The 144,179-nt window shown below is 35.5% G+C and overlaps 1 long non-coding RNA gene across 1 annotated transcript; it reads left to right on the top strand.

Annotated features, from left to right (window-relative positions):
* Window positions 1-62,735: 62,735 nt before the first annotated feature.
* On the top strand, window positions 62,736-121,169 carry LOC141491823 (uncharacterized). The gene is made up of 3 exons (XR_012469782.1): window positions 62,736-62,873; window positions 97,764-97,825; window positions 121,095-121,169. It is a non-coding gene; the product is annotated as an uncharacterized LOC141491823 (long non-coding RNA).
* The last annotated feature ends 23,010 nt before the right edge of the window (window positions 121,170-144,179 follow it).

The following is a 144,179-nucleotide window of genomic DNA, read 5'->3' as shown; positions in this document are numbered from 1 at the left end:
TATAGCTTTTGTTGTTGCTGTTCAATCATTTTTTCAGTTGTATCCAACTCTTAGTGATCCCAATTGGGATTTTCTTGGCAAAGATATTGAAGTGGTTTGACATTTCCTTGTCCAGCTCATTTTACAGATGAGGAAACTGAGGCATACATGGTTAAGGACTTGCCCAGGGTCACTAGAACTAGTATCTTCTTTTTAAAAATTATATAAATATTTTATTTGTTTTCCAATTATATACAATCATAGTTTCTTCCAATTTTTTTTGGTAAGGTTTAGAATTTTAAAATTTTCCCTTTTCCTCACTTCCCCCTCTCTCTCCCCCAATAGAAGGCAATTTAATATAGTCTTTGCATTTGTTTCCATAAAATTGAATGTGTTCAGAGAAAAAACATATCCATAAGGAAGAAAGAAAATGTTAGAAATAAAAAAATTATGTAATACACAAGGCAACTTTTTAAAAATTCAAAATGATAATATTTGGTTTTCATTTAAACTTCATATTTCCTTCTCTAGATGCAGATGGTATTCTCTTTCATGAATCCCCTAAAATTATCCCCCCCCTGATTATTGCACTGATGGAGTGAGCAAGTCCATCAAGGTTCATCATTACTGAACATTGTTAAGGTGTACAATGTTATTCTGATCTTGCTCATTTCACTCAGCATCAATTTGTGCACATTTTTCCAGGCTTCTCTGAAATCCCATCCCTCATGATTTCTAATAGAACAATAGTATTCCAGTATATGTGTGTGTGTGTGTGTGTGTGTGTGTGTGTGTGTGTGTGTGTGTGTGTGATAATTTGTTCAGTCATTCCCCAACTGATGGACATCCCCTCAATTTCTAATTCTTTGTCATTACAAACAGAGCTGCTAGGAATATTAATGTATTTGTGGGATTTTTTTACCCCCTTTTCATCATCTCTTCAGGGTATTAGACCCAGTAGTGGTATTGCTGGATCAACAAGTATGCACATTTTTATTGCCCTTTGTGCATGATTCCAAAAAGCATTCCAGAAAGGCTGGATCAATGGACAGCTCCACCTATAATTTATTAGTGTCCCATATTTCCCCACATCCCTTTCAACGCTGATCATTATCTTTTCTGATCATATTGGCCAATCTGAGAGGTGTGATGTCGTACCTCAGAGATGTTTTATTTTGTATTTCTCTAATCAGTAATGATTTAGAGCAATTTTTCATATGACAGTAGATAGCTTTGATTTCCCCATCTGGAAATTGCCTTTGCATATCCTTTGACCATTTGTCAATTGGGGAAATGGCTTTTTTTTTTTTTAATAAATTTGACTCAGTTCTCTGTATATTTTAGAAATGTGTTCTTTGTCTGAAACATTAGTTGCAAAAATTGTTTCCCAATTTATTCCATTTCTTTTGGTCTTGGTTACAGTGGTTTTGTTTGTGCAAAAGCTTTTAAATTTAATGTAGTTAAATTATCCACTTTGTCTTTTAAAATGTTCTCTATCTCTTCCTTGGTCATAAACTGCTTCTCTTTCCATAGATCTGACAGGTAAACTATTCCTTGTTCTCCTAGTTATAATACTGTCTTTTATGCCTAAATCCTGCACCTATTTTGATCTTATCTTGGTATAGGGTGAGATGTTGGTTTAATCCTAGTTTCTGCCTTACTATCTTCCAGTTTTCCCAGCAGTTTTCATTGCAGAGTGAATTCTTATCCCAGAAGCTGAATTCTTTTAGTTTATCAAACAGCGGATTACTATAATCATTTCCTAGCGTCTCTTTTGCACGTAATCTGTTCCACTGCTTCACCACTCTGTTTCTTAGCAAGTACCAGACAATTTTGATAATTGATATTTATAATATAATTTTAGATTTGGTAAGGCTAAGCCACGTTCTTTCACATTTTTTTATTAATCCTTTGATATTCTTGACTTTTTGTTTCTACATATGAATTTGGTTATAATTTTTCTTGCTCACTATAATAATTTTTTAGAAGTTTGATTGGTAAGGCACTAAATAAGTAGTTTAATTTAGATAGAATTGTCATTTTTATTATCTCATCTCAGCCTATCCATAAGTAGCTGATATTTGCCCAGTTGTTTAGATCTGATTTTATTTGTGTGAAAAGTGTTTTATAGTTGTTCTCATAGAGTTTCTGAGTTTGGCTTGGCAGGTAGATTCTCCAGTGTTTTATGTTGTTTGAAGTCATTTGAAATGGGATTTTCTTTCTAACTCTTGTTGCTGAATCTTGCTAGTAATATATAGAAGTGCTGAGGATTTAATATGGATTTATTTTATATCCTCCAACTTTTGCTAGAGTTGCTAATTGTTTCCAATAGTTTTTTAGATTTTTTTTTAGGGATCTCTAGGTATACCATCATGTCATCTGCAAAGAGTGAGAGTTTTGTTTCTTCCTATTCAATGCTCATTCCTTCAATTTCTTTTTCTTTGCTTATTACTGAAGCTAATATATATATATATATGTATAATACAATATTGAATAGTAGTGGTAATAATGGACAACCATACATTTCATCCCTGATTTTATTGGGAATGCTTCTAGCTTATTCCCATTGTATATTATTCTTGTTGATAGTTTCAGATAGATACTACTGATTATTTTAAGGAACAATACATTTATTCCTATGTTCTCTAGTTTTTGTTTTTTAGGTTTTTGCAAGGCAATGTGGTTAAGTGACTTGCTGAAGGTCACATAGCTAGGTAATTATTAAAGCGTCCAAGGTCAGATTTGAACTCAGGTACTCCTGACTCCAGGACTGGTGCCACTGTGCCATCTAGCCACTCCTTTCTCTAGTGTTTTTCTCTAGTATTTTGTCATGGGCTTTTTTTTAGCATCTATTGAGATATTCATACGATTTCTGTTAAATTTGTTATTGATATAGTCAATTATGCTGAACTAACCTTGCATTCCTGATAAAAATCCTTCTTGATCATAGTGCATTATCTTAGTGATAACTTGTTTTCACTTTATTAATATAAGGTTTTTGCATATTCATTAGGGAAATTGAACTATAATTTTCTTTCTCTGTTTTGAGTCTTCCTGTTTTAGTTATCAGCATCATATTGGTGTCATAGAAGGATCTGTCTTCACCTATTTTTCCAAATAGTTTATATAGAGTTGGAACCAACTGTTCTTGGAATGTTTATAGAATTCACTTGTGAATCTATCTGGCCCTGGAGATTTTTTTCTTAGGGAGTTCATTGATGGCTTGTTGAATTTCTTTTCCTGAGATAGAGTTATTTAGGTTTTTAATTTCCTCTTTGTTTAACCTGGTCAATTTATAATTTTGTAAATATTCATCCATTTCACTTAGATTTTCAAATTGATTGGCAAAATAGTCAGAATTATTACTTTAATTTCTTCCTCATTGGTGATGAGCTCACCTTTTTCACTTTTGATACAAGTAATTTGTTTTTCTTTTTTTTAAATCAGATTAACCAAAGGTTTATCCATTTTATTGATTTTTTTCATAAAACTAACTTTTGGTTTTATTTATTAGTTCAATAGCTTTCTTGGTTTTGATTTTTATTAATTTCTTTAATTTTTAGAATTTTTAATTGGGTATTTAATTGGGGTTTTTAATTTGTCCTTTCTCTAACTTTATTAGTTGCATGCTCAGTTTATTGATTTTCTTTCTCTATTTTCTTCATGTAAACATTTAGAAATATAATATATCCCCTAATGACTGCTTTGGCTATATCCCATAAGTTTTGGCCTATTGTTTCATTATTGTCATTGTCTTGGATGAAATCATTAATTCTTTCCATGATTTGTTGTTTGATCCACTCATTCTTTAAAATGAGTTATCTAGTTTCCAATTAGTTTTAGATCTATCTCTCCAAGATCCATTATTGCATGTGATTTTTATTGCATATGATCTTAAAAGGATGCATTCAATATTTCTGCTTTTCTGTTTTTAATTGTGGAGACTTTCCAACCTAATATATGGTCAATTTCTGTGTAAGTACTATGTACTACAGAAATAAAGATATATTTCTTTCTATCCCCATTCAATTTTCTCCAGGTATAAGTTTTTTAACATTCTATTTTCCTCCTTAATCTCCTTCTTGTTTATTTTATGGTTAGATTTATCTATTTCTGAGAGAGGGAGGTTAAGGTCTCCCACCAGCAAAGTTTTGCTGTCTATGTCTCCCTGTATCTCACTCAGCTTCTCCTCTAAGAATTTAGATACTATACCACTTGATGCATACATATTTAGTGTTGAAATTGCCTCGTTGTCTTTGGTCCCTTTTAGGAGGAGATCATTTCCTTCTTTATCTCTTTTAATGAGATCTATTTTTACATCTACTTTGTCTGAGATAAGGATTGCTACCCTTCCCTTTTTCACTTCAGCTGAAGCATAATGTATTTTGCTCCAGTCTTTTATCTTTACTCTGTATGTATCTCTCTGCTTCAAATGTGTTTCATATAGGCAGCATACTATAGATTCTTGTTTTTAATCCACTTTGCTATCCACTTCCATTTTATGAGAGAGGTCATTCATTCCATTCACATTCAAAATTATAATTACTAACTCTTTATTGCCTTCCATTCTATCTTCCCTTCATTTGTATTTACCCTTTTTCTAACTTATCCCTATTTCACAGTATTTTGCTTCTGAATACTACCTCTTTCAGTGTGTTTGCCCCCCTTCTATCCAACCCCCTCCCCCCTTTTCCCCTTTTTCCTTTGCCCCTTCTTTTTTCTCTTCCTTCTGTCAGGTCCTCTCCCCCCCCCCCCCCCCTTCCCCTTTCCCCTCTCAATACTTGAAAGGTAAGATAAGTTTCTAAACTCAATTGAGTGTGTGTGTATTAATCCCTCTTTGAGCTAAATGTGATGAGAGTTAAATTCTGGTGGTTCTCACCTCCTTCTCCCCCCCCCCCCCCAGCTATTGCAATAGGTCTTTTGCACCTCTTCATGTGATGTACTTTACCCCATTCCATCTCCCCCTTCCTCCCATCTTTTTTCTGTTCCCCCTTTTTAAAGAGATATCATCTTTAAATCATTCATCAGAGTCATGGACAAGTCAAAAGTAAATATATTCCCTCTAATAGAGTTACATCTCAAGAGTTATGAGAATCTGCCTCCCTGGTGGGGATATGGTCAGTTTTATCTTATTGGATAATGATTTTCTCCCCATCCCCACCCCAGTTTACCTTTTCATGTATCTCTTGAGTCTCCTGTATATTTAGCACTGGTCTTCTTATCAGGAAAAGTTGAAAGTCTCCTAGTTTGTTATGTGTTCATCTTTTCCCCTGGAAGAGAAGGCCAAGTTTTTCTGGATAGTGAATTCTTGGCTACATTCCAAGCTCTCTGGAATATCATATTCCAGGCCCTTTGATCCCTTAATGTTGATACAACCAGGTCCTCTGTAATCCTGACTGTGGTTCCTTGTAATTTGAATTGTTTCCTTCTGACTGCTTGTATGATTTTTCTCCTTGATCTGATAGTTCTGGAGTTTGGCCACAATATCCCTTGGTGATTTCATATTGGGATTCCTTTCAGGAAGGGATCAATGTATTCTTTCAGTGGCTATTTTGCCCTCTGGTTCCAGGATAGCAGGGCAATTCTCCTTCACTATTATCCTGAAGTATGGAGTCCAAGATTTTTTTCTCTTCAAAGTTTTCAGGAAGTCTTATGATTCTTAAATTGTCTCTCTTGGATCTGTTAACCAGGTCTATTGTTTTGCCGAATGAGGTATTTTACATTTTCTTCTATTGTTTTTTTTTTAATTTTGTTTAACAGATTCTTAGTGTCTCATGAAGTCTACTGTGTCCATAGATTCCAATCTTTTTTTTTTAGAGAAAAGTGTTCTTCATTTATCTTTTGTTCCTTCTTTTCCAATTGGTTAGTTTTATTTTTGAAGGAGTTGTTGTCATTTTCCATTTGCTCAATTGTGTTTTTGAGAGAAGGTTTTCTTTTTGTACTTGTCCAATTGTATTTTCAAAGATTTGTTTTCTTCTTGTAAGTTATTAATTTTCTCTTGTATTTATTTTCCCAATTTTTCCATTTGACTTTTTTTTTAGGTTTTTGCAAGGCAAATGAGGTTAGGTGGCTTGCCCAAGGCCACACAGCTAGGTAATTATTAAGTGTCTGAGACCGGATTTGAACCCAGGTACTCCTGACTCCAAGGTCAGTGTTTATCCACTACGCCACTTAGCTGCCCCATCCATTTGATTTTTAAACCCCTTTCTGATATCTTTTAAGAAGTCTTTCTGGGCTGGAGATCAATCTCTATTCTCCTCTGAAGCTCCAGTTCTTTTTGAGATAGTATCATTGTCTTCAAGGTAACATTCATTTGTGCTGGTCTTTCTTCATTTTGGGCCCTTTTCCTAGGGTCTTGTGTTGGGGTTGGGGTTGGTTCATTAACCTTCAGTGTTGAGATCCCTAGAGGCCTTGCCCACTCCAGGGGGGTTATTCAGTGGACCAAACTGTAGGAAATGCTAGAAGTCTTCTCTGGATTGCCTGTGATGTTGATTAGGCCTACTCCCTAGACCTGGGGGTGGAGGTGGGAGGGGGGACAGGGCAAGAGCCAGGCTATCCTGGCACAATGTGGACTGGGCCCTTGATCTAGATAGTTAATCAACTTAATTAACAGTCAGCTGAGGGAGATCTGATGTGATGTAGGGAGAGAAAAGACATAATTTGACCATTGCTTTGTTATGTAGAGTGGGTGAAAGTGAAGAATCAAAGAGGACATGAACTTGGATGATAGGATGTGCAGCCTACAACTTAGCCTTGGGGTAAGGTCCAAACACCAGAAGACTATTACTGTACTTGTTCTGGAAAAAGGCAAGTTTTCCCACAGGAATGGGGCAGGGGGGGTTCACCTGAAAACACAGGGACTTCATTGATTATATGGGGGCTCACTGTTGGGATCTTAAAGCGTGGCTGAGGGAATGGGGAGTGGGGATTCAGCTGGAAACACAGGGACTCCATTGATTATATGAGGGCTCACTGCTGGGATCTTAAAGCACGGCTGAGCTGACCAGATAGATGTCCTGGCTACAGTGCTGGAGCTCTCCTGCCGGCCAGGCACACAACAAATACTTCCACCTTTGTTGTCAGGTCAGTCCTCTGGTCTCACCCGCCAGCCCTGCAGGGGCTCTCTGCTCTTTGCCCCTGCATGCCCACACTCCCCTGTGGCTGTGCAATGTTATCCTCAGTTCTTCTTTGGGTTTGGCAGATCCAAAATCTGTTAAGAGACTTAATTCATGTTAGTTCATGGGAAAAGCCAGGAGAGCTTAAAACAGTGCCTGGCTTCTCTCCGCCATCTTGGTCAGAAGTCCTCCTTCACAAAGCTAGTATCTGATTGCTAGATATTATATTATGTTCATTATAATAAATACAAAATAGACATTTTTAAAGAATTCAAATAGGATGAAGTGTATTTTTATTTTATTAACTACATAAGAATCTTTTGCAATTTTAGGCAGTGTGATTGAATTTGCTTAATTTATATATATATATATATATAATACATTATATATATATATATATATCTATATATATATATATATATAATGCTTGCCGCCACATAGTAGTTATTTAATAAATGATTGTTGATTGATTAATTTTTACATAAATCCCAATATGTGTTCTTGGAATAGGGTACTTTTATAAATAATAATTATTTTTCTAAGTAAAAAATTTTTTGTTACTATGATCAAAGTAGTTAAACAATTGACAAGTTAAAAATACTTTGATTCTGAAAGATACACAATGAAACAAAAAAGGAATAGTCATAACAGTTAGGGAATGTAACAACTTTTCAGCAGGAGGTATGTTTCTCTATGAGTTAGTTTATTCAATATATATGGCAAAAATACTTTGAAAAAATGCTACTTCTCAACAATTTTAATATAAAACCATATTTCAATCTTTACATGGCTCTGTTTAATAGATGATATCATACCTTAATTTCCTATTCATATTCTGATATTTTAGTTATGTTTTTGTATGAGTTTGATGAAAATCAAGATACTGGTAACAAGATGGCACCAGAGAATGCAGGAAGGAAAATAATGTTTAATAAGGTGGAAAAGGTAGATTGGTGCCAGGTAGAGATGGAATTTAAATGCCAAATGAAAGAATTTATAGTTTATCTAAGAGATGATAGTGAGTCACTGGTGTTTATTGTGGAGGAGAAGAGGATGGACAGATGTGTGTATGTGTGTGTGTGTGTGTGTGTGTGTGAGACAGAGTCTCAGTGTTGGGGAGAGACTTAGCAGAAGGTGATTGCAATATACTAAGTAAGAGGTGATAAGGGTCTGAACTAGGCTAATGGCTGTGTAAGTGGAGAGGAAGTTATGGTTGTGAGAGATGTAGGGAGAGAAAAAACATAATTTGACCATTGCTTTGTTATATAGAGTGGGTGAAAATGAAGAATCAAAGAGGACATTGTGGTTATGAACTTGGGTGAGAGGAAGGATGGCAGTGCCCTTTATAGAAATGGATCATTTGAAATAGGGATGACTTTTAGAGAAAACATAATGTGATGCAATCTTTAGTGCAGATCATAGTCCAGCAATGCCTGTTCATCTTGTGGGATTCTCTCTTGAGAACAAATAGGGAGGGGAGCTCTCTTACTGCCCTTCTGAGAAGCCCCTTATTGCAACCGTGGGTGATTTGGGAGCAGTAGGCTGGTTCGATTTTTGCTGGTACAGTGTTTGCTAGTTGGTTGATTGTTATACTTCATCCTTGAAGAGTATTGAAATGATATCACTATGTTGGGGTCAAGGTACAATATGTCAGACCAAAGCAGATCAGACCTATGTGGACTCAGAAGACTACCATTGGTCAGCACAAATAGTCCATATGAACATTTAGAATGAAGATATGTCTAAAATTGTGCATCTTGTGTTTCTTTCGAGCTACTACAATTCTGCTTTACTCATAGAGCATAGTGCCCTTTTTGATGCAGACATGCCATGCTGGTGGTCCTGTGCCAGTGTCTTCCATGCCTCATAATTGATTCCAGAGTTCTTTAGAGTATAGTAGGGGGTGGGTGGGATATGATCCCTCTTTCTACTCTCCTGATTAGCTATCACATCTTCTTGGAGTTATGCCTTAGGGGTCAATCCCTTTGCTCCAGCAATGTTCTCCCTCTTATTTTTCTAAGGATATATTGTTTTTTCACTTTGTAGAATAGGGAACTTGTGGTTTTCTAGCCAAAAGAAAACTCCATCCCTTGTGTTCCATGATGCCCTAATAATAATAATAACCCAGGCTTCAATTTGTGAAGTTAGATTTAGCTTGTGTGTTGATTAAGCTCTCTCTTTCTCTGTCTCTGTCTCTGTCTCTGTCTCTGTCTCTGTCTCTGTCTCTCTCTCTCTCTCTCTTTCTCTCTCTCTGTGCTTCAATGTGTTAGTCAGAAAGATAGCAAATGGTTGAAAAGCCCTTGGAATTTTCTAACTGATTTGTCCGGTGCCTCTTTTGAAAATAGCAATTTTGTGACCCAAGGAGATATATTAGATAAATGTGTACAGTCACAAATGTGAAGGGGGGGAAAAGTGTGATTACATGGTATTTCTGATCAGTCCCTCCTTTGTAAAATGTCTTTGAGGCCCCATTGTGTGTGTTTATGTCAGTGCTCTTGACAGACCAGCAGGGCTTTTATTTACTAATCCTTTCAGAGTCTCCAGATACAAATAAAAGATAGCCCTCCCACTCCACCCCAGTCCACCCTCATTTTATTCCATTCTCCAAGCAATTGTTTATACAGTTAAGGCCTGGAACTCTGTCATCTGAGATAATGAGCTGATAAGGAGTTAGAGAATAGTCTCACACAATCTGAGACCTCTGAGTTGGGGATGGAGTTAAGGGGTCACTGAGCCAGCTCCCTTGCTATAGATAGTCTTTTAAGGTGCTTTTCACAGAGCATTTTTAAAGTCAGAGTTTAATTTTCTTTAAAAAACAATCACTATTGATTTTTCCATATAAATCAGTCAGGAATTTCTGTAGTTGTCAATTTCTCTGTGTATAAATCCAACACTTTGTGATGTCCTGAGCTCTAGGTTCCTGAATGCCAAGATAGCAGTTTGCTATTTATTTCCCCATAACTGTGGCTAAGAACATGTTAGCATCAATCATTGCATAGGAAATTGGTCCAAATGTTTTGAGGTTCTAAACAGTATTCAATAGGGAAGTGAAGAAACAATGGATGAAATTCCAGACCTGAAGTCAGGAAGACTCATCTTTCTGAGTTCTAATATGACTTGAGACATTTGGTAACTGTGACTGAGCAAGTCAATTAACTCTGCTTGTCTCATTTTCTTATTTGTAAAAAAAAAATTAAACTGGAGAAGGAAATGGCAAACTACTTCAGTATCGTTGCCAAGAAAACCCCAAATGGGGCTGAATTGGGTAAACTATAATTGGGTAATGGAGTTTGAGAGGCCTTGAAATATCGAAATACAAACTTCTGTGTAAGACACAGGCTTAAGAAAATTCCTTCATACTCATTTGACTGTTTGATAAGGGATGTCTGAGAAGGGTCTTTGATATAGAAAAGCAATCCTGAGAGGATTTCTTCCATCTGTTCCTGCATAGTGGAAGGTGCCTCTTCTAAGTTCCTGACTCCTTCACAGACTAGCTTCTAAATGTGAATTAACTCCCCCTCTTCGGTCTCACCTGCAACTTTGGCCATGTAGCACCACCCCCCAACATCCCTTCAACCCCTTCCTCTGGGAAAGCAGCAGATCAAAGATCCTAACATCTAGCCATCTGTTAATTAAGGGGGGGTGGTGGAATCAGATTCTTCTACTTAAACTCATCCTTTTCGTCCTTAGACAGATTTTTAGTTTGACCTGTGCTGACTGTCTCACATCACTCCCCAATTTAAATACTACCAAATAATTAAAACTTGGCTTCAGGGGATCCTTTGTTTGTGTGTTCTTTCACAACTGAAACTATGGTCCTGGGCAAGGAGCTTTAGCCTTCCTTGTCCAAGGATTAAGCCCCCCAATAAGGCCATAAAGTGTTGGACACAACTGAAATGACTATACAACAATAGTAACATCACAATAACCTCTTAATATTTCTAAGAAGAAAATTCTGAATTTACCAGAAATAATATGGATTAAAGTTTTGTTCTCCTTAAAGTCAAAGTTTTATCAAACTAATCCTCCCCCAAACAAAGGATTTGCGCTTTATATTTGGTTTAAACATAAGCTGAACAAAATCTCAGAAGAGGACTCAGGAAGATTTAGGATCATATTGTTGAAAGACAAATTCTTTGTTTGGGCTTTCACCCTGATTAATGAATAAAAACTGAACAAAGAAAATTAAAAGGAGTTTACTATTTGTACATCAAGTAACAACAAATTGTTAGACTGATCCAGAGAGATTCAGTGTGGTCCCTTCATAAAGTTGCCAAAATGTTCAAAATGTTGCTGATGGGATTTTTGGGGTCACCAGATAAGCATAGGAATTTGGGGGCCACTGAAAAGTAAAATAATTTTCATAGGTAGACAGAGACAGTGAGAGGGAGATAAAGAAAGATAGAGAGAAAACTGACTGGGCCAGAGAGAGAGGAGAGAGAGAGAGAGAGAGAGAGAGAGAGAGAGAGAGAGAGGTGGCCCTGAGTGGAAGTCAACTCAGGTTTTATAACCTTGCCCCTCATCTGGGTACTGAGGGCAAAATTGAACTGGAGTTGGAAATGAGGAGACAGGATACAAATTTTACATTAAACAATGAAACAATGTGAGTTGATTTACATCTCAAGAGCTCAGACCTTTCCTAACCCTTAACAAGACTCCCTGATTTTAAAAGCATTAAAAGATTACAGATTTTGTTTTTGCTACATTCATGATTCTATACATCAATTGAAGGTCAGTGATGCCTAAGAGATGAATTTAGCTTTTAGTGATAACTTTCAGATTGTGATAAAGACAATTTGGATAGGTCCATCTCAGCACATGGGGTTGGGCCCTTACATCTCAGTTCCTCAAGGCTGGAGCAACAATTTCTAGATTCAAACAAAGAGGAGGTGACTTGATTCTATGACAAATATCAGGGAAGATGCCCCCCCCCCCCAGCACTGATTGACAGGCAGGATTGGGAACAATGGGTCGCTGTATCATTGTAGCTTTCAATAATAGAATCTATGAATTTAGAGCTAGAAGGGAATTTGGAGATCATTTATTTCACTTTCTTAATTTTATAAATGAAGAAATTGAGCTTTGGATAAATTAAGCAACTTGCCTAGGCTCACATAAGTGACAAGTCAGAATTTGAACCCAGATTTAGAATCCTCTACTAGGTTAAAGGGAAAACTCTCAACTTCATGATCTTTATAGTCATATAAAAATATTGGGCAAAAATAATCAATGATAGACTTCTTTTATATACTCTTTTTTTGGGCAAGGTAATAGAGTTAAGTGACTTGCCCAAGGTCATACAGCTATGTAATTATTAAGTGTTTGGGGCTTGATTTGAACTCAGGTCCTCCTGGCTCCAGGGCTGGTGCTCTATCCACTGTGCCATCTAGCTGCCCCCTTTTATACTCTTAATTTTTTGATAATCTAGTCTATAAATCACCCAGTCCCCTTTGTTTTTCTTTTCCCCTTTTGTTGCCTGACTTTGGGTGGCTTGAATGTTCATTAATACTTAAAATCAAAGATGAACCTCAAACCAATCAATTTGCTGTTTGCTTTGAAATATTTAGAAATCTGCAGTTTTCAATTATTCCTATTATTTATGTTCCTCCCCTCCCCAACCCCCATGATTCATTATTAAGGAAGGATTCAGAGGTGTTACCAAAAAACAAAAAAGGTACAATCAGCATTCTTTGCTAAGAGCCTCAGGAAAAATAACTGGTACATAGTTATTTCTGGTGTTGATCTATCTCTATGATATTCTAAAAGTAACATCTATTTTTTGTGGCATTTTTAAATAACCAAAAACTGGAGCTAGGCAAGCTGTTTCTAGGAATAGGGGACTTTTTAGTTAAAAGGTTAATTCCTTTAACTGCTGAAAAGGCTACCCTCTCAGGAATATCTCAGAGTAGAACATTTATTACAACCAGCACAATCTCTTAGGATATGCAGAGTAAATACTCCATTTAGAAAGCTCTGTGAAGGAGACTCACTGCTGTTTAATGAAGGTGAAAGGGACAGCAAGGTAAAGGGGCAGAGCGTTCACTAGAAATGCAATGGAACTGACTTAATCACTGTCCTTCTCATATTTTGTGCCTACAAACAAATAGATTATGAGATTGGATGTTAAGCACCAGTCAGAGACTAAGAAAAAGACCCGGTTGCAAGGGCCAGAAAATAGAGATCTCGGTCGTTTGACTGGACGAATGATTTGGGAGATGCTGTGAGGAAGTAGTTGACAACTTGTTGGTTGAATTGGCTATACATTTATCTTCCACTTAAACCCTAGGGAATATGTATGTGTGGGGAGTTAGAAGAGACTGGAGAGGGTATAGGCTTAGGAAATTTGCAGGTGTATATTATATTCATTCAGAATTTGTTTTGTATAGCTAATGAGTTCAATTTTCAATTGAGGACATTTATACAGTATCCCTGATGAGCATTCAAATTATCACCTAGATTGCATAACTTAATATGGGTGGATTTAATAAATGCTGATAGCTACATTTTGAAAATAAAAAGTGCTCAATAAATGTCAAAGGGGAACATCAAATGGATACTTATGGGCTAATTGGTTTCAGTGAAGTTAGATTTGAATTGAGACATTTGACTTATTTGGAAGCACCCATCTTCCAAAACACAAACATGAAAAATAATCTTTCCACAAATTTCCAGGGGAACTGTGGTATGGATGAAGTACAAGCACTAATATTAAAATCTTGTAAATAAAATACTTAATTCTGAAAATTAGACTCCAAAAAAAAAGGAAAATTAGACTCCAGTCATCTCTTTGGGTACTGGTATCTATGGGATCAAAGGGCATATACAATATAGTAATTTTTGTGGCATAATTTCAAATTGCTTTCCAGAATTCCTGGACAAATCCAGAGTTCCATCAACAACACATTAGTATTCCCATTGTCCCATAGCCCCTTGAACATTTGTTATTTTACTTTTTAGTCTACTTCAGAAATCTGATGAGTGAATGGACAGAGAAATGAGATAATAAATATGTAAAATGAGTTACATTTTTGGAATTGTTTAAAGTGGGAATTTGTTTTGCCTGAATATATATATATATATATATATATTTGTTACTATGGTTGATTTTTATTTTCCTTTCACAACAACATTCTATGACATAAGTAATACAAGTATTATGCTATTTTCAAGGGCTAAGTTATTTGTACAGGGTCATATGGCTATGGTGTGTGGCAGAAATGGAATTTGAACCAAAGTATTCTGACTTAAAGTCCATTGTTCTTTCTCTTGTACTATAGTCATTCATCTACTCATAAGTAGCAGTGAGCTCTGCGTCTTTTATAACAGCACTGTGCAGAGATGCCCTACATATATATCCTCTGAAACACTGGGGATATGGTTCTCTACCTTCCTTGAAATGCTATTTCTTTTGTACAGATTTATGTTAAACAGAATTTGGCCACTAAATTATTATCTTCCTAAGGAGAAAATTTCATCAGTAGATTTTTTTTCTTTAAACACCAAGCAGAAAAATCTAAGCTTTGGAGAAGGCAGCTTCCAAAGTTGGTAAGAAAGTCCAGACAGCCTGTCAGCATCCTAGCCACATGGCAGACCTCAAGGACACCTTAAAGCTGCCAACTCAACTGCCTGGGGAGATTCCCATGGTACCAGATGGCATTGCTTGAAGACAGTTGTCCTTAACTTGGCATCTTGAGTGAGTACCATCCAGCAAAGGATTCTTCAGACAGAATACTAGGCTATAGGCTTCCTACTGAAATCCATTTGAGATGCTCCAACGTGATCCATTTTCTTTTTTTTTAAAGGAAATAGTGCTGCTTTAAATCACATCAGCAATAATACCCATCCCAAGAAGATTTGTAAAATAAATTGTAAATTGTACCCCCCCACAAGAAAATATTTCAAAAATTTACTCAAGAATTGGTAGAAATCAATCACAGTCACTCATTAGACAAGACTGAATCTGGTCATCAGTTTTAGGGAAGCAGGAAGACTTAGGGAAAGGATTTAAATCAATTCAGTTATCATTATTCTCATGGTTATCTCATTATTTGTAGGACTAGACAGGAGAAATCTCTGATTTGGCATCTTCGTACTTGACTTGCAACAGCAAAGGTGAAGTTGAAATGTTTTATTAATTTAGGCTTCTTGAAGAGAGATTAGCATTCTTCTCTGCTAACCCAGAAGCAGTACCAACCAAAAATGCTAGATAGACAGAGAAAAAAAAAAGTAGGGGAGGGACAATTTACAAACTTCATAAAGCAAAAACTAATTCAGGTCTTATGCTTAACAAAAAGGAAGTAATAGCTAGATAGGACACTGCAAATAATATGACTCTTTGCCAGATTATATATTTACATTAGTAGTTTTGGTTTGTGAGTGATATTTATTAAATCTACAACCTGGACAAAATAATGAATGAAATTATCCATTTAGAAAGGAAGATGGCTAATAGCTAACATTTCAATGGCAATATATATGTATCTGCTCTGTGCAACCCTGGATCCTGGCCACAAAAAGATTGGTTTATATGATCGTAGAATCAAATGGATTTAAATGGCAAGATTTAATGGATTTAAGCCATCAAAAAAATAGTTGTTAAGTTTTCAGTAAGAAATTGGAAGGAAATCTTCAATGGAGTCCTTCAGATATTATGCTTGATCTTTTTCTCTTTAGCATTTTTTATCAAGGTCATTATTATTGTCTTTGATAACTTGAAAACACTGAAAACTATCAAACACTCACAAGACAGAACTTTGACCAGAAATATCTCCACAGACTAGATCATTATACTAATTCAAATAAAATGAATTTGAGTAGGAATAAATGTCAAGTCTTCACACTTGGATTTAAGAAATTGACTTCACAAGTATAAGATGGGAGGGGGTATGTGGGTGAAAGGGTGGTGGGACATGCCAAAACAATTTGAAAAATACAGGCATCCAAATATAATAAAGTGAATATAACAAAAAAACAAGTCATCAATTTTTTGGTTTCCCAGTGCATATACAAGTAATGTTTGCACTATTCTGTAGTCTATTAAGTTTGCAATAGTATTAGGTTAGGTCTAAAAAATGTATTATATATATCTCTATATCTCTATATCTCTATATCTCTATATCTCTATATCTAGTCTTTTTTTTAAGTTTTTTTTGCAAGGCAAATGGGGTTAAGTGGCTTGCCCAAGGCCACACAGCTAGGTAATTATTAAGTGTCTGAGACCGGATTTGAACCCAGGTACTCCTGACTCCAAGGCTGGTGCTTTATCTACTACGCCACCTAGCCACCCCTATTGCCCTTATTTTTTAAAATTTATTTATTTTTTTTCTGTAGGGCAATGGGTTAAGTGACTTAAGGACACACAACTAGTAAGTATCAAGCATCTGAGGCCAGATTTAAATTCAGGTTCTTCTGATTCCAGGGTCAGTGCTCTATCCACTACCCCACCCAGCTGCCCCTATATTGTCTTTAAAAATACTTTATTAGCTAAAGAAAAAAGATAGCCATCATCTGACTCTCCAATGAGAAATACTCTTTGATAGTGGGGGATTTGCCTCAAAGATAGCTGTTAGCTGATCAGGATGGAGTTTATTGTTGCTTGGGGTGGTTGTGGCAATTTCTTAAGACAATACTGAAATTTGCTGCATCAATTGACACCTCCTTTCACAAAAGATTTCTCTGTAGCATGTAAATACTATTTGATAACATTTTACTGCAGTAGAACTTATTTTCAAAATTGGAGTTAGTCAAACCTTGCCACTATTTGTACATGAAAAAGCTCTACAGAAGTTTTCTGATCTTGAGTTTTGCCACATATTCATTCATTTGGAGAGCTGGACTGGAGCTAAGTTCCATTTCTTCAGACACAGTCTTCTCATTTGTGGTTGGTTGGAATACAGTTGCCTCCTACAAGAGTTTGAGGAGAAATCCAATTTGACAATTAGGAAATGACTAGAGTTAAGCAGAGCTTCACAACATTCAATGTGATGGGAATAGGGACCTCAATTCTCTTAGCAAAATGAAATGGAATTCAGGCAGACTAAATCCTTGTGCATCCCTTAGTTTATTAGCTAGCTGTTTGTATTCCAAAAGAGCTTAGATCTTGGGCTAAGGTACTAGGAACTAGACCCCCTCTCCTAGGTAGACTGGTAGAGAGTTGTGTAGATCTGAGGTCACTGTGTCTACTTCCTCCCCCATACTGGTATCTAGGTATGGGAAGATATACCTTACAAAATAAAAGAAAAAGAGCTAAAGCTTAATCTGACCTGCACTCTCCTTTCATTGCTTGTATTGATCCAATTAACCAGTTAATTGTTCTGCTCTAATTCTGCTTCATTTTATACATTGTAAATACAGTCATTGTAGATACGGTGGAAATATCTCTAAATTGTCTTTCCTCTTAATCAGGGAATTAAATAAGAGCAGTGGGAGCAAAGTGAAATATCCAACAAAGTGACATTCTTAAAACACAGGAATGATCATATTCTCACCCCCTCTCATTCAAATTGAAAAGCTTCTAGAGGTTTCTTTTTATCTTTAAGATCAAAAGGAACCTCTGCATAGAATTTCAAGTTCTTTTCAATCTAGGTTCCAACTACCTTCCCAGTCATCTTATATATTATTTCTTTTTTACATACTCTTATAGTACAAAGTTTGATTACAAGTATAACTTCCTTATTTTTCTCACACATCTCCCATTTCCGTACCTTGATACAAGCTATTTCCCATGTGTGAATTTTGCTTCTTCTTCCCTTTTGATTCTTGGAAGCCATGGTTTTCTTCAAGTTCAGCTCAGGATTTTCCTGATTCTCTTCAGCTACTTTTTTTTTTCTGTCAACATGATCCCTTAGAGCAGGGACTGTTTAATTTTTAATCTTTGTATAAAGTAACTAGAATAGTGCTTTATAGATGTCACATTGACCGACTAATTAAATATGCTCTCAGTCCATTATTTCAAACTTTAGGTTGCTTCTACTTTTACATAGTATGGAAAAGATTATGTTATATTGTTCAAAAAACTTATTATAGTGCTCAAATCTAAATTTAGATGACTAGAGATTGTTTGAACCCAGAATGTTGCCCTAACTTCAGTAATTCTTGAAGAATGCTAGAGACGGATGGTTATGAGGAATTTTGGATGCCCCAATGTCCTGTATCCATCTAAAATATTTATGTTCTAGGTTCACTAAAATTTGTATTTTTGGTTTTCTTGTATTTTTACTTTACCAAAACTTTGTTGAATGTTTATATTTACTGAGATTCATCTCAATCTACATGACTTTCAAGTTACCCTTTCTGAAAGTCTGTATGCAGGTACCCTGGTCTAAATATTATATAATGTAAATCTTACAGAGCCTAGACAAGAGAGAGTCACATCTTCTTTGCAACTTGCTCTCTTATATCAAATAACCTAATAAATTTCTTTCTGAAACTATTTCATATTTGAAGTATGTGAATGATATTCTGGTCCCCTTTAGCATAATCATATTGTCTCTGCATAGGTGAAGAAACAGTTACATAGACTTTCTACTTTCTTTACAAAAGTAAAGAATTAGATTCAATATCTCTTTTAAGAACATTTAATTTATAGCCCAAACAATTGTCATTTAAGGCATTTTTGGCAGTTTTCATAAACTAAATGCAGTTCATACTGCATTAAAGTAGGGTATATGATAAAGTAAGATACAAAACAACTATCAAGAAGAACTTTGAATGAGTGGGTTATAGATAATCCAATATTTTCATTAAACAACAATAGGGCATTAATTAGCTGAGGAATAGCAATTGCCTCAGATAACTTGTTATTTTGAGCTAATCAATACTTGCTCAACAAGGTAATACTGTCATAGATATGAAATAAGTGTTTGCTAAACTCCAATCTGCAATGGGAAGAGTTGTAAAAGAAATATAAATCTCCCGGATTTGAATGAGATGTTCTTTTTAGCTAAACCTTGTCCAAAAGTGCTTCTCTATCACAAAATCATAAAATTTAGGAATGTGTACAGTGATCTAGTCCATTCTATAACTAAAAAGATTCTACATGCTAACATAACAAATAGTCTCTTTGAAGACTATTAATGGTGGAAATCTAATGTGTTGAGAAAGTTCAATCATCTTTTGAACATTTTATTTTCAAATATTTAGGAATTCTCCCTGATATTAAGTCTAAATATATTCTTTCCAACTTCTACCTGCTTTTTTCCAAATTCTACCATTTGAGTCTAAACAGAAGAAATCTAATTCTTCTTCTTCAAGATAGCCTCTCAAACATTTGAAGATAACTATCAGGTCCCACCTAAAACATCCATTCTCTAGGTTAAATATCCTTAGTTCCTTCAACCAGACTTCCTGCCTGTTATCATCTATGGTGTCCTTTTCTGGATGTTCTTCAGTTTGCAAATGTGAAACTCAAGTAACGACATGTAAGGTACCATTGGATAATCATTTTATTCAAAAACATTGTTTTTTTGTGAAACCAAACAATTGTAGGAAATACTATACTCATACCTTTAGAAATACTTATTTCCCCCTTTTCTGAATCAGAATGGGCATATGCAATTCATAGAGTAAGCATTTGATAAATGTTGAATCATCTCAATGGAGTGATGATTACAGCAGATGAATTTTTTTCTTACTCTTTATGCTGTTTTGATTTTAGTGATCTATAAAATGTCAAGGGATCTCTTCAAATTAATAAAATATCTAGTCAGTTCAATTGCTTGGTGTTGTGTAAAAAAAGCATTTGAATGATTGACAGGCCTGGCTAGATATTTCAGTTCATGTTCTTAGTACGCCCAAGTCAAACAAGTGTGATTATATTTATTCCAATACATTTATGCCATTTCATTTTTTGACAAGCTTGATGCATTGTTGAGATATTATGAGGTTTGCCTAAATCACAGATAAGGATGGAATGATTAAACTGGTAGACAAAGAAAGTATTTGGGTATTTGTGTAGTGGAAAGAAGGAAAATATATTTCCTTTTAATGTTTTCATTTTAGCCTCAGTTTCCTCACTTGTAAAATGAGAGATATGACTATTACAATAGCTATATAAGTATTTTTGTCTCCATTCTAATTTGCCCTTCTACTTTTTGCTTTAGAGAATCACAGAATTTCTGGGCTTGAAAACATCTTAGTGACCAATTAATCCCACTTTGGATAGCTGTAGTTGTTTTGAAGTTTTATCTGATATCAAATCTTTTATCTGATATCAAATCTTAAGCATTAAAATTCCCTCTTTATAAATTCTACCTTTTGCTCCTAGTTCTGTTCTCTGGAGCCAAATGGAATAATTTTAATTTTTTTCTTTATCACAATAGAATTATGATGGCCCATCTGAGTTTTTTTTATTCTACAGGTTAAATGTTCTCAAATCCTTCAGTGAATCCTCTTAAAGCATGGAAGGAAGCTAATAACTATCCTAACTGCTTTTATCTTTATATTGTCTAACGTGTCAAGGTCCTTGGAACTCTTAGTGCCCAGAATCAAACATAATATAATCAATAAACATTGATAAGTGCTTTACTCTGTGCCTGCCATTAGGGATACAAATAGGAAAAAGATAGTCCCTACTCTCAAGGAGCTTGCAATCTAATGGGAGAAGATTACCCAAAAAAAAAGAAAGGTGAAAGGGGGAGGAAAATGTGCCTGTATGAAGCACACACACATCATACATATATGGATGTATATATATGTATATACATGTTGTGCATACACATACATACCCTTTAAGTGTAGTCCTACTAGGATAGAGAACAATAGCATTATCCATTACTCCTTATTTTTAAAAGCTAAGTCTCTTACTGTCCCCCAAGATTATATTTTCTCTTTTACTTGCCATATCATACTGATGACTTATCCTGAACATGTATTCTATTAAACCCCCTATATTTATTTTCCCGACAAATTTATGTGTGTCTATACCTCTCTCAATTTGTACTTGGGAAGTTGATTTCATGAATCCAGTTGTAAGACTTTGTATATATCTGTATTAAATTTAATCCTAATAGATTTAGCTCAACGTTCTAACCCAAGGTCATTTGTAATCCTGACTTTGCACTTCTCTGCAATACTTATTTTTCTAGTACATTGATTGGGTCATGCCACTCCTCGGTTCGTAACCCCTCTAATGGTTATGTGATTGTTTGTTCAAACTTCTTAGCCTGACATTCAAAGTCCTCCAAAATCTGGCCTCTGCCTATCCCTTTCAGCCTTATCTCACATGACTCCTTTCCTTGTTTTGTATGTGACAGGCAAACTAGATTATTTGTTGTTTCCTTATACACTCCTCTCCACTTTTCATGATCTGTGACTTTGCTCATACTATTATTTCTTGTGTCTAAATTCCCTCCTTCTGTCTCTGCCTTTTGATTTTTCTATCAGATATTCAACTCATATGCCACCTCTTCCACATCACTACACACTCTAGAAAACTTAATTGGTAACTTAGCTTTTGCTATTACTGACTTATCCTGTTTTAGACCTTCTACTATGAAATAAGAAAAAAACTATTGTGCAAAAATAATTGATATAGCAACCATATCTGACAGTTTGTGTGATGGTTGATGCTTATGGTCCTTTACTTCTCTACTGAATAGAGAAAAGTTGATTTTAGTATCTGAGCTCTGGGATTAAAATGTCACTGAATTTAATCTGAATTCATCTGCCTTTTCATGTGGTTTTCATTTATATTGTTATAGTCATTCTGTGTGTATTGTTCTGGCCCTGCCTGGTTTGCAATGCATTCAGTCACACAAACAATTCTCATATCTTTCTGCATTCATTATTTCTTATAATAATTTTCTGTTATTGCATATTTCTATATTACAATTTGTTTAACCTTTCCTCAAATAATGGGTGCTCTTTGTTTCCAGGGTTTTTTTTTTTTTTTTGATTCTACAAAAATGTTTCTAAGAATATATATATATATATATATATATATATATATATATATATATATATATATATATATGCTCCTTTCCCTTTTCTTTGATCCCAAGGGGTTTGTGGGAATGCTGAGCCAAATGGCTAAAAGTATCTAATGACATTTCTTGAATGGTTCCTGTTTTTCCAATCTACAGCTCTACCAACAGTATAGTCAGCTATTTCTTTTTTAATCATCTTTGCCATTTTGAGGAAATCCAATCTATTTAAACAAGCTATTGACTCAGAAATGGAATGTGGGTTAAGGTGTTATAAAGACATTGAGTATGATTATAGTCATTCCTTATAGAATTTTAATCAAAATGAAATAGCTATTCCAACGTAGGAGATGAAAAGAAACTAGAAACATAACCAGCAAAATGGTGGATCTCTTTGCTAACTAGAGAGACTTTGCAACTCAAGGTAATGCTAGTTTATAATACTAACTTATAGGCAAAGTGTTATGGAAGAGGATGGTGGAAGATTATGAAAACTGTCAAAAAAAAGACCAAAGAAATACAGTTTAAGGATAAAACAGTCCTTTAGAAAGATTGCCATAAGATCAAGCAAAGTTAGATTATTTTGAGAACATTTGTACATGAAATTAGGACAAAAAATAAATGTGAAATGTTTCTATAGGAACCCATTTTAATCATCCATGACAATGGGGCTGCCACATTTGAATCATCTCAGTACCCAAAATGTGAAGAAAAAAATGAGGAAGACCAACCAAACTGATTGCATCCACAAAGGTAATTCATGCTCAGGCTATATAATTTAAAATGTATTGAAGAAACTGAATTTTAAGATATCTCAGAAAGAGTTCAAAAGAATGGAGAAGAAATAGTGATGAAGTTTATAGAAAAGCCACAAGCAACTACTTGTCTGTATGATTTTTTGATGATTTTTTTCTCATCTTTGTTAAACATTTTTTAGTAAAAACTTTTTACAATCAATCAATCACTATTATGAATTTACTAGCTATCAAGTGAACTTCTTGATGGCATAGTGGATGGTGGACCAGGTCTGGAGTTAGGGAGACTCATCTTCATGAGTTCAAAGACACTAGCCATTTGACCCTGGATAAGTCATTTTACCTCTTTTGCCTGTTTCCTCATCTATTAAAAGAACTGGAGAAGGAAACCACTACAGTATCTTTTCCAAGAATATCCCAAATAGGTGCATTGGAAATGCAAAGAAGAGACTTCAAAGAGTTTGCAATCTTATGGGAGGAGACAACATGCAAATATAAACAAAGCAAGTTATATGCAGGATAAATAAGAAATAATTAAGATTGAGAGAAGTTGATGAAGGCTTCCAGTAATAGGTGGGATTTTATTTTGGACCTAAAGGAAGTTAGGGAAGTCAATAGTTGAGTCAAAGGAGGGAGAGGTTCCAGGAATAGAAGGTGGTCCAGGAGAATGCCTGGCGGTGAAATGAGTTTTGTTGGTAGAACCCATAGGAGGCCAGTGTCACTGGATTGAAGAGTATAGGTTGGGGAGTAAGCTGTAAGAAGACTGGGAAAGGTAGCAGAGTGCTATGTTATGAAGGGTTTTGAATGCTAAATAAAATATTTGGTGTTTCCTCTTAGAGGCAATAGGAAATCATTGGAATTTAATAGAGGGGTGACATTATCCAACCTGAGTTTTAGGGAAATCACTTTGGTGGCTGAGTGGAGGCTGGAGAATGGAGGAAAATTCAGCCCTTAACAACTATAGGAAAGATTGTTCGACATTATTAGTAATAAAACAAATATTAAAATAAATATAAGCTTTTACTTTGTAACTTATAAATTGCTGAAGATAATAAAAGAAGCAAAAGTCAGTTTTGAAGAAGCTGTATAAAGAAAGGAATACTACTACACTGTTGGTGGAATTGTGAATTGGTTCAACTATTCTGGAAAATAATTGGAACTGTGCAAAAAAAAAGTGACTACAATGTACAGAATTTTTGTCACAGGTTGAAGGCAAAGGGAAAGGTCCCTTTCTATATTATCTAGGAACTGGAACAAAATGTGTGCCCATTAAATGCAGAATGATTTGACAAGTTGCATTATATAAATGTGAAGAAATATAGTATTAAGAAATGATGAATGGATGCAGAAGAAATTAATCAGACCTTAAAAAACAAAATACACAATGATTCCATTAATGCAAATAAAACAATAAAATTATGCTGAATAATATGTAATTATAATGGCAAATCTTGATCCCAGATGAAGAAATTCTCTTCTTTAATGGAGAGTGGGAATTATGGGAGTAGAATGTTGCATATGCTATCAAACATGAGTGATATGGGAAGTGGTTTTATTTAACTGTTTTCTCCCTTTCTTTCCCCATTTCTTTTCAATATTGAAATTTTAAAGGGAAGGAAAAATGAGTCCAAAAAGAATGTGATGTAATGTGATATAAAATTAAAAAATCTTTGTGAGTATGGTCTATATGTGAATTAAGGCTGTCAGATAAAAATATGAAGAGAAACAGGTCTTTTTTTGAACTCAGGTCCTCCTGACTCCAGGGATTGTACTCTATCCACTGCACCACCTAGCTGCCCCAAACAGGTCTTTTTTAGGCAAGTTTCTATAACAGATCACATCTATGTAGTCTCATTATCATTTGAGAGGCATAGAAAATATAAGATCTAAGTGCACTTGTTTATTGATGACAAAAATACTGATTTAGAAGAACAGAATTCACATTTAAAGATGCTACTCAATGTGCTTTGAATATTTGTTAAATTCTTAGAAAATTCCTGTATGGATATGACTACTGAGAACTTTTTTCCTACTTATTGATACCAAGAAAAGCATAATGGGTAGATCTAAAGTGGAGAGTCTAAGTAGAAGGATAAATGATCAATCCTGGTTTCTTAAACAGAGATTTGTCAACTTGATTAAAAACAAATAATTTAATTATTTTATCTGGTAAGTTTCTTTTGTATTCTGATATATTTTATGCATTTAAACAACATTATTCTGGGGAAGAATCCATAGATTCCACCTTATTGCCAAAGAGGTTGTTGACACAAAGTTTAAGAAACCCTTCTTTAGATCTTGATATTTTCTAGGGGCTCCCAAACCTGGGAGTATCTATGTATACCAAGAAGTTCTGATAACACTTGACAGTGGTATAACCTCAAATAAAAATAGAGGCCAGTAAATCATGCATAAGGATCCCCAAAACAACTTATTAGCATTATCTATGTTTTATTGTATTTTTATTATTTTGTCATTATTTCTCAATTTCATTTTAATCTGATTTGTCAGCACTCAGGAATGTTGGGGGGTTGTGGAACACATTTTTGATATCTCTGTTCTAAAAGCTCAGGCTAATAATTTATAGAGGAAAACCAAGTGAATGAAGAATACATATTGATCAGTTTACTGTGTATTATTAGTTGGACAGTCCACCAAGTTAGCTGATAGGAATACATTACCTTAGACAAGCATTGTAGATGAACAATGAATTAGACTGAGAATTTAATAGGAGAATTAATTAATCATCATTTATATGGGGCAGCTAGGTGGTGCAGTGCATAAAGCACCGGCCCTGGAGTCAGGAGTACCTGGGTTCAAATCCAGTCTCAGACACTTAATAATTACCTAGCTGTGTGGCCTTGGGCAAGCCACTTAACCCCATTTGCCTTGCAAAAAAACAAACCTATAAAAAATCATCATTTATTATACTTGAGAATAAAAAGAGGTAAAAAGATAGTTCTTTCCCTCAAGGAACTTGCAATCTAATTGTGGAGACATTTTGCAAACACACACACACACACACACACACACACACACACACACACACACACACACACAAAGCAAACTATAGATAGGATTAATAAGAAATCATTAAAAGAGGGAAGGTACTAAAATTAAGAGGTATTAAGGAAGGCTTCCTGGAGAAGATGGAATTTTATTTGGGACTTGGAGGAAGCCAGGGAGGTCCGTATTCAGAGTACAGTGGGAAGAGTCCAGTCAGGCATGTGAAACAACCAGGGAGAATGCCAGAAGCTGAGAGATGTAGTATCTTCTTATTCATGGAACAGCCAAAGGGTCAGTGTCATAGGATCCAAGAGTAAACACTGGGGAGTAAGGTGTAAAACGACCGGAAAGATAGAAGAAAACTAGATTTTGAAGGACTTTGAATGACAAATATATCCAATCAGCTGTGAAATCTTATTTTTTTCCTGCATTTTGGACATCTTATATTCTCCAGCCCCTCTTTCTCTCCTTTGACACAACCAATATGAAGAAGTCCCTCATCACATGGAATTATCTCTCTCTTCTTCTCCACCTCCTAACTTTCCCGACTTCTTTCAAGTCTTGGCTAATATCCTAGCTTCTGTAAATAGCTTTTTCCAGGCTTCCTTAATCTTAGTGCCTTCCCTTTGAGACTTTCCCCATTTCATCCAATATATGTCTTGTTTAGAAACAGTTGTTGGCATACTGTCAACTGCAAGTTCTTTTGAGAGCAGGGACTGTTTTTTGCCTTTTTTGGGGTGTGTGTGTGTGTGTGTGTGTGTGTGTGTGTGTCCTCTACTCTTAGAACAGTGCCTGGCCCAGAGTAGGCTTTTAATAAATGCTTGTTGATTGACTGACAAGCATATATGGTGCAAACCATGAAATATAATCATCTCTAAAGAATAATAACTGCAAGTGACTCAAAGGGAAAAGAAGTTAACTGTAAGTGGACAGCAAGATAGTACCAGAAATAATTTGTATGCAAGAAAGAAGTGTGAAAGACATTAAGGATCTTTAGATCTGGAAAGCAGGTCATGGAGTTAGAATGAAGGTCACAGAGGTAAAGTCAGTTTCATAGAAGTTATACTGGGGTCCAACAACATAAAACAAAACCCTCCAAACCAAAAATATCTAGAAGGAGGCTTTTAATATGTTGGATTTTAATAGGGAAGATTTATGGAAGTATATGAGCAAGCATCTCAGGCTGCTATAACATGTAACAGGGAAGGGAATCATAACATTGATCAGTTTAAAGATCCATCAAAATATCATCGTATAAGACACAAAGTATATATTATTGGTACATTTTTGTTGTTGTGCCATAAGAACCATGAGGATAAGATTTTATCTTAACTTTGCATTTACTCCAGCCCCTAGGAAAGTAGATGGTGCAGTGGACAGAGCACTGGCCTTGGAGTCAGAAGGACAGGAGTTTGAATTCAGTCTCAGACATTTGCTAACTGTGTGATCTTGGGCAAGTCACTTAAACCTTATTGCCTCATATCCAGGGCCATCTCCAGTCCTGATTCATATCTTGCCACTGGACCCAGATGGTGCTGAAGGAGAAAGTGAGGCTGATGACTTAGCACAGTATCCCCTCACTCAAATCCAGTTCATGTACTTGTCTCAGCATCACCTCCCTGATGTCATGGTCTTCTTTGAGAATGAAGGACAAACATTATTACTCCAGTCCCTAGCATAGTTCTCTGTTCACAGTGGGTATTTAATAAATATTTGTTGAACTGAGCTGATTTGTTGATGTCTAAGGGTGCCCTTTATTCTAAAATTCTTTGACTTCTGAAGTGAATCAAGTATCATATCCTATAACCATGGAATCCATTTCAATTTATAAAATAGGTTTCTAATATTCTAAAGAAATACAGCAAAAGTCATTGCATTGATCCTGGTACTCCAGTTGGAAGCCTGCAGTGGCTAGTGGAAGTAATGAAGAGATTATGAACTCTTTCTGAATTGCCAAGTTGTCTTGATTAAAAAAAAGTCACTTTCTTTGAGATAGACATAACACAGCAACTGGACTGATACCTCCAAAAGATTTCATTTTCTGACTTAAATGAGATTTAAGCATAAGCCATGAATGAAGAAAAAGTGCAGGCATCCCTCAGGTATTCTCCTCTTCCTGCAATTTCACAGCCTGGCCATTTCTCCCTGTGTAGTGTACAATTTAGCTGTGATGATCATCTATCCACCCCCTTACTGTTGCTTAGGGCAACAAGGAGAAATTGACTCCCAGTGATTCAGGTTAAGATTTAAATAAACATAGCCTTAATAGAACACAGATATTGCCATGATAAGATTTAGGATTACTTTAAGTCTGCAGAAAACCTATTACTGTACAACCACAGGTCCAAGTCGGCAGTTGCTATGCACATGTAAGTTATTCCTAAGGAATTATTTATTGAACACTGGCAGTGAAGTCAATTCTACACAGAGCATAAAGAGAGGCTTGGTCTGTGCTCAGTGGCCTCTCCATCTACAAAAGACATGCAAAACAATTAAGATGGCAAAATATTCTTGAAAGGAGAATAAATTCCAAAGGTGGATGACATCTGGGGGGCTCATATCTCTTACTCCTGAACAACACAGCTAGATCAAATTCACCTATTTTTGAGTAAGACATAGTTGACATGTCCCTTCTTCAGATGTTTATAATATTTCAGTGACTGACTCTTAGTTTTCTATACTGTGATCTTGTGTTAACAAATGTTAAAGCAGCTATATGTGCTTTTAGGAAACAAGTCATGTGTGCATGGAGAAAATTAATAGGTCTCTGTCACCCGAAACTTTTCCTAACTATTGTCTGTGTCTAATAATAATCAATAATCTTATTTTCTCAATCGAAAAAGGAGAGATGATTACAAGTGCTACATTCAACCATAAAGAAAACAATCAGTCCAGGATATTAAGAGAGCTCATGGAAAACAGCAAAGGGAGTTGATTGCAGGTAGTTGATTGCATTAGAAGATAATATGTCCTGTATCAGGATGATTCAAATAGTGATAAGATTCCAAGGGTCCTGGACTGGTGAGAAAACTGGTATAGTCCTAGATAGGGTGACATCACTGATAGTGAGTCTGGAGTCAAGGAGCCTGGAGTTAGGAAGACTCATCTTCATGAGTTCAAACCTGGTTTCAGATACTACCTATGTGGCAAGTCAGCCACGAGCCTCAGTTTTCTCATCTGTACAGCAAGCTGGTGAAGGAAATGGCACACCTCTCTAGTGTCTTTGCCAGGAAAACCCCAAATGAGGTCATGAAGAATTGTATCCAGTACAACTGAAATGACTGAACCCCACACCATCACCACCACACAATAAGATACAACCAAGGGTTTGGAAGTCATATATTTATTTGTGTGACCTCTACTGCTAGTACAATCAAGTCACTGGAACCTTTGCCTCATCTTTCCCCTCTTGAGCATCAGCTTGTACATTCACTATTTTTTCCCTTTGGCTCTCATTGTGTGGTAGAAATCTAAAAAATGACGTTAAAACCGAGAAAGAGAGAGAGAGAGAGAGAGAGAGAGAGAGAGAGAGAGAGAGAGAGAGAACCACTTGAATCAAGCAAGACTAATTTTGAGCTTGAGCCCCCTTCTTTCAACTTGGGATGGTGGTAGTAGTGAAAATAATCAGCCTTGGAAAAAGTAAAAGAAGCTATATTTGGTATCAGATTAACTAGGTTCAAATCTAGTCTTCTGACCTGTTGTCTAGACACAGTTGCCTTTGAGGACTCAGTTGGCTACTCCGTTGGAATACTAGAACTGAGAAGAGCCCCTTTTATATGTGTGGAAATGTGAATCACAGGAAAGGAACTTCAGTGCTATCACTTTTGATTACATAAACACCTGCACATATTTTTCTCAAGTATTATCTTCACATGTGCAATGTTATTCACCCTCAATTTTTAAAAAAAAGTTCACTGAATGTTGTTAAAGAAGCATAACTCATTAAACAAACTTTTCATTATGCTCCACAGTATGTGTTATTTCAAAATAGATTTTTATTGATATGTTTTCGTTTGCTTAGTTTTCACCCAATATCTTTCTCTATGCCTCTCCCCAGGATGTTATCTTTTGTAATTAATTTTTAAATTTTAGAGAAAAAAGGAAGAGAAAAATAAGCAAACCTGGTCAATATTGAAATAATTTGACTTAATATGCAATTTTCATACCTATAGGACCTCCCCCCCAACACTTAACATATGGTCATTCATCTAGGGAAGCACAGAAGTTCTCAGTTTCCTAACAACATAATAAAGCTCTTTTCAGCTCTAAGATTTCCATGATGGTTTGTTTGCAATGGTATCCTAGGATGCTGTCTCACTGCCATTCTCACATTCTCATTGTATACATTTTACCTTTAGATAATAGATAGTTAAATTCTTATTACATTAAATGACTTTCAGTAGTTAATGTTGAAAAGGCACATTAGATACCCCTGTTTTATTATTGGACTAGAGGACTTAAAAAGTGGAACAAGAGTAAAAGAAATAGAGCAGTGGTTGTTACCTTTGATCTACTTTGGGGACTCTGGGCACACCTCTATACTGAAGAATGAACTGAATGCTCCAGACAGCTTATTAGATAGGTTTGGAATGTGAATGTCTCAAAATTGGGATATGTACAAACAAGTGAACTGCTTGAATTTGCAAAGCAAGTTAGACCTTAGCTGGATTCATAATTTATGATTGGGTAAAGGTTCTTTGCCATGGCACATCCATCACTTATAAAGACTCAATTGAAAATTTGGATAAAAATTGAAGAAAGGAATACCTTAAAACCTCTTGTCTCACTGCCTCACTCAGGGTTCACCCCTGGAGTATTTACTAATAGTACACACACACACACACACACACACACACACACACACACACACACACACAAATCATAGAATTAAATATTTTCCAGGGATTAAAGATTCTTTCAGTTGTTCTGGGTACAGACTGAGGACAGAATAGGGCAGAGGCACATTTGCATTTCTGGCATGAAAAGTCAATCAATGGAAGAAGCTTATAAAAAAAAGAACCTCTACTAAAAGGACAAACTCCTATGTGCAGAGGTTTATTCAGTGAGGGAAGGAGAGAATTTGTGTGCTTTGGCAACTGATGAATAGGCATAGGTGAGAAATTTTCTTTATAATTCGTTATATTCAGAGGAAGCCTATCATTTTCATTCTCAGAAACTTCAATAATAAAAGTAAGCCTTAATGATGGATGAAGGGAATAAGTATCTATATAATGCCTACTCTGGACCAGGCACTGTTCTAAGCACTATACAAATATTATCTCATTTGATTATTCCCTATTTTATAAAGGGAAACTGAGGCAATCAATGCTTAAATTACAAGGTTGATGATGAGACTTGTTGAAACTTGCCTGGGGACTCACAGTTAGTAAATATCTGAGGGAGGCCAGGGCTTCCTGACTCCAGTCCTAGGGTTAGGTCCAATGGGTCACCTACTTGTCTAGAAATTTAAAGGAGATAGCTCTCCTCTATGTGATGCATCAGCCAACACCCAAGTAGAGCACTTAGGTAAGACAGAGTAGAATGGTAAAGGAATGAAGAGGACAGAGGTAGGATATGTGCTTAATGAGGTCATTTTACTAGGTTCTTGTTGGATCTGTTAAATGAACTCCTTCAGTGGCACCTTCTTCTAATGCCTCTGAGAAAGCTGGCAAACCTTGTCAAAGGTCATATCTTATTGGTACAGAGACTTTAGGAAACAAATGGGAAGAAAGCCTTTAACTTCCCTAGGGAAGTCAATAAGTCAAGAGTCTTTAATGAAGCTCCTACCATGTACCAAGAGATTAGGGCAGCCTTGCAAATTAGCATTTATCTATTGGCTTATGCAGTAAGGAATTAAATAAGAATTAGAATAATTAGGTTGTGGTAAGAATTAAATGAAATTTGCTAAAAAAAATAGACGTGTGTGTGTGTGTGTGTGTGTGTGTGTGTGTGTGTGTGTGTTGGGATTCCAGTATTACAGCATTTATCCATTCAAAATCTACCAAATGCTAGATATTGTAATGGCTTCTAAGGATTTATAGACCTTGGCCCCAAAGAACTTAACATCTAGTGGAGGGAAAAGGCAAGAAACTCAAGAAAGTATTTGAAAAATTTGAGGACATTTTCACCCTTGAGGGTTGGACAGAGTAAGTGACATCTGAGTTGAATCTTTTCAAAAGAGAGTACAACAGATGGAAATGAAGATAGTGAGAGTAGAGTTTCCTAGAAAGAGAAGATAGAGTAAGAGAAAGAGATGCAAAGTAATCCAGTTTAACAGTAATGTGAATATGTGAAAGGAATAGTAGGCAGTAAGACTGGAAAGGTAAAATGAAGCCAGATTGTGGTGGGTTTTGAATGCCAATACCAGGAGTTTATAGTTAATTTAGTAGACAATGGGGAGACATTGAAGACTTTTGAGGGGAGGAGAGATGTGTGATCAGAAAAGAACATTAGGGAGTTTACTTGGGCAGTTGTGATAAGGATAGATTTGAAAAGGGATAGACCAGAAGCAAGAATACAAATTAGTGGTTTATGGCAGTAATCCAAGAGTGGGGTAATCAAGGTCTGAATTCTGGTAATTGCAGTGGGAGTAGAAAGGAAAGGATGGATGAGAGACAATCTTGGCTTGCAGCAGCCCATAGTGATCTTACTTCCCTTTGAGTTCATATAGAACATATTGTCTCTATTACTCATTTGGCAGTTAATTGTGCATTGCCTTTTGAAACCTCTTGTGCTTTAATTTAACTTTATTTAACTCTACCTTGATTCTACTTGCTTCCTTGAAGCCAGCGACAGGACTTATATTTCAGTTAGTTTATCCCTCCACAGTGTCTAGGACTGTGCTTTACACATGGTAGATACTAATTTTTTTATTATCATTGATTGGTAATTTATAGGTTAATGACAAGTATTTGAATTCATATTGCCAGTTCCCATAAAATGATGTTCATGTTCAATTTTTTTCAGTCATGTCTGTTTCTTTGTTTCCCCATTTAGGCATTTTCTTGGCAAAGATACTAGAGTACTTTGCCAGTTTCTTCTCTAGCTTATTTTATAGATGAGGAAACTGAGGCAAACAGGATTAAATGATTTTCCCAGGGTCACACAACTAGTAAGTGTCAGAGGCCAGATTTCACAAATTATATGCAACAATTACCACCTTGTTAAAAAAATTCCTTGGTCCTAGACCTAGCTCTCTATCCCCTGTAACACTTAGCTATTCCTTTGTTGAACGAGGGAGCTAGATAGATAATCTCTAAGCTTTTATAATTCTGTGGATTTTAAATTTTTAATCAAATTGATCTGTGAATTTATGGATTTGGGGATTCCTTCCAGTGATGCAGATTACAAGCCAATTCTCTGGCACCCCCATTCATGGACTCCTTAACATTTAATCACAAGAAGTCCCCCTAAAAGTCCCCCTGAAGGTCATGACTCTTTCCTGATATTACAAAAATGCCAGCAGAACACTGGCTATTTATCTGTCATCTCTTGTTCTCACTACCACATAACCAACTAAATTTCTATGATACGATTCTTTGAAGACATCTTTTACTCCTGTTCTTTCATGTTCCTTATTGGTTATATAATGCAACCTACTCATACCCATCATGGGCTTTCTGTTGCTCTTTCTGTGATTTTAATTCTGGGTCTCATTGCCATGTAATAACTGGATGAATGGTAAAATATTTGTGCTTAAAAGATGTGACTTCACTGTTCCAAGAAGCTTGGAGTTAGTTTTAAAAAAAAAGTGCTTTGTAATTTCCTAAAAGCAAACTAATGTATTCTTTTCCTCTAGAATTCTGAGTCAGACTGTTTTCCTTTTGTATTGTCTGCCCAGATATTCATATTATTGGACAAGCTTTATAGAGTGTCCATTCAGATATATGTTGAGATCTGGACAATAGACATTATTCATTCATTTGATCTTTCCAGATGAACAGTCTAAGCTCCTAGCATATATTTTCTAGCATTGACATGACCTCAATCATTTTCACATTGATGTCATAACCCTGCTATAATCCCTAAGTTTTTTAAGATAATTATTTTTTACTTTTATAAAATAACTTGATGTAAGAAATATAATTTCAAGTTGTTGTAACTTTGAAATAAACACCTAAATGGTTTTATTATAGAATCAGCTTATTATTCAGGGATAACATATCTCTTCTAGAGGTATTTTAGTGTCTAGGGACTTAATGCAATCAACACAATATCATCTACAAACAAGCATCTGAAGATCCTCATCAGCCATAGAAAATTCTTCCTTAATTTAAGTTTATACTGGATCTTCTCTATCACAGTGGCAAGTACTTTTGGTAAATATAGAGACTTTTATGCCTCATTTTTATTATCAAAAGGTTATTGATCATTTATTTTGTAGTTAGATCTTCTAAGGAATCTTGAATGATCTTGATGTATGAATGAAAGACACTTTATTATTAAAAAAGCCTGTAAGTTGAAGCTTTGTTATTTTGAAATGAGGGCTTTGTGTTTTTTTTTTTTTTTTTTGGTAACAAGTGCACAATAAATACATTGAGATCTACGTCTTTCAGACAATTATGAAATGGCAACAAGGTGGTAATTGTTGAATATAATTTGTGAAACCCAATTTGATTTCTTCTAATTTCTTCATCAAGGATGCCTCCAACATGTACATAGTTGACACTCAAAATGACTTTGATAGTTGGGAGAGCTGTTTTTCTGTCTGCCTGCCTGCCTGCCCATCTGTCTGTCTGTGGTTGCTGTCATTTTCATGTTTACCTTTTTTTTTGATATCAGTAATACCCTTTAGTACCTGTCTTTTCTTTAGGTACCAATTTCAATTCATTTTCTTGAATATCTTGCTAAGATTTCTTTAGATTTATTTTGTTCTCCACTGCTTTTTGATTTATACTATAATATAACTAAAAACTGCCTATTAACTTTTGTTAAATTTCCAGATGAGTTTATATTCTAACTTAGTACTGCATTGGCAAACATTCTCTCTCTCTCTCTCTCTCTCCCTCTCCCTCTCCCTCTCTCTCTCTCTCTCTCTCTACTTGGCAAGTAAACCAAATATTTGATAAGGGACATTTTTTTGTTCAATTAATTTATAGTAGTTAAACTTCTGGTGGAAATTATTTCAGTTATGTCAAAGAAATTCCTGGTGTTCATTTTTGATTATCAATAGCTTGTTTAAATAATTTGAGGTTAAATATTCTTAATTGCATGCCATATATTTTAAAATTACTATTTTTTTCTTTTATAATAGTTTATTATATATCATTATTATAATTTTGATGAGTCAATGCTCTAACTCTAGGTAGCTGACTCAGTAATACCTCATCTCCATAAAATGTCTATTCTTTGTTAAATTGTAATTATTTTCAGTCTTCATGTTATTTGGTGCTTGTCATATCTATCATTTAAACTAATTCTATTATTTGAAGAAGAAAGCATTTTATATGAGGCAGAAGGCTTATGTATAATTTACATTTTAGACCCTTCTTACTTCTTTGAAATTTCATGAAACATTTTACCATAGATTTTCCCCCCATCCTTTCCTTTCCTAATCTTTATGTTGAAGTCACCAAATATTGTATATAATTATTTGATTTGGAAAATCTTGTCAAGTTCCTCTTAGAATTTCTGTAACACTTTGTCCTCGGCAACTGTTGTTGGTGGGTGAGTTGTAATTATTTCCATGTTCTTTTTTTACAGATACTTTTCATTACTACTCAAACATATGATGACCAAATGCCTTGTGAAATAGCTTTACAAATAGATTTTATTAATATGCTTTGTTTTTATATTGTCAAAAATTCCCCTGAATTCTTGTCTCTCTTTCCACCTAGAGGATAAGTGGAATTTATAGAAAGAATTTTTAAAAAGATAAAAGGAAGAAGGGAAAAAAATGGCAAAATTTATGAATATGTTAAAAATATAATATTATTGGATGTTTCACACCTCTTGACCTTGCACTTCTGCAAAGGAACAGGGAGAAACTATTATGTCTGTTTTTTGGAGTTAATTTATTCATAATTTCACAATACTGATATTTGATTGTTTTATGGTGGTTTTTCTTCCAATTTGCATTTATGCAGTCATTGAACATATTGATTTCCTGGCTTTGCTTAATTCACTTTGCATCAGTTCATGTAAATCCTTCCATGCTTCTCTACACCCATCATAATTGTTGTTTCTTTCAATATAGTAATAATGATCCAATAATTGATGTATCATGATTTGTTGATCCAAATGGTAAACTACTTTGTTTCATGTTTTTTCTAAAACACACACACACACACACACACACACACACACACATGCACACAATTTTGCCATTTATATTTTGGTGTAAATATAATTTTACTTTTTTATCAATTACCATTTTGGAGTAAATGTCTAGCAGTGGAATTTCTTAGACAAAGTATGAACATTTAAACCACTTTATTTGCATAATTCCTAATTTTTTATATATATATTTTTACTAATTTACAACTTCACCAACAATGCAGTAATTTTGCTGTTTTCCCATAACCTTTTTAACATTGACTATTCCTATCTCTGTTATCTTTGCCAATTTCATAGGGATGAGGTAAAACTGTAGGGTTGTTTTGATTTATATTTCTTCTGTAATTAGTGATTTGGTTGTTAATAGTTTATAATATTTCTTTTAAAAACTATTTGTTTAAACCTTTTGTCCATTCATTCCTCTGGGAATGGCTCTGCTCATGTATTTCTTTTGTGGTGTATCTTGAATATCAGAGATATTTGCTACACAGATTCCTTCTCCCCTTAACCCATTTGACTATTTTTCTTCTTAAGTACATTAATTTTGTTTGTTTATTAAATTTTATATTATCAAAATCATATATTTTGCCTTTTGTAATCACCTTTATTCCTTTTTGTTTCAGAATTTATCTCAATCTCAACTCTGAAAGGTATATGATCTGCTTCTCTATTTTTTAAATTATGTAATTTTTAGTATTTGTTAATATAATTTTTCTATTGCTTCTGGCTATATGATAAAGTCATTCTTTGTCTATCTGAAGTATACCTGTGAACCATCCTTCCATTTAGATGTAACTTTCTTCTTTCTCTGAATTTGTTTATTGTAAGAACATTAATACAGATATGATGCATCTTCTCCAGCAACATATCCTTTCTGTCAGAGGACAAAGATCTAATATTTCAAATACAATCAAATTAGATTTTATTAATAGTCTAATGATCGTATAATTTTTAACACTCTTTTCCCTCTTTCTCTCTACCACTCTACTACTTTAGAAATGGAATAATTTGGGGCGGCTAGGTGGTGCTGTAGATAGTGCACCAGCCAGCCCTGAAGTCAGGAGTACCTGAGTTCAAATGTGGCCTCAGACACTTAATAATTGCCTAACTGGGTGGCCTTGGGCAAGCCACTTTAACCCTATTGCCTTGTAAAAACTTTAAAAAAAAAAGGAAAAAAGGGAAAGAAATGGAATAATTCTAGAACTAAATTATCCTTGGAAATTAAGTATGTAGTATTCTTCTTGCTGCTGTTTTATGCCTTTCCTTTCAAATTTCATCCTTTACTTTCTCTCCATAATGTTCTTAGTAGAAATTTTGAAAAAAAAAAAGAAGAGCGAATTCTTAGAAAAAGGCTAGCTTGGGTATTTTGTGTGTGTGTGTGTGTGTGTGTGTGTGTGTGTGTGTGTGTGTGTGTATGTGTGGTAAGGAGAATGATTTTAAATGTTTTCATGTTATTTATAAATAGCGTGAACTCTATAATCAGTTGGTATTATGTTGTCAATTAATTTGGAGATTGTAAGGACTATTTTTAGAGTTTTGCTCAAAATGTAAGATGATGTCTCTATGATGCCAAACATTCAGATAAAAATTGAAAAATACAGTTTTTTCCCTTCCTCATTTAATGAGAAAATTCTAGATTAAAATATTTTTAAATGAATGTGTCAGTTTTTAACAGGATGGATGGCATTGTATAGACCTAGCTAAAATCAATGAATGATTGACTGCAAAAGGGGTTGGAGAGGGGAGGGAAAAGACACAGTGAGGGGAAGGCAGTTGGATGCTCATTGGCACAACTTCCAGGCTGTGGTTTGTTTGGAGGGGGGAAGGGTAGGAAGAAGTCAGGGTTGTAGATCTGTGCAATTTGAAGGTCAGGATGGTAAGGATCCTACTCCACTTTCTTTCAGTGATCCTTGTTTGCCTTAGAGATGAGACACTTTATAATCATAGAGATTCCTTTATCTTAGACCCTTCACTAAGAGTGTATGGGCTGCCCCAAGCACTCCTCAGAGGCAGGGGAATAGGAACTGGGCTTATATTTTCTCTGGGCACCAAACTGGAGAATGAAGTCCTTCATGTCATCATCATTTCCTTTATAAGTTAAGCCTCTTTTCTGATCCAAGAAAGAATTTGTCTTAGTTTGACAACCTTTTAAAAAAGTGATCCATGCTAACTATTGTTTAGAGCCATCTGACTCATGCAGTTCTTTTATAACAGAAGATAAGATCTGGTTAAGATGCCATGATAAAAAAAAAATTCTTCTACAGTCATAAAAGAAAATGCGAATGAATAGTAAAAGCAGCACCACCCAAATGATGGGGTTTGACATGGAAGGACAGTGTAATCTTTTTCTGTAATTTACCTCTTTCTCCCAGAAGAAGATAATTACCTTGTACCCTTGTGCAATCAAGTGAGAATGAGTAAATTATTCTTCCTACCAATATTTTTAGGGGTTTACTATGTACAAGACACTGGACTGTTTTCAAATGTAATTATTGTCTTCTTTATTGCCCAATGAGAGTGATAAGTAGCATGGCAAAATGAATTGGGAAACTGCCTTGGAGTAAGGAGGACTTGGGTTCAAATTCTTCCTGTGATAATATTGGTTTTGAGACCATTTGACTTCTTAGTACCTGAGGAAGCTCTTCAAAACCTCAAGTTGCAGAATTTATCTGAGTTCATAGAAGAAGTCTCTTTATAGGGCAATGCCTAGGCCTATGCTATCATGGGACCTATCTAAAAAAAAGAGACATATATAAGACAGTTACATAATCATAATAGTCTTTTTTTTTTTTTTTTTTAGGTTTTTGCAAGGCAAATGGGGTTAAGTGGCTTGCCCAAGGCCACACAGCTAGGTAATTAGTAAGTGTCTGAGACTGGATTTGAACCCAGGTACTCCTGACTCCAAGGCCGGTGCTTTATCCACTATGCCAACTAGCCACCCCCATAATAGTCTTTTAAGAATTACAAAATATTTTCTTCACAATAATCCCAGGTTGAGATTAGTAGTACCATATTATTTTCCGAAGAAAACTGTTGCTCAGAGATGTTAATGATTTCTTCAGTGGCCATCACATAGCTAGGATCAGAGACAGGTCTAGAATCCAAGTTTCCTGACCTTTAAACCCAGTGTTCTTTCCTTTTCACAAGAATAACTACCATGTTAGAGAATAACAGTATATATTATAGGAACCCAGAGGAAGGATCACTTCAGGTTGTGGAAGTCAGGGAGGACTTTGTGGAAGAGGCAGAATCTGAAATGAGTAGTTTTCAGTGGATGGAGGTGGCATGGAAAAGGGGAAAAAGAGTAGAGAAAGCCAGAGAAGATAAATCTATATATAATATATCTACTTCCTCTACTCTTTTTCCTCTCTGTCTTCTGATTCTCTTTCTCTCTCTCTCTCTGTCTCTCTCTGTCTCTCTCTTTCTCTCTCTCTCTCTGTCTCTGTCTCTCTCTGTCTCTGTCTCTCTGTCTCTGTCTCTCTCTCTCTCCCTCTCTCTCTCTGTCTCTTGAGTTAATCTAGTTTGGGTATAGGGTGGAATACACCAAAGCAACAATAGGAGAGCAAAGTAGTTTGGAGTCAGATAGGATAAAGCCTTGAAACTGTAGATGAGAAGTTTGGATTTTATCCTGGAAGCACTGAGGAGTCATTCAGCATATGTGAGAAGGGTTGTGAAAATGGTCAAAGTCTTACTTTGTTGGAATTGATCTGGTAAGTAGGCATGCAAACTAAATTGGAAAAGTGAGAGACTGGATTTGGGGCACCAAGTTAGGAGAATATGGAAAAACAATCTAAATGGTAAGCACCCATGAATTAGGTTTCTGGTAGAGGAAATGGAAAAAGATGTAATTAGAAGGAGAGAATTGATAAAACTTTGTGACTTAGTTAATATGAAGGATAAGAAAGGGGTTGGAATCAAAGATGACTTGTACCAGTTAAATGAAGTTGCCATTTATACGTATAAAGAAGTTGAGGATAGATGGGAGATGATGAGTCCAGTTAGAGACATGTTGTTTTTGAGGTATTTTTGAGATATTTATCTATGTAACTTTCATTGAGAATTAGTTCCTGTTTTTCTTGAAAGCCTCCACTAAAGTCCTGTTCTGATGTCTGGTTGGCATTAAGATGGCCTTGTCTTCTTGAAGTTTATACTGGTGGAGCATCAAGTCTTAAAAGACTGCAGTCACAAGCTCAAGGAGTATATGCTAACTGAGGACAAGACAAAATAAATTTGGAACAGTTCATCACAGGTGGAGGGATCAGATGATGGATTATTTGGTACTTTAGTAACTTGTGAAAACCATCTAGCTAGATATGGAATGGCTGCAATCTGCATTGGTGGATGAAATATGTATAATGGTAAATCCAAAGTATCATAGATTTAGAGTTAGAAGGGACCTTCTAAATCACCAGGTCAAACCCCTTTACAGATGGAGAAACTGAAATACATGAATGGGAAGTGACTAGTCCGATGTTATTTATCTAGTTAGTATATGATAGAGCTGGTATTTAAAAACTAGCTCTTTAAAGTAGTGTAGTGTTGTATTTGACATGTGTTGGAGTCCTGAATTAAGTAGGCTAGTATTGCCTGGAGAGATATTAGAAGTTATCACATTTCAAGTCTGAAATACATGGGCAAAAATCCTAGCTTGCTAAGTCTTTCTGGTCTCCAGTCTATAGCATGCCTTGCCATCTTCAACTCAGTATCAGTGCTTTATTTCGCAAGTCCCACAAGCTAAAATGAATAGGATTACAGGTCAAGTTGTCAATTGCCATTGTAGATAATTGTTGTAGAAAAGATCAGTATAATTCTTCAGAAACTTGTTTTGCTGGCTACCTCTTGTGTCACACGTCAACCGTCCATTATGTTGGATTTGCCATGGCAGGTACTCCTTTAAAAGAAATTTAATCACCATGGTGCCACAGAGGCTTATTTAATGAAGTAAAATTCACACTACAAGGAATGCATCTTTTGTTTCTGTGGGGGAGAACTCAAGGGTTCCTAGTTTCAGCATAGTCTGTGTTGTGGTGGCACAAGGGTAGCTATTTTGTGCAGAGATGCCTGGCATCTTTCAGATCAGTCCACTCTGGTGGTTTATTGAGAGATTGTTAGAACAATATTTTGGAAACTGGTGTTTTGTCAGTACAGATGTAATGCCATACATGGAAACAATCACTGCGGGGTTTTATGAAAGGCAGACGGTAAGTACTGTCAGCCAACCTACATAAGTCTTCTGATGAACAGAGTTTGAACTGATGCCAGGACTGAAGTTGAGAGCAGATTTATCCATCTTGTTCACAGACTATTAAAGCAGAATGTGTGTTTATTAGGCCCTTGACTAGGCTAAAGGCAGGAGTCTCTGGAATATATAACAGGGACAATTCTGAAAAGAAATCTAATGAAATGAAACTAATTGAACAACACTTAATTTGGTGTCCTCAGCCTTGCTTCTTGTCATCTGAATTAATAGGTGTGTAAATATCAGAATGAAGCAAAAACTCAGCAAGGGTCTGACAAAAAAAAAGACTCATTTGTGGTATGGGTGATCAATCAAAGCTCCGGATATGGCCAAAGACAAAGGTTTTCTGCAAATTTCCTGAGTTGGAACCGAAACCCCAGGGACACTTGGAAGGCTAAGTAAAGCCAGCTGGTGGCTATTTGCCTGACCAGTTGTGATGATCCTGGGAACCCAGTAGGCAGAGCCTGCATGGTCCCTATATGAACTTACCCCTCCTATACTTTTACTGTGCCAAATGTAGAAGTGTTGAGATGGTTTGGGACAGTGGAGGGCACTGTGAGCACATCATGAGACAGAGGACACAGTCATGGGGAGAAAGAAGTGGCTTTGAATACATTCCATGTGTAGGAATTGCAGCAATGTGGTTTCTGCTGATGACATACATCTTGCATAATAAGTAATGGTCTTCATCCACTTTTGTTCTTGGAGTGATTGTATTATACCAACTCCACCCAGTCCTAGTGAGATTGCTTTTAAAGAAGGAAGGATTAGTATTCAGCCTTTGTGCAATTTTTTTTTTCATTAAAGAAAGAGACCCTTTTTATGTGGACATCTGGTGGAATTATATTCAGTTCTCTTACTATAGTAATAATTCTCTTACTATAAGAGAAAAAAAATCTTGTTAATGTAAAAATAACCTTCATATTTCTTTCAAGTAATCCACTGGGTAATGTCATAGTGTGGGCATGGAGACATCATATATTGGGTACTTTATTTTGTTTGAAAATTGTACTCCCCTTAGTGTTAATTTATTCTGGAAACTTTGAGCTTTCATGATAACATATATAACATATATATTTTGCAGGGAAAGTAGACTTTTCCTGGCATTAAAATATTTGTTCATGAAATCCACGATGTTCTCAAAAACTCCCATGAAGACTATTCTAATATGTCACCTGTTGTATTATATGAGTGATATAAAGACAAAAATATTGACACTCAGGAAAAGACTCCCAGCTTCTTTTCTAATTAAGCCTATTTCAATGTATCCCTAAAATTTCCTAGTTGTAGAAAATGGTCTTATGAACTTGTCCTAAGCCTGGAAGGAATGTCCTTCTTTCTTAGTTTCTTCTTTTGGAATTCCTTGCCAAAAATGTTACTTGCTACATGGAATCTCTTCTTATTCCTCCAGTTCTTTGTCCTATCCCTTCTAACCCCAGATTATTTTGTATTTCCTTTATATGTATTTTTATTGATTTATGTATATGCATATTGTTAATTGCAGTAGACTGTAAACTCCTTGAGGGCATAAAGTTCATTTCTGCATCTTCAGTAACTAATGAACATGGTCAGGATTCAGTAGCTGTTTGTTGAAGATCCCTTCTTCAAGAAGTCTTTGTTGGCCCTCCTTAACACTCCTGCTTTTCTTGAAAGATAACCTTCCATTTACACTGATTATATATTATAGCTTTGTTTGCATGTTATCTCCTCCATTAAATGTGATCTTCTTGAGGGCAGAGATTATTTTTTGCTTTTCTTTTTATTTCCATTGCTTAGTTATTGCTCAGTCATTTTCAGTTTTGTCCTACTCTTCATGACCCCATTTAGGGTTTTCTTAGCAAAGATATTGGAGTGGTTTGCCATTTCCCTCCAACCTGTATTGTAGTAATAATGTGAGTAAAACTAAATAACTGACTAAATGGAATTGAATTTAGATGGATATTTGACTTGGAGGAGAGAATATGAGACCTGTCTTCAAAAATTGGAATGGTTATCACTTATAAGAGGGATTAATTTATGCTCTTTGACTTTATAGTAGGACTAAGATCAATAAAAGATCTTACAAGAGAACAGACTAGCTCAATTTAAGCAATAATTTTCAAATAAAACTTGAATGGACTATTTCATTGGAGATTGGGACTGGGGCATTAAAAAAGATGCTGGGTATTGTAAGGATGTTGTAAGAGAGCATTGATACTCCAGGAGAGGGGAGGATCAGATGAGGTCTTAGGCCTTTTCCAAACCTGTGATTTCATGATTCCATGATTTTTGTTGTATATGAATTAATGTTTCTCTATAGCAAGACTGTTTTTATGCTTTATATAATGTGAATTTTTCCAGCTCATGTACTTGTTAGGATTATATAACTCCTCCCTAGAAACCTTCACCTAATTTAAGTTAAAGAATTGAGTTAAGAATTGAAACAACATTTAGCATAATTTAGAGAGAATTGGCCTTGGAGTCAGGCATGAACTGTGTTCATATTCATGACTGAGTTACCTTGGGCAAGTCACTTAATAAGCCCTCAGTGCCTCCAAATAACTTTTTGCAATGATAAGAAAAAGTATCTTAAACTGCATTGGTAGATATAATGCCTCAAAATGAATGCCCTAAAATGATGTAATCACAATGAAATTCTAATAATTTTTTTTAAAGGTATAAACTTACAGGTAAGGAACTAGAGGTTCAAAGAACAGAAGTGATGTGGCAAGATTTGAATTGAGTTCTGACCCTAGATTCAGTACTTATTTTACCACAATTTTCTGCTCTTTCTTACTGATATGAAATTCACCCAGATTTTTAGATGAACCAGGCAGGTAGGATTAAATAGGAATTTGGAATCATACCAAATAAATGAGATATTGAAAGATGCTTTGCAAACCATCAACTGCTCAATGAATGTGAGATAGTATTGATGTTGTTAGGACTTTTAATCAGTGGCTATGTAGTTCTGGGCCATATCACAGCTTATGTGGATAGAAGAGGGGTGTGAGACAGGGGAGAAGCAATGTAAATAAGGAATTTGTGAGTGTCCTTCCAGAACTAGGGGACAGAATTCATCCCAGTCTCACATATACTTAACACCTTTCCCAAGAAACTCAAAGTTTAAATGGGCATTATGACATTCTCTCTACCTTGCTGTTAAGAGTTAATCACAAAAATGGAATAGTTTTGAAACAGCTCAGGAATGTGAGTGACCACTAACCTAAGTCTTGGACAAATCTGTCAGTCTTTGGCTAAAACTGGACTGAAAAAAATGCCTTTGAGATGATTTTTCAAATATACACAGAATTCTTCAGATGAAGCCAATATTATTGCACCATCTGCTACAGGTCACTTAACATGTAATCCATCCACCAAAGGAAAGGAGTACCTTTCAGAGCCAAAAATGGAAGAGAAAAGATCTCTCCCCATAAAAATCAGTTCAGATATGGAGTGGACTGCTCCTTTAACTTGGAGAACAAAGTTCAACAAAAAATTGACATTCAAGTAAATATCAGAGATAAATTCCCTCTAGTCTTGGTGAAAGAATGAAAAGGGAGGAAGGTAGAGAAAAAGAGTCAAAAGAACAAGGAATTTTTTTCTTTGAAATGCATACGAAGGATGGTTAATAGGTCTTTCTTCTAGGTCCTATCTCTATCCCTGCTATTGAGTTCCTCTCATGAAACCAGCTGTCATTCTACTTCCATGTTTGTGTATTTATAAGAATACACTTTTCTCATTTTCATGGGTTTCCATCATGAAATTTTACTTCTTGTCACTTTCAGGGAAAACAAAAATCATATAAATTTTTCCAGGCTTGGAAAGAAATGCCTAATACACAATCTCAAATTGATAAAAATATGTAGAATACAGGATGCCTATATCTTAGTACACAGTGGGATCTCATGAATGGAATGAAATCAATGGAAAATGTATTCTAAGAAGGAATTATATCCATCCAAATTTAGGTGCCTTAAAAAAACAAAATAAGATTCTCAGGCTTCAGTCTTCTAATTCAATTAATATTTGCTGTGAACTGTTCTGGGTTTAATTAGGTCATTGCTTGTCAATTATTTCACTTGAAGGAGTGATCATGGGATAGGGAAGGCAGTCTTTGCAAAACTGAGCTAATGCCAGAATCAAAATAACCATAGTTGACTTGTCTATAGAGTTTTTCAATTTACAAAACAGTTTTCTCCCAACAACTCTGAGGTTTGGGTTATAGTAAGAACTCATTTATAAGACATTACAAGGTTTTACTAAAGACTTTCTTCAAAAAAAGTCAGGTGAGACTCATTAATGGATTGATGTAAACTTTGAAGGAAGTTGCTAGTGAAGTGCCCCAGGGATCTAGGCTTAGTTCTGTACTGTACAGCAGAGATGGCAAACACCAGTGGACCACAACACTCTTTAGGGAGTAGCTGGAACTAGATTAAAATGTAATTGGGAACTATTTAACAACATAAATAAAAATACTTTAGAAAATAATTTTAATAATATGTGGTTTACTAAATCAATATGCAGTCTGCAGGGATCCTTAGGGTATGATTTAGTGTCCCCATTTCTAGCTGAGTTTGACACTGCTCCACCATTATTATCAGTGATTTGGAGGAAGATATAAATTACTTTCTTGCTAAATTTCAATTCAATTCATTTCAATTCTTGAAATGTGAAAAACACTGTTCTTGGCTATAAGAATATAAAAACCATAAAATGTCCCTGATCTCATAGAACTTTCATTCTAAGTGGTGGGATAACTAACACATTAGATGAAAAAAAATAATGATCTCAAAAGATCTTTACAGAATACTGTGTTGAAGATAAAATTTAATTCACTTCTCCATTGGTTAAAAAATAGACTGGGGAAAGCATGGCTAGAAAGCAATGCTTTTTTGAGATAAGTTCTTGGTGTATTAGTGAACTGAAGTTCAGAGTATCAACAATACCCAGATTGAGGAAAATGACAGTTCCTCTGTATTCTATTCTGGTCAGAATAGATCTGGGGGGCTGTCTTATGTTTAGTTCTGGTTGCTACATTATAGTGTGCCAGAGATTTGATTGTTGGCAAGAATGTACAACATAGACAATAATGGAGAATAAAGATCACCAGATCTAACAAGTCAGGGACTGGGTGACAACAGATGGTTGATTTGAATATCGTTCCCATATTAGTAACAAATTGTTTTCCATTAGTTAAAATATAATCAATTTTTAAAAATTATATATTTGATGTTACATGTGTTCAGGGCCTCCTAATTATTTCTTTGAAGACAATGGTAATATTGTATGATAGGTGAGGTTTTTGTATAGTTGAACTGGGTTCTAAATGTTATCAAAAGGGATGAATTTTACATAAGTCAATAGTCATGCCAGAGAAATAGAATGCAATCAATACATAAATCATATAAATTATAAGCCAAATATGATGGCATAAAACTTAGAGGTTTGAATAGTGTTCAGTTTTAAAGACATTGACCTTGTCCATAGGCACTTTCAGAAGCTGCAATGTCTCTGGCATAGGAACTGCTGTGGATGCTACCAATGTCAGTGTCAACAGTAGGGAGGCAGACCTTGGAAGAAAGCAGAAGATTAAGGGTGGGCTTTGCTTGTCTTTATATAAAAAAAAAGGAATTGTCATGTGAAGAAATAAATCTTGTTTCTCTGAGGTTTTTTAATCAGTTCTTTTGAGCTTTAATTGCTATACCTGTGTTGTGGGTTGGGTCCTGGAACCAGAAGCCACATTTAACATTTAACTTCATTTTAAAAAGTTAAATTAATTAAAAGGTCCTGAATATGTGAGGAGACATTCTTACTGGCTCAAGATGAAAGGGGATTTTTCAGATTAATGTTTTATCTATGAGCTCATAGATACTTACAGCAATAGGGTAGGTGGATAAGACAGTGTAATTCAAGGTCAAGGACAACCAAGAAATTCATTGAGGCAGTTTTTTTCTTTTTATATTTAATATTTATTTACTCTCATTTTGTACAAATAATGGTTTTTTATATATTAATAAAATATTCTTGTTTAAGAGTAAACAAAATACCCCCTCCCCCAAAAAAATATAGACTTGCTTGAGAAATAAAATAAAGGGGAGAGAAAAAATTAAAATAAAAAAAATAATAGTAATAATTGTAGGTATGGCCAGGTGATGCAGTGGATGGAGCACCAGCCCTGAAGCCATGAGCACCTGAGCCCACATCTGGTCCCATACACCCAACAATCACCCAGCCGTGTGACATGCAAGCCACCCCAACCCCACTGCCCTACAAAACCTCCAAAAAGAAAAAAAAAAAGACCCAAAATAAAATAAAATAGTAATAATAGTAGGGGAGGCTGGGTGGCGGACAGAGCATTGGCCCTTGAACCAGGAGCACACAGGTCCAAATCCGGCCTCAGACACCCTACGATCACCCTGCTTTGTGGCCCCAGGCAGGCCACCCAGCCCCATTTGCCCTGCCCCCCCCCAAATAATAATAATAAAAAATGTGCTTCAGTCTTTGTTCCAACATCAAAAACTCTGTCACAGGTGGATCACATTCTTTATGATAAGTCCATCACAAAAGATACTTCCAATTTTTCCACCATTGCCATTGCTGATCACAACTCCCTCCTTTCATATATCTCCACTACCATGTACTATATTTTCCCTCTCCTTTCACTCTGTCTCTGCTATAGGGTAGCTGAGTGGCACAGCAGACAGATCCCTGGTCCTGGGGCCAAGAGGCCCGGAGCCCCACTACCACCCCTTAGGCCCAGCATCCACCTGGCCCTATGGTCCCCGACAGGCCTTCCAATCCCAGCCCCTTGCAAGAAATAAAAAAGAAAATGTGTTATATCTGATCACTCTCCCCCTCGTGGTCCATCCTCAGCTAAATCACTCACATCACCCCCTTCCCCCTGTTCTCCCCCCCTTACTCCAGATACCTATACCCCATTGAGTATATATGCTGTTTCCTCTCCTAGCCACCTCTGATGAGAGCGAAGATTCCCTCACTCCCCCTTGCCTCCCCCATTCCATATCATTGCAATAGCTCACTGTAATAAAGAAAAATCTTATTATATGAAATACCTTGGCCTATTCCCCCTCTCCTTTTTCTTTCTCCCTTTACATTTCCCTTTTTCCTATTGACTTCATTTTTACACCATATTTTATCTTCAAATTTAGCTTTCTCCTGTTCTTCATCTATAAAAGCTCTTCCTACCTGCTCTATTAACTGAGAAGGTTCATATGAGTATTATCAGTGTCATTTTTCTATACAGGAATACATGCAGTTCATCATCATTAAGTCCCTCATATTTTCCCCTTCTCCTCCAATCTCTATGCTTCACCTGAGTCCTGTATCTGAAGATCAAATCTTCTGTTCAGCTCTGGCCATTCCAACAGGAACATTTGAAATTCCCCTGGTTCATTGAAAGTCCATCTTTTTCCCCTGGAAGAGGACATTCAGCCTTGGTGGGTAGTTGATTCTCGGTTGCATTCTAAGCTCTTTTGCCTTCCGATATATTATATTCTAAGTCCTACGAGCTTTTAATGTAGTTGCTGCTAAATCCTGTGTGATCCTGACTGCAGCTCCACGATATTTGAATTGTGTCCTTCTGGCTGCTTGTAATATTTTCTCTTTGACTTGGGACTTCTGGAACTGGCTATAATATTCCTAGGGGTTGGTTTTTTGGGATCTCTTTCTCGGGGGGGGGGGATCGGTGGATTCTCTCCATTTCTATTTTGCCCTTTGCTTCTAGAATATCAGGGCAATTTTCCTGTAGTAATTCTTTGAAAATGATGTCAAGGCTCTTTCCCTGGTCATGACTTTCAGGTATTCTAATAATTTTTAAATTATCTTTCCTAAGTCTGTTTTCCATATCAGTTGTTTTTTCAATGAGATATTTCACATTTTCTTCTAATTTTTCATTTGTTTTGGTTTTGAAGTATTGAGTCCTGATTTCTCGTAAATTCATCAATCTCCTTGAGTTCTATTCTTTGTCTGAAGGATTTGTTTTCCTCAGAGAGTTTTCTTATCTCTTTTTCCATCTGGCCAATTTTGCTTTTTAAAGCATTCTTCTCTTCAATAACTTTTTGAAGTGTTTTTTCCATTTGACCTAAGCTGGTTTTTAGCATGCTATTTTCTTCAGCCTTTTTTTGGATTTTCTTGACTAGGCTGCTGACTTCATTTTCATGTTTTTCCTGCATCTCTCTCATTTCTTTTCCCAATTTTTCTTCTAACTCTATCATTTGATTTTCAAAGTCTTTTTTGAGCTCTGTCATAGCCTGAGCCCAATTTCTGTTTTTCTTGGAGTCTTTAGATGCAGGAGCTTGTGCTTTCTCATCTTCAGACTGAGTGTTTTGATCCTTCTTGGGCTCATATGCAAAATATTTCTCAATGGTATTCCTCCTTTTCCTCTGCTTGCTCATTTTCCCAGCCTAAGCCTGTTTTTGGGGTGCTTCCTGAGCTTTTGGGACACTCCCACAAGTATCTCAGTGTGTGAGGCTCTGTCCTCCCTCCTGGTCTGTGAATGACCATATGTGCCCCTCTCTGCCACAGGGCTGAGGTGGGGGGTGGCCCTGCTCTTCGATGGGGGGCCTAGATTGTAATTAGGATCTGAATGTGGTCAGAGCCCCAGAGGCCTGTTCCAGGGGCAGAGCTCAGCAGTCTCTCTCTTCATTCCCCGCCCTAGGTTCAATGGACTCATGCCCTGGGGGCTCCTGCTTACCAGCTCCACCTGCTTCTGTTTCCTGGATCTGGGCTGCTGGTGGCCATGCTTCTTGCTGTGTGCTCTGAGGGCTAGGCTTCACGTGCTTGCTCTGGCAGAGGTCCCCCATTGTTCCCCCAATTTGTGCCCAGTGATCCCCGGGGCATAGGTCAGGAAACTTCCCCACTGCTGTGAGCCACAGCTCCCAGCGCCCTGGGGCTGCCTCCGAGAGCCTGAAGTTCTTTTGCTCTGGCAGGCAACCCCTCTGGAGGGCTGCCCCTCCAACCCTGGGGAGCAGAGCCTTTCTGCTCTTTCCAGGTTACCTTGAGTAGGAGCACTGCCTGGGTTCTGTTTCTCGAAAATTTAGTTAGAGTCCTTAGTTTCGAAGAATTATGAGAGAGCACCTAAGACACGATCTGTTCTTGTCACCATCTTGGCTCCACCCCCCCACTGAGGCATTTTTAAACAATTCTAGGCTCTCTCTCTCTCTCTCTCTCACTCTCTCTCTCTCTCTCTCTCTCTCTCTCTCTCTCTTTGCCTTTGTCTCTCATCTTATTGTTTCTAATAAAACAGTAAATTTTGTAAATTTTGCCAATGATAAAATGAGTAAAATGATAAATTACACAAAATTTAGATTCCTCTATAAAAGATGTGGGCACAGAAGTTGCTGTAATTTAACCTTTTTTTGTGGAAATATTTTTTCAGAACACTGTGATAATCAAAATATCCTATAAAATGATATATCTCATTGCCTTTGAATGTTTTATTAAACCAACTCTAACTTCTTTGTTAGTCCCTTCATGGAGAATTTGTGAGCTTTCCTTCTAAAGCCTCAATCTCATTTAATCTTTTTGAATCCATTTATTGCAAAATTGTCAAGATTAACACTCACTAGTCACTAGATAAAGAGTTCATATTTAAGCTACTAATAGTTAAGTTAATGTTTATTGATAGTTTAAAAGCAATGATTCTTAGGATTTTCTGTCCCTTTTTTCTTCCTCTGCCACTGTCATAGCAAATGGAGAAGGCAATTGTGCATAGTGGAGTGCCATTCTGCATTTTTCTTTGTTTCATGGCTCCACCAAAGAATGAATTGTCAAATTCATTGTCAAATTGTCAAATTGTCAAAATTTGTCTCTTGGTGATGAAATTTTTTGGACCTATACTTAAAGGCATTTAATAAGACCATGAGTTTAGAGTTTGAGAGAGTTTAGAGAGTACTTATTTTAAGCTTTTTAATTTGAAGATGAGAAAACTGAGACCAAAGGAATGACTTGCCCAAGGTCATGCTGGTTATAAGACAGAGCTATAATTTGAATCCAGGACCTCTGACTTTAAATTAAACACTTTTCCCCATGGCATCACTCTTTCTAGTGAGGTAGAAACTACTAGAATTTATGCTTTCCTGATTTGGCTTTTGAAATCCTAGAGCCATATCCATGCCACAATGAAACACAAAGAATTACTTTGTGAATTGTTCTACCCTTTTCGATGGGAAAATCATTTAGCTGTTACAATTCTACTAGGCAGTACTAAATTAGATCTGATCATAATTTTTATCTTTGCTTTTTCTAACAATTCTGACACATACTGTGTGTAGGTTCTGGAGAAGCATGGGGCACCTCTGAAATAAAAGAAAAGTGTAGGAACTTCTCTCCTTCCTTCCCTACTTCCTACTATGTATCACAAGTAAGAAAGAACTATCCCTAGACATTAGCATATACCATCGACACCATACAGGTGTTCATTCTGCTTTTCACTGTGCTCATTCCATCGAAATAACCCCACCTATTCTCACCATCAGGTATGGGCTAGTCTGATCAGAGATATACTAAATTCTCTTCATTAATGAGCTCCCTTAAATACTACAGTGAAACCGTCAATTGGTTCAGCTATTTTTTGCTTTACCAAGATTGTGCTTTGCACCCCAGGGGAATCCCTTCATTCAGCTACATACTCTCTTTTGACTCTGTAGGGTTTTATTCTTTTTTATATTGACTTATGAGGCTAGACAATGTTATACTGTAGTGGGTATCCATGCTTTAGGTTTTTAACCCTTTCATGAGTAGGCATTTCTTCTTTGCAATAATGGCTCATTTAAACACAATCAAATAGTTGGCACTGTGCAGATACTGTCTTTTTAGTCTGTTTTCCATTACAATGGTGAGGAGAGAAGTCTGAATCATGTTGTGCTTATTGTAGGGTGAAGGGAAAATTACTTAGCCCATTAACTGTAGGAATTGTGGTACCAGAATACTATTAAAAATTTAGTATTCCTAAAACCCTTCTACAAAATTCCTGAATCTTTGGGACTATCCTGAGATTGACTGGGGCAGAAGAGAACAAGTAAAATAGAGTTGCAGATGGGAAAAGATAAGAGCCTGGAAGGATCATTGAGAAGGAATATGACTCCCTTCCGCCTCTGCTTATATTTAAGGTTTCAACTCAACTATACACTGCTAACTCAAGCCTTGATTGACACTACTTCCCCCAGCCTCCTAAGGGTTGGATGATAGAATACCAGACTCTTCTCAATACAGTCCTTTATAGAGTGCAGAAATTGGACATTTTAGGCTCAATCCATTTTCAGCAAATACTCCTCAGCACAAGATACCCATGCTGATACTCTTCACTTTCCCTACCTGCTTTTTTTTTGTTTTGTCTGTCACTATTGATTATAAAAGTCTTTGAGGGCAGGGACTGTTATTGTGTTCATGAGCTTGTTGGCAGGTAGACTTCCAAGTATTTCATGCTGTCTACAGTTACTTTAAATGGAATTTCTTTTTCTAACTCATGCTGTTGTGCTTTGTTGGTAATATATAAAAATGCAGAAGATTTATATGCATTTGCTTTATAGCCTTTAATTTTGCTAAAGTTGTTAATTGCTTTGAGTAGTTTTTAGTTGATTTTCTAGGGTTCTCTAAGTTGAATAATCTACAGAGAGTGAGAGTTTTTTCTCCTCATTACCTATTCCAATTTATTCAATTTCTTTTTCTTTTCTTATTGCTAAAGCTAAAATTTCTAGTACAAGATTGAATAATAGTGGTGATAATGGGCTTCCTTCTTTCACCCCAATCTTATTGGGAATGCTTCTAATTTATCCCCATAATGCCTGTTGATGGTTTTAGATAAATACTGCTTATCATTTTAAGGAACACTCCATTTATTCCTATGTTCTCTAGTGTTTTTAATAGGGAATGGGTGCTGTATTTTGTCAAAAGCTTTTTCAGCATCTATTAAGATAATTACATGATTTCTGTTAGTTTTGTTATGGTCAATTATGCTGATTGTTTTCCTAATATTGAATCATCCCTGTATTCCTGGTTTATATCTCCCATAGTGTCATGGTGTCTGATCCTGGTGAGAAGTTATTGTAATCTCTTTGCTAATATTCTATTTAAATTTTTGTATCAATAGTCACTAGGGAAATTGGTCTATAATTTGCTTTATCTATTTTGGTTCTTCCTGTTTTAGGTATCAGCAACATATTCGTGTCATAAATGGAATATAGTAGGACTTTTTTCCACCAATTTTTTCAAGTAGTTTATAAAGAAATGAAATTAATTTGTTCTTTAAATGTTTGGCAGAATTCAATTGCAAATCCATTTGACCCTGGAGATTTTTTTCTAAGGGAGTTAATTCATGGTTTGTTCAAGTTCTGTTTCTAAAATGGGCTTATTTAAATATTTTATTTCCTCTTCTGTTGATTGGGACAATTTATATTTTTTAAATATTCATATATTTCACTTAAGATTGTCAAATTTATTGCCATATAGGTTGGGCAAAATAGCTCATGAAAGTCTTTTAGCAGTTATCATGCCAGGAATTAATTCTGAAAGTTACCTTGGGGAGAGTTCAGGGGTTACCATGGGCTTATGGCATGGAATCCTTCAAAGACAAAATTTTCAACCAGAAACTGTGGAAAAGCACTTTGATTTTCCAGTGACCAAAGGACATGAATTAAATAGTTCAGTTCTGAATTGAGTAGGTGTACAAGTGAGCGAAATGCCCCAAATGATACTAAAATTGTTATAATTATTTAATTTAATTTAATTTTCTCCAATTACATGTAAAAATAATGTTCTACATTCATTTTTAAAATCGAGTTCCAAATTTTCTCCCTTTCTTCCCACCTCCCTCATTGAGAAAGAAAGAATTTGTTAAGGTTATATATGTGTAATCATACAAAATATATTTCCATATTAGTAATGTTATGAAAGAAAACAGACTAAAATAAAAACCCAAGAAAAAGTAAAAAAATGCTTCAGTATGAATTCAGATTCCATCATTCCTTTCTCTGAGGATGGTTTGCACTTTTCATCATAAGTCCTTCAGAGTTGTCTTGGTTCATTATGCTGCTGAGAATAGCTGAGTCTTTCACAACTGATCATCTTATATTTCTGTTACTCTGTCTAATTTTCTCCTCATTCTCCTCATTTTACTTTGCATTAGTTCTTGACTTCAGAGGTTTTTTGAGTGCATCTAAATCTTCAATTCTTACAACATAATATTACATCATATTCACATATCACAACTTGTTCAACCTTTCCCCAATTGAAGGCATCCTTTTAATTTCTAATTCTTTGCCACCAGAAAAGAGCTGCCACAAATATTTTTGTATATATGACACTGACAATTATATGAAGGAGAATCAAGCATGGCTTAGAAAAGACTAATTCATGTTTTATAATTCAACCAAATAGCTAAATAGCATAAGATTCATTTTACCTATTGTGTATATTGTCTGATCTCTTTTCTTTGGATTTATTATTTTCCAGCTTTAATATTATAATATCACAACAAAACTGTGCATGTGTAAATAGTGAATCGTATAGTGTACTGTAAAGACATGATTGGAAATGGGTGCCTCAGTAGTAATGACAGTGGAAAAACTGAATCTTATGGATTTGTTGTTTTGAAAAGAAACCTCTCCTAATAACTGGGCTAGCAACAGTGGCAAGTAACCAATACGAATGTTGGTGGAACATGACTTATGAGCCTTCTATTTAGATGTGGCCTCTGGCATCCTCTTTTATCCCAAGAACCCTTATGATCTAACCATATGAAAGCCAAAAAGCTTAGATACTTCTGGTCATCATGTACCATGACTTGATGATGATTTTGAGGTGCCTATTAACCCAAAAGAAATTGTTCAACAGATCACATATTTGAGATGTATTCTGTGTTTCATCAAAGAATTCATCACCTCATTGCCTTACCTTTTGGAGATGTATGTTGTTCTTCAGTCATGTCCCACTCCTCATTACCTCTTTTAAGTTTTTCTTGGCAAAGATATTGGAATAGTTTGCCATTTCTTTTTCCGGTTCTTTGTATAGTTGAGAAAACTGAGGCAATTAGGATTAAGTGACTTGCTCAGGATCACACAGTAAGTTTGAATTCAGATCTTGCCAAATCCAGGCCCAGCACACTATCTAGTGAGCCACTTAGCTGTTTCCTTTGGAGATGAATCTCTTTCTATCAATAATAGCTAATATTTCAATAGCCCTTTAAGATTTGTAAAGCACCTCACATTATTTATTGCAACTGATCTTCACAATAATCCTGAATGGAAGAGGTTATTATTATCCCTGTTTTGCAAATGAGGGAAATGAGGCAGTTCAAGAGAAACTTATTTGCCTAGGTCACACAGGAATATCTGAGACAAGATTTAAATGTGTCTTCCTGACTCCAAGTTCAGTTCTCCAGTTACTGCACCTCCAAACTTACCTATGTTCTTGGACAGTAGATGGTCTATTGCATCTGATTAATTGAAGCCTTTACAACTCAGTAAAGTTGGTCAAGGTTTCCATTTTTCTCATATAGTATTCAAGAACTTGAATCACTGGCAAACCACTATAATGGGTACTGCTCAGAGGAGTCCCCAAATCAACTGGACAAGATTTAGGTCTTGATTTGAGGCCTGAGAACAAGTCCTCTGGTGCATTGTTAAGAAGATATAGGAAACTTCAAGATTTGTCTGAGATTCAGTAGAATCAAATCTTTTTTTGTTAAGTGTTAATTGTCTTTCTATTTGGCTTAGTTGAAGCTCCTTCTTGGGTTTGTGCCTTTGTCTAGTGTCCTTTCTGCAAGACTTGGAATGACTGCTTTGCAGTTGGAAGATCATATGGGAGTTGAATGTATTTGCAAGTGACTGAGAGTGTAGTTCATGGACCATGTTTGGTATGTGGAAAGAGAGGAATTTTGAGTTTTCTTGGCAATATGATCCTAGAGTCTAGCCTATAGCCACAAAATGGAGATTCTAGTACTTTGCATAATGTCTTCTACATAATATTTACTTAATAAATGCTTGTTGATTTATTTGTTGATTGTCTGGGCAACTCCAGTTTTGAGGGTTACTTCATGGGCAAACTCAACTTCAAGAGTTAATTTGTTTGAGAGTTTGATAATTCAGTCTTTTGGGGAGAGAAGAGAAGAAGAGTATCATCAGCACAGATCCCAAGTAGCATTCTGTTTTGGGAGCAAAATCAGTGAGTTATTTAGGTAGTATAGATTCTTTGGGAAGGGGATTACTTGTTCAGGAGTCCCTGAAGTGTTTGCTTTGTATGAGGAGTCTAAAACACAAATTGAGTGGTATTATGAGTTTTTGTATAAAGGGAGGAAGGACAGTGGAACATTCTTTGGTCAAAGTTCAATGGAATGTCAAAGGGTCAGCTCCAGTACAACCCTAAGTTCAGTTCCCTCCTAAGGGGAGCTGATGACCTATTTATGTGCTTTATATCTGCATCTATTCTTGGGTTCATGTGGATCCATTTTGCTGGGGGAGAAATAAAATTTATCTTATCCTCAATTTGTATGTGCATAAGTGATTGTATAAGAGCTGGAAACTTTTTTTTTTAGGCTATTATTGGGAAATCTAGATATGAGTTACACCATATTAGAAGTTTTTTTTTTTTTTCCTGGAGTAACTTAGTTAAAGAGAGAAAATGACCCTCATGGGTCAGCTCCCAGGTTAGGACACAGTCTGATAAACCAATTCTTGGTGGGCTCTGGGATATAGAATAAACCATAAGCAGGCATATAGTCTGAATCCTGTCTTTTTAAAGGTCATTTTAGCTCTACACCATTAATTTTTTTTTTAGATTTTTTTTTTCAAGGCAATGGGTTTAAGTGGCTTGCCCAAGGCCACACGGCTAGGTAATTATTAAGTATCTGAGGTTGGATTTGAACCCAGGTACTCCTGACTCTAAGGCTGGTGCTCTATTCATTGCGCCACCTAGCCACCTTTATACCATTAAATCTTAAAGTCATACAAATAGGTTTTTCCCCTAGTCTGCTATGCAGTCAAGAGTATGACAACAGGCTTTTTATCCTTCATGCACTTTTGCATATAAATGGGTAGATTGAAAGGAAGAAAGAAAGGAGTATGTAATCCTGGGGTCAAACCTGTAGCCGACTCTACCTGTTGGAGAGAGAGTTCCACATTACATGCCTTTGGGGAAGTCAGACTTGGTTCAAGGGCTTGGGAGAGAGAAATGTTCTTATTCCCTTCTTGTTCAAGAGAGAACAAGGCTTTATACCTTCAGAGCTTCATATCTTCAGGGAGAGAATCATGAAGAAAGAGGGAAAAACTTTGGAAAGAGGCAGATATATCTCCCTAAAACCCTTGAGGAATTTTTCCTTGGACTAGGGAATTTCTCTTGATTGAGCCTAGATATCTTACTTGAAAGAGAGTTTTCAGTATATATTAATATATCTATGGATATAGACATATGACTATGTAAATATATAAATATATTGTATATATTTATTAATATAGTCTGATCTGTATAACTTCTCTGATTTCTGTTTGCTATCCCCTTGGTATAACTAGTATTTGTGGTTAGGGGCCAAATTTTGCCTACAAACCTGGGGTTCAAAATGTTCCTATGAGTTATATTTAGACAAATTCATGTGAACATACACACACACACACACACACATATACATACATATCTATATCTATATCTATATCTATATCTATATCTATATCTATATCTATATCTATATCTATATCTATATCTATACCTATATCTATATCTATATCTATATCTATATCTATATCTATATCTATATCTATATCTATATCTATATAACTTACATGGAAAAAATACACATATCCTATTTGATCTTTTTTTTTTTTATTTTTTGCAAAGCAATGGGGTTAAGTGACTTGCTCCCTGACTCCAGGGCTGATGCTCTATCCACTGTGCCACCTAGCAGCCCCATCACATATCCTATAAGTAGAGAAGAGAGAGAGAGGGATTGTTGACATTATTTTTAGGTGTCATAAGTTAAATTTTATCAAAGATGAAAAATTAAGAAACTCGGTTTTTGAATAATTTGAAACTCCCCTGGATGCTCAGGAATTATGTCTTTAGATGATGTGCTGTTGATCTATCATGTAAAGCACTTATTTTTAAGATCCAAATTGAGATTTAATAAGGAAATCTTAAATAATAATGGGTCAAAGCACAAAAGCAGAAGCAGTTAATAATTAAGTGAAAAACATTATAATAATAAACCCCCAATGTTTGGGGCACATAACTAAAACAGTCCTCAAGAGTGAAAATTAATTTTCCTAAAGCATATATTAACAAAATAGAAAATGAGAGAAATAACAAATTGAATTTGCACTTTAAAAAATTAGAAACCCAACAAATTGACAATCTCAAATTAATCATAAAAAAGAAGGTAATAAAAATTAGAGAAAAAAGATAACTTGGAAACCAAAATGATTTTAGAAATGATAAAACCAAAAAATAATTATTTGAAATAACTAAGGAAGTCAAGTAGAACAAATACAGTGAACTCTATCTCTTTTTCTCCTCCCCTGCCCAATTTCTTTTTTTGTTTGTTTATAAAAAGAAAAATTTTATTTTGATTTTTACAATTTTCCCCCTAATCTTGCTTCCATTCCCCCACCCTCCACAGAAGGCAGTGTGTTAGTCTTTACATTGTTTCCATGGTATACAGTGATCTAAGTTGAATGTGATAAGAGATAAATCCCTATCCTTAAGGAAGAAAAATAAAATATAAGAGCAAAATTACATAGTAAGATAACAGTTTTTTTTAAATTAAAGGTAATAGCCTTTGGTCTTTGTACAAACTCCACAATTCTTTCTCTGGATACAGATGGTATTCTCCATCGCAGATACCCCCAAATTGAAAGCACTCTTAGCACTCTTTTTTTTTTTTTTTTTTTTAAAGAGAACCACCAAGAGAGGCAAGTCTATTTGAAGATGCTTGGAGCAACAGGGCAAGGGATGCAATACAGTTTTTTTTTTTTACTTGGGACATAACCCACTAAATTGTCTTTTTATAGTCATTCTTTTCCTTAAAAAATACTGAAAATTTTATTTATTTATTTTTATTTTATTTTTAGGTTTTTTTTGCAAGGCAATGGGGTTAAGTGGCTTGCCCAAGGCCACACAGCTAGGTAATTATTAAGTGTCTGAGACTGGATTTGAACTCAGGTACTCCTGACTCCAGGGTCAGTGCTCTATCCACTGTGCCACCTAGCTGCCCCCAAAATGTTTTTTTTTTGAAAGGAATTAATTATAAAGATCGAATGCAGTAAAGACATTTCACTGAATTGATTGATTCTTCTTTTAATTTTGCTTGAAGAAGCTAAGAACTGCAATACATAAGCAGTTAGCTGAAGACCTGAAAGTAAGCAGATTTCTTGGGGGAGAGAGGGTAGAGAAGGCAGATCTCTATGAAGTGGAGCTTCATGAAAGACTGGGTCAGATGTGGAGGTTTTAGAATGTTTTTTCCTGAGATCAAAGGGATCCATTTTCTATCTGGGAGGTAGAAGAGATAAGATGTTACTATTCCAGGCAGTCTATCTCATACAAACAATGAGAAAATAAATCCTGGAATCTCTCTGCCCACTTCACTTGATGACCATAGTGATGCACCAACCACTTTTCTATATAGTCTTGCCTTCTCCTCTCAACTGCACTTATTTAGACATAGTGCTAAATTGTATTGCTACTGTACCCAAAGTCCTGTATATCAATAAAATTGTAGGTCCACTCTTTGTTTCTATGTACTTTTATATATCCTTGTTTTTCCCTTCCCCCACCCTGTTCCTTTCATTACACTTCCTTCTCCCCTACACTTAGAATTATGTGTTTCTTGGAATTATGTATTGTAAAGGCTACAATATATTGATTTATTGTATTTGAATAATTAATTGTATATACTTAATTCTAGGCTTAACTCATACTATTCCTTTTTCTACATTCTATCTCCCTCTTCCCTGCTCCTCCCCTCATATTGTATGTTCTGGGGGCCAGCACCAATGATCCTGACATTTCTTGCCATTAGACTTCAATAACTCTGGAAGAAAGAGTGAAGCTGATCTCTTTGTGCAGCTTTGCCTCACTTAAAGCCAATTCACTTGGCAAGTCAAGACATTACCCTCCCGATATCATTGGTCCTCTTAGTTGTATGCTCTGTCTTCTTTGTTTTTGCTTAAGCTGTTTTCTTTGCCCGGAATGCATTCCCTCAATTTCTTCCCTGTTTAATTCCTATTGAATCTTCGAAGTCCTTCTCCTCCTTTACAAATCCTCCTCTAAAGCCTCCCTTCATCAATGACTTCTCTCCCTAGGATCTCACATAATCTGTTGTTTCTCAACTTTCAAATCCTGGTAGTACGCAATATAAAAATACCATGGTAAGAGAGCTGGTTTTGGGCTGGATGGACTTTGGACAAATTACTTTCCTGGGTCTCTTCATCTTTAAAATAAGGAGTTGGGTTGAATGGCTTTTAAGGTCCTTTTGAGCTCTACATGTGTGATCCTTTAGAAGTTTAAAACTAGAATCATTTGCATATTCACTGTTCCTTTAGTATATTATGGGTTCTCTGAGGAAAAGAACCACCTATTACCTACATTTTATAATTCACTCAAAAGCTATTGCAAACTTTACACACATTGAGCACTTTAAAATATTTGTTGAATTGAATTGGATTGTAGATTAGCATTATTAGAATGACTATATAGATAAATAAATATATTATATATATGCACATATACACATGTGTATACCTATGCAGTATATAGATATATAAAATATAATAAGATATATTATATAAAATCTTTTTTTACTGTAATCATGCATCCCAAGCTTCATTGGAATAAAGCTTTAAATTGAAGCCATAGTGGTTTAGAATTTTTTATAGTCTATGGAAGAAATAATCCCCCAACTTTAAGAATAACAACTGATAATTATGTGGAAGAAGTTATGATTTCATCAGTATTCTTTCTGTTAGCACAGGGAGAACTTCCTCTATCAATGCAATTCAGTAACTACTTGAGTCTGTATCTTAGGAAAGCAGGTTTAGAGGGTAGTCTGAGGCATATAGTGGATAAGGAATATTCTTAGAGCCACGAAGTTATTAAGTGTGAGAGGAAGGATCTGAACCCAGGATATCTTGACTGTAAGCAGTGCAAGCGAGTGACAATTATATAAGCTGTGAGAATTGTAAAACCTTTTAGATATATTATATCATTTAAGTCTTGAGAAGTAGATACTCTAGGTATTGTCCCTGTTTTACAGATGAGGAAACAGAAGGACAGAGAAGTTAACCAACATGTCCATGGTCACACAGTTTGAAAAAGTCAGAAAAGGAATTTGAATTTTGGTCTTCCTGATGTCAATTTAATTCCAACCTACTTTCCACTTTATCATCTTTCCTTTCAAGAACAAGTCCCAAAACAACCCAAAACAAATGATTACCGGTAGATAGGTGTTATTTGAGTGTATCATTCCACTAGCATGAAGTCATAAGGTCTAGATATTAGAGCTGAAAAGAATTTTTTTTTAGGTTTTTGCAAGGCAATGGGGTTAAGTGGCTTGCCCAAGGCCCTATAGCTAGGTAATTATTAAGTGTCTGAGACCGGATTTGAACCCAGGTACTCCTGACTCCAGGGCCGGTGCTTTATCCATTGTGCCACGTAGCCACCCCAGGAATTTTAGAGAGCTTATAGTCCAACTCTCTCATTTTGCAAATGAAGTGATTTGTACAAAGTCATATTGGTAGTCGGACTGGAGCTGGAGTTGGGACCCATATCTCTTTTTATCCCCCGGAGCATAAATCTTTCCCTTGTTACCTTTCTGTAAAGGCTACAACCTCCCAATTTAAAAGAGGACCATCAAGCCTCACCCCAACTCTGCAATCCCTTCCCACCTCCTTAGAATAAGGAAAGCAATAAGGCATGCTAATAAAATAACCTACAACCTATAATATCAGAAACAACTGGATCCATCAAGAAATATGGACTTCTAACAATATGAATCTCATATGTGGTGCCTATAACAAGGGTTAACTAGCTATTCCTTTAGTCTCTGTAGCTACAACTACAACTGTCTTCTCTGACAATGATGATGAACTTCTCCATGGACACTGCCATGTGGCTTCCCCAGTTGTGGGAATCAAATTTTTCTAAGGCAACATTTTAGCTCAGCTCTAGATACTCCATCTTTCTATGAGGTTAAAACTGGAAGCATCTAGATTACCCAAGAAGAAATCACACACCTGCCAGGCAGCCTGACATTTTTCCCAAGGAGAGCATTGATCTTAGTCAGAGGTTGTGCACACAGGGATTGTAACAAACAAATGAATGAACACCCAATAAATCATCGGGGCTTGATTAATCAATTGGGATATTGATTTTGTTAGTGATATTTCACATCTCTCCCCCTATCCTAGGGATTTACACAAGTCACTGAAAGTTAAATTTATCTTCTATTCTTTAGGACTTTTATTTGACCCAGTCTAATGTTCAGACTGAAATGTTGTGATTGGTTGTATTAACATCACCAAGGTTGAAGAAGTGACTGTTGACAGCATGCTATGGTGGACAGGAGAAGGAATGAGTTCCAGTCCTAATTGCCACTCAATAGGTATGTGAGCCTCTCACTTTCCTTACTCATAAGAAATTTATCAGAAAACTGATAAATAGAAGTATGTATATATATATATATATATACATATATATATATAAAATACATGCAGACATATGTAGACACACATATAATATATACGCATATACAATACATATATATGTGTGTGTCTAATAAAAGCTATCTGGAGGAGTAGGGTGGGGTGGGGAATGAGAAGGGAAGAAAAAAGAAAACAGAAATTTACATTTTTTATAATTTTGTTATACATTTGCAAGTTGTGCACAGTAGATTTACAGTTTCATGTGCAACTGTATTTTTTATTGTACTATGTTATGGTAATTCTTGCTTTATTCCATAAGTTAAAAATAAAATAAATTTAAAAAATAATATAAAGGGACTATATTTCCTTAAGATCCCTTCTAGCTTTAAAATGCTATAGCTACTTTTCCTTGTAAGTCAAAACTAGAAAATAAGGTGGGAAGAGAGGGCATAGTGAGGACACCTAAAACAATAGTAAAAGAAATTATGGAATATAAATTCAATAGAATATTATTGTGTCATAACAAACAATTAAATGGATAGATTTAGATGAATCTAGGAAGAACTACATAAATTGATGCAGAGAGAAGTGAACAGAGGAGAACAATTTATGCAATGCTAACAATATTACAGAAAAAACTATTTTGAAAGATTTTAGAAATCTGATCAATGTAATGATAAATCATGAGTTCAGAGAACTGAAAATGAAACATATTCATTTCTTGCCAGACAGGTAATGAGCTTGAAATGTAGAAAATCAATTTTTGGACATGGCCAACCTGGACATTTATTTTGCTGATGCTTATTTTAATGAGGGTTTTCTTTTTAATTTTTTAAAATCTCCTTTGTGACTAACTTGTACCCACTGACCTCCAGGAACCTGATCCCCTGATCCTTTAAACAATATTTACTGAGGGACCAGTGAGAGATAGAGTTAGTAAATATTTGTAAAAATAATTATATGAATACAACTTTTAAAAATGCTATAACTATCTCTAGGTACAACTTTCTTGTAATGTGATCCCATGTAGTTGACCCTGTAATATGGTTATCTTCTTTCTCCTGACACATATCAATGAGAAAAAGAAAATGGCAAAATACCATTCTTTGGTTGCTTTTTTAGGACAGAATGGGCCAGGGCAAGGAATAAATTAGATTCCCGAGTTTTTCAAATTCTGTTTCTCAGTCAGACTGCTTGAAATAATGAATACAGTGTTAGATCCTGACTCAGGAAAACTTAGGTTAAATCTCATCTCTCCTGCTTAGTTATGGGACCATGAAAAAGTCATGTAAACTGTTTTTAAAATCTTGGTTTCATCATCTATAAGAAGAAGAAGGGGTTAGATGAAATAATCTCTAAAGTCCCTTCCAGTTCCAAATCTATGATCCTTTGATATTTTCTCCAAGCCTCACCTATAATACTCTGACAATTCATTAAAAAATACCAATGTTCTGAGGTTCCAGGAAAGATAATAAATGAACAAAATATGGTGCAGCCTGGAACCATGATCCTGCTGAGTGAATGCAACTCATTCACAATGGAAATGCAGTAATAGGGAAGGGAAGTAGGACTGGTAGATAGGGCATTAATTAGACCTTGTAGTCAAGAATACCTCAGACATACTAGATGTGTGATCTTGAATATGACATTTAACTACTCTTTTTTAAAAAAAGATTTAGTTTATTTCTGAGTTTTACAATTTTCCCCCTAATCTTACTTCCCTCCCCCTACCCCACACAGAAGGCAATTTGCCAGTCTTTGCATTGTTTCCATGGTATATATTGATCCAAATTGAATGTGATGAGAAAGAAATCACATCCTTAAGGAAGAAACATAAAGTATAAGAGATAGCAAGATCAGACAATAAGATATCAGTTTTTTTTTTCTAAATTAATGGTAATAATCCTTGGTCTTTGTTCAAATTCCGCAGTTCTTTCTCTGGATGCAGATGGTTTTATCCATTGCAGTCAACCTCAAATTGTCCCTGATTGTTCCACTGATGGAATGAGTGAGTCCATCAAGGTTGATCATCACCCCCATGTTACTGTTAGGGTGTAGTGTTTTTCTGGTTCTGCTCTTCTTGCTCAGTATCAGTTCATGCTTCCAGGCTTCCCTGATATTGTATAGTAGTGGTGATAATGGGCATCCTTGTTTCACCCCTGATCTTATTGGGAATGCCTCTAGTGTCTTCCCATTATTCAATTATATTCATAATGCTTGTTGATGGTTTCAGATAGATACTGCTTATTATTCTAAGGAACAGTCCATTTATTCTTACACTTTCTAGTGTTTTTAGTAGAAATGGGTGCTGTATTTTGTCAAAAGCCTTTTCAGCATCTATTGATATAATCATGATTTCTGATAGGTTTGTTGTTTACATAATTAATTATACTAACAGTTTTCCTAATATTGAACCAACCCTGCATTCCTGGAATAAATCCTACTTGGTCATAATGTCTTATCCTGGTGATAACTTGTTGTAATTGTTTTGCTAAGATTTTATTTAAGATTTTTGTATCTATATACATCAGGGAGATAGGTCTATAACTTTCTTTCTCTGTTTCAACTCTTCCTGGTTTAGGTATCAGCACCGTATTGGTGTCATAGAAAGAGTTAGGCTGAGTTACATCTACACTTATTTTTCCAATGAGTCTATATAGAATTGTAAATAATTGTTCCTTAAATGTTTGGTAGAATTGACTTGTGAATTCATCAGGCCCTGGAGATTTTTTCTTAGGGAGTTCAATCATGGCTTGTTGAATTTCTTTTTCTGAGATAGGATTGTTTAGATATTTAATCTCCTATTCATTTAACCTGGGCAACTTATATTTTTGTAAATATTCATTCATTTCACCTAGATTGTCAAATTTATTGGCATAGAGTTGGGTAAAATAATTCCACATTGTTACTTTAATTTCCTCCTCATTGGTGGTGAGTTCACCTTTTTCATTTATGATACTTGCAATTTGGTTTTCTTTTTTCCTTCTTTTTCTTCTTCCTTTTTCCGGTAAGGCAAATGGGGTTAAGTGGCTTGCCCAAGGTCACACAGCTAGGTAATTATGTCTGAGGCTGGATTTGAACTCAGGTACTCCTGACTCCAGGGCCGGTGCTCTATCCACTGTGCCACCTAGCTGCCCCTTTTTTCTTCTTTTGAATCAAATTGACCAGAGGTTTATCAATTTTATTGATTTTTCCATAAAACCAACTCTTGGTTTTATTTATTAATTCAAAAGAGTTTTTTTTGCTTTTGATTTTATTTATTTCTCCTTTAATTTTTTTGAATTTCTAATTTGGCATTTAATTGGGGTTTTTAAAAATTTGTTCTTTCTCTAATTTTTTTAGTTGCATATTTAGTTCATTGATTTCCTCTTTCTCTAATTTATTCATGTAAGCATTTAAAGATATAATATATCCCGACAGCTACTTTGAGTGAATCCCATAGGCTTTGGTATGTTGTTTCAGTATTGTCATTATCTAGGATAAAATAATTAATTCTTTGTATAATTTGTTGTTTGATCCACTCATTCTTTAAAATGAGGTTATTCAGTTTCCAATTAGTTTTGGTTCTATATCTCCCTGGCCCAATATTGCATATGTTTTTTATTGCATTATGATCAGAGAAAGATGTATTCACTATTTCTGACTTTCTGCAATTGATCATTAGATTTTTATGCCCTAGTACATGGTAAATTTTTGTGTAAGTGCCATGTACTGCAGAGAAAAAGGTATATATTCCTTTCTATCCTCATTCATTTTCCTCTATAAGTCTGTTATATCTAGTTTTTTTTAACAATCCATTTACCTCCTTTACTTTTTTTCTTGTTTATTTAATGATTATATTTATTTACATCTGAGAGAGGTTGAGGGCTCCCACTGGTAAAGTTTTGCTGTCTATGTCTTCCTGTAGTTCTTTCAGCTTCTCCTCTAAGAATTTGGATGCTATGCCATTGGGTGCAGTATTTATATCATTTCATTTTCTATACCTTTTAGGAGGATATAGTTTTCTTCCTTATCTCTTTTAACACTATCTATTTTTGCAGATACTTTTGTCTGAGATACAGATTGCTACCCCTGCTTTTTACAGTTCAGCTAAAGCAAAATATATTTTGCTCCAACACTTTACCTTTACTCTATATGTATCTCTCTGCTTCAAATGAGGTTCTTGTATTCTGGTTTTTAATCCAGTCTGCTATTCACTCACATTTTAAGGGAGAGTTCATCCCATTCAGACTCAAAGTTATAATTACTAACTCTTTATTACCCTCCATGCTGTCTTCCCACTGTTTGTATTTTCCCCCTTTCCCCCTTTATTCATATTCCCCAGTATTTTGTTTCTGAATACTGCTATCTTCAATGTGTTTGCTTTCTTATATCCACCCCCTCCACTTTCTTTCCCCTTTCCCCTTTTCCCCCTTTTCTTTTCCTTCCTTCTGTTAGTTTCCCTTTTTATTCCCCTCCCTGTCTCCATTACCTCTCCTTTTCCCTTTCAATACTTGAAAGGTAAGATGTTTTTTAAGTTAACTGAGTGTGTGTGTAAATTAACTTTAAGCCAAGTCTGATGAGAGAAAGATTTAGGTGTTTCTCATCTCTTCCCTTCTTCCCCTCTATTGCAATAGGTCTTTTGTACCTCTTAATGTAATGAGATTTACTCCATTCAATCCCCTCCATCCTTTCATCTCCTTCTTGTCCCCCTTTTAAAGGAGGAAGTGTTTTTAAATCGTTCTATCTAAATTATAGAAAATCCATCACTTCTGGCTAGGTATATTCTCTCTAATAGAGTTACAATTATTGAGAGTTATTAGAGTCTTTCTCCTAAGTAAGGTTATAGCCAGTTTCATGACATTGGATATCAGTTTAATGGATAAGTCATGAGTGTCCATCACTTCTGGCTAGGTATATTCTCTCTGTTAGAATTACAGTTCTCAAGAGTTATGAGAGTATTTTTCCCATGCTGGGATATAGCCAGTTTCATCTTATTGGATGGCAGTTGTTTTTTCTTTACCTCCTCTCCAACTTTTTTTTTTTACATTTTCATGTGTTTCTTGAACCTCCTGTTTGATGTCCAAATTTTATATTTAGCTCTGGTCTTTTCATCAGGAATTTTTGAAATTCTTCCATTTTGTTAAATGTCCATCTTTTCCCCTGAAAAAGAAGGCTTAGCTTTGAGGGATAGTGGATTCTTGGCTTCATTCCAAGCTTCCTTGCTCTTTGGAATATCTCATTCCAGGCCCTTCCATCCCTTAATGTTGATGCAGGCAGGTCCTGCATAATCCTTACTGTGGCTCCTTGGTATTTCAATTGTTTCTTTCTGGCTACTTGCAGGATTTTCTCTTTTATCTGATAGTTCTGGAATTCGGTCACAATATTCCTTGGTGTTTTCATTTTAGGGTCTCTTTCTGGACGGGATTGATATATTATTTCAATAACATTTTGCCCTCTGGTTCCATGATATCAGGGCAATTTTCCATCACTAAATCCTGTAATATTAAGTCCAGGCTTTTTTTTCTCTTCAGTGTTTTCAGGAAGACCTATAATTCTCAGGTTGTCCCTTCTCAATCTATTCTCAAGGTCAGTGGTTTTGCTGATGACATATTTTACATTTTCTTTTATTCTCTCTCTCTCTCTCTCTCTCTCTCTCGCTCTTTTGGTTTTGCTTAACAGACTTTTGCTGTCTCATGAAGTCATTAGTTTCCACAGACTCTATTCTTTTTTTTTTTAGAGAAGAATTTTCTTCATCTATGTTTTGCAACTCCTTTTCCAATTGGTCAGGTCTATTTTTTTTTTTGCAAGGCAAATGGGGTTATGTGGTTTGCCCAAGGCCACATAGCTAGGTAATTATTAAATGTCTGAGACTGGATTTGAACCCAGGTATTCCTGACTCCAAGGCTGGTGCTTTATCCACTACACCACCTAGCTGCCCTGGTCAGTTCTATTTTTGAAAGAGTTTTCCATTTGTCCAATTGAGGTTTTGAGAGAATTATTTTCTTTTTGCATTTATCCAATTGTGTTTTCCAAATATTTGTTTTCTTGTTGCAAGGTGTTAATTGTCTCTTTCAAATCTTCCAATTGATTTTTAAACTCCTTACTGATTTCTTCAAGGAAGTCTTTCTGTGCTGGAGGCCAGATCATATTCTCCTCAGAGGTTCTAGGTGACTCTGTATTAGGGTCTTTTACTTCTAGGAATTTTTCTATGAACCCCCCCTTGGCCTTTCTTCATTTTACTAAGACCTTGTGTTGGGTAGGGGCTGGGATCCCTAGAGACATTACTCACTGAATGCAATATCTCTAGTTGGCCAGTAGGGAGTGCTAGAAGTTTGGCTCACTGAGTGTAATATCTCCAGCTGGCCAGTAGGGTTGCTTTCTATGGAGTGCCTGTGACCTTGATCGAGGTCCTCCCTTGACATGGAAGGAGTGATTAAAGCTGTTAAATACTTTTATCTTCAATCAGTGGTGGTCTATACCCTGGGATGAGGTAATCACTTGCCCTATTGTCAGATGAGGTGGTTCTGCTGCTCACATACCTTCGCCTGGGGCAGAGGTAGTCTGTAATTGTGTTTGTTTTGGGAAGAGGCTTCAGCTGAAATGGAGGTGTGGACTCTGAGTTCCTCCTGACTAGAAGAGACCAGGGATCAATGTCTGCAGCTCTCTCACCCTGGAGCTCTCCCTCCAGCCCTGCCGGCAAGCTTCAGATGGTCAGCGCCACCACCACTGCCTCTCTCCCTAGTTGACCCAAGCCCCCAAAGTTGACCAGGCTTTAGTCCCACCACGAGTCAAGCCCTTCTGATTCTCAGGCCCTCAGGGTCCCAGGTTCCAGCCCTCACCACTAATCAGGCTAATCAAAGACTAATCCAGGCTCCAAAACTCTCACTGATCTCTTGCTCCTGGCAGAGTCTGACCAATGCCCACACTCACCCACAATCTTGGAAGACAAATTCTGAGGTAGATGTTCTTTCTCCTGGCTTTTCTTTCTGGGTTTTGTGGATCAGATTTCTGTTAAGAGGTTTGTTTCATATTATTTATGAGGGAAGATCAGGAGACTTTAGAACTGTGCCTGTCTTCTCTCCATCAACTTGGCTGGAAGTCCCATTTAACTACTCTTGACTGGAGTTCATGATTTCCATGAATTAGGATTGCCAAATCCATGAGTTACACTAGTCTGCCAATTAACATCTATTAAGCATCTATGTACCACATACTATGTTAAGATAATAGGCAAGATTAGAAGGAAAAAAAAATAGGAGCTTGATTGACTGGGAGAAGATACAGAAAAAAGTAACCCAAATTGGTTAGAACAGGCAATATAGCCAGAAGCTGGGAACTAGGAAATTCAGTAACATTTATTCAGTACCCACAAACACAAGCCTGGGAGTCAGAAGATGAGTCTTCTTTTGGAGATGTAGCATTACAGTAGAGTGATAAAATATAAACCCTGGTTAACAAATATATGTTAGAATATGAGAATGTTGAGTAGCAGAGATTAGAGTACAGAAAACAGTGGAGACTATTTCTATGGGGAGTTGTTAGACATGGCATTCCTTTGACTTAGCATTTATCTTGAAGTAATCTACTCCTACTTACAGGGGCATGGACTGTGTGGGAAGACGTGTGATTGGGAGCAGGAAATGTCTGCAATGATGCAGGTATATAAGCATGTATGAAGCCCTGGGGGGGAAGGGCTCTATATAACTGGGGGAGAGAGAGAGAGAGAGAGAGAGAGAGAGACAGAGAGAGAGAGAGAGAGAGAGAGATCGAGAAAGAGAAAGAGAGAGAGAGAGATCAAGAAAGAGAAAGAGAAAGAGAAATGGATAGATGTTAGGGAGGGCACTCTAAAGGACTGGAGACAGCTATCTATGTGAAGAAAGAGGGGAAAGGTATTTTCCAATTTTTTTTTGTTCCATCCTGGATTTTACTATTCAAACTGGAGGGTAATCTCTGATCTCTAATCACAGAGGTCATAGCAAAGTAGGGGCACTAGAGATGTTGGAAGGTTCTGAAGATCTAGGGTAACTCAGAGATGAGCCTGCTCTGAGAGATTGGACTCAAGCCATAGTTTTTGGTTCTGCCTTGGTGTGAAGATACAGTTCTGCATGACCTAGGAATGTTGGGGAACAGCCCTGCGCTTGGATGATTTAATTAAAACTTGGTTTATACTATTTTCTTCTCTGTTCTCAGTGTTGTAATGAAACTGGAACCATAGACTCTGTGATTACATGGAATTTTCAGTGAAAAGTACAATTAGAAAATAGATAATTCAATATTCCTCAGTGTTTCTGAGAAGACTTGAGGTGTATACCATTTGGATAAGTAGTATGCACTGATGGACTGGAAACCTCATTTAAAAAAAATGCTGTTTATACCCTGTTTTCGCATCACCTCTCCTTCTCTCTTTTCTAATACCCAAGAAATTGTCTTGTATAATAAAGAAGGAAAAATAATTCTAGAAGTATGAAGCTATATGTAATTTCCCATGACTATAATCCCCAAGTTCTGCAAAGAAGAGAAAATGGTGCATTTTCTCATCTCTTCTTTGGGATAAATCATTTAATTTCCTTTTTTGTTGTTCTTTTCATTTACATTGTTATAGACAGTGTTTATAGTGTTCTTTTGGTTCTACTTCACTCTAAATTACTTCACATGAATTTTCTCATGGGCTTTCTGAATTTCTCCTATTGTTTTTGATGGTATAATAATATTTAATTCCATTCACGTAACAAATAATTTAGCAGTTCCTCTACAAATGATTATCTACTAGAGACACTACTTATGTAAATATATCTGACATTAAGGCTTCTGAAGGAAAATTGAATCTGCTTGGAGTCTAAATGGGACAAATAGGACAGGATTAGAAGAAAGAATGAAGGAAGACCATTGAAAACTACTTACTAGGTATTTTTGGTATTGTTACTTAAGGGGGGATCTCTGTCTCTCTTTTTCTTATGTCTCCCTCTTCCTCCTCCTCCTCCTCCTCCTTCCTTCCTCCTTCTTTGCCTTCATCTTCTTTCTCCTCCTTTACTTCCTTTATTCTTTTTCTACTACATCTCCTCTCTGTTCCTTTTATCTCTCCTTTCTATATATGTCCATATATAAGGATATATATATTTATATATATTTATATACATTACTCACATCATAGAACAAATAAAAATTTTAATTATATATTAATTATAAATTACATATAAAACTACAAATTTTACATAAAATATATATCACCTATGTATATGATCTCTCTCTCTCTGTCTGTCTGTCTGTCTCTCTCTCTCTATATATATGATATATATATGTGTGTGTGTGTGTGTGTGTGTGTGTGTGTGTGTGTGTACACTTTATATCTTCGTAAAACATCTTCTTACCTGCATACCTAGAATCTAAGTGCTTCATTGTACCTTAGTTGGTCCTTGCCTGAAAGATCTGCTTGATCTCTTAGGAGGTTTCAGTCATAATGCTCTTTCCATGCCACTCTAGCCTAGAACAACATGATGGGCTATTTTGACTGACTTCCATTCAATGCAAACTGAAGTATAGAAATGAGCAGACAATTTTAGATTTGTGAATAATACTTAAAAGATGAAAGAAGGAATGGTTTATATTGTCTGAAAAAGATTCCAAGTTTATCACTCTTTTTGCTTATTGACTTTCAATTGTTTTTCCTTTGGGTAAAATGTTTCCTGTCTCCGTGGTAGCAGTTAATATCCACATAAGTAATTTGTAGCTTGGCACAGAAACAATTTAGGTTATTGTGAAAAGCACTATACTTGAAGTCAAAATATCTGGATTTGAATGTGAGATCTGATGTTGACTAGCCATGTGACCTTTGGCAAATCACTTATACTCTCAGAAATTCAATTCCCTCATCTGTAACACAAAGATAGTATTACTCAATTCTTCTTTATTCCAGAGAATCAAATAAAAATATTTATAAAGTTCTCTAACTGTAAAATGCTAGACAAATACAAATTATATTGTCATGTAAAAATGAGCTGATTCTGCCTCAGTATAATTTGGTGACATAGAAATTCATGCATATGATAATAGATTTAGAAGTACAAGGAATTTTTAGGTTATTCTCCCTTACACTATCTCCCCCATTTTACAGATGGGAAAATTAAGGTCCAGGAAGGGGAAGTGATTTTTCTGCTTTCATATATGCAGTACTTTCTAATGGTAAGATTTGAACCCAAGATCTCTGGAGCTCTAAAATAGACTTAAATATTTAAGCCCTCTCTGAAACTAATTTTCTTGAAACAAATGCTTATATCTTTGATGATTTAGTGGAAAATATAATGAATTTAGAGTCAGAGAATCTGTTTTGCCCCTTGCCACATGGGTGATTTTGGTCAGCTAAGTCTCTTAAGCTATCTGGCCATCAGTTTTTTCATTTGCAAAATGAGAGGGTTGGATGATAATGATCTTTAAGATCCCTTCTGGCTCTAACTCTTTGATTTTGTGGAACTTTGGACACATTGATTAGTATCATTGGATGCATTTGTGTCCAAGGCCTGTCTAGTTTTTTAGTAGTTAAGTCTTATGGCTATGATTTGCATGGTATAGTCTCATTGCCCAGAAGTTTAGTTAGCTGTAAGTGCTTGTTATCACAAATTCTTTATTTTTAAGCAACATAAAAGAATGGTAAAGCTTCCATGCCTAGCACTCCTTGTCTCTGATCAAGGATTTAAAATGCCTAGGAGCTTCCAATCTCAGTGGAAAATTGACTGTCACATGGAGCAAGATATATATTCTCTGATCTTGCTGTGCAATTGGGTTCCTAATGAAAGTAGCATAAAAGAAAACTGCCCCCTCCTGTATTTCATTTGTGTGCCTTTGTACCTGGGATAAAATGGTGCTGCTGTAAATCTTCAAGTTAGGTTCAATAAAGCAGTAATACTGTACTGTGCAAACTGACCATTTAACTTAACGATTGATTTGTTACACCATTAACTTGTCCTCTGCTTTGTCTTAGGGCCAGTTTACTAACTGAGTGGTTGTTAACTACTGTAATGAACAGATCCTTCTATGGGAAAAAATATTCTGTCCCTATTGGGACAGCTTTGATGTCTGACTTGGTATACTGGCACTGCCAAGATGGTGATAGAATAATGAATAGATTATGAAATTACTCAGACTTCACCCTCGGGACACTGTAGATCTATGCTAACTCCAATATGGCAACTGTGAGGTCATCAATGTAGGCACTTCTTTCAGTGACATCAAATGAAACCCATCCATGTATACCCTAGCCATTCTTCCCCAAGTCCCTTACAAGTTTAGGTTCTCCATATTGCATATAATTAGTGGCTTATTATTTGCACACTGGAATTCTTGACTGTTATTTTTAAAACCTCTACATTCAAATGGAGGACTAGAGAACCCATGTTGGGGTCTATAAAGCCTGGGTTTTAGACTTGTCTTTGACATATACTGGTTGTGTGATCCTGGGCAAAAAAAAAAAATACTTAACCTCCCGGGACCCCAGGCAGTGCTCTGAAACTCAGTTGCAGAGAAGGTGCCTACCTACATTGGTATAATCATTAATCCATTGAAATCATCAGTCCAGTATCTACCTCTCTACTTAATTGCATGTTTCTGGGAAATATATAACAATTATGAGGAGTAGCAGCAAATAAATTTATGTTTTCTTTTGGGTCAATTTGCTCTCTGATGTAAAATATAGGTAAATGTAGAGAAAATGGTCTGAGTTACAAGAATCATTGAACTCAAAGTTAGAGAACAACTAGATCATGGGAAAGTATCAAGTTCTCATAGAGGCTAGAGTTAGGGAAGCATTGGAAAGAGATTAGATGACTCCAAGAAGCCCAGCACCACTGATAGTGTGAATAGTAGAGAGAGTAGTCATAGTAGCAAATCACATATAAATGCTTTAAAGTATTTTACCTATGCAATATATTCCAAAAGTCTTAGTGTAGTTTTAAACTAAGACTTTTGGGACAACCTATATTAATTCATTTGATCTTCACATCAACCAGGAAGAGAGGTACCATTATTTATTTATTTTTGTTACCATTTATTCATTCATCCATTTACTTATTGAATCATTTATTTGATATGTCTATTATTCAGGTGTCTTGCCCAGAGTCACATAGCTAGTAAGTCATTGAGATTAGATTTGAATCTAGGTCTTTCTAATTACAAATTCAATGCTCTTTCTATTACACTCTATTGATTCTCAGTAGTGAAATTAAAATTATTTTGCAAATGATCATAGGAGGATCAGGATAGAAATCTAAGCTGGGAAAAAACAAAACAAAATAAAACATTATCATTCTGAAATAGAAAGGGTAAAAATATAGCACAGGTGTGTTGTTAAAAAAAATCTACCAATACATATGCAAGAGTCTTAATATATATCCTGATAAATTAGAGATGATTTGAAAAGGATTCTGTACTTTACAAAAGAATTTATCTTAGATATCTTTTGGAAAGAAAGCCACATTACTCTGTAAGAAATATGATTTGGTTTACAGAAATTCTCTGTACATACATCCTTTCAAATGTACACTTTTTATAGCTACATATATCTACTGACATTGCAGGTTTGAGATTGATTTCTTTTCTTGTTTTCTTTTATTGATGACCTACCATTTAAAACTCTATAAAGTTAAATATCTTTAAAAGCTGTCTTCCAAGTTATGGAAAACTATGATATTCAAAATTCCAACATGCAGGTTGAATGGATTTAAGTCAAGTATATAATGTTGGGCTCTTTGAGTAAAAACATTATTCAGGACTTATTTTTAAGTTAAATCTGCATTCTTAACATTTTCCCATCATTTCCCTAAGTCTAGACAATCCCCCAAACAGTAAGTTAAGCCTTGATTTGTAGTTACCAATTTCCAAAGTATAAATTTTCATACTGAAATTTTAACAATTCACTCTCTTGGGTGGACTTCTATAGATCATATATTAGCCACAGAACTTAAGGATCAAAGAGTAAACAGTCTAGTTGCTTCTCATAGCTGACCTCTTGGGCAAATGGAAGTCAGGAAATGAAGTCACTTGACCATGAACTCTGGTGAAACTAACAGCGTCTAGGAGACCAAGGGCAGCATTTCCTCATCTATTCCATGCTTCTGATTGTATTGTCTTTGGGAACTATGCTACTGGCAAGAAGTTTCTATTTAGTGCAGGTCATTGTACCTATAGCTTATATTCGTGGGAAGAGCAATCCTCATTTCTCTGGGGAATCTATGTCAACTTATGTCAACACATCATGGTTCTTTTGCTCATCCCTTGGAGACAGATTTGCTCTGAAGGGACAGTACTATGCCTCCTGTCTGGAAGATAGAACACCATACTACCAACTCGCCAACATACCTAGAATTATTTATTATGTGGATATTACATGTTTTTGAATGAGAAATAAAGTTGTGCTGACTTACTGAACTAAATTTCAGCAAGGCAGTAGCACCAAAGTGAACAGATTTTGATTTGTAAAATTGTATTAACTTCCCAACTGTTTTCATATTTAAATAATGTATTAATTCAAATTCAACAAATATTTTAGTCATCACCATCATTGTCATCCACAGTTGGTATCTATAAGAGTATACACTATAAAGAACAGCTCTATGAGGTAGGAATTATTATCATCTCCACTTTTATAGATGAGGAAACTGAGACACAGGGTGGTTAAGTGACTTGCTCAGGGCCAGCTAATAAGTGACAGATTCCTATAATTTTATGCTTTGCATTCTGACAGTAAGTGCCTAATAAGTGCAAGGCTTTGTGTACAAAACCCTTTTTTAAATATCAGCTTTGGAGAAATCCGGCTCCCCACACAAAGGACAACGGCCCAAATTGAAAATGCAATTCCCCAACTACTATAGAGAAGAAGCAATATTTGAAATGCTGCTTTCTATCTCTTATAAACCCCCAAACAGGCAAAAATAAAATCTGATTTGCATATAAAATAGGTACATAAAATTGGCCTACAGCTTATCTCATGCTGTAAACATAAGGAAGGAGGAAAATACACATTTGTATGTGCAGCTCATGCAGAAAAGTCTTATTAAACCTAAATGATGCAGTTCCACCCAAGAAGGATAACTCCATTAATAGAAAGCTGTAGCCATTTTGTTTGATAAAACATCCTGAAAGTTCACATGGTGAGAAACACTTCTCTCTGTTTACATGCTGCTAAGCATGCAAGGGAAACTATTTGATTAAAATAAGGATTTTTCAGCTTCTGGCTGAACTTAACTATACAGAAGAGGAAGTGACATCATTTGTGATGACTTGGGAGAATGGGAATCTTGTATCAAAGTGTTTTTGATGGATTGGGAGTCGGAGGATCTGTTGTGGAATTCCAGTTCTGCTACTTGCTGCTTGTGTGGCTTTGTTGAGTAAATCACTTAATCTCTCTAGACCCAAATTTTCTCCTCTATAAAAAGAAAGGGATTAGAATGTTGTAGAAGTTCAAAAACTTTTTTTTTTTGCTCCTTGGACTCCTTTGGCAGACTGATAAAGCTTCTGGACACATTCTCTGAACAGTGTTTTAATATACATAAAATCAAATGCAAAGGATTGCCAAGGAAGTCAGTTATTTTAAAATTTTTTTTAAATTTTTTTAATTTTAAAAAAGTTTTTGACTCCTAGTTAAGATCCCCTTGGGTTAGATAATCTCTAAAATTCCTTCTAGCACTAAATTCTTCAATCTTAAAACAGGTCTTTGTTTAGTATTATATGTCTAATAGTTTTTCTATACAGAATTTCTGAGCTTTATTTTAATCTTCAAAATCCTACTACATAAATATATGGGCTGATCCCTAACATTTAATTCAAAAGATTATAGTCAATATTTATGTCTCTATCTGATGGTTCATATTGTTTATTTGTTGTATGGTATAATTTAGGGATTCCTATTTCTTTTTTAAATATGAAGACCCTTTTTAACACCAAAATTTTTCTCATACCCTCCTCTTAATCATAGGAGAAAGCTAGGTGGAATGTTGGAAAGATTTCTGGACCTAAGAGTCACAAAGATCTAAGAATAAATCTGACCTCAGATACTTACTAAGTATTCCTGAGCAACTCATTTAACCTCTTCCTTCCTCAGTTTCTTCAATTTTAAAATAGGATAATAATATCTCTCAGGGTTTTATCTATCATCTATCATCTATCTGTCTATCTATCTATCTATCTATCTATCTATCTATCTATCTATCTATCTATCCTTGATAAATGTTTGTTTCTTCCCTTCTTCATCCCTTTGATAGTAGTTGCACAACTGGTATCCATTGTAGTTTTTGCAAAAGAAGTAATTATTTTTAATTCAGTACTTTTAAAAATGCACTTGCATTTTTATTAAACATAACAGCCTCTAAAAATAGTAGAATATATTGCAAAATTTATTCAGTCTAGAGAGGCATCAATTTGCGTATAGATGCTTGGATTTCTTGCATTAAGTCTATAAGACTCTGGGGTCCTGGACCTACAGAATGGAGACTCTTTCTTTGGAATAAATTAATTAAAAGTGAGAATGTGTCCATTGGGTAAGCAGAAATCTAACTCTGGAGGCATAAAAATTTAAAGCTGAAATAGACCTTTCATTTTATCTAATTCAACTCTCATTTTATAGCTAAAATAAGTCAAAGTCAGAGAAACTGACTCACCCAAGGTTACACAGTTACTTAGTAGGAGAACCAGGGTTAGAACATTATTTCTCTATCTAGTGCTTTTTCTCCTATGTTGTATTGTCTCTTGATGGAGCCAAAACCCAAAATGTCAATAGTCTCTGCTGTTTCAACAAGTCCTGAAGCTCTTACAAAATAGGCCTACCCATGTATTTATGGATGATGCCTTTGTGTAGCAAAGATTCTCCTATAGCCTGAGGCCCAAACCCATTTGTAGAGTTCTGAATTTTGGGCTTCTAGCTTCAGGAGAAAAGATACAAGTTTCTAGATTCTCTTTAAAGAGAAGTCCCTGAAGGGAGAGAAAGACTCTGAGAAGCCTACAAATAGAAGAGCTAGAACCTCAATCATGTCACTATTCCTCATTTAATACATTAGATATTAAAGGGAATTTTCTCTTGGTTGCTATTTGGGATTATCACTGTTGGTGGATGTAAGATAGTTCTTTTACTCTGTATTATCTGGTATATTCTTGTATGTATAATATATCTTATTTCTGATTGCTTGGATAAATAGCTTGATTCGCTGTTTGCCATATGTTGTCTTTGTGTAACTGTAATTTTGTGGGAAGAGAGTTGTCTTTGATACATAGCTTGGGGTAATATTTCCAAAGTAAAAGAAATTGAGGAGTGCACAGCTGTTCAGGGAAGACTAGTACCATTGGTATGAGGACCATTGGATTCCTTTCAGGGCTGCTTTCTACCTTTGATAGCTACTTGTCACCCAACTCTCATGTGTTGCTCAAGAAGCTATAGCATGCACAATGACTACACCCTTTCAGTAAACTATTGCAGCAAATGGGTGAACCAGGTTGTGAGTAACATGACTTTCTCTTCACCATCACTGTCTAAATGCAATAAAACTCTGCAGATGCACCCTTGCAGCTAGCATTGACATTTTTTTTAGGTTTTGCAAGGCAAATGGGGTTAAGTGGCTTGCCCAAGGCCACACAGCTAGGTAATTATTAAGTGTCTGAGATTGGATTTGAACCCAGGTACTCCTGACTCCAGGGCTGGTGCTTGCCATCTAGCAACCCCTAGCATTGACATTTATTAAACTATATAAGGAGAAGAAACAAACAAGATTCAAGAGTGAAAAAGACAGTGTGTAATGCAGAGTGCTGGACCATCACAGATTTATCATCTCCAAGTTAAATATTCATATTCCACAAAAGTGTTTGTATTAAGGCAAGATGACTATCATACTTAATGTCAATGCTTTTCTGAATAAGAAGTTTGTTGTTAACTTCATAGGGAAAATTGAGTCAACACATGTTGGCAACAGTGGATCAGAAAAGAAGTGAACAGCTTTCAGAAATTTTGTGAACAACACAGCATTCTCATCTGCATCAGAACCCTTGGAAACATCAGGACTGGTAATGGGGAAATTTAGAAGCTGCTAAATGAAAAAAGAATTCCACAGGGTTTACTAAAAGGAAAGTTCATACATCTCCAAGAAGACATCATTTAACTCCATCAAAAATAAAGTACAAGGGAAGATTAGGGATTCTTGATTCAGTAAGAAGGCAGATGAAATTCATTTTTATGCAGACAGTAGCAATCTAAAGCACTTTTATGATGTCCTAAAGGCTATTTATGAGTCAAAGACCTATGGTGCATCTCAACTACTCAGTGCTGATAGAATCACATTGATTAGTGATAAGGACATGATCCTGGAGAAATGGACTGAACACTTCTTCCATGGTGTCCTCAGCAAATCATTATCAATCAATGCAAGCCCTTTCCATTGAAGACTGATCAATCCTTCTTAATTAACAACTGAAGAACAGGTTTTGACTGTCAGTCTCCTCTCATCTGCAAAGTACCTGGTGCAGAGGGTGGGGTCCACTACACTAACCACAATCTTCCAGTTTATTTGGCAAGAGGTGGTTATCTCCAAGAAGTTCAAGGATGCCTCCATTGTACTTCTTTTTAGAGTGAAAGGAAATAGGCTGTTTTAAGACAATCAAAGGGGATTCTCTCCCTTAGTTATTACTGGAAAGATTTTTTTTTTCCAGAGTCATTCTTTTTTTTTTTTTTTGCAAGGCAATGGGGTTAAGTGGCTTGCCCAAGGCCTTACAGCTAGGTAATTAGTGTCTGAGGCTGGATTTGAACTCAGATACTCCTGACACTAGGGCCGGTGCTCTATCCACTGTGCCACCTAGCCGCCCCCAGAGTCATTCTTAATAAACTATTATTTCATCTGGAAGATGGTCATCTACCCAAGAACCAGTGTGAGTTTAGAAAGGGCCAAGGAATGATAGACATGGTATTTGTTGCCTGATAACTCCAAATAAAGTGCCAGGAGTTGAACAGAGATTTATATATAATGTTCATGGATCTGATCAAGGTCTCTGACTCTATCAGTCATGAGGACTTGTAGAAGATCATGGCAAAATTTGGTTACTAAAAATGTCAATACTGTATGCCAGTTCTATGACATGTTTGCATGGGTTCTGGGTAATAGATGTTTTTCTAGTAACCAATGGAGTGAAGCATAGCTTATTCCCATTTTTTTTAGATTATGGTTTATCTGTTGTCATATAGTTCCAATGAAGACAAAAATGGCATCATAAGATAATAAGATCAGCTTATCACAATGATAATAAATTATTTAACTTGAAAAGGCCACAAACTAAGACTAAAGTGGAAATCTGGTGTGGCACTTTTTGTTTAAAGAACATTCTATACTCAATGCAGCCTCTGAGGCAGAGATGCAACAGAATATGGATTGAATCTGCCACCTGTACTTACTTTGCTTTGACAATAACATCAAAAACAGTTATTGGAAATCATTGGTTTTAGGAAATGAAAGAAATTTGAATGCTGGGATATGGATATGGATAAATTCACTTATTTTAGCAGTATATTTTCCAAGGGATTACCCAAAGATGATGAGGTTAAGATATGCATTGCCAGAGCTAGTTCAATGTTCGGTAGTACTAAAAAATAATCACATCTCACCTTCCTCGCAAGTTTGGATTTTCTAAGATCAAATGCTTTAATGGGCACACCTGTAGTCCTCTATGACCTATTCCATGGTCAGTCACTTTGCACTAAACCCATATGCATAAATAAACAAGTTATCATCTGTTAAGTAGTACCAGGTTCCATCAGTGTCCCTTATTGCCCATGACTTACATCAGGGACCTTGTCATTTGTTTAGCATAGTCTATTGCTTTCACATTATATATCTTCACTTCCTACACTGAGCAGATATCTCTTTGTCCCCTGGGTTATTAAGAGTCTTATCATTAATATTATAGAACAATTTTCTACTACCCTGTTTTGCTTGTATTGATTTTTTTAAAGCTGAATTTTATGAACATTACTTTTAAAGTAATACATGTGGGCTTTTTTCTCATATAAGATGACCTGATAACAGAACACTTGGCCCATTGTCCCCAGCAATTTGTACTTTCTAATTTGAAATCAGTATTTATAATTTAGGCGGGGCTGGTTGCTGAAGATTTCTTGTAGTAAGATGTCACTTTAATATGTTCCAGTCAGTATGATGACCATCAAATGTGATCCATCCACAAGATAAACATTTTAGAGACCATCAATCAACACAGTACTATTAACCATAATCTAGTCATACATATTAGCATCAACTTACAATCCTGAGGCTGCTCTCTAGTTATGATATGATTTGGTCTAAGAAGGGATACAGCCATAGAGCAGGCCCAGGACTGGTAATCAGAGCACACTATTTTGAGGAAAGAATTTCATGACTTTATTAGGAGAGCTAGAGATCTGATTATTTATTATTAAAAAGGAAGGCTGTGGTCATGAACTGGATGTCAAAGCTGCTGAGGTGGATGGGGAAGGAAGAAATGTCTCACAAGCAGAGATCTAGGCTAGAAAGTCAAGGGATCATTTCTACTTAGTATTGTGCCTATGGGAATTTGTAGTTTAGTGTGACCTTCTATCTGGATGGTTGGATCAGCATTTCTCTTGGCAGTTCCATCTTGAGTTATCTTGCACATAAGAGACCTCAAGACACTACAACTTTCCCCTCACCCCTTACCTGCCCCCCCCCATTAACAATCACACATCTTGACCCAAACATAACTGTTAAACAGTTAATATCTCTTCTGGTTGAATTGGGGATTCATCCAGGGGAAAGGTAGAGATTAATTCTTCCAACTTCCTAAGTATTTTTTCCTAGATGTTTAGGTCTGGAACTGGGTTTCTGATAGGATTTTGATCAGTCCTTTGATATTTCTGCTTCCAGTCACTCTACAACAAGTGGATGGGGCTCAGGATTGGGGGGTGGTGGTAGTGATAATAGTATAATGCCTATGCTAGAAAAGAAGCATGAAAAACCAATAAAACTGATACATCTCTGGTTAATTTGATTAAAAAAAAAGAAAGTAGAAAACCAAATTACCAGTATCATAAATGAAAAAGGTGAGCTTAATACCAATGAGGAGAAAATTAAAGTAACAATGTGGAATTATTTTGCCCAACTATATGCTAATAAATTTGACAATCTAAGTGAAATGGATGAATATTTACAAAAATGTAAGTTAAATAGGATAAATGAAGAAGAAATTAAATACTTAAATAACCCTATCTCAGAAAAAGAAATTCAACAAGCCATTATTGAAATCCCTAAGAAAAAATCTCCAGGGCCAGATGGATTCACAAGTGAATTTTGTCAAACATTTAAGGAACAATTGGTTCCAATTCTATATAAACTCTTTGGCAAAATAGGTGAGGACAGAACTCTTTCTATGATACCAATGTGGTACTGATTCCTAAACCAGGAAAAGTCAAAACAGAGAAAGAAAATTATAGACCTATTTCCCTAATGAATATGGATGCAAAAATCTTAAATAAAATCTTAGCAAAACATTTACAGAAAGTTGTCACTAGGATAAACACTATGAACAAGTAGGATTTATCCTAGGAATGCAGGGTTGGTTCAATATTAGGAGAACTGTTAGTTTAATTAACTCTATCAATAACAAACCCATCAGAAATCATATGATTATATCAATAGATGCTGAAAAAGCCTCTGACAAAATACAACACTCATTTCTACTAAAAACACTAGAGAGCATAGGAATAAATGGACTGTTCCTTAGAATGATAAACAGTATCTATCTGAAACCATCAAAAAGCCATGGGGATAGGGGTGGCTAGGTGGTGCAGTGGAGAGAGCACTGGCCCTGGAGTTAGGAGTACCTGAGTTCAATTCTGGCCTCAGACACTTAATAATTACTTAGCTGTGTGGCCTTGGGCAAGCCACTTAACCCCATTTGCCTTGTGATAACCTAAAAAACTAAACAAACAAACAAAAAAAAAGCAATGGGGATAAGCTAGAGGTATTTCCAATAAGATCAGGGGTGAAACAAGGATGCCCATTATCACTACTACCATTCAATATTGTGTTAGAAATGTTAGCTTCAGCATTAAGAAAACGAAATTGATGGAATTAGAATTGGGAAGGAAGAAACAAAACTCTCACTCTTTGCAGATGACATGATCTCAGAAAATTAGAAAAATTAGAGAATCCTAAAAAAACATCTAAAAAACTACAAATAGCAACTTTAGCAAAGTCGCAGGATATAAAATAAACCCTCATATAAATCCATAGCATTTCTATATATGACTAGCAAGATACAGCAGCAAGAGCTAGAAAGAGAAATCCCATTCAAAAATAACTTTAGACAATATAAAATACTTGGGAGTCTACCTGTCAAGGCAGACTCAGAAACTCTATGAAAACTACAAAACATTTCTCTCACAAATAAAATCAGATTTAAAAAACTGGGGAAATATCAACTAATCATGGATAGGAGGCCAAGTTAATATAATAAAAATGACAATTTTACCTAAATTAAAATTATACCCTACCAATCAAAATTCAAAATGAGTTAGAAAAAATTGTAAGTAAATTCATGTGGAAAAATTAAAAAGTCAAGCATTTCCAGGGATTTAATGAAAAAAAAGAGATGGCTTAGCCCTGCTAGATCTAAAATCATGTTATAAAGCATCAGTCATCAAAACTTTCTAGTATTGGTTAAGAAATAGAGTGGTAGATCAATGGAATAGACTAGGTGCAATAGCAGGAAATGATTATAGTAATCTGCTGTTTAATAAACCCAAAGAGTTCAACTTTTGGGATTAAAAACTCTATATTTGATAAAAACTGTTGGGAAAAATGGAAGTTAGTATAGCAGAAACTTGGATTAGACCAACATCTCACAACCTATACCAAGATAAGATCAAAATGGATACAGGATTTAGACGTAAAAGACAATTGTTATAAGCAAATTATGAGATCAAGGAATAGTTCACCTCTCAGATCTATGGAAAGGGAAGCAGGTTATGACCAAGGAAGAGATGGAAAACATCATTAAAAACAAACTAGATAATTTTGATTACATTAAATTAAAAAACTTTTGCACAGACAAAACCACTGTAACCAAGATCAAAAGAAATGTAGTAAATTGGAAAACAATTTTCACAACTAATATTTCTGGCAAAGCACTCACTTCTAAAATATATAGAGAACTGAGTCAAATTTATAAAATACAAGCCATTCCCCCATTGACAAATGGTCAAAGGAAATGAGGAGGCAATTTACAGATGAGGAAATCAAAATGACCCATAGTCACAAAAAAGTGCTTTAAATCATTACTTATTAGAGAAATGCAACTTTAATCATCTCTGAGATACCACCTCATACCTCTCTGACTGGCCAATATGACCAGAAAGGATAATGATCAAAGTTGGAAGGAATGTGGGAAATCTGGGACACTAATACATTGTTGGTGGAACTGTGAACTCATCTAACCTTTCTGGAAAGCAATTTGGAATTATGCCCAAAGAGCAATAAAAATGTGCATGCCCTCTGATTCAGCAATACCACTACTGGGCCTATACCCTGAAGAGACTGTGAAAAAGGATAAAAACGTCATTTGTACAAAAATATTCATAGCAATTCTGTTTGTGGTGGCAAAGAATAGAAAATTGAGGGGATGTCCATCAATTGGGGAATGGCTGGTATTGGGGAATTGTGGTATATGTATGTCATAGAACACTATTGTTCCATTAGAAACCAGGAGGGATGGGAATTCTGAGAAGCCTGGAAGGATTTGCATGAACTGATGTTGAGTGAGATGAGAAGAATCAGGAAATACATTGTACACCCTAACAGCAACATGGGGTTGATGATCAACCTTAATGTACTTGCTCATTTCATAATTGCACCAATCAGGGACAATTTTGGGACATTTGCAACCGGGAATACCATCTGTAGCCAGAGAAAGAATTGTGGAGTTTTAACAAAGACCAAAGACTATTACCTTTAATTAAAAATGAAACCATTAGCTTATAATGTAATATGCTATCTCTTTTATTTTATTTTTCTTAAGGATATGATTTTTCTCTCAACACATTCAATTTAGATCAATATGTAGCATCGAAACAATGTGAAGATTATCAGACTGCCTTCTGTGGGGGCTGAGGGAAGTGAGATTAGGGGGAAAATTGTAAAATTCAAAAAAATAGATAAATTAAAAATAAATAAATAAAATAGAAAGGAAGCATGGATAGAGATGATGGATGCTCATGTATAGTCTCCCTTTCTATGTAGAGAAGCCAGGAGCCTAGTATGGTTTAATCTATGAATCCTGCATTTCTTCCTCCAAAAATCCTCCAAAAACAAAACCCTAAACAACAGCAACAACTACAAAATCATTCATGTAGATAGAAAGCAGGTGTATGGGCTGGAAATAAATTGATTATTGGATTATTAGGTAACTGAAGTCTCCAGGTTGGGGGGATAATTTGCTGATAAGAAAGGATCTAAAAAAGAGGCTTTTTTTGGAGAGAGAAAATCAAATTTTGTTTATTGTTGAACCAGGACTGTGTAACAGGGCTACTATAGCTGAGAATCCAATCCAATAAAATGTTTATTAAATGGCATTATGTCTGCTGTGCTGGATGTTAAGAGTTAGATTAAAAACAAAACAAAACCCAAAACTGGCTTCATGCCCTCAGCAAGCTTATATTCCACTGGGGAGGGGGTGACATATGCAAAGAAATAAACATATACATGATAATTTGAGCAATCTTGGTTGGGCCCTGATGGGATACGTTGGTGATGAGGCAAATTCAGATCTGCTTGTTACCATGGAGACCTGTCAAGAAGACAAGAGGGGAAGACCCAGGAATGATCACCAGGGAATTTTAATCCTGGGTCCAAAGCACAGAGAAATCAGCAAAAAGTCAAGAGCAGGATATGGAGGGGAGATTGTAATAACCAGTATGTGGTAATTGCAAACATATTGAGCTCTCGTCCCTAGACTACTCTTACACACATGTGCAGCTGTGGCAACAATAGGATGTACTGCAAGGTATTGGGTAGGGAGCTATACCGGATCCCCTGGGAACTGCCATTTGTCTGCCTAGGCCTCATAGGATTCTTTAGATTGTTGGAAGAATTTTTTTTTTTTTTTGTTTTTGTTTTTGGATTGGCTTGAGAAGTTTGGCTCTCCCCATGATGCTACTTCAAGGTCAACAAAAGTAAAGGGGAGGAGTAATTGGGCAGAGGATGAGGAAGCCTCACATAGGAAAGCTATAGTTTATAGAAAGGAATATCTATGTAAAAGAATGGACAGTTAATTATATAAGAATCTATTAATGAGTAGTAGCTAAGATTAATTATACTGGTCATAGATAAGGGAAATGTTCTCTAGGGTATTGTTAGTTAATAAAAGAAATAATAGACAACCTTAGTGTTTATAGGTTTTGGCAAACACTTTATGAATGGTATCTCAACAAATCTTCAAAACAACCCTGTAAGGCAGGTATTATTTTTCCAGCTTCACAGACAAGAAAGTAAAAACTGACAGTATAACCTAGGTCATATGGTTAATAAGTGTCTGAGTTAGGATTTGAACTCAGTTTTCCTTGGCTCTAACTACTTAGGTTTTATTTCTGTCTGCTCATTTTAAAGGTAAGTGGATTTCAATTCCCACAGTCTTGCCAGCATCTTTGCCACCCACTCCCACTAGAGATCTTGGTTTGAGGAACTTCTGTTTGGGGCTCAGATTGGTCACTACCTCTTCTTGTTGTTCATTAATTCTAGTCGTATCTGTCTCTTTGTGACCCCACTTGGGGTTTTCTTGGCAAAGACACTGGAGTAGTTTGCCATTCCTTCTTCAGCTCATTTTACAGATGAGGAACCAGAGAAAACAGGGTGACTTGCCCAGAGTCGCACAGCTAGGAAGTATCCGAGGTCAGATTTGTGTTCCATCTTCCCCTCTCCCACCCTGGTATTCTCTATCCACTGTGTCCAGGCTACTCCTCCAGACCCCTACTTCATCAAAGTCCTAGCCATGTCTTTTTTCCTCTCCAGAACCTCATCAACCATATTGCTGACTTGGATACTCTTTCCTCCTCTTTCTGCCCTCTCCAATTCTGGAACCATGAATAGCTATCAGTGTGATTCTTCCCTTGTTTCTGGCCTTACTCCTATGTGTGTCATCTACCATATTAAAATGTATGCTCATTGAGTATAAAGACTTTATATGGCACATTCATAAATGTGATTTTACTCATTCATTCATGAAGGATGTGCGGCAGGAATTGAGGCCTCTGGGCTGAATTTATCTGACTGGGACGCCCATGAAGGCTAAAAATATCCTAGGTATCCCTGGGAATTGGAGAGAATACTTTGGTGGTCCCTGGGTATGGGAGGAAATGAGAGCATCCATATCCACAAAGATTTTACCCCTCTATTGAAAGGTGGGAATATTAGAGATGAAATGTCTGTTTGTGCTTCATAAAGGAATGAATGAATGAAAGGAAAAAAATTTACTCAATATCTGGTGCTGTTTTAAGTGTTGCAAACCCAAATCCAAAGTCAGGGAGTCCGCCCCTGTAAGGCACTTATGTTTTAATAGTGGAGACAATACAGACAATACAAGGGAGTGCCTTGGGAAGGGAGTTTGGGTTGGGAAATCACAACAGTGTTGTCTTGATCAATAGGGCAGCCAAAAGTCATGGCCTTTCTAGAAGTAATGGTAGAATTGATTTGATTACTAAAGAGAGTCACACACACACACACACACACACACACACACACACACACACACACACATACAGACAGAAACAGAGAGATGGAAAAAGAGGAGAGAGAGAGAGAGAGAGAGAGAGAGAGAGAGAGAGACCGACCATTAGATGTTGTTTGTGCTCACCAGTCAAGAAAGCTCTGCCCAGTTCTTGGTCAGGATACAAATCTTTCAAACATCTTTCCATACTAGTGGGATTAATGAGTGAAATAGAAATACCTTTAAGTGTCTGAAGTGGAGGATATGATGGTGTTGGAACATGTTCCAGATATGGGCACTTTTATCAGTGATGTAAAGTGGACACCGAAGAAACAGTCTTCTGTGGTGGAAAGAACACTGGACTTGGAACTAGAATATGTGAATTTCGTTTCTGACTATCATACTTAAAAATGTCTGCTTTTTTGGTATTCATCAGACCATCCCACCTTTTATAAATTAGTGTCTTTCTTCTGAGATTATCTCTAATTTTTTTATCATCTATATCTATATTTATATCTCTTTTGTTATACATTGTCTCCTTGGGGGAGATTTTCTTTTTTACCTTTTTAGCTCTAGACCATAGCATATAATGGACTTGTTGACTTGACATATGACCAGGTATGTAAAATTTTATCATTTTAGCCTCACCTTTAAAAATGAGGAAAATAAATCATGCTTTGGAAGTTATTCCTTTTCTCCACAAGATGGAGAAAGTATTTTTATATCACTTTTGGAGAAGCAAATGGCAAACTAGTCCAGTATCTCTGCCAAGAAAACCCCAAATGGAGTCTTGAAGAGTCAGATAAGACTGAAATGACTGAACAACAACAACATATACACTTTAAGGTTTGCAAAGTCTTTGATTTCCTGTGTCCTTGGAATCTTTTATAGGATTCTCTGAATTTTCCATTTTATGAAAAGTACAAATGAGGAAGGAGAAGCTGAAAGGGAGGGTAGGGAATTGAGGAACTATGCAATACATTGTAGATCTAACAGAGAAGATTGGTATTAAATCTGTGTACATGCTACTTAGGATGAGAAAGGGTGGGTTTTCAGGTAAGGAGATTCAGAATAGGACTCGACAAATGACCACAAATCCAATAATGGATTTCTGGGGTGCTCTTTTGTCAGTTCTTCAAAAACTACCCAGAGGATCCAAGATCAGATCTATAGATGGATGGGGCATATCAACTTGCCTTTATAGACTGTTCATTAACTTAGATGCCTGGGCCTACGACTAGTAAAACAATAAATATCTTCTGGCTTGTTTCTTTAGCTTCTTTCTCAGAATGCTTTCTTTTTCTCCCTTTGAACACAAAAGCTTGAGGAACTCTAAATGGAAGCAATGTCATTTGGACTACCTTTGCATATTTGGATCTTAGTTTGTCAGAAGTGGAGGTTGGAAACTAGGAAACTGGAGCTCTTTTATTCTCCAAGTGTATGATCTTGAGCAAGTCAGTTACTATTAAAACCAAATAATCTCAACCCCAACCTTTATACTCCTCCCAATATACTTGAAAAGTAGTAATCTGACTACTCTTCTTGAAGACTTCCAGTGATAGATAAAACTCATCTTCATAAAGCAGTACATTCTACTTTGGGAAAGATTTAAATTTTAGGCAATTTCTTCATTTTATCAAACCAAAATCTACCTCTTTATTTTAAATATTCTAGTTCTCCCTCTTGATCTGTATTCAGACTCCATAGTTCTTTCTCTGGACATGGATGACATTTTCCATCGCAAGTTTTTTTAAAAATTTTTTTTACTTAAGGCAATGGGGTTAAATGACTTGCCCAAGGTCACATAGCCAGGCAATTAAGTGTCTGAGAGCAGATTTGAACCCAGGTCCTCCTGACTCCAGGGCTCTATCCACTGTGCCACCCAGATGCTCCCTAATCCTCCCTCTTGAACAAAAAGAATAAATCTGATCTCCATTTTACCATTAAGGCACCTCTCTATCCTTCTTATTAATATGCTGAAATTCCTCTATCTGTTAAATAAAGGAATTGGGCTAAATAGCCTCAAACCCTCTAAACTTCTGCGTCTTGAGAGTATCTTTCAGTAGTAAGGGAATATTTCTTTATTGTGAGTGTTAATGACATCTCTTTGTATTATTCCTCTCTGAAAGATAATGTATATGGGGGGGATGACATATTTGGATTCAAGAGACACTTGAGTCTAAGTTTTTAATTTGACATTTATCAAGTATATAATACTGGGCAAGTCATTTCATTTTGCTGTGCCTTGATTCCCTCAACTATAAAATGGGAATAATAACATTTGTGCTGCCTATTTCAGAATGTTATTGTAGACAGCTAGGTGGCTCAGTAGAGGCTGGGCTTAGAATCAGAAGAGCCTAATTCCAATCTCACCTTCTCTGCTAAGTGTAACTCTGGGTAAGTCATTTAACTTCCCTTTTCCTCATCTGTAGAAATGGGGATAATAATAGGGATGGTTAGGATAAAATGAAATAATATTTGTAAAGTGCTTTACAAATCTTAAAGTGTATATGTTGTTCAGTCTTTTCAATCTTGTCCGACTCTTCAAGATTCCATTTGGGGTTTTCTTGGCAGAGATACTGGACTAGTTTGCCATTTGCTTTTCCAAAAGTGATATAAAAATACTAGCTATTATTATTGTGGTGAACAAAATGCTATAAAATGTGTTATTTTTATTTAATCAAAGCATTCCCTGTTGTTTCCTAATTTACAATGTGGGCAAATAGAAAAAAAAGGCAATATTGAAAATTGTTTTGCTCAAATGGTTAGTAAACAGTTGCATCTTAGAATTGTTGCTCATAGGAAAGTGTGGTGTAGAGGGAAGCATATTTCTCGTTAAGTCAGCATCTGCTCCATTAACTGGAGCAAAGGGATGATTTTAAAGTCCCAAGAATTACTGAAGCAGAAGTACTACCCCTATACCAGAAGTTCTGCTCCTATATCAAGCAACCCATTTTTGATGTAATACAGTAGGACTACATCAATAGCAATGATCATTTTGACAAGAAATGTAACCTAAATTTTTTTTCCTTCTTCAGTGTAAACAGTGAGTTTATAGTTTGCTTCACACTGAAAGGTAATTATCTCCTAATGAACAGAGGAGTTGTAAAAAAAAAAAGAAAAGAATCATGATATAGAAGGAGAAGTGACTAACGTTTTTTAATGGGATTATGCATGCCTGATTCTTATTACCATAATTTGTTTTTCCCATGTTCCTGGTTTCTTGGGTTTGTATTCTAGTAGACTACTAAATCAATAACAGCCTCATCAGTATCTAAAAGGAAGTTCAAGGCAAATGAACATTCCCATATGGATGTAAAATGTGCTGCCATAAATAAATCTAAAGGTTTTTTTCATGTGCTTTTAAGAGACTGAAATCAACTGGAATGCCTCCTTTTTGGAGACACTATTAGATTACATTTTTGGGAAGAAAAACAGACTAAACAAAAGAAAATTAGTAAAGATTAAACTGTGGTTTCTGATACCTCTTGTACTTCTTTTTATTCTTTGACCAACACCTAGCATAGTTTGGCAAATACTAGGTGCTTGATAAATGCATATTGACTGACTAACTTCATTCATTCATTCATCCATTTATTTATTCATTTATTTGATTTTTTTCTTAAGGGGCAATGGGGTTAAGTGACTTGCCCAAAGTCACATAGCTAGGCAATTATTAAGTGTCTGAGTTCAAATTTGAATTCAGTTTCTCCTCACTCCAGGACTAGTGCTCTATCCACTGTGCCACCTAGTTGCCCCAGACTTCATTTATTATAATGATACTTGGAATTCTTGCCATTGTAAGTCTAGGAATTCAGAGTGTTGAGGAAGTAAAAAGGATATCAGCATCTGGAAACATTCACCATGATCTAGATCTTCTTAAGACCCCAAAGTCTTGTTCTTTCTGTTTCTCCTTCTTACCTTACCTTTATCATTCTCATTCTCACCATTACCTTTACCCACACCACAAACAGCAAAGATAACACTACTTCATCACCATTACCAATGCATCATCATCATCATCATCATAATTTAATAAATCTTTTTAAGAGTTTACATATGAAGGAATAAAATGCTTGAGAACAGATTTTTTTTATATAGGTAGCTGAATTAAATAGATTGTTATAGTTATGGGCAGCAGCTGCCAAAGGCAAGGAGAAGAATATGAAGTGTTAAATCTAGAAATTTCAATATTAGTCCAGATTTTGCTACTCATATGCTGTGTGACCTTAAGTCAGTAACTTAACCTTACTCTTATTTTTCTCATACATAAAATGTGGGAGTTGGATTTTGCAGTCTTGAAGGTCCTTTGTTATTTTAAAAGTCTTTAATTTCAGTTTATGAGATATTGGAAAAGTAGCTGGCATTGGAAATTCAAAACCATAAGAGGTTTAGAAAAAATCCTGGATTTAGTAGCTGGCAAAATGATGTTAGCAGGAAATCAATTAAATGTTAAAAAATTTTAAAGTTAACTAAGGCATGATACTGAACATCAGTCAATTATAACTTTCAATCTTTATTGTAAGGATTAAAATATCCATATTCTGAAACCTTCACTTTCTCCCCCATCATTTTGCTTTCAATAATGTCAAAATCATTAAATTGAGCAGGGATTAATATAGATTTTTTTCTCTTTGACCTTTCATATTTCAAATTCTTATCATGATAAAACAGAATGAGAAGTGAATGGTGAGAAATAAGTTCTTGTGAATGTCATAGAATGGAGTTTGTTGAGTTCTTTTCTTATGGGAATTCAATAGCTATGTGCTACAGACTTCGTATCTAAGAAGCATGATGCTCTCCAAACCTGGTGAAACCTTGGAAGAAGAACTTGATTTATGTTTAAAAAATAATCATTAATAATTTATATAGCTCTTAATTATAAATAGAATTTTATAAATAGAATTTTTTTTTCCCAATAAAGAGCTATACAGATGATCTGTGGCAAAGTAAGGGGTGGATGGACATTGTAGAGGATAATCTGATTGCACATAGTTTTATACTTCAACAGAGGCTGTCTTATTCTTCAGAGTGTCTATGGTCAAATACCAGAAGACAAAGCACGGAGACTGTGATCACCTTGAGTAAATAGGCAGATCATTTTTGGTAGGATAAAACCCCCTTTGCCTCATTGGATTTACTGCTTCATTTACAAAACTCTTTCATATATATATTGCAACAATGAAATCTGAGAGTGGGAAGAGAACTCAGAAATCACCAAGTAAAATGTTTAACTTCATCATGAATCAGCTCTTTTACTTACCTAGCAAATAGTTATACAGATGCTGCTTGAAGACCTCAGGGACAAGGTGATAAAAAAAGCAAATCAAAATTATTATTATTGCTATTATTGTAATTATTTGCTACTGCTGCATCAGACTATTGACTCCTTTTGAACTTTTATAGTACACTAAAATTATCAAGTTTATTTTCCTGCCTTTGTGTACTTTTATTTAAAAATAAAATCCAACTGAACGATGTTACATTTCCTCCCAGATGAACTCAATTCTCCCCAACTCAAAGTTTTTCCTGACACTTCGAAACTATTTGTTCCACTAACTCCTATACAATATTCTATTTAGGTACATGTCATACTCAGTCCCTTGATCCCAGATCCTTCCATTAAATTATAAGCTGCTTGGGAGCAGGGAATATGCTTTGTCTCCCTGGTGCCTCTTCCAGAATTTTGCACATAGCAGCCACTTCATTAATATTTGTTCAATTGAATTGGAACCTTATTAATTTCAATCACATTATTCTTATATTTGTTCTACCTTTTCAACTCTTAGAGATCTTTTGGGATCTTGAATCTCTCATTTGACATTTGAGCAATTCCTCTGAAATTTATATCTTTTGAAAATCTGATAAAAATGCTGTCTGTCTCTGTCTTCTTTGAATGTGTATAACAATTTTAAACCACATAAAGTGAAGAAAAGAGAAAGAAGACTACAATTCCAGTCTTCCCTCTAGGCTGACATGATGAATTAATTGTTTTTCTTTGGGTTTAGATTTTCCACCAGGTCCAAATGGCATGTAATCACAGCACTGACTAGCCTCTCTATTGGTCCCTCGAGTGCACAAGAATATTGCAGAGATTTTGTCCCATCCTTTGAGGAAAAGCATGCATGACATATCTATTGAGCTACCTTTTTCTGCCGGATGAGCAACTCTGTTAAAAAAGAAATTAGTTTAACCTGTTATAGCTTGTTTTTATTGGTTTGTAACCACTTTTTTTTTTAGAGAAAAGAAAAAATCATAAACCATATTGTGGGTAGTATTGTTCACATATTATATCCATTCTATGTGATGATCACTGCACAGTTTTTGCAACTATAGACATCTTTGAAGATAACAAGTCTAATCCAGATACAACTCTGAAAATATATATATATATATATATATATATATATATATATATATTTAATTATAGGGTTTTTGTAAAAGTAAGAAAAATATGTACCATGACCAAAACATTTTGTAATATTTTCCCTTTTTCCTACCTGAATTCACTTAATTATTTAAGGATGAATAAATGAATGAATTCAATAAACAAATATGGAAAGACTATGAATTTGCAGTCAGTAGGTTTGTTTTAGTATCCATGTTAAACAACTACCACTAAATTGAGACCAGTCCCTTGATACATTAGAACAAAATGTAATACTTAGAAGCCATTCAGCAGTTAACAAAAGGAGATTTACTTAGCCCTAATGAGGGAAGCCTATTCAGCAGGGTTAGGCACTGAAGATACTTTGAATTGAACTGGCTGAAGCTGAGTAGATCTTCCTACTCAATTCACCAACAAAGCATCTGATTCCAGGTCCTAATGCTTGATTTTTACTCAGACCATGAGGGAGTGACATTAATAATTTGAATCCATAATGTCTGGAGTCAACCAAATCTTGAAGAATTTCTCCTTACCTCTTTAAGGAAAAACTAATTTAACTTGGATGAGGAGAGGGGTTAGGATATTGCTCCTACCACTGGGAGATACTGAAAATTTAAATAAAAAGTTTCTGTCCTCATAGAGCTTATACGTTAGTAAGGGGGTAAGATAAAAATACAGATTAATAATAAAAATAATAACATATTTATATGGTAAGTTGGGTTTAGTTTATAAATTTACTTTCCTCATAAAAAACTCAACGAGGAAGAGAATGTAATTATTAATATCCTAATTTTATAAGAGACTGCTGGTTAGAGAGAGTAAATAATTGCCCATGTAACCTTCCTGATACATGTCAATCTTCTTTAATTCCTTATCTGTAAAATGAGGGGGTTAATAGAATTAATAGTGAGCTATGGTATATGCCAGATATGATATTAAGTGGTTTAAAAACAATATCATTTGATCGTCATGACAACGCTGGGATGGGGCAGTTGATGGTGTAATGGATAGAGCACTGGTCCTGGAGTCAGGAGGATGGGAGTTTGAATCCAGCCTCAGACACTTGACTCTTACTAGCTGTGTGACTTTGGGAAAGTCACTTAACCCTCATTGCTGTGCATCCAGGACCACCTCCAGTCGTCCTGATTCATATCTAGCCACTGGATCCAGATGGCTCTGGAGGAGAAAGTGAGGTTGGTGATTTAGCACATTTAGCCCCTCACTCAAATCCAGTTCACATGCTTGTCATGGCATCATCTTCTTGATATTGTGGTTTTCTTCAAAAAAAATGAAGGACAAACAGTATTATACAATGATGGGAGCATTGAACATAATATTATGCCAATTTAACAAATGAGGAAACAGAGAGGTTGAATGACTTTTCCAGGGTCACACAGCTTGTTAGTGTTTGAGGCTAGATTTGAACTCATATCTTTCTCATTCCAGACCCAAAGTTCCATCCACCAATAAACTCCTTTCTAGCTCTTTTTTTCTATGATTGTGTTCTAGTCCAGTCTCCTAAACACAAAGCAATTGAAGCACAGAGAGCTTAAGTGACTTAGTTTGGTGTGATGTAGAGTGTGCTTGAACTGGGCTTAGGTTCAAGTCTGGACTCTGACACTGTTTAGATTTTTGACCCTATTTAAGATTTAGGCTCAGGGTATTTGCATCTTGTCCAAAGTCATTTAGAAAGTAAATACCCAGAAGTCAGATTTGAACCCACATTTTCTTTTTTTTTAATTTTACAATTTTTCTCCCAATTTTGCTTCCCTCCCATTGTTTCCATGCTATACATTGATCAAAATTGAATGTGTTGAGAAGGAAATCATATCCTTAAGAAAAAAATATATATGAGACAGCAAAATTACATAATAAGATACCTTTAAAAATTAAGTTAAAGGTCTTTGTTTAAATTCCACAATTCTTTCTTTGGCTATAGATGGCATTCTCCATCGCAGATACCCTAAAATTGTCCCTGATGGTTGCACTGATGAAATGAGCTAGTCCGTTAAAGTTGATCATCACCCCCATGTAGCTGTTGTGCTGTACACTGCTCTTCTGTGAATCTACATTTTCTGATCCCTGAGTCAAAGCTCTTCTTATTCTATCAGATGATCATTAGGGTACTTTCTAACTCTATATCAGTGAACTTATGAGTCAATGACCTCAAAAGTTCCCTTCATTTCTAAATCTATGGTCTTAACCAACTACTTTAGGAGTGCCTAAGAAATTTGCAAAACAAAGTACCAAGGTATGATTGGAGCAGGGATGTCAGTCTAATTTGGGAGTGGGAAGAGGGAAGGTTTCAGGAAAGAAATGGCATTTAAGATCATCTTTAAAATGTAGGTATGAATTCAATAGGTACAAAGCAAAGGGAAGTAGTAAAGGCTTAGGAAACAACATGCTAATAAGAGACAAAGAGATAGCTAATGTGTCCTGAGATCAGAGACTAGGCCAGTTAGATAGGAACACTGAATTTCTAGAATGGAATAACATGAAATAAGATTGCTAAGATAGAGCAATATCAATTTCTAGAGGGCATTAAATTTTAGAAAAAGGATAATTCAGCAAGAAACATAATCTATGAATTACACCTTTTCTTTCTTTGTTTCTTTGAATATTTCTGCTTTCCTTTTTTCTCCCTTTTTCCTTCCTTTTTTCTCTTTCCTTATTTATTGACATAAATTTCATCTATTCATTTGTTTGCTTGTTTATTATTTATTTATTGATTGATTTGCTTATTTTTCAGCTGAAGACTGACATATATCCAGATCTACAAGTTTGAGAGATGGAATGGAGAGGAAAGAGAATGTAAGTAAAAATATGAATTAGGAACTATTCTTAGAATATATAAAGGTGGAAATGGGAACTTATACTATATAGAATCATTGATTTAAAGCTGAGGACTTTAGAAATCAACAAGTCTAACCTCATCATAATAGAGGGCTGACCCTGGGGATAGAAATAAGGGAATGTATGGAGACAGAGATAAGGGGAACCATGAAAAAGATCCCACAGAAGTGGAATCAACACCTAATTGAATATGGAAGGAGAGAGAAGAAAAAATAATCAAAATTAGCCACAAGTTTTAAATCATGGGAGACAAGTTGAATGGTGTTGCTGCAGGTTGAAATAATGAACTAGAGGAATAATTTCAGGGTAAGAGGAAATATTTAGATTTAGAAAATTCATTCACTCATTCAACAACACAGCCAGGTCTCGATTAGTGAAACAAGGAATCCTATAAAATGAATGCATTATTCAAATTTGTACTGCATATTTTCATTGGTCTGGAACAAATGACTATATTCTACATAATTATAGCTTCAGAATGTATGAGTTCAAATACATGTAACTACTTTAGGGATTCATTTTCTTTACTAATTGGGATCTAACTGAGATTGAAATTCTAGTGCAATATCTAGGTAAACTGAATCTATTCAGTCTTATAAAGTGCCTCATTACCTCCCCACCAGAATTTCTCTGGGTATAGGATTTATATTAATACATAGATATTGATATTAGCAAGCCTTCCTTTTGCCTCTTACTCAGAGCTATTCCTTGAAGACTGTGTGTATAATGGGGTTGGGGAGAGAGGGGCATAGTGCTAGATTTATTTGTGTCTTTTTTGTCCCTCTGTTGGCAGAACTTTAAAACTGGTGATGTGGATAGAGTGATGGACCTGACAGACTTCAGTTCAAATATGATCTCAGACACTTCCTAGCTACTTGACCCGGGGCAAGTCACTTTAACCACTGTCTGCCTCAGTTTCCTCCCAAGGTTGTTGTGAGGATAAAAGTACTATATATGCTAGATATTACTACTACTACTACTACTACTACCACCACCACTACTATTCCAACTGCTAATACTAGTGCTATAGTTACTACTAGCACTACAACTATGAGTGTAAAAAAAATTTCATTTTTTTCCTTTTTTTTATGGAACAGGACTTTGCCATTAATTCTAAATAATCTCTATCATTCATCAATCATCCTCTGGATACAGTAGGGTTGATAATTGGGATCTGTAGTTTCTTCAAAAAAGTATCACTGGGTGCTGGGCCAGTTCTTGTTCGTATGTACTTTACCTTGGATAATCACTATAATCAGTTTAAACCCCTTGGCTATGATAGATGGGAAATTAAGGTTCCATGGAGCTCAATGATTTATTTAGTCATATAGCTAATAAATGAGAGAAATAGGAGTGAAGTCATGACTTTATATTTCAAGTTCAGCACTCTTTCCAGTGTCCAGGAAGATTTTCCCTGTATCTGAGATTGGGTGTTCATGAAAATAAACTTCTGATGAAAACATTCAGACTTTTGGAGCCCTATGAATGACTGGCATAATTTCTCCATTTTCAACTGTATCTGTTGTCATTTTGACAGCAACCAATATTAAAGATGAAGTTTCCATTTGATTTTTATGGTATGATAGATGTTTTCATATTAACTCTTCTCAAACTCTGGCAACCTTGTGTTTGTTTCTGCTTCACACATGCTACATCACAGAATCTGAAGGCATTTAACACACTAGGACAGACATATCACAAATTCTCCATACCTTTATGAACCTCATCTGACACTGGAAGTATGAATTGCTTCCAGAAAGAAGACAAAACCTTGAGTGAATTAGTGACAATATAATTCTGTGTCATATATTGGTAACAGCCAATGACTTTTTAAAAATGTATCACAATTAGCACTTGGTTTCATGGGGCATGTTCAAGGCTCTCTGTTTTCATTGCCTTTACCTCATGTTTAGAATGTTCTCCTTCTTCATCTCTGCCTAATGAACTTCTTGGCTAACTTTCATATTTCACTAAAATCCTTCAACAGGAAGTCTTTTCCAACTGGTTTTAATCCTAGAGTTTTCCTTTTTTGATTTCCTGTGTCTTCCATTTAGCTTTCTTTGTACATATCTGTTTCTGTTTCTCTCCTTCATTAGACTGAGAGCTTCTTGAGGTCAGGGTCTGTCTTTTGCCTCTTTTTTGGTACCACCCCAGAGCATAGCATAGTGCCTATCACATACAACAACACTGTTGTAAAATCATTCAGTTGTGGACCTTTGTGACCCTGTGGACTATAACACAACAAAACTTCATGGGTTTTTTTGGCAAACCTTCTGGAGTGGTTTATCAGTATCTTCATAACATAGAGTAAACATTTTTTAGAAAGATTTTTTTTATTTTGAGTTTTACAATTTTGCCCCCATTCTTGCTTCCCTACCCCCCCCAGAAGGCATTCTGTTATTCTTTACATTGGTTCCATTGGTATACATTGATCTCAGTTGAATGTGATGGCAAAGAAATCATATCCTTAAGGAAGAAAAATAAAGTATGAGATAGCAAAATTACATAATAGGATAATGGGTTTTTTTCCCTAATTTGAAGGTAAATGTCTTTGGTCTTTGTTCAAAGTCCACAATTCTTTCTCTGGATACAGATGGTATTCCCCATTGTAGATAGCCCCAAAATTGTCCCTGGTTGTTGCACTGATAGAATGAGCAAGTTCATCAAGGTTGATCATCACCCACATATTGCTGTTAGGGTGTATAGTGTTTTTCTGGTTCTGCTCATCTCACTCAGCATCAGTTCATGCAAATCCCTCCAGTCTTCCCTGAGTTGACATTTAATAAATAAATGTTTATTGACGGACTCTACCCATAGTATAGACAGAAACAGCAACAGACAATCAATATAAACCATCTTCCATTATTCTCTGAGTTCATTAAGGGATCAACCTTCATTTAAAGAGAGCTCCCAGATCAATCATCTCAACCTCTTTTGAGACTCTGTATCAGCTTTGGTACTCATACTTCATTCATACCATCAGGATCCTCTGCCCTTCTGATTGGAGGACTGGAAAGTGGAGAAAGACTCATTTAAAAGTCTCCATTTAAAGAGGTTCCCTTGGTCAACAAACTCTTCCTTTTAAACCAGATACACTTCTTGGAAAGGACTCCATTATATCACTGTACTTTGCTTAGTAGTTTTTCCTCAACCCCTTTTAATTTCCTTTTGTATGTTGCCTTCCCCCATTAGATTATAAACTCCTAGATGGGAAATATTTTCTTTTTTTTCTTATTTGGGCTTGGCAAGCATTATTTGATTGATCATGAATGAACATGAATGAAACACAGAGTTCAGGCTTCTAAATTCTCCATCTACCATTCTAGCTATTAGAACCCATTGCCTCTAGAAAAGCCACTTTGATAGATTTTACTTATAAAGTTAATGCTTTTATAATGGAGTCTATTCATGGCTATTTGTTTCTTACAGAGAAAATTATTTTTTTCTTGGCCCTAGAAGGAGTTCTAAATTTAATTAGAGAAGACATTGTCTTTGGAGATGATTTCCTTGAAGAAGATAGTGAATGCAAGTTTGGGAGAGAGAGAGAGAGAGAGAGAGAGAGAGAGAGAGAGAGAGAGAGAGAGAGAGAGAGAGAGAGAGAGAGAGAAGAGAGGAGAAGAAGAGAAGAGAAGAGAAGAAGAGAAGAGAAGAGGAGAGAGAGAGAGAGAGAGAGAGAGAGAGAGAGAAATTTACTCTAATAGCAAGACCTTTAGCTTCAGTGTTGTGCATTTAGTCCACTACTGATCTTTCAACTGAATAAGCCAAGTAGATGATCCTCTTCTTTCTCTAAAAAGCACACTGCTCAGGAAATTCAACTGAACAAGAAAGTTATAAGTTAGATGTAAACTCTCATCTCACATCTTTGAGTTTGGGTGAGAAGTTACAGGTATTTTAACTTTCTTTATGTGTTTTCTGCATTCATTTATAGGCTCCTGTGAGCCCTTGCATTTTATACATTTTGGGAGGCTAAATAAAACCTTCCCTGTACTTGATTTATTGTTATCAATTTCCTTCTCTACCTCCTCTTATCCTCTATTCCTAATATTCCCAGCAGGTGACCTAGCTTCTTCCTTCATTGAGGAGATTTAGATCATCTAATGTGAATTCCCTCAGATTCCACTCAACATTTCTTAAAGCTGCTGTGTTTTATCATATATTTCCTTCTCGTTCTCCTTTCATAGAACAAGCTTCTCATCTCTCAATAATGCAAATTCCTCTACTTGCAGTCTTGATTTCATATTCTCTAACATCCTTTAGGACTTGCTCCTGCATTGTTTCTCTCTCTCTCTCTCTCTCTCTCTCTCTCTCTTTCTCTCTCTCTCTCTCTCTCTCTCATGTCTTCAGTCTTTGTTTCTTCATTGACTCCTTTCTATCTGCTTACAAATAAGTCCAGTTCTAAAAAACTCAGTTTTCCTATGTTCCAAAAATAAATCTTCCCTTGATCATCATTTCAAACAACAATTATTAAGTATCTACTTTGTATATAGAACTGAATGAGGTGTATAGTAAAATGCCATTATGATAAGGATATATCTCTTTAATGATATTTGCAATCTAGAGAGTGTACAAAACATATAAACATAACTATATTATAAAGTAAGAGAGGTGTAGTGGAGTTAGTAAATCTTGGATTCAAGTCCTATTCTCAGAGCTAATCAACTTGCCAAAACCACACAGGACAAGAATAATTACTTATCTTCATTGGTAAAGGGAATTTACTCAACTGGAGTTTCTTATCCTAATAAAATAATAGAGAACTCCTTTTCCATCACCCCCCCAAGAAGTTATCGAACACAAATTGCTATGTGAAATCCAGTACGTAAAGAACATTACTGAGAATTTCAAAGATTAAATCTCCCATCATTGAGAGGGAAAAGCATGTTTATAACCTGAAGATTATCTTTAATTCTTCCCTGTCATTTGCCTTTCCTGCCAATCAGAAATCAAGTCTATGTAGTTTCTCTCTACATTTCCTCTCTCTCTATTCCTAAGACCAACACTTTTGTGTAATAATAGTAATAATTAGCATTTATATAGATATTATGTGCTTGAAAATCACATTACAAATGTCATGTGCCTTTAGCATTGCAACCTCTTAAGGTTGGGACTAATAGTCTCATTTTGCAGATGTGGAAACTGAGGCAGACAAAGGTTAAGTGATTTGCCCAGTCACAGCTATTAAGTATCAGAGTCCAGATTTGAATTCTCTTCTTCCTGCCTCCATATCCATAGTCTATCCATTGAACCAACAAGTTCGATGATACACTTCTGCCATTGTATAAGTTTTCTAAAAGGTTTCCCACCCTTCTGTCAACTCATTTCTCATAAGACTGCATAATAATATTTTTGCTTATGATTAAAAGATCTTAACCTAGAAAGAATATGAAAGAAGAATTAAAGGAGATGAAAATGGAGATGACAGAGGATATTATAGTAATCCAGCTTGATGATAATGAGGATGCATTAAGGTGAAAGCTATGGAAATTTATAGAAGGAAATGATACCAGAGGTGTCATAGATTTTGAATGGACAGAAATCCATGACAACTTAGCTAAGGGAGATAAAAGAGAAATTAAAGGTTACCCCACAGATCCAAACCTAAGACCCTGAGTGAATGTCAATTTTAGTGGAGAGGGTATTGGTTTTTATTTATGAATTTGTATATATTCCATATGTATAAATAATTGCCTCATTAGAATATGTTTCCTGATAGCAAAGATTCATTCATCTTTCTATATTTCTAGTGCTTAGCATGGTGGTTAATCAGTGCTTGTTGATTGTTTGGTTGACTGACAGATCTGATATTGATGTCAAAAAGTGAAGCAGGTATAAGAGGAAAGAACATAAATTTGAGGTTCCAATGAGCCATGCAGGTATGGGATTATAGATTTAGAATGGGAATGGATCATAGAGATCATTTAGAGATTCAAAATTCTCATTTTTCAGATGAGGAAACTGAGTCACAGGAAGTTTAAGTCACTTGCATAAACTCACTTTCTTAGAAAAGAGCAGAATTAGAAACTGAACTCAGATCTTCTGATGTCAAACTAACCACTTCTTGTCACTATATCAGATGGGTCTAAGAGATCAGAAGAGAGATTGTAGAGAAAAGACATATTTGGGAATCAGCTTAATAAAGATGATAGTTGAAGTCATTGGTTGGAATGGGACAATCTAAGAGAGAAAGTGTAGAGAAAGGATAAGATTGTGGACAGAGGATGGAAATTAGAGAAATAGCAGCTGGGGTGAAGGGGAAGAGGAGCCAATGAAACTGGTAGTGACCAAGACCATAAGGAAATGCCAGGATTCAAGAAGGCCTAAGTTCAAATTCTGACTAAGACACTTACTAATTGTATGGCCCTGGATGGATCACTGACTTCTTTGTCTCAGTTTCTTTATCTGTATAATGAAGATAATAATAAATAGCACCTTTTCCACAAGGTTGTTATGAGTATTGAATGAGAAGATGATAAAATATATTGCGTACCTTTAATTTATTGTAAAATTTTGCCTGGAAGAGGAGTAAAAAGGCTGTAATTGGATGAAGTGGAGGGTTCAAGGGGAAAATATCTTAGGGTTGGCATAGGATTGAATTTATTTGTGTGCAGAGAGAAAAACCAATTGAGAGACACAGAGGGAGGGTAACAGTGAAAAAACAAGATCTTAGAAGATCTTCAGGGAAGGGAGCCTTAATGAAAAAATAGGGAATCTTCTTTTTCAACCAGAATGAAAGAGGAAATAGTAGGTGATTGTGAAGAGAAGTTTTTTGGAAAGGATTTGAAGGACTTTGTGTTAGATGGGTACCAACTATTTAGTGAAGTAGGGGACTTGTCCATTGATTTTAAGCATGATTCTTAGGGTGGGGACTAGAGAAGAAAAGAAGAAGTTCAGTTATGCTGTATGGAATAAAAGATCAATATAAACAGAACAGAAAATTTGTTTAACAGTAGCAAAATCCCAGGTTGAGTTTAGTTTGATATATTGGTAATGGATTAAATAAAGTTCAATTCATGACTTCCACTGTCAAATTCCATAGGAACAGGAAATGAAAAAATCTTAAGACTGTGATTTCTATAGGTAAGTATTAGCAGGTTGTGAAAAACTAAGGTCATAAGATCAAAGGTTTAAAGAATTAGGCCTCAAAGATCACAAAGTCCAACCCTACCTTTGTACAGAGAAGGAAATCAAAACCCAGAGGGGTAGAATGAATTAACTGGGGTCATGAAATTAAGATTTGGAGTTGTATTTGAATCCAGGGCTTCTTGACTCTGAGTCCCCTCTACCACCTTGCCTTTCAGGTTCCCATGGCAAGATATTCTAGGGGAGTGGCTGGAGGAACCTAGGGTTAGAACTAGGGCAAAAGGGAAGAGAAACTAGAATGTGGAAAGTGGATTGGAAAATAGACAAAGTGTAAATGATGGAGTAGAAGGAACTGAAGGATATGAGATTGTTGTCATAGAGTGGAATTTGTAATGACTACGGTCAAAAAGGCTGTGCAATTCTGAAGAATAGTGAGGTCTAATGTATGACTATACCAGCATATGGTTGAAATGAGGAGGAGAAAAAAGTCTTAGCTTTGAGGACATTCTTAAATTGGATAATCAGGTTGAGGCAGAGAGATGTTGCAGATATTAGAGCATTCCACCTGTAGTCAAGAAGACTTGTGTTCAAATCTAAGGCTAGATTTACTGCCTGTGTGAGTGGTTTGCCATTAAGCCTTTGACTGCCTCTGTTTTCTCATCTGTAAAATGGGAAAAAATAATAGCAGTCCCTAATTCCCAGGGTTGTTCTAAAGATCAAATAAGAATCTAGAAGCCACTTGCACAGCACTTCAGAAACTTTAAGATGCTAATAAGTGTTATTAATGTAGAGATCCTAAATATGAATGTTGACATCCTTAAGATGGTGGCAAAGGGTGCAGTGGAGAGTGACCATAAACCAGGAATTCAAATTATTGCAAAATAAAGAATATTTTTGAGGTTGTTATGTGATAGTAACAAGGATGGGGAGACATTCTTGGACCCTTGGCCAGTGTAGTGTTTGAGTAAATGTTTGTTGGTTAGTTCTCTTAAGGGTTATGCATGAGGAATTTAGAATACCTTAATCATTATTTCCATTAAATATTTCATAGTCATAGATAGTCAATAAACAGTTATTAAACATATAATACATATGAGTCACTGTGCTAAGCTCTGGGGCTAAAAATACAAATAAAAAAAAAAAAAGACAGTCCCTTCTCACCAGAAGCTTATAGTCTCCTCATGAAGGTCCTGGAAACTCTGGTACCTTGGATTAGATTTTCCATTATCATTCAACTTGGACCCAGGCTAAGTATCTATCTACAAGACGACTTTACTCATTTTACTCTAGTCCCTTTAGGACTAGATTTGCTTCAGATTTCTTCTAAATATCAGTTTTGGTTACATGTATATCTAAAAGCTACTAGTCTTACTCATGACTAGAGTTTTGGCTTTCCCTGTAGCATAGAAATCACCCACATTTCCTTGTTTAATTTCTGGCAGAGGTTAGGGTGTTGTTAGTTGGTTTGGCTGTGATAAGGTCCTGGATGGCCAGAGACGAGCTTTCCATTAATCCAGCTAAGAGCTTCCTTGGCTTGAAATTTGAAAAACAAGATCTATTATCTCTTGGTTCCAGAAGGAAGTTATTTTGGATCTAGTGCCACCTTCCCATCGACAAATTTGTTGTTGTTGAATCTCAGCTATCGTTCTACAACTATTTGAGAGGCAAACTAAAGTAAAACCTCTGATTAATATTTGTTGACTAATCATCAACCCTTCATCAGAAACAGAGCAGGGATATTTCAAGTGACTAATTTGCTGCTGCTGCTGTCTTTGCAGCAGAATCCCAAGGCAGCACATCCAAGGTCAAAGTGGATGATTACATCATTTTTATGCTAAGATTATTTTTATATGGAGGAACAGTGTTGCCTAATGGGTAGAGAACTGATCTTGGAACTTAGAAGAGTTGGATTCAAGTCCTACCTCTGACTGGCTGTGTGATGCAAGTGAATCGTTTACTTTTTAGTGCTCTAAGTAATCCTCTGTAAGCTGCAGGCAAGGTGCTAACCTGAATTGGTTGAAGGAGTTTTCTATACTAATAAAATTACAGATCAAGTCTCTATCTCTAGCTTGAAATCTTGGTCATCATTCGCTTCCCTAAGAATGGAATGAAATTCTAATTGAACATCTATAAAATATAATACAATGACTTGGTGATTCACTCAGCAACTTATTAAAATCTCTTTGTGAGGTAGTCTGAAGACTGTTATAAGGATGAATATAGACATGTGAGAGACAGCAAAAAGCTGCATTATATCTGCACAGTCAACATCTCTGTATCCCCTAATTGTATGCATAGAGCTTAATTATCTTGGGCCATTAATTGGAGCCCAGCACAATCTTCCCTTTATTCCATCCTATGGTTCAATTTCCATCTCTGTGACTCCATTGCATTATCTGTAAAAATGGGGCTAATTAAATGACCTCTGAGGTCTCTTCAAACTCCAACATTCCAGGTTCCAAAATTCTAATCAGTTAGAACTTAACACACAATCCTGGAGCTTATGGAATGTTACTATAAAATGGTTTGTTAAATGATTACATGGACCTCAAATCAGCCTACCTCAAACTTTGCCTTTGAGAGTGTCCACATTAACATCTGTTCCCTATTATCTCAAGACCTTGCTAAAGGCATCCATTATCTATGAATAGTAATAACTCTATTAATGAAGAGGATGCATTCCCGCAGCACACTCCTTTGGCAGAACTGTCATTCCTGAGGTAAATATGATATAGGAGCTGTAGGGCGGGTATGTGTAAGAATGTCAGATAAAGAGGATTGTAGGACAAGACTATTAAATCCTACTAAAATAAGGTCAAGTGCCAGAGAGCATACACTATGTTTCTGGGATCCTCGAGCAAGTGGGAGTAGAGAAGAGAGAAGAATGAATGAGAAGGCTGTAATGAACTTAGATGAGATTAAGGTCCTTGTTAGAACTTAGTCTCAGAGAGACTAGGGGACAGAAAACTGGACATGAAGATAGAAGAGTTTATTCTCAATTCTGTCTCAACAGAAACTGTGATCATGATTAAGTCACTGAAAAATCTCTGCCTCACGTTCCTCATCTGTAAAATATAGGACTGGAATATGTGATCTCCAAGGTCCCCTTGAGGGCAGCTAAATGGCACAGTGGATAGAGTCAGGAAGACATGAATTCAAATTTGTCCTTAGATACTTACTAGATGTGTGACCCTGGCAAGTCATTGAATCCTGTTTGCCTCAGTTTCCTCATCTGTAAAATGAGTTGGAGAAGGAAATGGCAAACACTCTAGTATCTTTGCTGAGAAAACCCCAAATGGAGGCACATAGAGTTGTATATAACTAAGCAACAATAAGGTTCCTTTGAACTTCTAATACTCAGTGATTCTATGAGTCAATTCATAAAGATGGCTAACAAGTCTCATCCAAGTCTTCTCTTCCCCAGACTAAATATTTCTAGTTCCTTCAAATAATTCTCATATATCATGGACTTATAGTTACTTAACATTCTCATTGCCTATTTCCATAGAGTGTCCAGATTATCAGGGGAAGGGAACAACATCTAGATACTGCCTTCTATAAAATCTCATTAGATCCTCACAACAATCCTGTAAGGGAGATACTGTTATTATTCTTATTTTCGTTTAGTCATTCTAGTTGAGTCAGTTGCTCTGTGACCCAATTTGGGATTTTCTTGGCAAAGATATTAGAATCATTTGCCATTTCCTACTTGGCTCATTTTACAGATGAGAAAAGTGATGCAAATCAGGTTAAGTAACTTGCCCAGCATCACACTACTAAGTGTCTGAGACCAGATTTGATCTCAGAGAGATGAGTTTTCAAGACTCCAGACCTGGTACTCTATTCACTGTGCCACTTGCTGGCTTAATCACTATTTTTACCATTGACAAAACTGAGGTAAACAGATAGTAAATATATGAGGTTAGATTTGAACTCAGACCTCTATATACAGACCACCTTGCTGCCTCTATTTTTTCAATAACAACAAAAATAATAGCTAGTCACTGTGCTAAGCATTTTATGATTATTATCTCACTTGATCTTAACAACCCTGGGAGCTGGGGATTGGAAAGTGGGTACTATTATCTCCATTTGACACATGCAAAGGTAGACAAAATGACTTGCACAGCTAACGTCCAAGGCAGGATTTGAACACCGATCTTTCAGACTCCAGACCTAGATCTCCATCTACTGTACTACCTAACAGCCCTTTCAAAAGTGTGGTGTTCACATAGAAAATGGTTATTTCAGCATTTCCTTTCTTCTTTCTGAAACCAAAAAGTTAACAAAGAAAGGTAATGCTGTTTTTCATAGAAGGAGATTTTTCAGTGGCTATACCATCATACCTTACTTTAGTAAATATAAAAATAGGAATGGGGACTGGACCTGTGATTTCATTGGTTTAGGGAACTCTTGGGTTTGTTCTGTCTTAGGAAAGCATTATTCATATCCTCTGTCTGGCCAAGAGGCCAGTAGTTTTCTTTTTCTTTTTTTCCTTTAAGTCTCACCTAACTTTTTCTACTGTGCTTCCCCCCCCCCCCCCTCCCGCCGTCTCTAGATTTCCATTTAGGTATTAGACCTTTGTGATCTTCCTTGTCTGTCCTTCTTTCCTGTACAACTCCCTCCTACCTTTTCTGTTAGAGTATTAATTTTTTCTCTTTTGGACAAAAAGCACAGCTGTGTCTTGTTCTATTCCAATCATGGAGCCTACAAAGTCCCAGTGGTAACTATAAGAGTGTACATATGTAATTACTTGTGTTAACATTTTGAAGAAAGATGAACAAGAGAAAAGGAGGTGGAGCAAATGAAAGACTTCATCCAAAAATTTGGATAAGCTTCTATTTTTTGATACTCCTATCAATTTTTTTTTTCCTGAAAGGAATAGAATTCCCCTAAGAAACAATCCATGAAGGAAGAAGATTATTAACTTGATGAGAAACAGGTGCTGAAAATCTTTTGCAAACGTCCTTTTCCGGATACATTTTTGACAGAAGGCAGGATCTTCTGTTTGTTGAGCTTCCCTAAATACATAGAGGGCTTCATCTGCAGGAGGAATATACTGGAAAGTGGATATTCAATTTAAGCATATGGAGGAGATTAAGTTACACTCCCTTAGTGCCCATAACTGTGTTATGCACATTGCAGGTACTTGGAAAGTGTGTGTGTGTGTTGGATAAGTGAATGAGATTCAGAACATGATCTGTGAATTCTAGATCCATGTTGCCTATTTGGAGGATATTTGAAGGAATGATTACATCAATATTTTATGTATCACAGTGAATCGGAGTTAACTCATTACATTTGGGTTTTAATCTATTATACTTGCCAAAATTGTGAGGAAATCAGAGGAACTAGCTCTCTATATAAATTGTATGATCTTGGACAATTTAATACACCTCTCTGACCTTTAATTTCTTGTTCCTTAAAATGAAGGTGTTGGACAACAATAACAACAGAAAACAACAATGAAAGTGATTCACATTTAGAGATTACTTTAATCTTTGTAAAGTACTTTACATTTAATCCCTCACATTAGTCCTGAGAGTTTAGGCATTATTATGACCCTCAATGAGTCTCTGTGAATGAAGTGGATTTGACCAGGGTTATTCAACTAATAAGGGTATTTGAGACAGAATTTAAATCTAGATTTTTCCTTACTCTAATGTCAAACTGCCACAATAACCAATCAGTTGACAAGTATTTATTATTATAATAAATGTATATTATATTAATGGTATGATTATTTATATTATATTATTATATTAACATATTACATTCTAGGAACTCCATTTTGTGCTGGAAATACAAAGTTAAAAAAGGAAATGGTCTCTGTTCTCAAGAAATTTCCATTTTATTAAGAGAGAAAACATACAAAATACATAAATATAAAATAATCTTTGGCTAAAGGCACTATTCAGGGATGGCTTCTTTTAGAAGAGCATACTTGAACTAAGCTTCAAAGGATGCTAGTAATTCTAAGATGTAGAGATGACTAAGATTGGTTCTAGCTTGAGAGCTTCTTATTAATTTCCCACTTTGGATAATCAATCAATTAGCAAGCATTTGTTAAGTCCCTATTATGTTTTAGTGAATGTGCTAAGTGTTGTGGATGCCCTATTGTTGGGAACGGTTTGTATGGAAGCATTGTAAATTATCTTCACCTGGTGTCTTTGAACATCAGAGCCTTGTTCTGCAAAGTGCCATGGGAGTGGGAGTGGATTAGAGACTGGAAAGGTATTTAAGATACTGGTGTTTTGGTGAATAAACAGAGTACTTGGAGATCTTGGTGGAGTACTTGTCTCCTTTGTAATCCTTATCTCCCACCCCTCCAATGCTTGCTTGGGAAGACTGAATCCAGAAGTGGGACCCTATCCCTATTCTCAAGGAGCTAATGTTTTAATGGGGAAGAGCATTAATTAATCAGTCAACTGCCATTTATTAAGAACTTATTACAGTCTAGATATTTTGCCAAACATTGGGGACAGAAAGCACAGACAGAAGCAAAACTTCCTCCCCTCATGGAACTTGCATTCCAAAGAAATAGAGATCATGTTTAAATATAAGAACAGGGTTTCTTAATCTTTTTTTTTTTTTTGTGTCACAAACCCTTCTGCACTCATGATCAAATTTTTAAATGCATAAAAATAAATTGAATTACAAAGAAACTCAGTTAAATGCAAATATCAACACAATTTTTGAAAATCTCTGATATATGATGTAAATACAGGGTGTTTTTGGAAAGGAAGACACTAACAGCTGGAGTGGGTTAGGAAAAGCTTTCTGAATTATAGATGGAGTTGTGAACTAACAGTAAACTTTTGATTCTATTCCTGGTCCGTGAAGCTCTAAACTCAGTAAAATCTCAGTCTCCCCATATATACAATGCCATAAACATAGTTTTGTCTGTTTAAAATGTGAGCTATATCTAAAAAAGGTTCTTGGAAGCTCTCAGATAAAGGGCTTTTGTTAAATTCTAAACAAGATGAACCATACCAAATAGCCATTGTTTTTATTTTCAGCTGTCTTTTATTTTTAAGGAGCCTTCTGAGTCTTCCAAAGATTTACCAGCCAATGGTTAATGAATGCACTTTAAACACAAATGCACAATTCTACTACTCATCCAAAGTAGGTAGTGAGATAATCACTTTCTGAAGAGATACTATAAGGAGGACAAAAAAGAGACTATGTTCCTTTCTTGCCTTGACAGCTCTATACTTTCCATGGAGATAAGCGTACCTCTGTGGCCCATAATTACACACATCGTCTTTTACATATTTTATGACAACCGGCAAGCCAAATTTGAGTCTCTCAATGAAAAAATATATTCATATATATATATATAACAGATACACAGGACATGAATGGAGAATGGGATGAAAGCTGTCAGCCAGGCCCTCACCGTCGTATTTTTTCACCTGCTTGGAAAGTTAAATGCCTCTGGTTTTGGGAGATCTTTCTTGAATGTTGAAGTCTTCTGGATTTGAAAGCATATTGATTTCTCAGTTTATATCTCACATTTGTAAGAAAGCTTTTTCACTATATTTAAAAACCCAGAATGTAATGCTTTAAGAAAAAAAAAGTTTTGCCTTAAAAAAACAGAAATTGAAGAAATATCATTGCAAATTATAACTTGCTATTTAAAAATCTTTTTTTTTAATTTTAAAATCTTTATTTTGGAGGCAATTAAGCATTAATGACTTGCCCAGGTCACACAGTTATTGAGAGTCTGTGGCCAGATTTGGACTCTGGTCTTCTTGGTTCCAGATCCAGTGATTTATTCACTGCACCATCTAACTGCTCCTGCAGATTAAAACTTGTAGCCATTTTCATAGCAAAGGAATGTACTGAACTTGGCAAAATACACCCTAATATCTTTATGTTGGTGGACTCACAATTCATACAGTCCTAAAGTAGTTTTCCTTTCAAAGTTTTTTTTTTTAACTCCTAAGTTTAGTTAATAAGGACATACAATAAAAGAATTTCGAACTGGAAGAGACATTAGAAATTATCTAGTTCATTCTTTTCATTTTTACAGCTGAGGAAACCAGGGTTCAGACAACTTAAGTGACTTTTTCAAGGTTATTTCAGTTCTTCCAAGTTAGTCTTTCCCTACATGTCAGATCTCTTAGTTAAAAATAAGCTTTAAGATAGTCACTTCCTTAAAAAAACAAACAAATAGAAAGAAAACCATTTTTTTTGGTCATAAGAATGTTGCTGTTTGGAACAAAATTCCAGTGAGTCAAGTTCTTTTGAAATGAAACAAAGAATTAAAAAATAGATTGGGTGTGTGTCATTATGCAAAGTAATATATTTTAAGCAAAATTAGAGAGACTAAACATTATGAAGGAATCATTTATTTATGTATGAGTTTCTACATTAAGCACCTACCACTTACAAGACATTCATTGAAGAATTGGAAAACTGATGAAACTCAGATGTAATCTACTTGTGTCCTTGGACAACTTTCTCACCTGTAAAAGTGAGGGAATGTGTTTTCTGACATCCCTTCCAGGACCTCAAAGTATAGAAATATTTCTTGCTCTTACTGAGTTTATAATCTGCATAAAGCAGGGTTCTTAAGACTTTTAATGTTTTCTTTTAAATTACTCTAGTCTTCAAGGTTAGCTGTGGTCCTGGAATAAGCTGCTTTCCTGCCATCATTCTTTTATATACTGTAGACAAGAGATAAAATATTGGCTTTCTGTGACTGAATAAGATATTGGGTTAAAAGTCCATCCTTTGTAGACTTACTGAAGGCATCTTTGAGACAACTCCATTAGCAAGTAGGACCACAGGTATCATGTGCATTTCATCTTACTCCCATGTGGTTTTGATTTCTTTTGATAGATCTCTATGTTTTGAAAAGATTTAATTTCTCTTAGCTTGAGAATCATGACTATTTGGTGACAACAATTAAAATGCTGTTCTTATCTTTTTATGGTATGTCCAAGTATTTATGAATAACAGTTCTTTCTGTGGTGATGCTCCAGTTTCTGGAACATTTATTTGTTGAATTTGTTAGGATATTTTGAGATCTATATTTGAAGCATGTGATTTTATCATCTGTTTATGATTTATGAAAGATAGTTTTTAGCCACCAGGTTCTATCTTGTTAGATATTTGACTTTTGTTATTATTCTTGGTTCACATTCATGTAACATTTTATAACATACATAACATTTTTTTACAAGTTAGGAAATGTAGTATCAAAGAGATGAATGACTTACTTATGATGGAAAGTCTTGGTTTGGGGACATGAGGGATTGTAAGATGGTGGCTTATAAATCATTAAAGAGAGGGTCAAGATTGGTTATGGAAGCAAGTGAAACCAGAGTGGGAAAGATGGACTGAGAGTTTAATCAAAATTTATATTTATATTTTAAAGTACCAAAAAATATCTTCTTTTTTTCAAATTAAATTTATTTTTAATTTATGGAATAAAACAAGCATTTTCATAACATAATACAATAAAAAAAGAAGACTGCCTACAAAACTAAATCTACAGTACACAGCTTGCTACTTCTTTCAAATAAACAACAAAATTATCATGTCAATTTCTTTTTTTCCTTCCCTTCCCCATCCTGCCCTAGAGATGGCTACATGAGACACAAATAAGTGTGTATATATATAATTTATATATATATATATAAAGTTATTCTATACATACTTCTAGTTATCAGTTCTAATATCTTTCTTCATATGACCTCTATGATTGATTTGGGTATTTATAATAAACAAAGCAACTCATTCATTCTAAGTAATTCTTAAAACAGTATTATTGTTATCGTATACAATGTTTTCTTAGTTTTGCTCATTTGTTATTTTGGCAAGTCTTTTCACATTTTTCTAAAATCATTGAAAAGTGTCTTCTTTACAATAACCTGGAAATACAATAGATAACACAAATATTGCTTCTATTCTATATCTGAGGAAACTTGGGTTATATTAAGGGGAAAGACAATAGCAATAATTGACATTTAAAATATACTAAATGCTTTCCATATGACAACTCTGAGATAGGTTGCTATGGATGTTAGGATCCTCATTTTACAAGATAAGGAAATAGAGACATGGAGAGTTTTCTTATTTGCTCATGGATACACAGCTAATCAATACTAGGAATAGGATGCTTCTTTTCTGGCTCTAAGTTCCATTGAGCTTTTGACTACGCCATGTTATTTATGAGATAACATTGTTTGACGTGAATTTCACTGGCTTTTTCTAGAGTTAACCACCCAACCAGTCAGTTATTCAACAAACATTTATTAAACACCCAATATATTCCAGATACTGCTAAGTGTTAGTGATAGCCCCCTCCTCCAAAACAAACAAACAAATAGATAAATGAAGGAAAAGATAGTCCCTGCTGTAAAGTGCTAACAGTTGTCTCTTATGAAGGAAAATATATTCAAACAACTATATATGTTTATATATATGTATATATATATACAGGATAAATTCTTGGAAGTAATCTACAGAGGGAAACTCCTGGGAGAGTAGAAAAAAATTCCTGTAGGAATTATTATTATATATTTACAAATAAGGGCACTGAGGTTGAAAATGGTTAAAAGACTTGCCCAGAGTCACACAGTTAGGATTTGAACTCAGGATTCACTGACTCCAGATCCAGGGCTTTCTTTATTATTGGAGTAGTCCTGGGTATGAAGTGATTCTTATCCTTAAATGCCCAACTGACAAGACCACTTGCTGCATTTCTATTGATTGCTTTTTCCCCTTCTCATTGTGTCTGTTGAATCATAACCATATTCTGATTCTGTTGCCAGCCATCTTAAACTTGTGATTATATTTGTAACCTTGGACACATCACTAACCTTCTTTAAGGAAGCATCTCCAGTTGTTAAGGGAGAAGGACAATTGCCTTTAAGCTCCTTGGAGGAGGATGCTATAAAGCTAGCTACTTGTGAAATATCGACAAGATCCCTAAAGGGTTGTAACATATAAAGAAGGCAGTTTAATTCTGAGTCTGTAGGACTGAGATTCTCTGTTGTATTTTATGCATCTCAAAAACTTGGCAATTGTTTGAAACATTTCTTGAAAGAATAATTGCTATCAACCTGAATGTAGTGCTGAGTTCTGTCTTGGCTGATGTGAGTTAGAATTGGCTCCTACCTACTAAGAGTTTAAAATTGGAGACAGATGATGACAATGGTGATGATGATGACGATGGTAGTGGTAGTGGTGATGGTGATAGAGTCAGTAGAGATAAAATAAGGATGTTGTTGACTCAATTCAATTCAACAAACATTTTAAAAGCACCTAACAAAATGAAATACTACATTAGATAGTAGGGATATTCTTTCATTTATTCAATACCTACTATTTGCAAGTAACTGCACCCTTTTTTATTATCATCTATGAGTGGGGCAGGAAGTCATGTCACTACTCTTTCAGGGAAAAAAACCATGTCAATTAATATATAACTAAATAAAATACAGTTCATAAACCAATTCAATAATATAAAAAGAAAACTTTTATATAATAAAAATTTTCTGCCCATAATCCAATAATATTCAAATTAAATCAGTGAATATTTCTTGGAGGTTCACTATATTGAAGGTATTAAGGAATGTGTAGAAATCTAAGGCACTATTACTTGAAAGCTTGGCAGTTCCAAATCCATCTGATCAAATTTCTCATGTTTTTTTGGTGATTCAGTTGGATAGATGTAGACTAGCTGATAGTACAATTTAGGCGGATTTAGTAGAAATGGTTGTATTTTAGTAGGATATTGCTAGTGGAATGACTCAGGGCTATGTTCTTGGCTCTGTGCTTTCTTAGTATTTTTATCAATGACTTGGATAAAAGCAAAGGTGGCCCTCTTGTAAAATATACTGGTGAACATAGCTGAGAGGTTTAGCATCATTATAAGTTAGAATATTGGGCTGAAATCTATTAAAGTTAAACTTAGGGAAAGGAATTAGCCCTATAGAATTCATAAGTATAAGTGATGTACCACAACCATTTAAATTGAACCTTCTTTCTAATTTATAATAATAGCTACCTCTTAAGTGATGTTAAAATGTATTAGGGCCTGTGCTAAGCATTTTACAACAGCCCTGGGAGATTGATGCTATTACTGTCCTGATTAGATAGATGAGGAAACCAAGACAAACAGAGGTTGACTTATCCAGGATCCTAGAGCTAGGACATATCTGAGATTACATTTGAATTTAGATCTTACTGACTCCATACCTGGTGCTCTAACCCCTGTGGCACCTGGGCACCTAACTTTGTCTGTGGCTGTCTAGGTCACTGAGAGGCTAAGTAACTTGGTCTCTCTCTGTTTCTCTTTATCTGTCTTTCTATCTCTCTTTCACCCTCTAATTATACCACCATGATTGCCAGTTGGGGCAATCTTCTTCCAAGAAGAGATGGCAGCTCTGGAAGGATCAAGCTGGAAGGATGGCTAAAGCAGGCATTCTAGGTCCTGATATAATTTTCAGAGGCAAGAGAAGGATGAGGGGAGCTGAGATTCCAAACAATCCAGTTTTTTTTTAAATCCAAGAGAAATAGAATTCTCTTGGGCCATAGCAATTTCACCAATTAAATTTTTTTTTTCCTCTGTGACCACATCACTTCTCTCCTAGGCTTCTGTGTTGTAAATTAAAATTAACAATCTCTCTTGCAAGGAGGACTCATCAAGCTAATCTTTTGCCTTTCACTCTGCCCCTTCCTACTCTGCTTTTTTATCCCCAGCTGTGACTGTTTGCTGCCTCAGTTAGTGCAGTAGGAGATGTAGGATTGGAAAGTCAGGAAGGGGAAGAAAGCAAACAGCAAAGGCCAAAGGAAAAGAAAACAATCTCTGTAGGGAAGAGACAGAAAGGAAATAGCAAAAACAAGTCAGAAATTCAAAGAGAAGGGGAATGAGAAAGAAGCTAGGATGGGGAAAGCAGTGAAAACTAACCATGAAAAGGAGATATGGAGTGAAAAACTCTTTGAAGGAGAGTTTCAGGCTTCGTATCACTGTAGGAGTGCATACTCTGTATTTGTCCTTTGCTAGGGTACTTACTCATGGAATAAAATTGTAAAAATAATAGAATCCTTTGTTATGTTAGAGTATTAAGTAGGGGACGATCTACAGAATGTTTGTGTATTTTTCTCTATGCACCCCCAACTGAGAACAGTGCAGTAACCTGGATTTTCCTGGCCTCCTTGCTCTCCCTCCTTCCACATGTCCAATCAGTTGCCAATTCTGTCCATTCCTACATTTACATTTCTCTAATCCCTTCTCTCACTCATATAGCTCAGTCCCTTACCACCTCTCACCTTGATCATTTCAACAGTCTCTCCAGCAGTCACCCTACTTCAAGTCCCTTATCCACCTTCCACAATTTGCCAAAATCATTTTCCTTAAGTTCAGATCTGACATGTCACTCCCCTATTCAATTAACTCTAGTGACTTCCCTAGGATCAAATATAAATTCCTGTTTAGCTTTTGAAACCTTTTATTACCTGATCATACCCTTCTTAACTTCACTGGACATCATCATTTCCCTCCTACATTCTGTGATCTTGCCAAACCTTCTCTCTGTTCATGTCAGCCTCATCTCTGAACCTTCTACTGGTTACCTCTCTTACTAGAATGCACTCCTTTGTCTCATGGAGTATCTCTTCTTTTATGAAAAGCAGTTAAGTGGGTAGAGTTCTGGACCTACAAATCAGCAAGACATCTTCCTAGGTCTAAATCCTGCCTCAGCTATTTAACTAACTACAGTGAATTTCCTCATCTATAAAATGTCTTGGAGAAAGAAGGGGCAAATTTGCCCCAGTATTTTTGCCAAAAACCCGAAAATGGGGTCATGAAGAGTCAGACATGACCAAAAAATGACTGAACTTCTTTTAAGATCAAGTATAAGCTCAAGTATCTTCCACATGAAGTTTTTAGGGAGTCTTCAATGGAATTTATGCCCTATATATGTGTATTTGTTACTTCCTTTATTAGAATGTAAACTTGATGACTCTTTCCTTTTTGTGCCATTTAGTACATTGACTTGCTCGTGTTTTTGTTGTTATTCAGTTGTATCTAACTCTTCATGACCTCATTTGGGGTTTTCATGGCAAAGATACTGGAGTGGTTTGCCATTTCCTTCTCCAGTGAAGGAAAAAAAAACAAAAGTTAAGTGGTTCCATAAACCTAGGGTCACACAATTAGTGAGTGTCTGAGGCCACATTTGAACTCATGTCTTCTGATTCCAGACCCAGCACTCTATCCATTAAGCTGTCTTTACCGGCTCAAGGTAGATGCTTAATAAATAATTGTTATGGGACTAAGTGATTACACAGAAAAAGAATGAAATAACTTAATGCTTATTGAACCCCAGGTGAATAGTTCTGGGCTAACATAGATGTTGTTACAGTTTGTTCTTCCTTCCTGAAGAGGACCTTGACATCAGGAAGGTGATAAATCTTGCAAATAAATTGGATTTAAGTGAGGCAGTGCTGCATAAAGTCACAAGCCTCACTCTCTCCTCTGGAGTAAGGGCTATATAGTAAGATAATGCTGAAGGGAAAATTTTTTAAAAGTATCTTATCCTTTTCTACCCAAATCTTTTGTATCCAGTTTCCTTTACAGATTTAGGTCATATCACTCTGTATGACTTTTTTTTTGTGACAAGGATAAGTCTGCCTATCCTGGCTTTTGACGGTTTGGGTAACACTGGGGTGATCTATGAACAGAAGGACTATTGACAATTCCTAAAGAAGACATCAGAGTCAGAGCAGTAGGGAAGGTTGGAAGATTGACAAAGGATAATTTGTGTTAAAACAAATTTTTTTATCTCCATTATGTATTGGTTTGTCTGAAAGATAATTAATCTAAGTAGAGGCAAGATTTGGTGAAAAGAAATTCTGGGTAGCATCAGCTTTTTTCCTAGTCTGAGTAGGAGATTTAATTTGTTGTAATTTGAGGGATACTCAGAATACTCATACCTTCCTCCCTAAAATTCTTACCTGCCTTGTAGTATCTGAAAGGCATCATTAGAGAAAGATTCCTTTGTTTTGAGACTTTAACTTCTAGTTTTCAAGAATAGCTCATTAGGATGCAAATATCTGTGGAATGGAGAACACCTTAACCCCTTTACAACTATTAGTAACTTCAGGGATGTTTATACTTTATACTTGTAGGGTTCTCTTTATAGTTTTAAAACTTTATTAACATTATATAAATGGATTCTCACAAAATCTTGTGAGGTTTGTTTGTTTTTTGTTTTGCCTTTCTCTGTTTCTCCAGTATTTTAGCACAGTGTCCAAGACTTAGTAGATGTTTAATAGAAACTTATTGACATGACTTGAGGTAGGCAGGGCAAGTATTATAATCCCTAATTTACAGATTAAGGCTCAAGGATATTAATTGATTTTCCAGTGGTCATCTTACTAATAATTAGGTGGTCCAGAGCCAGAATTCAAATTTTCTGGGTGGGTGCTTTTTGCACTAATTTGTCTGCGAGGGTTTATAGGATAAGAGGGTAAGAAACAGAGCAAGATGAAAGGAACTTTTTTCCCAGTCTACTGACATCTGGACAGCATAATTTTCCTTCTTGGAACATTTTTCTCCTTGCATCCCTGTGATGTCCTCAATCACCTTATGGTGCAACATTGTCTGGATCATCCCTATGATGGTGGGACTCATCTCCCAGGGGCTGCTATACCTATCAGCCCCTGAGAAGGTGGGAGACAAGCTATACCTTCTATTCCATAATGACTTCACCCATAGACACTCCTCTCTTCTGTTGCCATTCCTTGAACCCCTGTGTCTCACACATACCCTTACCACCCCAACTACTTTTGCCCCAGGTAAATAAAGTTCTTAGTTAGGACTTTTTGAGATGGCAAATAGGAAAAAAAAATGCCCACCAGCAATGCTTCAGAAAAAGCACCATGTGAGAGAAGGTCTCAGATATTACACAATTTTATCAAGAGTAGATCTTTACTGGTATCAGTAATCAAGCAACTATGTCAGTAGTGATACTTCTCAATGGGACCCAACCATGAGATATGATAGCCAAAAAATTTATGTGACTATAAGTTATATAAGCATAGACACAGAGTGCTCAGGTAAAGGAAGAATATGGTCCCACTGTTTTCTGTACTAGTCAAACCACATTGGTTGTATTGTGTCCCTTTCTAGATTCAATTTTAATACACTGAAGGCCCCTTTGAGGACAAAAAAGCAAGAAAAGTTCATGAGACCAGTGGAGGAGGGTAAGAAATGGTGAATATTTATGTTTCTAGTTCCTGTTTGATCCTGTAGTGAGTGTGTGTGTGTGTGTGTGTGTGTGTGTGTGTGTGTGTGAGATATGCATGTGTGTGTGTGTGTGGGAGCAAAGAAAGGAGTCTGGAAGAAGACTACTTCTATCACATGTAACAGGGAGTGAAGGAGTGAGCAGCGGCAGTCACCTCCAGGGAGATATTGATAGACACACATGGGAGGCATGGGCTACTTGGGCTGCTTTTGTTTTTCCTCTGCAGCTTGTCTGATGTGAGGTAAACGGAGTAAAGATCCACTTTAAATAGATTTCGAATTAAAGAGTTAAAGAAGCTTCAAATTGCAGTTATAGAAATTACCTATCAAGTGACCATATCTAACAGGAAGGAAAGAACAAATATGATTATTAGGAGAAATAAAGATGAAGTTATGTAAAATGATGGCAAGAGACCTCACAATTGCTTGATTTTAAAAATCATTATTGATAGCCTTTGTTTTTATGTCACTTATATTTCCCATTGGCACCCCTTTCCTAAGAGCCATCTTTACAGTAAAGAATTTTTGAGAAGAGGAAGAAAAAATTTCACAAACTAGACCATATATCCAAAATGTTGACAGAGTATATGTACAATGTTCAACACCCAAGATCCACAGCCCCAGAAAGAAACAGGAGTAAGAACATTTTCTTACCTTTTCTCTGAAGTCAAACTTGGTTATCATAATTTTACAACTTTGTGTTGCTCTTTCCATTTATGTTGTTATCTTTATTGTATATTTTTGCCTGGGCTGTTTGCATCAATTTTTATGTTTTTCTATGCTTTTCTATGTTCATCACATCAATCAAGGGATTATTTTTTTTTAATAAAAGAAAGATTTTATTTATTTTGAATTTTACAATTTTTCCCCTAATCTTGCTTCCCTACCCCCACCCCCACAGAAGGTAGTCTGTTAGTCTCTACATTATTTCCATTAACCAAGGGATTCTTAAACTTTTCCGTGTCAAAAAAAAGGTGAGAATAACATTTTTAAATAATTGAAGGATCTGATCTGCTAAATTTCAGCTAGAGGGTAGGGAAAATGAAGATGTAATTTTTTTTCTTCAAGGTTCACAAATGCCTTGAAACCTATCCCTAGACCCCCAATTAAGAATTTCTGTATTAATCATTTCTTATATATCACACTAATATCCCATTCAATTCATGTACTATAATTTATTTAGCTATTCCCCAATCAATAGATATTTGCTTAGTTTCCAGTTTTTTTTGCTACCATAAAAATGTTTCTAGTAGTTTAGTATATATGAGACTTTTCTTTGTGTTATTGACTTGGGGGTATTTACTTAGCAGTATAATCTTTGAGTCAAAGGTTATGGACATTAGTTATTCACTTTGTAAAATTCCAAATTGCTTTCCAGAATGTTAAGACAATTTGTACCTGTACCAACAATGAATCATTGTGTCTCTCTTTTCACATCCCTCCACTATTGATCATTACTATTTTTTTGTCATTGCTACTTCATTGGATGCGAGAGGAAACCTCAGAATTGTTTTGATGTGTATTTCTCTTATTATTGACGATTTGAAATATTCATTCCTTCTGATTTCAAATAGTTGTCAAATTTTCTTTTGAGAAACATTTGTTTATATCCTTTAACTCACTTACCTTTAAGAAATGGCTTTTGGTCTTATACCTTTCTGTTAGTTCCATAAATATCTTTGTTATCAAGCATTTATCAGTGATATTTGCTCAGTAAACTGTTTTCCTTTTTATCTTAGATCAATTTTGTTTAGGTAAAAACTGTTATCAAAGTAATCTATTTTGCTTCTAGAATTACCTCTATCCCTTCTTTAGTTAAGAATTCAATTCATACCAAAGCTATATGTCATCTGTTTCTCTTTGTATTTTTATGGAATAACTTTTTTTATTAAAGCCACAACTATTTTGTAATTGTTGTGATATATGGTCTAAGATGTTGATGTTGCAGTAATTTCTATTAGATTCCTCTTCAGTTTTTCCAACCCAGCAAACCGTGAGTTACTCAGTAACCTTGAGTTCCTGCCCCATTCTAGTAGGAAAGTTGTTCAATACTCCAGCTGGGTCAAAATGCAGGGATGGTCAAGCTTACTTTTCTAAAGGCAGCATAATAATAGCACCTAGTTATGTCATCTGGTGTGCACACACGTATACACAAACACACACACACACACACACATGCGCATGCGCACATCTCCTGAGAAACATTTGCCTCACAAGGAATATAAACAAACAGAAAACATCATTAAGAATATCTCACATATTAAAAGCTTTATGAAATATTTTCTTTAGAGTGACTCTGAAATGAAAAATGCAGATTTTTAGTTTTGGGCCAGACATTTGATTTCACTAATATAGGAAGTCCCTTGATGAGGAAACTCCCTTAAGTTGGCATTTGCTCTGGTTTATAATTTTGGTTCATATAAAAATTTTCCCTGGATACAATTAGAGATAGGACTTGAGCATAGGTGCTTCTGATCCCTAGGTTGGGTCACTGTCCATTAAGACATACTGCCTCTTTAATGCAAATATTATCATTCTTGGTTATGTTAGATGATTAAACTAAGGCACAAAGTGCTCAAGTGATTACCAAGTTGCACAGTCAGAACCAGATTCCAAACCTAGTTCAAGTTTCAGGTACAGATTTCTTTCCCTTGACCCACAATTATAGCTGATATACAAAATATAGATGATTAAGCAATGAAGAAATTTTATGAAGAAAGTTTATGAAGAATGTCTCTATCCAAAGACATTCTGTTCTTTTTCAAAATGGATGACATATTTGGCAAAGTAGATATCAAGGAAATGGTGAACTTTGTTCAAGAATATGGTTTAAGACCAGATAATAGAAGAAACCAAAAGTTTATGAACTATTTAGAAACTTCATACTTAAACTCTCTTCAAGACAAAGAACTAGAAGGTGTTGGATTTGGCAAGCAATGAGCTACTAATAAAAAAATGAAATAAATTATATCATACCATTCCAGAAATGATTAGTGATATTCACGGGGAAGCCATTTTTGAATCAATCAGCTGTCTGTTGACAGTTGAGTCAACAACTGGTTAGAGTTAATGGTCAAATGACAAGGCTGAAATAAAAGAGGACAATAAGACTAGAGAAGCTCCAAACTGGCATAATTAAATGATTTGCTAATGCAGAAAATGGGTTGTGGACATAAGCAAGGACATCGATCTTAGCTTCCATCATTTCTTAGAAAAACTTAACTGAGGCATGAATGTTCCTACAATGAGCACCAAAAAAGGAGTCTAGAAAAATTCTTAGCCAATTCTTAATCTCCTTGTTAAGGGCAGAGACATGACATCCAAGGGCTAATCATGTACAAGCTCATTTACAACATCTCTTAAAACAGTGCAAAGAAGATAAATAGAAAATGAGCCTTCTAGGTAGAGATTGAAATTAGACAAATTTTTCAATGTGATTTGTTCTCAATAGGTGTGATAATGGAACTTGTGATTTTGTGTTCTTAAATTGTAGTGTATCACTTATTTTGTGAGGTATAATGAATTAATAAGAGGAATCACCTCATTAATTTGATAAGCTTGCTAAGTGATGAGCCTCTGTCTGGAACTTTTGAAAGAGTCTCCCCTACAGACTGTGGATAGTGGATCCTTGTTAAAAAGATAAAAGACAACTCCATATAAAGTTGGAAGAAGTTTATGGGTGATATGATTCCTAATTCTTTCCTATTTAAAGAGAGAAATTTTGGGGTCATCTGATGATTAAGAGGATTCAAGAAATGTAATATCTGGTCATTTGGCCATTTCTCTTAGACCACAGACAATCATGGCACTGGGTTCATAGTTTGCATAATCTTTGAAGAGTGGGTGTTTCCCAGGGTAGAAATCAACCTTGATTGGTTAACTATTATTAAAAGAATGAATATTTCAATGAAGGACTGGATCTGAACTTCATTTATATCATCTATTTCTAAGTTACCCCTAGGATTGGACAATCTATTAAAAAAATTTTTACCTTGAGTAGAGTCTGAACAGGAAAGTTGGTTTAATCTCATTATTAGCAATGTCCTTCAAGAAAGTGGACTTTTAAAATATGAACTTTAGGAAACAGAGGGATCTCTGTATCTCCCCGAATCATCAGTTATTAATAATTATTTCTTTCAGACAACATGATTTAGGAATTTAACTTTATCTAAGGGAAATTTAACTTTATCCAAGTAAAGATTCTTAGAAGAATGATAATTTGAGGATGACCTCTTCATTAAACTCAAGTTTAAAAATTTGGCTATCTAGTCTTTATCTAAAGACGGAGACTTTGCTGAGGAACAAGCTTCTTGGAAAAAGAATAGGTTTCCCCCTTAGACTCTGTAGCTGGAAGACTATTTGAGAACTTAAGCTATGACATGGAGGAACACAATAGTGTAGTATGAGAGTCTGGAGAAACTTTGTAGGCTCTTGTGAGAAAAAAGGATTCACCAGAATATCATGATGTTGATCTGCTAGCCACTATTTCAAGATCAACTTCCTATAGAGGAGAAACAAGCTACACTGTAGTTTTGACTGTTGAGGAAGACTGTAGAAAAGTGGAACCCATTTGAAAGGGAGGATTATGTTGATTATTTACTGACTTAAGAAGAGTCCCTTTATATGCTTCCTTCTCTTGTTTATGTTTCTTTTAGTTCTTTGTATCTTGCATATTTTCTTTAATTATGAAATAAAGGATGTGCTATATGCAATTCCATTTGCTTCCTGGAATGCTCAGGTCAGACTCTGTTATCAACATTTGTGAAACCTAAACAGGAACAATTCATATGTATGATTTGGAAATTTTCTAGAGTAAACTAGGAGCCACAAAGGGAAATAATCTTTTGGGAGTTATAATCAAGTTGGAATTCAGATCATGTCAGCCCAGAACAAGGGGTTCCTGGACCATGGATTATAGAGGAAATGGTAATGACATTTAAAAATATGAAATAAAATAAAATAGTTAGAGCTGATTGGATTTATACAGAAGAAAGAGGTGCTGAAATTTTAAAAGTGATTCCTAAGACTTCTTAAAGAGGAGTAGAGATGAAAAAAAGGATTACAGATGGTGTATACCACCTAAATTCTTATAGTTCTCACTGAAATTGCAATTGAATCACTTAGAGTTTTATAAAAGCTACTTCAATAGGATTTGCTTTAATGATTATAAGAGCTTTTTCTATATTAATTTTAAAAACATATTTTCTGCTCAATGTATAAAACATTAATTCATATTTTGTATATGAAATGAAAGTTATATTAACTATAACTATTAATTTATCAATTAACATTATAACAATCTTTAAACAAAAAGAATTATAGTCCTAGACCATTTAAAGTTATTCTTTTTTATTAGCTTCATGACTAGGCAAGTCTTTTAACTTCTCTTTGCCTAAGCTATCTCATCTGTGAAATGAGTGGATTTAGACTAGATAATCTCTATTTTTCTTGCTAATATGTTGTAACTAAATTCAGTTCAGACCTTTCATTTTTTTCACGGTCATGTACATTCCACATAGGATTTGATAACAATGACAGAGTATGAATATATGGAAAGACTTTCAGAGGTCTTTGTAACATTTGAGAGAGAGAGAGAGAGAGAGAGAGAGAGAGAGAGACAGAGAGAGACAGAGACAGAGAGAGAGAGAGTTAGTTCCATATTCTTTGAATACCACATATTTCTTTATATATTCTATCGTCAAATAGAATTAAAGCTCTTTGAAGCTAGTATCTTTTTGGTAAATTTTTTGGGGAGAACCATAGTGCCTTGGACATTGTAGATGATTAATAACTGTTTGTTGAATTGAATTTAAAGCTCCTCAAATTCTCTCCATTGGAGTGAAGATATAAAATAACTTTTCTTCAAAAACAAACAGAAAAAGAGATTCAAGCCTTCTCCCCATTTCTACCATTTTTTCCTCATAAAAGACAATCAATACTGAACCACTTCATTATCAACTGGAAAAGAGTATCCTCTGGCATTACTTGTTAGCACAAGATGAGTTTCTGGAATATTAAGTAGTTATTGACTTCTGTGCTGCCTCTGCATCACTGATGCTTCACTTGAACATGTCAGAGCTGTGCTTATTCACAAAGAACCAGAAGGTACTAAGTACCGATTCCTTAATATTCAAGAACATTAACATCCACAGAAAGGAGTTATAAATAAATTTACAATTAGTTTAGAAGATGGCTTATACATATAGTATTAGTATATCTGGACCATGACTTAAAATATAGGAGTTTTAGCCAGGAATGGACTATCCATACAAAGGGTCAGCAAAATACACATTTATTTGAATGCCTGAAAATTTGATCAAGACTTTTAAATTAAAAAGAAAAAAATAAAAGGTTGAGAATAAATATTAATAGCAAATATAATTTCACAAAGGGCTACTCTGATTTGTGTTGTATCATTAAGATGATCCCCTAGGTTCTCCAAAGGTAGGCCTGTGGCATGCAAACACTGACAGCTTCTTTCAAGCAGGGATGTCTTCAAGAATGTTGCTGGCAAAAAAAAAAAGTTTTTGCTTTTTTGAGGACCAGTCTAGCTAGGTCTGCAGAAGCTTATCCATTGTAGGCTATCCATTTCATGATGAATTCTTTTCTTATGACATCCCATGAAATGACAAAAATACCAAGTGTTCCTTTAGTGCAGTGTGATCTCCTCTGCTTCTACAGCAATGATGGCAGAGGGGCAAAAAGTGATGAGGAGACAGATCAGAGACAAATCAGACAGATTTTAATCCATTTATAAACATTAACTGAGATGATAGCATTCAAAATGTGAGATTCTTATCCAATGACCAATGAACATATACATTACTTGAGGATCTGAATCAAATTAAATAATTTTCTTGTTATAAATGAAATTAGAAAGCAAAAGGAAAATGTAGTTAATTGTGTTTTTTTTCTAGGAGAGACCAGGGTGAAATTGGATTTGTTGTATAATCAAAAGACATCAAGAAATATCTTTTAATGGGATATTTGGCCATCTTATTTTTCAATGTTCATGGTAGATATTTGATAAAAACTCAAAATAATTTCAGGTTATTTACTGTTTATTGGATAAAATGAAGAGCAAGAGATGTTCAAGTTGAAGATGTAAGAACTGGAGGAGTTTAGAGTGTCAACCTTTTTGTCTGATATTTACATTGTTAGAAAGTGTATGTTAATATAGGAACACACACATATATACATATACATATATATGACTATATATGCACAGATTAAACATGTATATATACAATATGTTAATTGTTAGAGCAACATTAATTAGAATGGCAAAATATAAGAAGAAATAAACAGAAACTAAATGTCCTATAATAATGGAGTAGATGAAGAAGGTTGTAATGTATTAATCGAATGGCACATTATAATTCAATTAACCTCTCTGCTACCGAGGGGACAATGAGCCTTCTTTGTTAACTGATTTCTAGATGCAATTAATAAAATATATTTTAATTTACTCAGAAAAAATAATTCAATTGAGATTTATGCATATAGATGTGCATACATATAATTGTTAGTACATTAAGGTTTGCAAAGCACTAGTTATTTACAATACAAATTTGAAAATGTCTTAATGAAATAATGCAAAGAGTAAGAAGTTGAACCAGAAGAACATGAGACTATTGAACTAACTAGAACTATTAAAAAGGAGAAATGTATATGTATGAATGAACAGAAGAAATTCATGAAGACCTGATACTGATAGATTGTTATGAAGATTTGATATATTTAAATTCATTTATTCAAATGTTAGTAGTCATAAAGAAAGCTTAATCTATTTTCCTGATGTTTAAAAATAAGTTTGTAATAAATTTTTTCCAAAAAAAGAGAAAACTCTAAACTGAAAATGAAGAAGGAATAAGAAATCCTTCCATATATATTGCTAAGCCTGGTGCCATACATAAGAAAGAATATAAAAATGGGAAACAATATCTAAGAAAAATCAGAAATGAAATCCATGGCTCCAAATTTCTATATAAACTACACAAAACTTGGGTAATAAACAAGGAGAAATAAAAAGCTTAACACAGAGAGGTAAATTTAACCTCATGTATTTTCGTGGGATTGATTCCTGACTGAAATATGACTGTGGATGTGATATAACTTATGCAAAAGGGAAAGGCTAGAATAGATAAAAGGTTAGTGGAGTCATTTTGTAGATTAAGGAAATAAATTCTTATGAAGAAGTACAGGATACAAGAGGTTGGAGACCATTTGGCTGTGGATAGAAGGAAAACCAGAAGAAATATTGTGGTGGGAATATACCAGAGACCACCAGGCCAGGAGGGATTTGATGATGAGTTAAAGAAATAGATCACAAGTCTGGCCACATGATGAGGATATAACTGTGGTGAAGAACTTCAGCTGTTTGGACATCTGCTAGAACTCCCTCTCTGCCAAGAGAAGAACAGCTGATAAATTCTTGACTTGCCTTAATGATCATTTCATTCTTTTACAAATGGAAGAAATTGAAGGGTCTATTCTAGACCTGTTTCTCATGAAAAGAAAGCACTGGCTGCTGAAACACTGGGAACATTGGTTTTATATGATTACATCTTAAATGTACGATAGAGAAGAGGGAAGTTGAGCAGTCACATTTGCACACTCTATTTTGGATTTCAAGGAATTCAGAGAAAGAAATGGTAAGACCCCAGGGCATAATTTTCTAATAGAGTTCAGCTGCAGAGAATGAAAATTTGTCCTCAAGAATAAAATTCTGATGACACGAATAGAAATGTTTTTAATGAGGAATAAAAGGATATTGTCTAATCAGACAAATGTAGGATTACAGAATTTATCTGCAGATGATTATAGAAAAACAACATAGTCTTAGAAGAATAGTATCAGGAGGGTTAAAATTCAGAATGAACTGATGCAGCTACCAATTGCTATGGACAATAATTGCTCTTTTAGTGAATTAGGGGCAAATATCATGTCAATGAAAGTATTAGAATCACTGCCTGGTATGGATTTTAGATGATGGAGAGAAGATAGAGTTAGTCTAATTTTGCTTCTGTTTTCCATGGGAAGGAAATTGATTTTTATATAGGAAAGGACAAAACAAAATTACAAAAATAAAATTGAAATGGGGAACCAAGGGGACAAAATAATAGGAAGAAATATCACTGAACTTCTTCCACCTCTAGAAAACGCACCAGACCAAGTCCTATTGGGAAATCCAAGAAAAAATAATCACAGAGATATATTTTCGAGTCCAGGTTGGCTTAAGGCAACAGAAAAGTATGTGGACATTGGCCATGATGTTTGGACAGTAAAGTTTAGTATAGAATTTGCTAGTACCCAGGAAATGGAAGAACTTGAAGTTGCACACCTGAATAAAATGATGTCCCACAACCAGGGTACAATTTTAACTTTAATTTGCATTATTATAATTTTCCCTCACTTCCTTCAGTCTAGATAACCATAAAATAATAGTTCAACTCCTGATTTATAGTTTGTTGATTTTTGAGGTGTAAATGCTCACACTAAAAATTTAGCCTTCAACTTTCACAAACCAGTAAGAATTAGCTTCAGTATATCTTAGGAGTCTCCTGAGCAGTTCAGAAGGAAGTAGCAGCTATGTAGCTTTAACTCCAGGAGCAGAGTGGGGTCTCAGTCTCAGTCCGGTCTGAAGACTACAAAAGAATGGCCAGGTCAAGAATACCAGACCAAAGAGAAGCCTACAATTCTATAACTCAAAACCACTAGGGAGTAGCTAGGTGGCATAGTGGATAGAGCACCAGCCCTGGAGTTAGGAGTACCTGAGTTCAAATCCAACCTCAGACGCTTAATAATTACCTACCTATGTGGCCTTGGGCAAGCAACTTAACCCCATTTGCCTTGCAAAAAACCTAAACAAAGCAAAACAAAAAAAAAAAACTCCACTGAAGGATTACAAGCTAAAAAGTATCCCATGTTTTCACTGGGATACTTGGAAGTCCTCTATTTCGTTAAAGATCCATTTTTATCCCCTTTAATATTGTGCTCAATCGTTTTGGGTAAGTTAGTATTAGCTGTGAACCTAGCTCTTCTGTGTCCTATAAATATCACATTACAAACTCTCCATGGATTCAGCTACTATTCAGTAGTCTATTAAAATTTCTAATCAGGGACAACTCTACAAGATGATTGCTCAGATCTAAAACCAGCACAAGGATTTTCTGAGTTCAGAGAAAGTGGGCAGTGATCACACTTTGCCTCTGAATATTATACTTCCCAGCATATTATCAACAAAATCTGGAACTTTCTTTTTTTAATTTTTAATAGATTTTATTTATTTTGAGTTTTACGATTTTTCCCTTAATCTTACTTCCCTCCCTCCACCCTCCCACCCCCCACAGAAGGCTATTTGTCAGTCTTTACATTGTTTCCATGGTATACACTGATCCAAACTGAATGTGATGAGAGAGAGAAATCATATCCTTTAGGAAGAAACATAAAGTATAAGAGATAGCAAGATCAGACAATGAGATATTAGTTTTTTTCTAAATTAAATGTAGGGGGTGGCTAGGTGGCATAGTAGATAAAGCACCGGTCCTGGAGTCAGGAGTACCTGGGTTCAAATCTGGTCTCAAACACTTAATAATTACCTAGCTGTGTGGCCTTGGGCAGGTCATTTAACCCTGTTTGCCTTACAAAAACCTAAAAAAAAATTAAATGTAATAGTCCTTGGTCTGTTCAAATTCCACAGTTCTTTCTCTGGATACAGATGGTATTCTCCATTGCAGAGAGCCCCAAATTGTCAAAATCTGGAACTTTCAGATAAAAAAAAACTATTGCAAGCTACCAGACAGGAAGAAGTGAAGTGCTGAGGGATACAATTACAGAATTATACAAATTTAGCAAACAACAGAATAAAGGAATAGTGAATTTGTAATGTGATATTTACAGGATCAGAAGAACTAAGCTCACAGTCAATAATAACTTACCCAGAATGATTGAATATAATATAAAAGAGGATTAAATGAATCTTTAATGAAATAGAAGATTTTCAAGTATTTTTGATGAAAACACCAAAGCTAAGCATAAAATAGGAAATATAACTGCAGTAGTCAAGAGAAGCATAAAAATGGTAAACATTCATAAGGAACTATACAAAGCTAATTGTTTATGTTCTTCTTTAAGTAGATGATACATCTCTCCCCTTAAGAACTCTATAATCATCAGGGGTCATAGGCGGAGTCTAATTAGAAAGAAGACCTGGGAATAATTCTGTTATACTTTGATGATCTTAGAAGAATGGAAAGGAATTGGTAGAGGAATACATTGGGGAGGAGGAATGGAAAAGAACAAAGAGAAAAATTATCTCACATAATTGGAATATGCAAACAGAAGTCTATGCAAACAAGAAAGAAAGGATGTGACTTAAAAAGAACCAGCCCTGTTGAACAAGTTTATGAGTATCCTCTGGAGAAAAAAAAAAGATCTTAAGGCTTTACAGTTCCAAAGTAGCGAGTTTCCTTGGTTGGGTATATCCTACATATATGCCTTACTAGTACTTTAAGTTTGTGATCACTTTTCCCTCTTTCTTAGAAGCTAGGTTTATTGTGAAAAAAAAAATGTCCCTGATATTAGGGATATTCTTTCCCCCAGCTACTATCTGGGGAGAGATAACTTCTGTTTCTTATAGGTGATTTGAGTAAATGCCTTTATGAAAGAGCTGAGTGTACTGAATGATTTTTAGAGGAAAAACACTGGGTGGGGGGCCTTGTGGACTAGGATTTAAGAGGATAAACACTTATAACTGAGAATAATAACAGTGATCTTTCTGGGGACCTACCTGACCAGTGTGGTTGTGAGTTGCATTTGGAAGCCCTTAAGGAGATTTTTATTTGTATCCTCCTCTGTATTAAAACTGTGTTTTTTGTATTTTTGGATATACCAAGAGAGATTGTCTATCTGGGACTTAGAATTTTGTAGTTTTGAGAATTCTAGTGAAGTAGGCTGTTTTTTTGTCTTTGTTTAGCTTGTAATTATATAGTGGTTTTTCCAGCATGTATTTTCCTTATAAGTTAGCTCTACTTGAGATGATTTTAGACTTTAGCATCAATGATGAATATTTAAGTTCTGTTACTGTATTACTGTATCCCGCCAACTACTGATATTAAAGTTAATCAGAGCAAATTAGTCAGTTAATAAACATTTATTTAGCACCTTCTATGTGTGTGATAGCACCAAGCACCAAGCATTGTGCTGGGATACAAAGAAGGGTAAAGGATAGTCCCTGATTTCAAGAAATTCACAATCTAATAGAAGTAAATGACTCAATAAACTAAAAAGTCAGGGGAAGGGTCAGAGAAGTGAATATGATGAGTGAGTCCAAAAGTAGTGCAGTTTGGGGGAAATAAGAAGAAAATTGTCCTGGTTCTTTCTTTAAATAGAGATTTGGTAGATTTTGGCTTTGTTCTTCAGTCAGAGGGTCTAGTCATTGGCACAAAAGAAACTAAGTATCCAAGACCAGTACAATTTTTTTAAAATAAATTTTTTTGATATTTACTGTTTCTTACATCACTGTAAGTTTTTCTTTCTCAAGAGCCATCTCATATGACAGATTGCATTGTTTTAGAGAAGGAAAAAAAGTTGGCATAACTGATCAATACATTGGAAAAAATCTGAAAGCATGTGCATTAATTATGTAGCACCCGTGGACACAAGGTTTATGAAATGAAATTAAGTTGGAGGTGGCTTTTTTCCTCTTCATTCAAGTCTTGCTTGATCTTTATAATTTTGTTACATTTTTTTATTTTTTGATATGTTGTTCTTTTCATTTATATAGCTGTAGTTACTGTGTATATTTTTTCTTGGCTTTACTTATTTCTCCCTGCATCGGTTCATACATATCTCTCTCTATGCTGCTCTGTATTCATTTCCTACAGTACAATAATATTCCATTGCACTCATGGACCACAATTTGTTTACTCATAGCTATCACTAGCTATAAATATAATCAGTACAATGCTATAAATATATTCAGAGGCAAAGTCTGATCACTGCTTTCCTGAGCTCAGCTAGTTCCTGATTTGGGATTGAATCTGAGTAACTCTGTTGTGGATCCTGTTCTAGTTTGGAAATTTTAGTAGACTGCCAAATGAGAACCTCTACAAATCTTGAGCTATAGAACAGTAGGCTCCTCTTTGGTCTGGGATTCTAGTCCTTGTTATTCTATTGTGGGCTTCAGACAGAAATGGAAGCCATCTTATTGATGACTTCCTTGGGGTAAAAAACACAGTGATGGAGTCTCTGATAAAAAGGGTTTGGACATTTTAGTTACTAGATTTGCATAATTTCAAATTGCTTCCCAAAATGGTTGTACCACTTCACAGCTCCACCAACAATTATATAAATGCCTATCTTTGCACAACTCCTCTAACATTGACAGCACTTTTTAAAAAATCATTTGTTGCCAATTTAAGGGCATAAGGTGAAATCTCAAGGTTGTTTTTGTTTGTATTTCTCTTATTATTAGTGTCTGAGTCTTTTTCCCATGGCTATGAATTATTTGCAGTTCTTTTTTTTGAGAACTATTCATTCATATTCTTTGACCCTTTATCTATTAGGGAATAGGTCAATTTACTCTTGTAGCATAATAAGTTTTCCTAATGATAAGTTCCATGGGGTCTGAAGGCATGATGAGGAAGACCAAAGAAGTCCAAAAGCAGGGCATTTTGGGGGGGGGGATAGAATTTCATTATTAAAATGTTGATGCCTAAATGAAAAATGTTCATGTTTAGATATCTTTAATCTAAATGAAAGAATAAATACAGAGACAAAGAGGTGAAGCTGGTATTCATTGGTCACATGTTGGTTTTGAAGGAAGAGTGTGTCGAATCTTTTAGCATTGTCTTTCACCAGACATTTTCAAGTAGAGAGGAGACACACAAAGAGAAGGATCATGGTTTTGATTGGTTAGTACTTTTTGGGTTCAACAGAGAGAACCTAAGTCCTCCTAGAGGGAAACTTGGCACCATCACCACCATCACTATCACTTCAAAATCTAGCATTTGTTAAGTTCCTACTATATACCAGCCACTATGGCAAAAGCATAGTGTCTTCACTCAAGGAGTTCTACGCATTCTAATAGGGAAACAGCATGCAAATGAGTTAATACATTCAGAATCTATGCAGTGAAACTGGGAGATAATCTCAGAGAGAAGACACTGGTAGTAGGGCAGGAGCATTAGTGAAAAATAGGAAAGGGCTTTTGAAGAAGGGATTTGGAGACCATGGGAAATCTAGGGATTTCTTTCCAAGGGGATCTTATGACCTACTGGGAGTTCTTTCTATTGTTTCTTGTGAGTCTTTATTATCTTATATGTTTTTTATGGTGTAAAATAAAGACCATCTTCTATCCAATATACATTTGTTACCATGGATATAAAGGAAATGATTACCAATATTTATGATCTATTTGGAGTTTTCAAAAGTAATCCAGAGTGGAAAAATGTTAGTTAAAATTTTAAAAAATGACTTTTTATGTCAGCCCCCAGTATTATTTCTGTGACTTGGCTCTATGTATACCAAGAGCTTGGGGCCCTGTGCTACAAATGATAGGAACATGTTTTTCAACTTTATGACTAGTTGGCCACTTAGGTCTTTTTATTTTTTTAGTTTTACAAGATTCACAATCACAAGCATTGTTAGCTTGATATTTGCATTTAAAGGATTTTTGTTTGTTTGTTCTGGAAAGTAGTACTACACAATTTCTAAAAGGCAATATAGCTAACTCTCCATCTCCTATTCAAATCTAGATTCAATGCATTGTCCATGTGTATATATACATGCACATGTCTGTATACACACACACAGCACAAACACATGTATATATACTCACATATATTCTACTGATGTTGCATTCATGCATATATGTATGAGATTATGTTTATGTCTATTTCTCTCTCTAGCTTGATGTTGTCATTCAACTACATTTATTAGTCTGAACAACAGGTATATTTTAATTATTATATTTTTCCTTACTGGTCAATATCTTTTGAGTAATTACAGATCTCATTGAGGAAACCCAGAAAAATTCTTAGGCTTGATTCAATCAGTATAATCTCATCTATAAACATAAGAAAACCCTGGAGAGCCTCACCATTTATAGGGAATACCTTATCCATTTGGAACCTGTGCAGGAATATTTAATGACAGTCAGTGGTCAGTGACTTGGTGAGCAAATGTCACTTAATGTTCATCCTGTAAATCAGAGAATTTTTAAATTTTCACAATTATATTATTCAGTAAGCTTATATAATCTTAACATATGAACAAGAAACTGTTTCAGGAGAAAATTGTTTAAAGCTATGCTCTTCAAAGTCAAATGCTTTTTGACAATCAATAAACAGTAAAGTCAGCTATCTTATTTCCTTGCATCTTTCAATCAATCATATGCCTATAAAGATGCATCAAAATATAACTCATGAGAATTTACTTGTTCCTTTTTATTCTATATTACCTCATAGATATCCTCAGTAGGTATGGAGCATGACTTTCATGTAGATTCATCAAAGGCATTTACTTCTGTCATAAAAGAAGTTTCATAAAGATGTTATAAAAATGAGAAAGTAAGCCTATGGTTTGGTAGTTGAGGTCCTTTTGGATATCTAGATAGCACAATAGAATGAATGAGAACTGGAGTCAAGAAGTTATTCAGTGGTTTCATGTGTATCCAACTCTTTTTGATCTCATTTGCAGTTTTCTTGGCAAATGTACTGAGGTGGTTGGAATTCAAATCTAGCCTCAGTCAGTTGCTAGGTGTGTGATCCTGGGCAAGTCATTTAGCCTCTGTTTGACTTGGTTTTCTTTTCTGTAAAATATGAATAATAATAATATCATCTAGTTTCTTTATCTGTAAGATAGGAATAATAATGACATCTACCTCTCAGGGTTGTTGTGAGGATAAAATGAGCTAACATTTGTAAAAATGTTTTTGAAGTGCTAGCTGTTACGAGTAACCTGGGGAATATGGTGTGGGGGTAGGAAATTGGTAATAATACCATTGATTTCTTTGAGCACTTTTTTCCTTTTCTAAAATAACTCATAAAATAATCCCTCAATGTTTTCAAGATTGCATTGCCTCAAGCACTGATTTCCATGGTATTTGCTTGATCTGATCCAATATCTTTCTAGTTTCATCTTAACTTCTTTTGAACTTCTATGTATAACACTTGAGTACTGAGTGTTAAGAGTTCAAATGATGGTTCTGCTGTCATTGAAGATGAAAACAGATCACCATAGAAATGCTGACGGTTGTTCTTCTCCTTCAACACAAACATTTACCATACCTTTTTTTTTTGTTTTGTGATATTTTATCTATCATTACTCTGTAGATGATGTGGTTTATTTTGGTTCCCATCAACTTCTCTAGAAGCTCATTTTCACTCTTTTTTAAAATGTAAAATGATATGGCTTATAATTTTTGGCTCTACTCTTCTATATTGTTTTGAAAATAAAATTTCTTATTTACTATTGCTTTGATCTTTATGTTTTTTCACTTGTTATTCTGAACTCTTAATTTGCTTCTTATGGAAACTGATTTATTTTGGTTAAATTTTTTAGAAAGTAGTGATGTTCAAGGTCATTTATCTTTGTCTTTTTTTTCCATTTCCCATTTTTCTGCATTGGTGGCTTGTGTGAAAGGATCAGTTTGAAATTGCTGTAATGATTCACAATACCTTTCTCACATCCATTCTTCTAATTTGATGTTGATTTTGATCTTTGATCTAACTAGTCAATAGTTTCACTGCACAGCCGATTCTGACATGATTCTCATATCAACAATTCCCATGGTAGGAAAATAACTTCAGCCCCAGACTGTTATAAAAGAATAATACCAAACATTTATAGAAGAATTGATTACAATGTTACATAAGACATTAAAAATAATTGAAGATCTCTACCGAGATTCTTCTCTGAATTTAACAGACTTCTTTGATAAAACAAATGCAGTTCAAATACACAAACCAAGGAACTCTAAAGAAGAGAAAAAGAACTATAGATCAATAATACTAATATACCATATTAGTATATACAATACTATTGAAAACAGTACTAAATGAAATACTGTGAAATAGATCAGCAATATATTGTCCAAATAATTCATTACGGCCACCAATTTTCATCAGAAATGTAAGGATTTCCAAATCAATAAAATAATTAACATAATTAAATGTATTCATAGCAAAAAACTGAAAACCAACACTCCCCCATCAAAGGATTACAATGATAGTCATGACAACCTAATCTTATTTCCTCTGTCAAATGCTATAGAGTTCATATATATTTTAGCAGAGCTTTTGATAAAGCATCTTATGCCTTGAATCAAAGGGAAAGGGGAAGGATGATCTGGAGTTTATCCCTCACAATATAGGAGAAGAATCAGCTTATTGGAGCTCTGATCCTCTAAAGACTTATGATGAATGAGCCCAGAGCAATGATGTGGGTTTTTCCTGGCTGTTCATTCCAAATTCTGGGGTGTATGGGTAGAGACAATATGGATTCTGGATGTGTAGGTCACTGAACAACTGATGTTTCAGCATTTCAGTGACTGAAAACCACCTTATTGCCATCCCAACTCATTCTGAGATGTAGGGCAAGAATGATGAGGTTTACCCAGATGATAGGTATTCTCTCTCAGGCTCTAGTTATAAGAACTACTGGCCCCTAGTACCTTAATGATCTGAAGTTCATGCAAGATACATTACAGATCTGAGTCTTCCTTCCTAGTAGGCCCTCTATAAGTGCTGGTGCTTTGGACCTTACATATTTTGTAGAAAATTATATAAATGTTAGTTATTATTATGCTGATAATATAATTATAATGGATTTCATTATTAAATTAAATTATTAGGTTCCTCTTCCCCTCCCCACCCCAAAACATAAATAAAAAGAAAATTCATTAGGCCTTTGTATAGACAGGGATTTCATTTCTATTTGGATCCTTTCCTTGTTCAATCTTCTTGCTGTTTGCTCCCAGCACTGCTTTTTGGTTTGCCTCTCATCTGCCAGGTTTGTCAGCTATGCTTAGACAGCTGTATACTCTTCCCAGGATACTTATACTTCCTCAAACCCTTTCTTTTCTTTCATTATTTTTGCAGGTGCTATCAATGAACATTGTGTTACATTTTAGAAGTACTGTAAATACTGCTTCCAGTTCTCAGTCACAGGCCTGTCACTCATCTGAGCAGCTCCTAATGTCCTCCTGCCTTTCTCTTGGCTCCCAAATAATTTCCCCAATAAATTTTAGTCTTTCCAAGGATTAGCATCTTCTCAGTCCCTAAAATAGTGATATGGCTAGTAGGCACTCAATGAATACCTTTTTCATTTGAATAAAAGAAAGAATAAGGAGACCAAGGTATTGCATCCTTGAATGGTGGGAAGATGAGAGGATCAGATTCCTTAATAAACATTCAAGTCCATCTTTTATGGCCATATAAGATAGACTAAAAGAATTTTATTTTGTGAGAATCTTTGAATGACCCAAAAGTTTAGAAACAGAAGGAAACCACTTTCTCATGAATTTGGAACTTAGGCAATCCCTTTCTTCAATATGTCTTTTATCCTTATTATTCTTAACTCTTTCTGGCCAAAAGATTACTGTCTAGCAAATGACTGCCATTTTTACTAAGTTGGGCTGAAATCATTAAGACTTTTTCCAGATTCTAAACAGACATCTGGTTCAATGTTTGCCTTTTTCTAGGCTGCAGGAATCAAACATTCAGTAATATTGGTTTCTTGGTTTCTCTAGGGAAGTGACTCTTTCTACAGTTGTCCCTGTATGTTTTCTTGTTTTGCTTCTTGGAAATTGTAGCTCTTGTACAGGCAGTAGTATTTCTATTTCTCATGGTTATGGGTCAAGGCTCTGACCTCCATGTGTTTAAAATTCTTCGAATTTTGAATAAACTGCATTTCTTCTGACACTGCATTACTTGAGTTGTGCAAAGGCTAAATCTGGAAAGGTTTAACAGATCAAAATCAATTCTCCCATTTATGCACGAGGGATTAACACAGGCAACTCCCATTAATGTTAATCATCCAAACCTCTCAACTATTAAAGTTTCACTGTTCTCAAGGAAAGAAATCACACATTAGAAGGAAGTGAATAGGAAAGTAAATTATTCCCATATAGGGAAATGGGTTGAGGGAAAGGAAGAAAATGTGTATAAAGAAGACATGTGAGAAATTAAGGTGTTTTTATGAGAGAATAGTGAAGAGAAGCCCTTTCTCACCAGTTCTCTCTTCTTTGCTTGGCTGGGTAGGCTTACCATCTGTGTTGGCAGGAAGTTTGCCCTTAGCTGTCTGGTGTCATTGTGTTTCTCAGTTCTTGAGTACCTGCCCTGGTCCCTGACTTTGGCCAAGCTGCCTTTCTGGATAGTAGTTGCATGAATTGGCAGAGGGTAGATGGATTGAGTTCAGGATTGGAAAGATAAAGACCTAGTTTCTGGATAGCATCCCCCACTGGCTCACCATAAAGCCCTGGGCAAATCATTTAGCCTCACTGTGCCCACTTCTTCTTCCATAAGTGGAATTGGGGATCATTTACCTCACAGGATGGGTGGGATCAGCAGATCATATTTCAGCAGTCAGGGGATAACATGACGCTTTGACAAGGCGATGGGAAGGATAAATCATTGGAGTATATGTTTGCCAAGAGAAAGAGCTGTGCAAATGTGAAATAACATGGCCTGTCAAATATGTTTGGGCCTCCTTTAGGATGGATGATTAACACATAAATCACCACAGTGGAAAATTAAGGGCTTCCATGGTTATGGATCGATTGGTATAAAAACTGGCAGTAGTATTTAAAGTATACAGACTAAGCTGGGCTGCCACCCCTCCCACATCCCTCTGCCCCTATTCACCCATTAAAGGCCTGCTGTCTCCTTCTTCTGATTCAATTCTCCTGCCCTGATACTATCCACTGAAATGATTGTATTTAATTTTTCTTTGTTGTGATCATATTGTTTCCCTTTCATAGAATGTAAATATCTTCAGACAGGGACTATTTCCCTTTATCTTTGTATGTCTATTGTGTAACACATGATATCTATCTATCTATCTATCTATACAATAAATTCTTGTTAAATTGAAATTGAATTGAATTCCTCAAATTCTGAAGAGTCAGATTCCAGTCCCTCCATACTCTCCTCTAATTTTGATATTCATTCAGAATTGTTAGGGACTATCATTTCATTGGTACAGGAGTTCCCAGATGCCTAAACACAATCATCCAATGCAATTTGGTACCTTTGCTGCTATTTATACTTTTGGTGAGGAGTCTAAAGCATTAAGAGGTTATGCGGGACAGCTAGGTGGCACAGTGGATAGAGCACCGGCCCTGGAGTCAGGAGGACCTGAGTTCAAATCTAACATCAGAAACTTAAAATTGCCTGGCTGTGTGACATTGGGCAAGTCACATTAAAAACCCTATTGCCTTAAATTAAAAAAAAAATCAAAAAAGAGGTGCCCTGAGTTATAGGTGGGACTTGAAACTAGGTCTTTTTGATTATCTTTTGACTCTGATGTCTTACCTATAATATACCTTGCATGTATATAATTGTTTCTATCTATGGATAACTACTGATGGTAGGAACTTGTTTTTATTTTTCTATTTTTTCTTTTTTTGCAGCTAGGTATCGCAGTGGATAGAGCACAGACTCTAGAGAAAGGAAGACCTGAGTTCAAATCTGACCTCAGACATTTACTAGCTGTGTGATCTTAGATAAGTTGTTTAACCTCTGCCTGCCTCAGTTTCCTGAATTATAAAAGGGGAATAATAATAGAACTTACTTCATAGGGTTATTGCAAGGATCAAAAACCCCCAACTCTGCTTACTTATTTCCCTTCCCCTTGTTTCTTCGGTGCTTAGCATAGAGCTATCAATATTAATACTTAATAGATGCTTGCTTACTTGAAATGACTTTCATGTTCAGCACTTTGGTAAATCTTAGAGGATACAAAAAGGTGTAGCACTTCCTTGTATAGAAAGAGCTTAGATCTAGGTCATATAATAAATAAATAGCAAGAAAACAAGAAATAGCTATCAAATAAAGATGACACAGCAAGGGTCCAATGGACCAGATCATAAGTGGTCAAATTATGAACTCAGAAGTAGGACAGATTACTGTGGACTGAAGAAATAGAAGAATTGACGAAAGAGATCAGATTTGAGTTGGACGTTGAACGATGGATCCAACTTGGATAGGTACAGAGGGGTGGAGAAGGTATCCCAGGTAGGAGAAATCCCTTCTGAAGCTTCCCTCTCCATCCTGTCTAGTCATATCTTTCCCAATTTCCAAGTCTGTGAATTTGTCTTGACTAACCTTCTTCATAGACTTTGAGCTAGGAAGCATCTATATTTACTCCAATAGATTTAAGATTTTTTTTTTTTTGTAATTTAAAAACTTTCATCTCTAATTTCTTTAACCTATTTTGACCAACTAAAGAGGTAAGCATGCTATTTTTACATTTCTCTGTGCTAGCACCAAATTTTCTTGTGAAATATTGCCATGATTTCATAGGAAGGGAAAATGCTAATTGATAGAAGATAATCCCAGGCAAAATTTCAAACCAGTGGGGATTCATCCAGTCTTTCAAAAGCATATACAGTTCTGTGGGTTGCTGGTGGCTATGATAATCTATATGTAGTAATAATCTGTATTCCTGACATGGATGAAATGGAGACTTGGCTTGGTACTGGTGCCAAGATTTCCTCCTGAAAGTAATTATCAGAATTCACCATATGATTTTAATTCTGTGTGGATTAAAGAGGAAGTACTCCACCATTTTTTTGAGCAGGGATCCGGTTATGAAGATGGGTACTTGTTTGCATTATTTAGAGACTGTCTTGTCTCCATCCCTCCTGGAAAAGGAAAAGAACAGAGTTGTCACAATAACCTTCAACTCTGAAAATGGAGTAAGTAGATAAGGATAACTTCTCTAACAATAGACAAGCTGGGCAATTGTACAACATTTTTCCCACCCCTCATCCATGATAGATTTATGGTATGGAATTTAATGTTTAGATTTAATTCAAATTTGAGAATTATTTAATGAAAATACAAATACTTCAGTGTAGTTTTGTCCTTGGTTACACACGTGCAACTTCAAAGGACACTATAGGAACAAAGCTGACAGCAGGATTTGCCTCATTGTTATTCAGAGTACCACATACCTCTATTTGGCTTGGCCTTGGAAGAAGTCTCCAGTGCAGTGCATAGGGATTTGTCGACAAGACTCTATGTCTAGGCATGTGTTAAATAAAACTACATATGAAATATATATCTATATATAATTATATATCCATATCTCTCTCTCTCTCTCTCTATATATATATATATATAAAAATAGTATTATCATATGGATGGTGAAGAGGGATAGAGTTCAAGATACCCATAATGTCTTGGACATAATACTTTTTTCTGTTTCTGGCTGTTGTACTATTTTACAGATTATTTTTAAAGGTCAAACCTACATTTTTAAAAACTTAATTTCTATAGCAGTATTCTCAAAACATTTTACAACCTTATCAGTAAAATATTTTTGAACATGTATGCATATTTGTTATTTTATATGCACATGTTTAATTTATAAATTATATATTATAAATAATCTAAATGATCTGTAATACTATATATATTAAAGTTATCTACTATAATTTCTCTATGTATATATGTGTATATACACATACATGCATGTATGCATGTATGCATGTATGTATGCCTGGAAGTTTTAGCTTGGGGGCTGGGGAATACTGAATGAATGGTGGCATTGGGAGATGCCTTATGAACAACTTAAGCCCTAGGACAAGTTGCTCCTTGCTATTAATTCAGATGGAATATGCTGGGAACCAATGGTGAAGATGAAAATATTACCAATTATTTGGTAGAATTGATGTTGTGGTAGTCGTGATTAAAAGATTATACCCCAAAAGATTATGAATCACCCCTAATGTCACTCCCTCAT

The sequence above is a fragment of the Macrotis lagotis genome, chromosome 6 (genome assembly GCF_037893015.1).
Source record: "Macrotis lagotis isolate mMagLag1 chromosome 6, bilby.v1.9.chrom.fasta, whole genome shotgun sequence".
In the NCBI taxonomy this organism is placed as follows: domain Eukaryota; kingdom Metazoa; phylum Chordata; class Mammalia; order Peramelemorphia; family Peramelidae; genus Macrotis; species Macrotis lagotis.
This window is presented reverse-complemented; position numbering and strand designations above follow the sequence as displayed.